Consider the following 142,984-nt stretch of genomic DNA (forward strand, 5'->3'; position numbering starts at 1 on the left):
GTGTTGTTAAGGATATGTAATTTATCAAAGTGTTGTTGTGGAGGATATGTAATTTGTCAAAGTGTTGTTGTGGATGATATGTAATTTGTATAAGTGTTGTTGTTGAGCTATGTGCTATGTAAACTGTGAGTTGTTAGGTTGGACTAATTTTTATGCAGGCTGTAGGTGTGGAAGTTCGGTTAGGGTGGTAGGAGTAGCCTTATTTCATCCCCTTTAACTTGTGTTTAGAGATTTACTTGCTGAGTACTGTGTGGTTTGGTACTCACCCCTTGCTTCAACAATTTTTTTTTGTAGATTACGAGCCTCGATTTTGGTGATATATTTTCTTCTATTTTGAGGTTTCTTGAAGATTTCTGAGGTAGTTGTTTCCAACTCAGCAGACCTTCTTACTCCTGTTTATAATTTTGTTCTACTCTAGAAACAATGTCATATGAGACTTATATTTTTAATTCAATTGTAATACTTTAGAGGCTTGTACATGTGACAACTAGGTTTTGGGGGTATAATTTAAATTGACAGTAAATTTTTCGCATTTTATTGTAATAGTTAAGTCTTAGACTGGCCTGTCTTGGTAGGATAATACGAGTGTCATTACGTCCATTTTTTGTCGTGACAAGAAAAGATTCATATGCCATTGTTTGTCAATGAAAATGGCATATAGATGAGTCAATTTTTTTATGGAGGCTATAGATGAGTCTTTTCTTAAATGAAAATGGAATATTTGAGTCTTTTTCTTTTAAAAAATAATATAATTAATAATGTGACCAAATCATATTTGACCAAGTGTGAAAAGTGGTTTTGTGAAATCAAAATTGTTTTCAATTAACAAATAATGACATGGATGAACCTTTTCTCAAATGGAAAATGAATAGATGAGTCAAACTTTTAAAGGATGGTATAGATGAATATTTTTTCAAATCTAGTCCATCCGATCACATATTTGAGCATTTCCTCTTGTTTCAAATTAATACGACAATGTATAAGATTTAGAAGGAAATGTGAACAGTTGAGGGAGGTGGTTTCAACATGTTTTTTTTTTTGTTGTTTGAGCCTGAAATCTTAAATTAAGAATAAAGAAATTTCAATCATCATACTATACTACATATGGAATTTTTCTCTTTTAATTAATAGAAAATGGTCAAATGCACCCTTAAGTTATGATCGGTTTCTCAACTACACACTTGTTCTTCGCGGGAGTCCTATCACCCCTCCTAAACTGTTTAAAATTAATTTTTTTTACCCTCTAAAATGTCGCAACCACATTTATATTGGCATGTGATATGCATACTTTTGACAGCTGGAAATTTTATTTTAAACTTTTTTTTTCTCTTTTTAATTTATTATCCTAAAAACTATGCTAAAGGTCAAAGGGTTGAAATTGTAGATTTGGATCTTCATATATTGGAACTTTTTTATTAAAATGTTGATTGCTAATTGCTTGGAGTTGAAAATATTGAGATAATTGAGTTTATATATAGCAACGATTTTTGGATACGAAGAATGTCGGAACTCCACAAAATCGAGAGCATTCATATGAATTTTGTGAATCTATATTCTTAAATTAGGAGAAACTGAGTTCGTCGATGGTTCGAAGAATATCATATGGCTGAAAATCGAAGCTTAAGGTTGAGACTTTGAAGCGCAACTTGAAACCACCATTAAAGTAAGCTCATAAGCTTGAGTTCTAGTTTTAAACAATTTAGGGTGGTGATAGGACTCCCGCGAAAAATAAGTGTATAGTTGAAAACTCGATCAAATTAGAGGGGTATTTGACCATTTTCTTCCTTAATTAATAAAGTTCAAGTTTGTTTAAATATTTTGGACACGTACTTTGAGTCTTTTTAAGCTCATATTTTATTTTTAAAGTGCACACAAACTTTATTTCTACCTCATAAAAATAAAAAGATTATTTCGAATATACCTTCGACTGGTATAAACCATCTCAACTAAATATAAAACACAACCAAAGGAAAAAAAAAGAAGGTCCATGCCTAATTAAGTACTAAATTTTTTTGTTAAATTCAATGTTTATATCAAATTATATTAATTTACAAATGTAATCTTTATTATTCGAATTGAGTAATTATTGTTTTTTCCACCACCTTTATTAAGGATATATTATTTTCTCAATTTTGGATCTATGATTGATATTTTCCTTTAATTAATAAAATCACAATTAAAACAAATCATTAATGGAGTCTAACAAATTCTGAATTATAAAGCAAAGTGAAATTGTATTTTCACAAACATCAAAAGCATTTTTACATATTTATACTCAAAAGTTAAAAAGAAGATGGCAATTATCACATCAACTTTTTTGCATTTTTCTATTTCCATTTTCCTAACAGGTGATGATTTACATTTTAAAAATTGTATTCCTAGCTTTTATTCTTTGTTTCTGTGATTTATATATTCCAATTAGCAATTGTAGCAATGATTAATTCATTTATTATATACCAATAATTCTATCTTTCTTTGTAAAGCTTTTTTAGCTTCGAGAAATTTAGTCCTATTAGCACTTAACTCATTGTACTTATACAATTATGAGTTTAGATATATTATTTGGTGAATGTGTTTTTGAATTTTCATATAATAATCAATGGTAACTCTATAATAAAAAATATTGTGTTCAGATAAATCACTGAAAATCGGTCCTTAATTGAAAAGTTTGAAATATTTCATTTGCTGAATCAACTCACTATTACCTTCACTGTATATATAAAAATTATTTCATACTGGCAGCGCGCAGAGCAGAGAAAGATCTAAGACCTCATTCATCTTTTGTGATGAAGCATGTTGTACTAGGGCATGATTTAATGATTTTAATGGACTTAATCCTTTGCCTAATTGTGATCAAATTTCTTCTCTTGCTATTAGACTTTGTTCTTGTTACCATGATTGTTATCAATAATATTAGTAACATTGTTGATACTAATAATGTAAATAAGATTGTATCCTTTAGTTTCTTCCAAAAATTATCTTTCTCTCTTTTTTTTTAATTTTTTTCTTTTAAAAAAATTAATCGTCTTGTATTCAAAATTCACTTATCTAATTAATTCAAAAATCACATTGCGTATAGCTAATAAAATGTTTTATATAGTTACATAAGAACAACTTTCACTTTTCACTCTTGATAAGTAGTGACAGAGTCAAAAAATTTACTATGAGAGTTCAAAATATAAGGAAGTAAATACACGAAGAACTCAGAAGGATTCAACATCTATTAATCATGTATAAACAGTATAATTTTATGTTGAAAGAATTCAGATGAACCCCTTGGCCCTATCTGGCTGAAGTCAAATTACAAAATAAAAAATAACAATACAAACAAAGTGAATTATATGAAGTTTTTAAAAAGATTTCATGTTATATATGTGTGTAATGATCATGTATTTGGTATGTACATGTTTGGGGGGGGAAATGTGATGTTGGCTAAAACTCATCTATTTTTTTAGATGGTTTTGAGATTCATTTTTGGAGGAATATTTGAAATTTCTACCAAAATCTTGTGTAGAGCTTGAGGTTTCGATAAAAAAGGCGAATGATCGGAGCCTTTAATCTGGAAAACTTGTTCTGGTTGATTTGAATCTATCATAACTTCTTGAAGAGATGCAGGAATTGCAAAATCATCTTGTGTTTTGACATAAAATCTTGGAATTGAACCATAATTTGTTGAAGAAAGTGAAAGTTTCTCTGTTAATGGTCCGAATGGAACTTGCCTCATTGATACTGATGCTAATTCAACATCCTGAAAATGTCAAAAAAAAAAAAAAAGTTGTTACACTCGTGTCAGATCCTCCACGACACGTATCTGTTTACATTTTTAAAGAGTCTGAACAATACACATCAAATACCTTATTAGGAGTTTGATTGAATAACACTTCCTTGACCAATGACTTGTCATAATCTATTGATGTTGGAGGTTGATCCTTCCCATTTGCATAACGAAAAATTTGAGCGCGTTGACATAAATTGTTCAATCCAAGCTACAAGTTTAACAAATTCAATCTCCGTATAAGATTCTATATAATCAGTAGTAGCAGAGCCAGAATTCAAACCAGGAGAGTCAAAAAGTAACTTTTTTTTAGTTGACTATTTTTCATAGTATACTTTTTCGACAAAGGGGTTCAGTTAGACCCCCTTGAGCCTCCGCCCCTGCATACAACGTATTAAATCATGCATAACTAAGTCTAATCTCCGTACCTGTACAGAGAACATATCGAGTGTACTCTGTCCACTCTTTAACATTGCTGCAGCAACGAAAATTGCTGCAGACACTTTCGATGGATACAATTCCATTGCATAAGAAATACAAGCTCCCCCTATATCATGTCCGACTAATATAACCTGCATCGATGGGAAAACAATCAATTTTATTTTTTTTACATCGAATTCGCAAGTGAATTCATGATGTTAGTACCTTTTTATCATCGTCGAATTTCTCAAGGAAATCAATGAGGGGTTTTACATATTGTGAGAGAGTAGAAATGTTATTGGAATCAAAAAAATGTGCACCAGAACCAGTTAAGTCAATTGCATCAACATGATATCCAGATTCTTTGAGAAGTGTTGTAGTTTTGTACCAACACCAAGCACCAAATCCACCTCCATGTACTAGAACAAAATGTTTGTGATTCAAATCTTCAACATTTCTACTACCCTGAAACAAAAAAAAGGATTTTGAAACATATACTACCATGAAATATTACTGTAACGTAACAGAGTTACCTGAGATCTGTTGTTGGTCAGACAGGAACTATTTATGTATTAAAATTTGCATACTATACCATGAGATAATACAACAACAACTAATCTGGTGTAATCTCACGAGTGGACTGTGGGAGGGTAGTGCACCCCTACGTACCTTCAAAAAGTAGAGATAGTGTTTCTGATAGATATATGTTTGGTTGAACAAACAAAGATTTCACAAGTGGAGTTTGGACAGGGTACACTGTACATAGAACAACTTACCCCTATCTTATGTGAAGTACAAAGGTTGTTTCTGATAGACCTTCGGATGATTTTTTTTATTTTTTTGAAAACTGAACTTAATTCTAAATATTTTGAGAGGAAGATATTTTATCCTATAGTATTATTCTTGTAGTTTCTGATTGTCATTTAGCATAATGCATGGGGCCTAATTTCACGTATGGTTACTGAATGTTATAACCACGTGGTTAACGTAACACTAAAGTCATAAAAAAAAATTTAGCAGAGAAATCGTTTTCAATAGATATATCCTCGGCTGAACAAGCAATGATCCCATTAGTAGAGTTTGTGGAGGATAGAGTGTACAGAAACCTTATTCCTAACTCAAATAAGATAAAAGGATTATTTTTGGTAGATACTCGAAAAATATTTTTAAAACTGAACTACTTAATTCAGAATGTTTTGAGGGTATAACATTTCATTCTACAGTTTTATTCATGTAGTTTTTTATTGTCATTTAGCTTATCGAGGGCTAATTTCACGTATGGTTACTGAATATTATCACTAACACGTGGCTCACATAACACTAAAGTCATAAAATAATTATTTTTGTCACATTAAATTATATTCCCTCCGCTTCATCTTACATGTCATGCCTTTCTATAAATAGTTGAACTACAATACTTGTCATTTTATAAAATTTATGCATAAATTACTATATTTTGCCTATTATACCCTTGATAGATTAGTTAAAAAATCTTGAAAATGTATTCATCGTTTATTGTAGTTTTGACTTAAAAAAACGTTAAATAAGGGTAACAATATAAAATTACATCATTTCTTAATGCAAGTGCAATGTAAAAATGTGACATATAAAATGAAACGACGGGGTATTACTCAAAGAATAGAAATTTTCGAAAATGTCAAATTTACAGCTAAAAAAAATACAAAAGACGAAAGATTTTTTAAAAAAAATAATACCTACAGTTGTATAAGTTTTGACTAGCCAAATTTATCAACAAAAAGACAATTAAGAAAAATAATTGAAATCATAACAAAACAAAAAAAAATTGATTACTCAGAAACCGATCATTTTCTGAGCAATTCACACATAGAATTAGTTACTTTAATGTCACAAAAATAATTTTTTTTACATACCCAAAAGTTATAATTTGATGAAAAAATAGTTTACTTTTTTTTGTTATAGTGGATAAAGTTCAGTCAACATTCATGCAATTATCCAGTCAAACTCAACAATTACGAAGAAATCGAAGGGATTCATAAAAACTAATACTTTTATCAATATATAAATAGTGTAATTGAAATTCCTCGATTTTACGAAAAAAGTGATTTTCTGAGATAATAACTAACCTGATGAAGAAGTTCCAAGTGATGAGGAAGTGAATCAGATTGTGATCTAGCACGTCGAGAACTTGAACTTCTTGGCATAATATTATTATTATTATTATTATATCTCTTTTGCTTCCTTGAAGAACAATTTAAAGGATCTCTAAGAGAAACGGAACGTTCAAATTGACTGAACGTTCCGTTTTGATGATGATGTTGTAGCAACAAAGCTGCTGCAACTCGAGCTTGTTCTCGAATATAATCATGATCAATATCATGATCAATAATTCTAGAAGAACTCGGATAGATTATTCTATCCGATTTTCTACTAGTTGATCTTGAGATACATGGAGGAGGAGGAGGAGGAATACGACGAATATTAGATGATGATCTTCTAGTACTAGGAATATTATTTTTGTTGAATTTTTTTCTAATTTTTGTAGCTTGATTTTTCTTAGAAAAACATGCTAATGAATTTCCCATTTTTGGTTAGCATGTGAATGAGAAGAAAAAATTGTTCATATATGTTTTTGTTAGAAGAAATAGAAAGTTGTTAAAGAAAGTGAAATTGAGGGGTCAATGAGAAAATTAATTTAAAATGGTCAATTATGTTTGGGGGTAGGTACAAATAGTCCCTTAAGTATGTACTTTGAACAATTTGATCCTTTAAGTTTGTCAATGTGAACACCTTTAGTTTCCGTCAAATATTTAAAGAACTTTGTCCATTAGATTTGACGGGAAATTTAACTCAAATTTTGCGATATGAATATGAAGTTCACTAGTATTATTTTTTATATATATATTTTTAGAGTCTGGTATAATTTTAAAGGTACAACTTTAATCGATCTTTTATGTTGTAACTTCTAAAATTTGATCCGACCTTCCTAGTGATTTTGTTTAAAAAGAAATTCCCATAGTTCGTTTCGAGTTCAATAAATATTACGATGTAAAGATTAAAAGTGTTCACTTTTAGTAAATTTTAAGAACCACAAACTATTCAAACCATACTTAGGGGACTACTATAAACATGTCCCAAATATAAGGGACCATTTTTGTCATTTCTGAAATAAATAAAAACTTTGGTTTTTGGAAAATAGTGTGGAAGAGAAAAAAAATTTATATATATATCATGCAGTAGTACAATTTTGACTTTGAATTTGAAAAAAAAAATTATAATGTTTTGCATTAAGGTTCAACACCTACACATCACTACTTTGGAATCTAGTGGAATTTTTCTACATCTTTTTTTTTTTGAGAACCTACTTGAACCAATAGAATAATTATATTATTATTATCGTTAAATATAATATTTGCTTACTATTTTGAAAAATATATTAAAAATATAACATCTACATTTATATAGTAGTAAGTAAATCTCACTTTCCATAAACGACTATGTGATTATTATTACTTAGGTGATTAAATAGTGAAATTTTTTTAGTGTTGTTAATGTTGTTTTAAAATACACAAAAATATATTATAGAAAATGAATAGGTTATAATAATATATTAGAATTATTGGAAAAGACAAAATACTCCTTTGAGAATTGTTTTCCTCCATCTTCTTATAAATATAAAAAGTTGTTAAAAGTTGGTGCTTTTGTATATTTTGGTGTTTGACTTCCACTAAAGCCAACTTTTTGGTCTACCTTTGATGTTCACATCTCCAATTATAAGAATTACAATTTAAAAAATTCCAAAGAAAAGAGGTTGAGTTTTAAAAAAAACATAAGCACAAAAAATACAATCTTCACATTTTGCATATGGCTATTTTACTAATGATTGACCTTGGGTCAAGACAGTTTGAGCACAACTCGACTAATTTTATTTGACATTTGCTAATTTTCATCAACACAAATGCTGAGTAATTTAGAAAAAAATAAAATTTCATGACTACTTATTAAAGAGAAAGGAGAGAGAAGCAGCAAGAGTGAAGAAAAGAATAAAAGAAAATCTCGAGTTTGAGATCCTTATAGAATACCTTAATTTTAGCAGCACAAGGATCATTATCTTTTCCATAGTTCTCTTGCAAAAAAATTTCTTACATTTAGCATTTTTCTCATGCTAGTTGTTTACAGAGCTATGCTGCTCGGACTTTTCAAAAGTACTTCCGCGCTCATAGCGTTAATAGGATTCAAAACACACCCAACAATAACTTTGAAAAGTTCGAGCTATATAATTGTAGATAATATAATCGAGGGATGAGAAGTTTTTTAAGCTCATATCCAATAACTTATTTTGCTCCTATTTGCAGTGTTTTAGGGCGTTCACAACCAATCAAGAGCCCTTGGAATCTTTAATATCCTTGACATAATATGAAAGATCGTTATAAAATCTCTACATTTTCAATTGAAAAGAGCTACGTGATTAATTTTAAGGATACCCAACTTTCTTATAAAACGTAGCTCTTTTAACTTGAAAATGTAAAGATTTTATAACGATCTATCTTACTATTAGAATGGTACGGATATTAAAGATTTCGAATGCTCTTGGTTTGTTGTGAAAGCCCTAGAACACTGCAACGAGGAGCAAAAGAAGTTTTTGGATGTGAGCCTAAAAAACTTGTCATCCCTTGGTTACATTATCTGCAACTATATAGCTCGAACTCTTCAAAAGTATTGTTGGGTGTGTTTTGAATCCTACTAAAGCTATGAGTGCGGCAATACTTTTGGAGGGTCCGAGCAGCATAGCTCTGCAAACAACTAGCATGAGCAAAATGCTAAATGTAAGAACTTTTTTTGATGGAGAACTATCGAAAAGATGATGATGCTTGTGTTTCTAAAATTAAGGCGCTAATAAGAATCTCAAACTTGAGGTTTTCTTTTTTCCTTTCTTTACTATTGTTTCTTCTCTCGTTTCTCTTTGATAAGTAGTCATGATGGTTTATTCTTTTCTTAGAAAAATATCATCTCAAATATGATATTTGATAAGAGTTGAATTCAAAATTTAAACTTGATTGCGTCAACCTTTAAATTAGTGTTCAGAATATAGTATTTGTTAAAAGTTAGGGCTTCTCACATATATATTCATGCTCCATATGGAAAATATTGTGTTTGGTTAAATCCCTGTATCTAATAAAGTATATACACCACTGACTTTAATGTAGTTCTTTTGGAAATTTTGTAGGTTGTGTACCGGGAATATGAGAATAATACAAATGAACAGTTGATAAACTCCAATGAAGATAATAGATTAGATTAGATTAACAAGATAAATATAGCTTAAACATTCAAACTATATTATTTAAGAGAAAAGCTCTTTATAAACAATTTATCTTAAGTTACTATTAAGTTCATTAATCAAAGTGAAGTATATTAAATATAATGACTAATGATAAAGTAATTATGTTTTTCTAAGTTGAATCATGTTCCCCATTCACAACTTTAAAAGAAAATCTAAAATAGAAAAAAATAATGAGTAAATAGTTACCATTAATTCCAATGACGCTAGTTTTAAATTGCTTCAAGTGAACGATGACGATACGAAGAAATAACAATACCATGATGAATAAGAACGGTATAAAAAAAAACGAGCTTGTCATAAGTTTTAAAAAAATCCTAAACTAATTTGGTAAAATAAATTCAAAATCCTAGTTACCTTATAACACAATATTTAATATTTGTGTTCATAAAATTAAAAATAAAAATAAATGGAAAAACCTAACTTCTGTGTGCCTTAGAGTTAAGTGACAGTGTAAAAAGAGTTTCAGTGTCACTGGCACACAAGTTAATCTCAAAAAAATCAATAGCGATTTCCCAAATCTTTATTTTTTTACTATTTTTTTTCAAACAAGAAAATTTGAAATGTGATCTAGAAAGTCCATACATTATTTGACAAATAGAAACATGTCATTAGTAAAAAGTTAGAGATAAAAAGAGATAATTGACTAGATGAAAAATAAATCATTGAATGAAACAAATCAATCTTACAATATATATCATGTGAATGAGTATTGATCACGTCTAAAAACTGCTATTTTTATTAAATACGATACCACATTCGATTTGATTGAACTCACGTTGATGTAAAGAAAGTGTCATGGGAGAAAAGGGTTATAGAGTTGGATCCATGAAAACCCATATATATATAACTATAGGCCTTCTAAGGCTTTTTTGCACAAAAAAGGAAAAAAAATAATGGTAATTTTTTAAAGAAAAAAAATATATATTAGTATTTTCCCAAAAAGGTTGGATTTTCTTATAAGAAAATATTAAATTTAATTTAGAAATTTCATAAATCATTTTGACAAATAAAAATATATCATTGCTAAAGTTTTTTCCTAAAATGAGACATCTGGTTTGATTTCACCAAGTACGGCAACTAAATATAACTATAGGCGCCAAGCCTTTTTTGCACAAAAAAAGGAAAAATAATAAATATATTAGTATTTTTTTTCAAAAAGGTTGGATTTTCTTATGAGAATAATTAAATTTAATTTAGAAAATTCATACTTTTGACAAATAAAAATATATCATTACTAAAGTTTTTTCCTAAAATGAGACAATTTTGACCTGATTTCACCAACTATGACAATTAAATTTTAAAAAGAGACAATTGACTAGATTTGACCAAGTATGGCAACTAAATTATAACATGTGTATGAGCTTAATTAGATACAACAAAATATCCAAGTATAACTAAAAACAAAGCTATGAATTTTGATAATAATTTTAATTTATTAACTTTAAATTTTTATGTTGTCTTTGTTGGAGTATTTATGTGTGTTTGCTTTATATAAAATGATGCAATAGTAATACTCAATGGCATTTTATTAGGTATGTTATTATAGTAATGCAACGGATAATAATAAATATCGCTATTATAATTATAATAGATGAAGACCTTTGTTGAACAACTTAGCTTTCAAATGCTTTAATTTAGTGATAGCAACATGATTATTTTAAAGTTCATTATCTTATATATATATATATATATATACACATCATTTCACCATAATTAAGATGAATTACAAGTATAGTACAATTTAAAAATTATTTTAAATATCTATTCCACATTTATGGAGTAATATTTATGCAAATTTGATATATATGAGGTTATTGTTGCTTTATATGACTTCCACACAAACGATGATATAAAAACATTTTATGCAAAATTTTGATGACAGAAAATATTTTTACTAATACAACTAGAGTTAACGTTATTAATTTTATTAAAGTAGGAGTTCTTTTATGTACAACTAAAAGCGTTCAAACGCTTTAATTTGGTGGTAATAACACAATTATCTCGAAATTTGTGGAAAGATTTAAAAACTACTATTCATTTTATTGATACATTAGGGTAAGTTTAAATAATAATCCGAATCGTCGTTATTTAAGAAGAGCAAAAATTTGCAAAAAATTTAGACTTTAGCAGGACAGTTCTCGCTGGCGGTGCGGCGCTGCAGCGGCAACTTACCCCACTGCAGCAGAATCGGCGAGGCAGAATTCGAAATTTTGAAATTTTTTTATTTTTTCATCTTTCTAAAAATAACCCATAGGTCGTGAATTACCCTATAAACCTCAGAAAAGTTATTCCAAGCTTGAGAAAGAAGGAGAAAGAGCTTTTTAGCATGTGGATGACGGAATCTTGCGAATTCTTGGCCAAATTCACCGTAGCGAATCCGTAAAGCTAGAAAGAAATCAAAATTGTGTGCAAATTGATTGACGCTCAGGTAGGTTAGATTTTTATGCATTGAGTAGTTGCAAACATGTGCTTACCTTGTAGTATACGAAATCAATCGTAAAAGATATGTGTAGGTCTTCATGCACCGAGTAAATTTTGTGAAAAAGTTCTATAATGCAACGTATTTGGGGTTAGTGCTTGATGTAGCGAATGGATGGTCGATGGAGTGCTCTTAGTTATTTTTATTTTAGTAGAATTCATTCATTAAACAAGGATATCTGGTGGAAGGGAATAAATTTCGGTCCATACTAGGTTCGACCTATCGAAATAACTCGTTGATGAATGTTTAGTAATTTAGGTTTAAAACCCTAATGACGAAACCTAATGAAGAACTAGGGTTGAACTTGGTCTCTTTTCTGATAAGAATTGGGGGAAAATTTGTAGGTGATGGTTATAATTTCGTAATTGTGTGATGTATGCATGTTCTTGCTTTAGTGTGATACTTGTATGTATATGAATGGTTCAATATTGATCACACTTGTTGTAGCAGAGATAGATGAATGAGGTAGCCATGAAATCATGATGTAAATGTAAGATCTTGATGATGTACTGATACTACTCTTGAATGTGGCAATCCGATCATACCAGTTGCACTAATACTACTCTTGCTATGTCTTTTTGATATAGTCTGGATGCATGATTGGTGATGTTTGATTAGGTGAAGATGAAGAAATTCTTCCAGTAGCTTCGACTCTTCTTTCCGCATGGTGGGAGTTGTGTTCTTTTATTTAATTATTGTCTATCGTTACTCTTAGTAGCTCTTGTACCTGTTAGACTAGATCTTTGGGGTTGTTAATTGTTTTACTAGTCTTAATTAGTTCTTGAAAAAGAGTTGTTATAAAGATTTTATCTATACTACATCTATGTTTCGTCAATTTTTCGCATGTATAATTCTTTTGGGTATGAGAATCCTCCTACTTAGTGCTAGAATAGGTGCCCGCACGGCCCGATGGGTTGGATCGTGACAGTATGCAGTATGCTACTAATATAAACTACACTCAGACCTGCTTTCTAACTTTAAAAGATGATTAATCATTCTTCAAAATTTTCTTTCTTCGTTTCTACAGAACACCTGATATCAAACTCTATAGGTATAGATTTGGTGAATCAAAAAGAATGTGAAATAAAGATACCAATCAATAGAGAACTTCTTTTTTACAATTATGAATGTTTAATGAAATAGAAAACTTGAGGAAAAAATATATCAACATTCTATTTTTATATCTGATACTCTGCAACTTTCATATAGCTTTTGCCTATCTTAATAATGTTTTAGCTATGACCCAAGCATAAAAAGATTACATTAATCTCGAAGTAGTGGATGATTGAGATAACTAGTTCTAAGATTTTTTTCGTAGCTCTAACTTTAAAAGATGATAAATCAAATCTTTGAGTTATACTCTCATTTAGATTAAAAATAATTTTGACGATATACTCTCTTTTATTTTCCATCTGTCCATTCTTCATCTTCAGGATTTATCAGTTATCGCAATTCTCGACTGATTTTTTTCTAGAATTGCTTTTTCTAGAATTGCTAGTAACTGAGTAGGTAATGTATTAACTATTTTTGTCGCAATCCTAGTACCTAGTAATATATAAATATAACTAGTTTTGTCACGTAATCAATATAGATTGTGATGGAATGATTGATATCCCTCCGATTTCGGATTCAAATCCTCGAAAACGGAAAGGGAAAAAAAACGCTAGAAGGAGGGCTTGAACCTCCGACCTTGTGGTTAACAGCCACACGCTCTAACCAACTGAGCTATTCCAGCTTATGTTTATCATTAATGCATTTCATACATATTCAATTTTACTGTCTCAACTTACAAACATTCCTTAGGCACATATTTTCATATTATAATTTATAAATATTGTGGTCTTAAGCTTTTTAATGTATATATTGTTTTTGAAAATAAATTTTCAAAGCAGTGTAGTTTAACCATATAACATTCAAAAATAAAAAAGTCTGAACACATGAAACTATGTATGTTTAGGAGAAATCTTGTAATGTCATCGCAACGTATCACTTTACAAAAATGTCATCCCAATCGTGTCAGATAGTAGTAGTTGTAATCACTATGTTACATGTCAATATCAAATATGTATACAAAATCAATAATTTCAACACCATGTAAAATACTGTTAATATGAGTTGGAAACTAAGGAACATATATCCAAAGTACTAGTCAAAAAGTGTTATACACAACCAAATTTGTCTTCAAAATTTTGCTAATTCATCATGTTGTAATGTATTGGAACTAACAGTAACGTAGTTGGATGCTACGTACTTGTTAATTCCCTCGTCGATGTTTCAGTTGGCATCAGAAAGTATCTCACACCAATGTACATTGCAATACTAATAACAGTGATAGTAACAGGAGTAGCAAAAACTAACAAGTTTTTGGTTGGCTTGTTGTCGCGTTTTTTGGAGATGGATTGAAATGAGTGAGCAGACCTCTCGGATCGATTGTTCATGAAGGAAGAATAGGAAGCAACCTCTTCTTTGGTAAGTGCTGGCTTGAGTGACTTTTTGACTGTTTGGAAGTGTCTATCAGATACAACTGTTGCAGATATGTTCTCTCTCAACGCAACTATTCCAGCTTCTCTGCATAGTCCTTCAAGCTCAGCTCCAGTAAAGAGCTCTGTGTCTTCTGCAATTTGTCTCAGATTAACATCGTTATTCAATTTCATATCTCGTGTATGAACACTGAGAACCTCAAATCGAGCTTCCAAGTCAGGAGGGGGAACATAAAGAACCTGTAAGCAGAGAAAATTGAATAAGATATGACCATTAACGAGTAAAACGATTGTTCTTTAAGAGTAGCATTTGTGTTGAGATGCTAAGTTACACTAAGCATTCACGAGTTTCTTACGAGATCAAATCTTCCTGGTCGCATTAGTGCAGCATCAATTGCGTGGGGGCGATTTGTGGCAGCCAAAACAAGAATTCCCTGACAAAGCAACGATTAGAAAAAACGGGATTTACATTCAGTACTTGAAAAACTGCAATAAATTTACTGCTTACTTTAGCCTGCTCTAAGCCATCCATTTCGGTTAGGAGGGTGGATAACAGTCTCTCTCCAACCGTACTGCTTCCACTTGAACTTCCTCCTCTGTCATTTAAGAAAAAATCGTATCAGGGTTGTGCCTAAACAATGAGAATTGAGGAAGATATACTTAAACTCGCAAGACATTGCTAAGCTAAATAAACTTACCGTTTGGTTGCAACTACATCGGCCTCATCAAAGAATATTATACTTGGTGCTGCAAGGCGAGCTCTTCGGAAAGCATTGCGTAATAAAGCTTCACCCTCACCAACATACATAGAGTACAGCTCTGCACCACTGTTCCATGATTATGAATTTCAGGGAACTGACTAATTAGGATTTGCAATTTTTAGTCAAATCGAATGCATGAAGTAATAATTAGTCAATACATTACATACTCAGTTACTGAAAACAAGCTAATAAAGATGGTTAACATAATAGTAAATACCAATGTGATGCCTTAGGCTCCAAAGGGACATAAACCCCAGCATACATTAGAGATTTAATTAGAGCGTACTAAATGACAATCTTTCAAACTAAACATGTTTTTGGTTTTCCCGAAAATGTGATACAAGTTAGAATTTAACATGTTTTAGGTTTTCCAGGAACTGTCATATAAGTTGGCAATTCTCATCAACACAGGTACCGGTAACTCTGTCCACCAAGATAGATGATGGGACAAAATCACTTAATTTGTTTGCCTCACCGAAATTAGAACCTAAGACCTCATCGTTCTCCTCCCACTTCATTGACCACTAGGCCACATCCTATTGTGCTCATTTTGATTTATCAGCGAATGCATGTTTCCTTTTTCCTAGTAGAAGCATTTATATCTAAAAACCATCATTACTTATGAAAGTTATCATTTATCAACCTCAAACAGCAGACAAAAGATTTAATTAGAATGGTCACCAGACCTCAAGGAAAAGAATGAAGCTTGGGCAGCATGAGCAGCAGCTTTAGCAAGGGTTGTTTTGGAGCACCCTGGTGGACCATGAAGAAGGATTCCACGGGAAGGTGATACTCCCAACCGTTCAAATGCTTCTGAGTGTTTTAAAGGCCATTCAACAGCTTGCTGAAGCTTTTTCTGTTTCAAGAATTTAACACCTTATTAGATTTTGTCAATATTCAGCCTGACCAAATTGTTCGTGTGAGGTCATACCTTAATGTCTTTCAACCCTCCAATATCTTCCCAAGAAACCTTCGGGATTTCAACAGTAACACCCCTCGTTATACTAGGACCAACCACCGATCTTGCATGCTTCCAATCTTCCATATTAATGCTGTAAGAGTCATCGTCCAGATTTGAGTCAGAGCACTTTCTTACTGCAGACATTGCAGCTTCCCGACACAGGGCCTCTAAATCTGCCCCAACATAACCATTACAAGATGCAGCAACTGCTCGAAGATCAACACTCGCATCCAATTGAAGCTTCTTTGTATAAAGCTGAAAAATCAAAAACCAGCATCACTAGACCAATTTCATACAGATCATACTACAGAAGGGATTGAAAAACCATAGGTGTCCACAAAGAGTACTCATTCATGTATCTCCTTAAACTGGGGCATGCTCAAAACTGTATCTTATGCAGCTCACCTTGAGAATATGCATCCGCTCTTCCTCAGTAGGTGTGGTGACTTCAATTTCAGCATCAAACCGTCCAGCCCTTCTTAAAGCTGGATCAATAGCATCCGGCCTGCACATAAAATGATAAAATGTATAGGCATCAACGTTAATTTGGAACACAAGCATAGAATTTCATGACCATCAGAAGGATATTTAGGGGTTTGGTGGCTTGCTTACATAAACTAAGCTAGCATTGTCTCTTACTTACGTTTTCTTGTAGGATAGCACAGTTAACATACATTATATATGATCATTATATTTGTGGGGCAACTGTTTAGCGAAGGCCACATTAGCAAATTGGCATAGGCCTCGTATCATGACCCTAACGCTTGCTGCAATTCTGAATAACTTCATCTTCTATTTCTCCATCTCTAGTGTTCACTTCCTTTATAGCAGATCCTTCGATTTGTTTATTGCCACTCACTTCGTTCATGAACAATTTGATACTCATTCTCAAAGCTAAATGCATCAACAATGCTCTCATCAAGGAGCTCAAAGTCCATTTTATCATGCAGACCTCCAGATGCCTCTTTGCCAGACTACATTTCTTTCCCATTCTCAAGTCCATTACTTTCTCATAAGAGTACTTCTTCAAGCACATTGTTAATGCAATGAGATTGTTCAACCTCCAACCCCTTTTTGTGTAAATGTCTTCACTGCAAATACATGGCCTACAGATTCCCGTGTGAGGGGCTGAGGGCTGCTAGGAAGCTTTAATGGATGTTTTTACTTAAAGAACAGGCTTACATGAGAGGCACAGGAAAAGGCAATCCACTACAAAAGTAAAAAAATTAATAAACCAAACAAAGCAAATGTTGCAGAACCCTTACCTATTGGTTGATGCTACCACAACAACATGTGATACTGATGTCGATGAGGATTTAATGGAATCCATCAACATAAAGAGTTGAGACGCTACACGAATTTCTTGTTCCCTTCTGCAATTCAAGCACTCAAATAACATGTTACTAAAGAATATTGGAATATATCAACTCTACCCTACCAACATCTTCTTCTATTTTTTCCGGTTTTGTAAATCATGATTGCAAGCCCATTTTCATATGGATGTGGATAAAGTGATGCAACATATACCTAGAATCTCTACGAGGACAAAGAGCATCTATTTCATCTAAAAAGATGACTGATGGCTTGCCTAATTTTGCATGAGATGATGCTTCTGAAAATGCCTCCCTCAAAATTTTCTCACTTTCACCAGCATGAGCCCTGTGAACAGAATGGGGACTGCAAACATCCAAAGCCAGAAAGAACAATAAGGCAAAGAAACATACAGAATGCAAGATTCTCCTTGAAGTTCAATGACTTCATTTTTCTCTTAATGTATGCAAAAGTGTGGAGTCACCTCACAATATAACTAGCATCAAAAGCTAAACTCTTTCAGAGCACAGACATTTTTCAGTTATTTAAATATTATCAAGGACCATAACGATCACAGACTGCTCAGTGATTCAATCGACAGATCTGAACGAATTAAATAAATTTCTTCCAAGCATACTTATAACGAACTTCTAGTATTTTTTTGTTGTAAATACGGGTCCTCAGATGAACTAAATTGGGATGTATGGTTGGTAGAACTCATATCGACTACCCCAGCTTGCTTGGCTGGAGGCGTCGTTGTTGTTATCGGCCAAGCATACATAATAACGAAACGAAAACATCGAACAAATAAATACAAATCATTACTTTTATTGTACATAAGCAACAAAAACAGAACATATTTAAAAGTTCAGAGAAAATAAAGTTGAGTGAGAATCACACACACCTTATTACAATCAAATGGGCACCACATTCTTGAACAACTGCTCGAACTAAGCTTGTCTACAATTTTAAAAAACTACAAAAGTTAAACCAAACAGCTATTTTTTCTGAACAGGAAAATCAAACAACTATCTTGAACCCAAAAATCGAGAGGTATGATTTTGACACAAATCCAAATGTCAATTGTAAAATTGATAACACAGGATATGGCTCAAACAAAAATGTCAATTTTGAGATTCAAAGACATGATTGTGGCTCAAATACAAATGTAAATTTTGAAATTCAAAGACATTATTGTTGGCTCAAACTCAAATGTCAATTCCAAAATTCAGACGTAATTTTCGGCTCAAACCCAAATGTCAATTTCCAATTTCAACAATCATGGTTTTGTCTCAAAACCGAAAAGTCAATTTCAAATTTTAAAAAAAGACATCAAGAATATACATATACTGTACCTTTCCAGTTCCAGGAGGTCCATATAGCAACAACCCACGTGGCCACTACAGAAAAAATAAGCAAAGCAACTAGAGTTGTCAATGAAAGATGATAAGCTATATATCAAAGCTACACTATCTGGAAAAACTTTTAGTACCTTTAGGCCAAGTTTTCGAGATTCAGCAGAGTAAAGAAGAGGATAGGTGATGAGTTCTCTGAGAACTCGAAGAGCTTCAGCATTACCGGCTATAGCTTCTTCTGCTTTCCACTCACCAGCACAGCTGCTACTCCCACTGCTACTTTCCATCTCTCAGAGTATGCTGGAGAGGAGGCAGGGACCAATACTTTCCAGCTGTGTGGTTGGTGGGGGTTTACACTTTTGCCTTTACCCCTTTTTGGATAACCCCAAAATTCTCAACTTTGGAGCTTCATCCAAAATAGCTCCTAATATATAAAGAAAAAACTATTAATGTTGTAAGTTCTCAAAAGTGGATGCATATTTAGTTTAGTATAGTTAATAGAACATCAAAATGAGTCTACAACTTGAGAAATAAACTGCCCCCAACAGAAGCCATTATTCAACAAGCAGAAAGATTCAAGAAAGTACCCAACATATAATTAGTGGTAGCAAATTTTAAAAAAAAAACACCAAAAGATTACATCTTTGAACATTCCAGAAAATACCCAACATATAACTAGTGGTAACAAGAATAGGGTTCTGAATAAAAAGTTCTAACCTTGTGAAGAAAATCACTCTGTCAGCAATGGCCGCTTTAGTCGTTGAGTGTTCTATTTTAGTTTTCTGAAAAAGGGTTTTAGCCTAAGTAGAAAAAAATTAAACTTTAAGGGCAATTTTGTCCTTTTAAAAATATTTTGATATTTCATAAACCTTTCTTCCTACTTGGTCTTAAAAGTTCTGTTTGTAGGGTTTAAGGAAGCTGCAGGACAAAGAAAGATGTGTGGCATAGCAGTGATTGTGTCTGGAATTAAGATAATTTTATCATCTTTAGACCCAAATTTTATCTCTCCAATACCTTTATTGGAACAAAAGGTAATAGTATATAACTCTCTTTACTGAAATAACCATTGATTCAAGAATAGCTAAACTGCAGCCTTATTAGGGCCTTTATTTACTTCTGATTTCATATTTGCTACTCTTTTTTGTATCTTTAGATGAAACCCTTTTGCTGCTACATCTAAAATAAGTTTAAAAAACAGCATAAAACTGCCTGGAACTGAAAAGGGGAATTGGAGAAAGGTAGCTTTTAATTAAAGAATTAGATGAAAGGAGCTATCTTTGCATCTTAATGAGGAAAGATTGATGTGAAGCTTCTAAAGTTGTTGTCTTTTTTCATGTATAGTTATATGAACCCCATATGCTACAACATATAAATTATGTAGAAGAGGAACAACTAAAAGAAGCTATTTGTTTAGCTTTATGATGAATGAGGTTTCTGTCGTTATGTTTCTTTAAAATTTGTTTGATTGATCTGCCCAATTTTCATACAACCTGTGAATGAAGTAAAAGCAGCATAAGAGCTTCCTGCAATTGAGAAAGGGAAATTTTAGAAAGATAGCTTTGATGAAAGGATTAAAAGAAATACCTTTGCACCTTAATGAGGAAACATTTATGTGAAGTTTCTAAAGTTGCTATCTTTCATCTCTCAACTTCTGAGTCGTTAGATGTACCCCTCTTGCTACAATGTCTAGATTAAGTAGATGAAGCAAAAACAGCATAAAAACTTCCCGCAACTGAAAGGGAAATCTTAAAAAGACACCTTAGGTAAAGAATTAAAAGAAAAGAACGATCTTTGTACCTTAATGAGGAAATGTTGATGTGAAGTTCTAAAGTTGTAACCTCATCACTCGTTTCTGAATCGTTAGATGTTCTAAAGATGTAACCTCATCACTCGTTTCTGAACCGTTAGATGTACTCTTTTTGCTACAACGTCTATATTAAGTAGAAGATAAACAATTAAAAGGACTTGTCTCTTAGCTTTATGATGAATGATTTTGAAGTTCCTGTTATTGTTTTCCTTTATAATCTTTTTGATAGAGCTGCTCTTTTTTGTACGTCTCAAATGAAGAAAAAAACAGCTTAAAAACGGCTGCAACTGAAAAGAGTAACTTAAAAAAGCTAGCTTTGATAAAGAATCAAAAGAAAAGAGCTATCTTGCTCCTTAATGAGGAAGATTGATGTGAAGTTTCTAAAGTTATCTTTTTAATTTTTGAGTGATCTTTAGAGGCTGACAACGTTTTATATTGTCATTAGACTTTATTTTCAGTGGATGACATAAAAGGGGTGTTAAGAAGAAGGGGTCCAGATAGTTTGGGATGCAAGAAAGTTTTACTTCGTGCCAGGGTTTCATCTTTACCAGGTGGGGAGCAAGATGTTGTTGCCTTTGTGGAGGATGAAGATGCGAGTGAAGGAGAGAATTTTCATACGGGCGGTGGCGCTGCTAAAGAATTCATTAGAGAATTGCAATTTCTTGGTGCTACATTGCAGCTTAGAGGCATAAATCCTATTGTTCAACCATTGGTGGACATGTCAGGGAACATCCTTGTTTATAATGGTAATACAACTCTCTTCGATTTCTTGCTTCTTGACTTTCTTATGTTTGATATATTTTGTTTTCAACTTAATTGATGTTTTAATTTTGGAGAGTCAAACAATGTACACAATTATGAAGTTCTTGTTTCGCTTTACTTTCAAGTGATTGGACAAATGAAGATTTTACAATTTTAGTTTTCTTGTTTGCTCAAACAATTCAGTTTTTTTTCCTCAAACAAGTTGCTTGCTTCAGCATTTTTTCTGTCTTATATATTTTTCATTTCTGTTGAAGTTAGTCAAATCTTTTTTCTAAACTAATGAAAATATTGAAACTTAATTTATTTATTTTCTAATCAAAACTAATTACTACTGTCCTACTTTTACCCCATTTTCTAGGAGTCTTTCATTGACTGTTGTTTGTTTCCTGTAATTATTGTTTAGGTGAAATATTTGGAGGCATCCAGATGAGTAGCGATAACAATGACACTGAAATTTTTATGCAACATCTAGGACTATGTTGTTCTCATGTTTCCTCTCCGCATAATAAAACTCATACTTCTGGGGATAAGCAAAGTACTGTTCCAGAACTTCTTTCCAGTATCAAGGGGCCTTGGGCTTTGATTTATTGGCAGGTAACTTTTGGTGGTAAGTTTCTATTGGTTTATTTCAGCAGGAAAGGATGTATTATTTTGAAACAAAGGCTTGTCTAACGTTCCACTACTCTTTGCTATAGAGTAGTTCAAGAATATTATGGTTTGGTCGAGATGCATTTGGAAGGCGAAGCCTTCTTGTTCACTGGCCAACAAAGGAGGACCCTCGGTTTCTGCTGTCTTCTGTATCACCACATGCCTCTGTAAATGAAAGTTCTGGTAACAATTATTAACATCTTACTCACTTACTGATTTCTTTTAACACAATTAAGATTTCTTGGAGAAGCTTCAACTTATTTTAAATCAAATCAGTTGCCATTTATCTTTTATGGGAACAACTCTATTAAATTATCAATAGTGATGATTGAGCATGTACACCCAAGAACATATAACAATCCAAAATATTGTGTGGAGCTAAGCATTTTGGTGATTTGGCCATCCTCTCTTTGTGAAGTTTGGTGCTTCATAAAATCATTACTGAAAAGCTGTCTATTAGTTAGATAAAATATTTGATGTTGGAAGAAAGTTGATATTACTTGTTTGTTCATTGTTCGATATTTTAAAATTTAGAAACATTAATGTTATAATTATTTGACATTGTTACCTACCAACATGAAAGAGAAAAAAAAAACAAGCAAAACATGGCAGCAGTTGGTAGTATAGTCTATAGCTCCTTTATTCTTAACGAGTGGGACACTATGATCTTGTAGAATTTGCAGATGGAGAGGGAATATCCAAAACAGACTTCTGGGAAGAACTTCCATGCGGTGTGTACAGTTTGTCTATTGGTGATTTAGGAACAGATGACTATTTAATTGGTGAAGTTTTGAAGCATGACTGGACAGATCCAAAGCTGAAGGAGTTAATCACTTGGGAGAGAACTTCTATCCAACCAAAACCAGAGGACTTGCACGTTTCTCACCAAAAGGTTTATAGCAAGAAAGAGGACTCGCCTTTAACTCCTTCCATTCTGATGGAATCTAAGTTAGGTGACCATATCACTTAGTTCTGCTGTTAATACCATTCATTACATGTTTGGTGGATGTAGTAATTGTGATTAAACATGCTGTCAGAGTCTAACTTGAGTGCAATCTTCTTCCAATTATTACAGCTTCTACAGACTGCCTACTTACATCGCTACCACATAGGGTAATGATTGCTTTACAAGAGTCAATAATGCGACGCACTGCATTAAATACAATCTATCTGGTCAGAAACTGATAACTTTTGTTTTCTGTTTTCACCCAATGTTTAGAACTAACATTTGACTCCTGTGGATACATGTATTGATTTAAGAAGCCCTTCAATGGAACAGGAAGAGCATAAGCTGTTGTATTAGCTTTCTGAATTGACATAATTCTTGGCTATTGTGTAGGCCACTTCAGTTGACTACACAAATAAATGCAATGCTCCAGTTGCCGTGCTCTTTTCTGGTGGATTAGACTCTATGATACTAGCAGCATTACTAGATAAGTGCATGGATGCCAAATGTGAGTGTCTCTGATGTCCATCTTGCTTGAGTTAAGAATAGAACATTTTTCAAGTTCCTTTCCTTTTGGTTTTACCTGTGGAAAATTTAATCTAGTCATGGTCTATTCTGGTGGTTTACTTGTAGATGAAATTGATCTGCTAAATGTAAGCTTTGACGGTCCATTTGCTCCTGATAGAATCTCTGCTAGAGCAGGTCTAAAGGAACTACAAAAAGTTGCCCCATCAAGAAGGTATTCATTCCCTTCTTGCTTTCACTTGTACCATTAGCAACTGGATATCTTAGTGAGAAATCAGCAAGATGACACACTTGTGTCTAAAAATGCATGTTGATAATGCCGGTTTGATGAATCAAGCAAATTATGAGTCCGAATTTAAATGAAATCATAGCTCTATGGACATTGAAGAATTTTGGCAATTTAAAAAATGGTCCTACTCAATGTAACTTCTTTAGATACGATTATATTAGGTTGCTCATGTGACAGCAAATGCAATTTGGTTTTGAACCTCTACCATTTTGTTTCTCTCCATCTTCTGTTCTTTCTTTTTGAGTTTTGTTCATCATAAAACTGAGTTGCAGATGGAAACTTGTAGAGATTGATGCTGATCTGCTTAAGCTGACCTCTGAAACGAAGCATGTCATGTCACTAATAAATCCTGCAAGGACCTACATGGTATTTTCAAATCAATACCTATATGAATATGTCTCTGTTACTTTGTCATTTTGAACCACAATCAAATTGCTCAATTATTTCTTCCTTGCTTCAGGATCTGAATATTGGTATTGCTCTGTGGTTGGCTGCTAGCGGTGACGGTTGTTTGCAAGATGAAACAGGCAACGATGATACCTGTGTCAGTGTCAAGTACAAATCTGCAGCTCGGATTCTCCTAGTTGGTGCTGGTGCAGATGAACAATGTGCTGGATATGGTCGGCATAGGACAAAATATAGAAATGGAAGGTGAAGTCCTCCTGAACATCTTTTCTTTACTTAATGCATTCCTGTTGACTCATTTTATGATATCCATTACGTCCCAGTTATGCGTAGGTTTGCCATCCTCAAAAGTACTTGGGGCAACTAGCACTGGGGTGCATTCACCTCTTGTTTATATAATGTTGCTACATACCACTTCAAAGAAGTTGCTTTAGTAGTTCCAAAAGCTTAAAGTGGTAATTGCTTATGTTCTAATTCATTTGGTGCTGTATGCCTGTATCAGCTGGTTAGCTCTGAATGATGAAATGAAACTAGACATGCAGCGGATTTGGAAGAGAAACCTTGGGAGAGATGATCGGTGTATTGCCGACAATGGCAAGGAGGTACTTGAATTAGCCTTAAACGGGGTCTTTCTTATATTATAGTTACAGTCTAAACGTATTTTCTGTTTGTCGCAGGCCAGGTTCCCTTTCTTGGATGAGGATGTCATTAGGATTTTGCTAGATATTCCGTTGTGGGAGATCGCTGACCTTAATCAACCAATTGGTATTGGTGACAAGAAAATCTTGCGAGAGGTTAATTTCACCTTTGAACTTAATCTTAGACTGGATTTCGAAATTACATCAACAATGATGTCGTGATCCTTTGTTTGTATCTGTACTTGCCCTCTAATTGTATCTGTGCACTCTGCAGAAGAAGTATATTATATCAGGACGATTCGCTCTTCCCCTTTCTACAATCTTTCACTTAAAATCTTTTTCTCTAGCAGGTTGCACATTTACTTGGTTTGTCTGAAGCAGCTTCACTTCCGAAAAGAGCAATTCAGGTATATATGCTCTTTATCTTTCGTTGAGGTCAATATTCTCCGATTCGTGTATGGTTCACAAAACGCCATCTTAATTGAGAAGTTCGGTTAGATTTGTAGGTACCAGCTGTTGCTTGTTACAGTACTATTGCTCAAATTTTTAACATTGACACGTTTACTCAACTACGTTTAAACTTTATCTTTCAGTTTGGTTCAAGAATTGCAAGAGAATCAAATCGGAAAAATTTTGGAAGCAACCGTGCAGCCAATCAAGCATCTGCTGGAAGTGTAACGATACACAGAAATAACTCATAATCCACATATATGTAAACTCCATTCAGGAATCAAGACCACAAGCAAAGCAAGCGTGGAAAGATAAAAAGGCTCTATGATGATTTGTCCCGCGTATTATTTTGATGGACGATTTTTGTGAGTCCATGATCGAGATACTATTGTCTGTCTTCATGTTCGATACAGTGAATACTTGTCTTGATCTCTTGGTTGAACGATACTCGCGTTTTTTTGGGAGAAAATGAAGTGGGATTGTTAGTCAATGTTGCTTCTACTAGGTTGTGTTCTTTGTCTTTCAATTTGTCTATAGGTTCCCTTTATCTGCAGCTGATTGAAAAAATAAAGCACACAACATGGTTGGTGCTTTTCTGATACACTGGTAACTCACCCATTATGACTGATTTTGGATATTACTACATGTTGTAATCCTACGAATAGGGTCTGGAGAGGGTAGAGTATGTTGACTTTAGGGATCTTGTGTGATGTAGAGAGATTGTTTCTAATACAGACTCGGTAACTGACTTAAGAAATGCAAGAAGAAGGGTGAGGTGTATTAAGATCTTAGTCCTACCTTGTGCGTGGTAGAGAGGTGTTTCGGATAGTGATCTTTTGCAATAGACGGCAGATATTGAAAGATTGAAAAAAAAAAACAGCAAAGGAAAAAGAAAGGTATGCAGACCTTACTCCTATTTAAAAGGTGTTTTCGATAGAAACTAATTGGTTATCGATTTTGGATATTAGAAGAAAATATAGATGAGGTAGACCTTAGTCCTACCTTGTGTGAGATCGAGGAGGTGTTTTTGATAGAAACTCGATTATCAATTTGGATATTAAAAGAACAAATTGAGGAGGTCTACCTTGTGTGAGATCGAGGAGGTGTTTTCGATAAAAACTCGATCAACAATTTGAATATCAAAAGAAACAATAGAGGAGGTAGACCTTACTCCAACCTTTTGTGTGCGATCGAGAGGAGGTGTTTTCGATAGAAATTCGGTTATCGATTCCAGATATTATAAAAAAATACCTTGTGCGAGATCGAGTATGTGTTTCCGATAGAAACTCGATTATCAATTTATATATCAAATGAAAAAATAGAGGACGTAGACCTTACTCCAACCTTGTGTGTGATCGAGGAGGAGGTATTTTTGATAGAAATTCGATTATCGATTCCGGGTATTTTTAAAAAATAAGGTTGTTAAAAAACGCTAGAAGGAGGGCTTGAACCTCCGACCTTGTGGTTAACAGCCACACGCTCTAACCAACTGAGCTATTCCAGCTTGTTGTTCAATTATCAGCCAAAATTTAATTATATCAAACAACATGTAAAAAGTGAATATAATAATTATAACCTAACAACAATAAATTGAATTATATAATTTTTTTAAAAAAAAAAAAAATCAAAATCAAAATTGAGTTTCATCCAAATTTCACCAAAGTGAAAAATCATTTTTGAATAATATTACTTATGGTCACCCAAACGCATCATTAATCACATTTAAAACTCAAAATAATTAATGTCAAAGCTTCTTAGAATTAATGGAAAACTTAAGGACTACATTTATAATCAACATAAAAATTTATTTCAAAAGTCTTAAGTTGTATACCAACAAATTTGATTTTTAAATTAGTCTTCAAAACAGTCAACAAATATAGTAATTGAAGCTTTTATTTCAAATACAAAATTACATTTATTATTGTCAAAATGCTCCTATGCATTTAAACAAATAATTAATCATAGTTTTATTTTTCCTTTTAATTTGATGTGTTTTTATTTGATTGGATTTTACTTTAGTAAAAATAAATTAATTAAGTTTTAGGATTTTTAAACTAAAATTATAATTAATATACCAAAAATACATAAACTTTTTAATCTTAATATATGATGTTAGAATATTACAATTTAAGTGATACTATATTAAAATTTAAGTTATGCTTTCTTTTAGAATAGATCATAATTAAAATGATAACCTTTTTTTTAAATTGAAAAAAGTATTTTTCAAAAAATATTTTCCAGATACACCCTTATTCTTTTTTCTCTTTTCCCCCTTTGTCATTTTTTTCTTTTATATAATGTAGCAAAAACTAAATATCATTTTATGATACATTTTTACTTGATTTGTGTAGATTCAATTGAAGAAAATCGTCTTTTATATAATGTAGCAAAAACTCAATATCTAATTAAGATTTTATGTGTCAAAGTGAAAAATATAAATCATTAAATATATTCTATATTTGGTTAAAAAAATAATATAAAGAAGATGTTTACACATGAATTAATTGATATTTGAAAAAATAGTATATATTTGAAGTTAAGTTGAAGAAGAGTAATATCTATAGGTTGAAGTTGCATTCGGATATTAAAACATATTAAAATTTTGATATAAAAATTAAAAAAAATTAAAAGTAGTATTTAGAGTTAAAATTATAAAAAAAAAAAAAAGAGTCGTATTTGTGTCTATACATAATTTTTTTTAAAAGAAAATATAGTTGAAATTTTGTGAGTAAATATTTGAAAAAGATACAATATTACAAATTTTTATTTTTAAAAAGTTACTCACGAAACTTTAATTATGTTTTGTTATGTCCTAATACAAGTATGATTTTAAAATACCTTTTCTCAATTTTATGTCCAAATACAACTTATTTTAATCTTTTTCAATTTAACTTCAAAATGCGTACTTTTTCTAAATATCAACTAATTTATGTCCGAAAGCCTACTTTATATTATTTCAATATTTTTTTATAATATATATGTAAGAAATATTTAATGATTTACGAGTTTTACTTTTGATATATAAAATCTTAGTTGAAATAGGAGATATCTTCTCAGTATTTACCTCTTAATATTTTTTTGGGATCTCTTCGTCAATCTGTTACTATAAATTCATCACATATTATTCATTTTATTTATTTTTTTGTAATTTTAACACATTTTCTACATAGGTATTTACAAATTATATATTTCTCTTTTGCCTCTTTATTTATTTATTCTCTTGTATGAAACTTTTGATGTTTTGTTGTGTGATTTTCCAATGATCTTTTTTTTTAATGATTTCTCAAAATCTCGTATTTTTTATTTCTTGAATGTTTGATATATATTGATTATCTTTTAGGTTTTATAATTATGAATTATTAATTTTGTAGCGTAGTTGCGTTTTTTTTGTCAATTCTTGAATTTGTAACTTTTTTTAATTTTTTTTAGATTTGATGCTTTTAAAATTTTAATCAAGTTCTATGATGCTACATTTTATTAAAAGGCCTCAATTTGTGTTCATTTTGAAGTTTCTCCAATGGTTTTATTGGATGTGATTTTTACCAATTTGATAGGGCTATGGAGTTTTGTTAACGTACATTATTATTGTGACCTTGTATTTTTTTAGCCCAATTTACGATATATTTGTTGAAATTGTAAAATTAACGATATTTGAATTGAATTTTTTTTTATGTTTAACATAAATTTTATTTGAAAAATATTAAAGTTTAACGAATGGATATATTATTTCACTTGAAATACGATTCGATTTTCTCTAAAAACAATTTCCATTTAAATAAAATGGACCAAGTTTGTAAATAAGTATAATTTTTAAAATAATATTTCTTTTAGTTTGGTTTTTACCCCATCCTATTCGCACATTACACAAGAGAGATGAGACCAAATAAATTAGTACGTCAACAGAACATGATGTTAATATTATTATTTGTTAATTAAATTCATAAATAAAATTATTTTTATAAAATATTTATTAAATTTTTTTTAAGTAAAGTATAATATTTTAAATAAAATATTAATATAATTGTATTGAGTTTAGATTTTCTTTAATTTTAATATTATATTATATTTTTAATTAATTTTTATTGGCCCACGATCAGCCCATTCGATATTTCTCAAGCCTAACAAATCAGCAGATTTATTCATGTCATGCTAAAAAATAATTTTCTTAAATGAGCTCCAAAAATTTTAGCACAATTCTATTGAATCCCAAGTTAGGCCAAACCAATCCAACTGGCCTAACCTGGGATTTAATGGGGTAGGGCTAAGATTTTTGGAGCCCATTTAAGAAAAAAATTTAGTTCGGTCTGAATAAGTGATTTGTTGAGCTTGAGAAATATCGGTAGAGTCAGTTCATGGGCCAATAAAAATTAATTAAAAATATAATATAATATAATATAATAGTAATCTTTAAAATTAAAAAGCGTTTAAATTCAAACCAATTAGGTTAATATTTCTATTTAGATATTTAAATTGTACTTGGAAAAAAAAACTTAATAAATATTTTATAAAGAAAATTTTATTTGTGGGTTTGATAACAAGTAGCAACATTAACATTATGTAATATTGTTTTTCGTCGATATTTACGAAAATATTTTTAAATTACAATTTATAATTTAATTTAATAATTATAAAAATATATTTTAAAAAGAATGGGCTGGCCCGACAAACCTGTAGCCTACGTATTTGTAGGTTGGGCCGATCGTTTTAAAACCCACACTAAAAATGAGCTAGTTCAATCTAACTCGTAAAATATCAAAGCATATTATATCAACTCGAATGAAATAACATATCCCATATTGACAACTCTAATTTTGAGTAAAGAATTACGGAGAGTTCGAATAATTGTCTCCACTTTCATGAAATTATAAAAAAAAAAATTGCCATAAATGGAGAAACTATTAATCAAAATTTATATAAATTCATTTATGATTTTTGAAAAAATATACTATATCCTATTTGTCCTATTTTTCTCAAGGCATGAGTAAATGATTGATCCACAAGAACAGGCTTTGCCAAGAAAATTGTCTCATAATATGTTAGCACATGGTGTGGGGTCATCTTATTTTTAGAAAAAATATACTCCTACTACTTATCCTTTTTCATTCAATTTTTTCCCTTTTCTTTAGTTCAATAATATTCGAAATTTATTAATTCGATTACTACAGATTCACACGACATAAAATTCTTTTAAGAAAGATGTATTCTTTATCAAGATTTCTTCATTTCAAAAATACAAATTGAAAATTTGATATTCGTGTGTAGTTTTTCTTCTTTAGAAATACATTGACAATCTTCAAAATTTGTTAGTAAATTTTAATGTACATGCTTTAATTGAACACCATAATACATAATAAATTTTGCATATCACCCACTTTTTCGACTTAATATTTTCAAGCACTCATAAGGGGGGGGTAAAGTAAATATGTCATCTCTTTTAAATATACACTCACAACTAAAATGAGTTTGGTGTTATACTCCTAACTAAGAATAATACCTATAATTAAGGAATATAATTTTAAAGGGATTGTGTATATAATATGCTTTTTTCTTCTTTCTAATTGTCATGCTAAAGTAGGTAACTTTTTATTGACCAAATAGATATAAGACACATATTGGTTTGATTGAGTCCAAAATAATGATTAAGGATAAATAAGAGAAGACAAGTTTTAGTGGTGGTGAGTGCATGGTATATAGTGGGGATGATAGGTCCACTTCAATACTTGTTTTCCACCAACACATTTTACACTTCCTTCTTGCCTCCTTAAAAAAAGAAAAAACTTGATTCTATTTTGGCCATCAATGAGGTTTTATTTCAACTTTTTAGCTAATTTGATTGAATCATTTTTAGCTAAATTAGCTTAGCTAAATGTAGGGGTGTTCGTGGTTCGGTTTAAATCGGTTATTGTTAAAATCAAATCAAATCAATTTAGTCGATTTTTTAAATTTCTAAAATCAAACCAAACCAAATGAAAAAAATAACCATCGATTTGGTTATTGACGGTTTGGTTCGGTTGTTCTGATTTTTTTGATTTGAAAGTAATAACTTTTTTAGGACATACGTATCTTGATTAGAAAAATATCTAGTACATGAATAATTCACAGAAGAGCTATTGTTGGTTCAATCAATTAATTAAGCAATACTAGAATTATGATTACACGAACAAAGTTATTTAATTAAGAGAAAGTGTGTGACAATCTTATGAAAGGCATGGTAGGTAATAAATTTTGATGAAATTGGACTTAGGATTGTAATTAAGCTAAAATTTAAGTGTTAGGCTTGAGAAAATTATAAAGTTTTAAAGACTTAAGTTACTTAAAATTAACAAAGTATTTATATTTATTTATAAATAATATATAAATAATTATAAAATTTCAATTTTCAATTTGCCAGTTTTGTTTGGTTATTTTTGTAGTTGTTTTTTAGTAAAATCAAAATCAAACCAAATTGTATCGATTTTCAAAATTTTAAAAAACAAATTCAAACCAAATATCGAGATTTTTAATTAATTTGATTCGAATTACGGTTCGATTTAGTTATTTAACCATAACCATGAACAACCCTAGCTAAATGTTAAAATAAAGAAATGTGGATCTTAGGGGTGGGGTGGGGAGTTAGTGTCAAATGTGGGATTGGTTTATATTCCAAACATGGAAAAATCTCACTCCTAATGATTAGGATCCGTAACTACGAGCGTATGATCGAGTTTAAATAGTGAAAATAGAAAAATTATTGTTATATTTTTTTTATTATTAATATGAAAACTTAGAGTAAAAGTCAAAACGATCACGTACATTCTCGATCTAACTATTTTTGGTGGGTAAAATTATTTCATTTTAGATACTAATATGAGATAATAAATTACAATACGATAATCAAGATATAAGTAAATTGATCTGAACAACACAGGTATAAACAATAATCAAAGTATAGCCACTTGCATGACTAGATATAGACTAAAGAAGATAGGTCACAATCAACAAAAATGGTAAGCCAACACCATAGCAACAACAAAGCATGCTAATGTTCTATAATTGGCTTAATGTTAAGTTACAAGTGGCTACACAATTGTGGCGAGGGCGTTGATATTCTTTTGTCCTTAATCTGATGTCTCGAGTTTAAAATTTTAAAAATGAAAAAAAATGTTGAAGGTGTCACGCCTCATGTAACTTGTAAGTTCAATTATTTGTGACATATCATATCGAATCAAATTCAATCAATTTCTAATATAAATACTGAATTTTAATTACGAAAAACAACAAAAGTTACACGTGGCTCTAAGTATGTGTCTGAGAATCTTTTAGGCACAAAGTTTTTGTCCAAATTACTTACGTGTCCTACCATATCTTTCTTAAGATTTGATGTCTCTTTATGTCTTTTTCCTCTGCTAATTATACTCTCTAGTTATTTATATGTCATAATTTTGATTAAATGGAAAATAAATAAAGAACTTTTTGAAATTCTATATTATGAAATATATTTTAATATAAGAAATTAAATCTTGAGAGTTAAGAATTTTTTTAAATATATTTTTATGTTGTTGTATAAGAGAGTTCATGGATATATAGTATAAAATTATTAAGATTTTTTTTCCTCAACAACTAATAAAGATATAATATTATTTATTCTGTAAGATTCTCGAGTCAAGTAACGCATAAAAAAAATCAAGTATTGAAAAAAAATAGCAAAGAAATCATATATTTCCTTTATTTAATTTGTTTGTCTTATCTTTATTTTAGCTTGTTTAAGAAATATCAGTTTTTCCATTTAACAACTTTTTTCTATTTCAACTTTTCAAATTACATATTTAAGTCTCCAATATTAAATTATATTCTGATATATTTTACATATCTGTAATTTAAAATCATAAGATTCAAAAGTCTTTTTTACTTTTCAAAAATTCATATCAAGTTAAAATCAGACAAAGAAACCAAAATGAAAGGAGTAGAAAATAATGGAGAAAAAAAATCGCAACAAAAGAAATTGTATAATAAACGAAATTTAAGTTATTAATTATTGTATTTTATAATATTTTGTATGTAATTTTTTTTATACAAATTGTATCTCATGAAATATAAAATTTCTATATCTAAGTCACGATCAAAGTTTAAAAATATAAATATTTTTGCTATTAGAATATTGAGTTGGGATTCATCATAAGCCAAACATCACCAGAATTGTGATAGATTTGATAAATCGTATTATCTATTATGAAATGTTTAATATAATAGGAAAATATGGATGGGGTGGGGGTGGGGGATCATTTCTTGCATAATTTAAAAAATAATAATTTTCAATCCTTCAATTAGTGAATTCTATGTTAAGTAAATAACTAAAAAAGAAAAGTAGATAATAATCTCCCCCAACTTAAACAAATTAATACAAAATCATATTCTCTCACTTTTTTTCTCTTTATTGGCACAAATATTATTATTATTATTTATTAGTTTGCTACATAGTAATGAAAATTCTTATTTTGCAATAGTATATGTATTTTGTTAGCATCACATAACATAATCCAATACCTACTATTCTCTAACCCAAAATATATACTATTTTTATGAATAAAGTATTCATTAAGATTTGAAAATGTTTGGCTAAATTTGATTCCTAATCATTTTTTAATGAACAAAAGTTTAGTTCAAGTCACCTACGTGTCCTAGCATATCATCCTTATTAAACAATCACAATACAGTATTTTTATATGTTAATTTAGAATATGAAAATAGACAAATAATTGTTAATTTTTTTAGGATTATAACTTCAATATTATTTTATCAAACTTTTATATTATTTTATTTAAAATCATATCCTCAATAAATTGTTCATGTATTGCGTAAACCTATTTATACTTCTCACAAAAGCATTCAAAAGAGAAAAAAAGTATATCTATTTATCTACTTATATATAAGTGGTAATAAGCACACAGCTGAAGATCAACATGTATGTTTCAGCTGTTTACTTATTTGCATAACCAGCTATTTGGCCTACTAGATTGAATTTCATATTTCAATCCCAACATCTCCTTTTATTCTTTTTAAATTTCAGCTTCTTCTTTTTTCGTAAATCAATTACTTCCTCCGTTCATTTATATTTGTTATGTTACGTTTTTCGAAAGTCAATTCGATTAATTTTTAAAGTTAAATTAGATTACATTAATTTGATATTTTAACCAAAAAATTTAGAATACCCAAAACTATATTGCAATTTTTTGCATATCAATATGATGAAAAAATATATTATAAAATGTTAGTCAAAATTTTTATGAATTGACTTTAAAATGAAAAGTATGACAATTAATAGTGGACGGAGGGAGTATTATTTTCGATAATTAAAGACATCTACATCTACTAATTGATTTATGAGATTTTCACCTTGAAAATTTGTGTTTTAATTAGTAGAGGTCTTTGATTAATTTCAGCTTATTTATTGATTTGAGGTTTTTGACATTTCGTATAGGTAAATATATTTCTGATTCATATTTTAGTTATTCCATCTTAACAACACAAGAGACAACCAATATGTCTGCTTCACATGTGTGGTTCTACGCAATAATTAACAACGTATTGACTCTTGAAATTCTATTTGTGTCATATATATTGAAATAAGAAAAATAATATATATTATTCAAAATTATATAAGACTATAAATTATAATAATTAATAACTTAAAGTATTAATAATCATATTATAATTTGATTAACTCTTTAAATTTTATCTGTATCACGTAATAATTGAAAAAAAAAAAGAGATATTGGACCAATGCGGGCGCATGTGTCTAGTTACAAATAAATCGCATTTTACCAACGATTTACTCTTTTATGTATTTACCCTTATGTTTCTTCTTAGCCTGTATGTGTGCCACGTGGAATTTTAAATTTGTAGTTATATTTTGTTCTTTATTATTAATACAAAATAATTAACTCATAAATTTTGATAAATAAAATGTTTTCATTAAGGATATATATGGTTGTGTTGGTTTGAGTTTTTCTAATATCAAATCAAATTATTTATGTCGTATTTTTAAATCTATAAAATAAACCAACCCAATAAAATTTGAGTTTTTCAACCTCGTATTTTTTTGGAATTTCGATTTTTGAATTTTCCGATAGCTTATTCATCCACACATATAATTTACTTGTACTTCAAATATTTATCCAGACCTACCAAAATATAACTATATAAGGTGTTTTTTAAGAAAATAACACAAAATATATAATATGATTAATAATACTAAAATATCTAATAATAATAATGAAATCGCGTAAAAATATTGCAAAGAAACAAGATAATGAAAATGATCTAATTTAAAAGTACTGAATCATGCTAAAATAAGTCTAATAAATCTTAGTTACATGACTAAATATTAAAGGAAATTAAAATAATTATTTTATGTATTTTAATTGTTTAAATCAATAATGTAAACCAAAAAATAAATATTCAATATTCTTGTCATTCTTAGTTTTAAATGGATTTTCTTTTTGCATTAGTATTAATTTGATTATGATTTAAGTTTTATTATAATCAATATATATATATAAATGAGGACCATAGAGGAGGTGATGTGGCACCTCTATATGGCTTCCATTTGCATTTAGTTTTTTTCATCTTTAAAATAATTATTATATATCATAAAAAATTACTTAATTTTATTATAAATAAATATTTTATTAATGGTGGGTCATTTATAACAAAAACTCTTCATATTTTATTTATTTATCTCACTTATAATTAAAAGAGAAACATAATTTATTTATTTTTGACTTTTTTTAATTTAAATTAATTATTTTATTGTAAAAATATATTACTTCATTTATACAAATATACAAATAAATACTTTATTAATGTTTGAACATTTATAATAATAAAAAAATTCTATATTTTTTTCTATTTGTTTATCTCACTTCTAATCATGAAATCATATTATTATTTTTTTATATTTTAAGTATTTTTATTTTTATTTTTGAATTTATTCACTAGGAGTTAGTGAGTTACTACCCATGACTTGCCCTTCTTTAATTTTTACTTTTAATAATATTCATGACTCTCATAATTTTTATATTCATAACCTCCAATTTAAATTTATAAGTTTATGTGTTTTATAAAATTCCTTTATTTTGCCTATAAATTTATATTAGTTTAATGAGGATTCACTTTCACAATTATTCTTTCTTTTTTCATCATAAAAGTTTGATCTGTAACAAAAAAAAAGTACATGAAGGTAAGAAATATTTCATTGAACTTTTTATTTTCTATTTCCTCTATTTTTGTCTATAAATTCGTATTTGATTTGTGAAGGAAACTAACATGTAACCAAAAAAAAAGTACATGAAGTTAATCAATATATCATTCTCAAGTCCTTATTTTTTTCATTTCCTTTATTTTGTCTACACAGATTCATATTTATTTTCATGAAGATTCACATATAAAGTTATAATTTCTCTTCTCCATAATACTTGTTTGTGAATTAGCTAACATGTAACAAAAAAAAGTATATGAAGGTAAGATATATTTCATTCTTAAGTCTTTCTTTTTATTTTTATGGACTTAGCCATGCTTTCTTAATATATATTTTTATGTTTGTATTATAATTTATCAAGTAAGTATGATTAAAAAAATCTCTTTAATTCTTAACAATGTTTTGTCCGTATGCAATTACTTTTTTAATAGTTAGTTTTCCATATATAATATAGTTTGATTATAATATTTGTTAGATTTCAAGAAATAATTATTATTCAGTATTGTTATTACTATTGAAAAGATAATATATAAATATATTAAATATGATTTATATTTCGTTCTTTTTTTTGACATAATTATTTTTAATTCGTATATGTTTTTTTTTATTCAGTTGGTTGCATATATGAAGAGTTTGACATATGGATCAAAACATGATGACGGATCTCTTTGCAAAGGAAGACGGTACAAGGAAAAAAAATTAAGCATAATTAGAGATTATTTTTTCACTTTAAAATTTATTAGCAACTTAACTACTTTTGCTAGAGTTTTTAAAGTTTTAATTTATGTAAATAATTTAGCTAAATGTATTATATTGTCAATACTAATCATTTGATCCTTTAGTATTCTATTTTTCTCTTTGTTATGAAAAAAAATAAATATAATTATTTCATTTTAACAACAACAAAATTTATGATGATTAGTTTCACTTTTATTATAAATTATAAAAATTAATTGAAAAATATATTATTATTTTCATGATGTCATTTTTTGCGTATGTAACAATCTGTCGTCGTTCTTTTTGCTTTGAAATGTATTTATAATTTTTATGTAGTCACCAATTATTATATTTTCTCTGTTCATTTTTTGTATTTTCACACCTTTTTTTTATTTTTTTATTTTACAAATAAAATCAATACATAATTAGTAATACATTTAGTGGCTAATAAAATTATACATTTGAATTATTTATAACTCATGTCTCTTCATCTTACTTGTAAAGTTTAATATTAAATATGAATCATGACTTTATATGCTTCATTTTTCGAAAATCTTACAAGTATTTAAATAATGTTTAAAAAATTATAATGAGCAAATGTAATAATAAAATAAAAGAAAATAATTTTATTTGACAAAATCAGAGTTTAGATAGAACATCACTACTCCTAGAAAAGATAGAGAAAATTAAAACATCTAAAATATTTTAAACCTAATTCCAATATATTGTTATTTCAACATATTATCCCTTATTCCATTTACTTCACCACGGTGAATATTTTGTTCTAATATATACATATACTAAACAAATAAATATATTTTATATGTTTTTAAAAAGTCTATAATATCGCAGACGAGGAGAAATATAAATATTATCTATATATTCGATACTAACCTAAATATTATATATTTCATATTATTATCTTATAAATATTTCATATAATCGCGCGAAGCGCGAATAGTTTCACTAGTTATGAATATTTGTGGACTATAATCTTTATGCAACCATTCAAAATTCTAAGTTCAAAACTTGTAATATATTAAAAGATAAAACTATGAAAAAGTATGAGAAATATTTAAAAATAATATCAAATTAAATATTTTTATGTATAAAATAAAATTTAAATAATATATATATATATATATATATATATATAATGTCGGGGTTGGTTTGACCTGGGGTTGATTTTTTTAAGTTAAAACCAACCCAATCCATATATAATCGGATTTTTTTCAATATCAAATCAAGTTAAACCAACTATTAATCGAATTTTTTTCCTATTTGATTCGATTGACGATTCTATTTTGTACACCCCTAATTTTCATGTCTTTTTATGTTTATTTTAGTGACAAATGCCTTAATTGTTATTTATTATTTTTAATTTATGTCGTACATTTGAAATCTTAAAAATTAATGAAGTTTTTTTATTAGACCAATTTTTATGCATTTCAAATTATTTAAGTTGTTAATTATTGTGTTTTATAGTAATTTATACATATTTTTTTTATATAAATTATATTTCATGAAATATAAAGTTTTTATATCTAAATTCACGTTCAAAATTTAAAATATGAATCTTCATTAATTTTTTAATTTACTATTAAAATGTTGAGCTGGAACTCAGCACGGGCCAAGCACCACCAATTTTATATATATATATATATATATGTTTGATAAATCAAATTATCTATTGTAAAATATTTAATATAATAGGAAAAAAGGTGGGGAGGGAGGGGATCCTTTCTTGCATTATTTTTTAAAATTAGTGAATTCTATATTAAGTAAGATGTTAAAAATAAAAAAGATAGATAAGTAAATTTAAGATTATTAGAATATACAAAACTTTTAAAGATACCTATATAAATCTCCCCTAACTTAAATGATTTGTAAAAAATCATACTTTATCACTTTTTTTTTCTCTTTATTGGCACAAATATTATTATTATTAGTTTGCTACATAGTACTGAAAAAGTTTATTCTCAATATTTTATATGTATTATGCTAGCATCACATAACATAATCCAATACCTACTATTCTCTAAACTCAAAATATATACCATTTTTATGAATAAAGTATTCATTAATATTTGAAAATGTTTGGCTAAATTTGATTCCTACTCATTTTTTAATGAAACAAAAGTTTAGTTCAAATCGCTTACGTGTCCCAGCATATCATCCTTGATCCTGGACTCTACTCTATTTTTTCAGTACGATAAGATCGACAGTTTGAAAGATTAATTTTTTTTAATTAAACGATCATAATAGAGTATTTTGATAAGTTAATTTAGAAGATATTTATGCTATTTTTTCTGTTGATTTCAAGATAATAATTTATTCAGTGGTCATTATTTTTATTGAAGTCCTAATTTATTCACATTTGTATAGTATAAAGTAGGGATGTTCGTAGTTTGGTTTGGATCGATTATTGGTTAAAATCAAAACCAAACCAATCTAGTCGGTTTTTTAAATTTCTAAATCCAAATCAAACCATCGGTTTGATTATTGACAGTTTGGTTCGATTTGGTTCAGTATTTCTGATTTTTTCGATTGTTAAAGTATTAAATTTTTTAGGACATACGTATCTTGATAAAAAAAACATTTAGTACATGAACAATCCACAGAAGAGCTATTGTTGGTTCAATTAAGTAATTAAGCAATACTAGAGTTATCATTACATGAACAAAGTTATTAAGTGTGTGACTATCTTATGAAATTTATGGTAGGTAATAAATTTTGATGGAATAGGACTTACGATTGTAAATTGAGCTAAAATTTAAGTGTTAGGCTTGAGAAAATTATAAAGTTAAAGACTTAAGTTATTTAAAATTTAACAAAATATTTATATTTATTTATAAATAATATAAAAATATAAAAATCAAACCAAACTAATTTATCGGTTTAGTTTGATTGTTTTTGCAGTTATTTTTTAGGAAAACCAAAACCAAACCAAATAGTATCGATTTTAAAAATTTAAAAATCAAACCTAACCAAATCAAACCAAATATCAGTTTTTTAATTGATTTGATTCGGATTACGATTTGATTTTAACCATAACCATGAACAGCACAAGTAAAAGGTCATTTAAGGAGGAAATACTCCTTAATTGATCTTTTAATTTTCAAATCTAAAGTTTAAGGCGTTAATTAAGAATAAAAATCTCATCCATCTCATCACAAACATTGTTTTGTTAACACTAATTTGGCTAAATTTAATTCCTAATAAGTTTTTAATGAATAAAGTTGTCCAAATTACTAGCGTGTTCTAGCATATGATCTTAGACCCCACTCCACTAACTTTACTTAACTAGATAAGGTGTGGAAATTGCGTAACAGAGTAAAAAGTTAACAGATAGTAAAGTATTGTCTTGCTTGCTAGAGTATATCATTGAACTAGCCGCATTCTTGCACTAGTATTCTATATCTACTATTATATGATTTTTTTATTTGAATTTCATCATCTGTTTACTAGGTTTTAATTATTTTACTATTTTACTGTGCTTCTCTTATAAGTTGTTATGACTTTGTTACTATTTTTTTCTTTTGTATATTAAAAATTGTTGCACTTGGTTGAGAGTGTTTCGTAAAGAGTTTTTATACCTTCACAAGATGTGATAAAGTTAATGCAATGGTCTGGTGAACCCTTGTACTTGTATCTATTTGTATTTTAAACCCTTCTACTTAACATGTTATCATTTGGACCCCTAAACCAATCCAAACACAATTTTTGATGTGGCATCCTATGTGGAAAGACTCCGAATGGAGCGTGTTATACACACAAAACTAGAGCTTGAGGAGGCTTAAAAAAATCATAATTTCACTGTTAAAGTTTATCTCTTCTTCTTTATTTTCACTCAACACCATTGTTGGACAAATTTAAGCTTTTCTCGTCTTTTTTTTTAAAAAAAATTCTCTTTAAATTTCTTCTCTTTTATTTTTTCTTCGATTTACCATATCTCTCTTTTGTGTTGATTGTGTTGTATCTTTATTTATTTGATTTTATGGGTCTTTACGATGATGGCTCAATGTAGTCAATCTAATCTCAACAAAAATATTTAGCAAACAATTTCGGCTTGTAAATCTCAATTCCAACAATTTCTTTCACTAAATCCTTAAGCCCACAACTCCAAAGATTCTCATTTTCAAGTTACTCCATCACCCACCCCCTCAAATTAACCATATTCGACACTCCAATTCTAATCATTCAGCAATTTCCTCATATTATTCTCGACCCCAACACCAACAAAATCTGTAATCGTCATTTTAAATTTATTTCATAAATTCACAAGACCCATTTGTTATACGCACAATCACAAAAAAAATACACACAAATTTGAGATTTTGAAAAAATAAATGTGCCAAAACGAAAAAAATTATGAGAAAAATTGATTTGCAACAAAAAAATGAATTTTGAGAAAATATTTAGGGGCGAAACAATATGTGGAGTGTTAAGAAGAAGAACAAGAAAAATGGTGGGTGAATCCAAAGAAAGAAGAAAAGACGTGGAATGGGTATAAGAAATTTGATTGGGGTGGGGGCAGCGATTGGGGTGAAGGGGGGCGGGGGGCAGTGATGGATTTGAAGAAGATGACTCTTTTTTTTTTAGTTCTTTTCATTTATTTATTTTTTAAATTTTAATGTTCTTTTCATATTAATATTCATTTATAGATCATTTTTTTTTGTCAACGTGTATGTATTTGTGCAACACACGTCATATCTAATAAAAAATTGTGTTTAAAATAATGTATTTGGATGAGTTCAAAGGTCCAAATGACAAAAAAATAAATAGAATAATTCAAAATACAAACGGATAAAAGTACAAAAATCCACCAGACCATTTCACCTATATTATATTTACTCTTAACACCAATTTTGAATTTCACTAGATAATATTGTTGTCTAGAATTCCAAAATTCAAAAAAAATAATTAATAAAGCATTAAAAAATCTCTCTCTCTCTCTCTCTCTCTCTCTCTCTCTATATATATATATATATATATATATATATATATATATATATATATGAGGATCATAGAGGAGGTGATGTAGCACCTCTCTATGACCTCCATTCATTTTCTTTTACTTGACCTTTTTTCTTATTTTTTTCAATTATTTTTTTATAAACTTATATCTCTTTAATTATATAAATTCTATTCTTAAATTACTATTAATAATATTCATAACCCTCAAATCTTTCATATTCATAACCTCTTAACCCTTTCATATTCATAACTTCTAATTATTTAATGTGAAAGGTTACATTAACACTATAAAATCACACTAAAATTGTTTGTTATTTTGTAGTCATCTTTGGTAGAGAATTAGTGGAAGAAATGTTACAATATTTGTAAGCTTTAAGGTGCATTATTTTTTCAAATATTATTTCATATATTTCTTTTAATTAGCAAGTAAGACTAATATGTCATCATATTTTTATTTCTTCTAGATAAATTATTTTGTTTTGTTATCTTTGAGATTTATTTTATGACTATTAATGTATTTGTTATTATTTTTCTTGACTCTTGTATATAGGATGAAATGGTAACATCAAGCGATGAAGATTAGTGGATTTTGAGTTAAATATATTGATTATTTGTCCAAAATGATTATGTAGGAAAATTTATGATTAAATGTATTCCTTATTCTTTATGAGATATAATACTTTATTTTGTTAACTTTGAGATTCATTTTAGGACTAATAATTTATTTGTTATTATTTTTCTTGACTCTTGTATATAGGATAAAATGAGAACATTCAGAGATGGAGATTAATGGATTTTGAGTTATATCGTGATTATTCTTTATTTTTTTAGGTCCTTAAGAAGTAATGTTTCTATTATATTAATTCCTTTTGAATTATTTATATTTTGTCAAAAATGATTATATGTGTTTAAATGGAATTTTCTCCTTATTCTTTATCTTTTTTTTCTTTTGATAGATAATTTTTTATCTTATTTAATCATATTTGCCGATTATAGAAGATATATCTATAGTGAAAATGATTAGACATTCTTGCATAATTTGAGTTTACAAGGAAAAATAATTTGATATGTCTAATATAATTATAACTCTTTCTTTGTTGAATCATACATTTAATATTATTTGTTTATGTTCATGAAGATAGAAATCTTGAGTTTTTTTAATAAAAAAACATCTAATTTATTCTCCTTAGACCTCTATATGATTCTTAGATAATTTAATTATATATAATGATAACATTCTTCAAAAATAATTATTTGTTTAGGTAAATTCACCTCTCACTTTTTTATTGATAATATTAGTTTATTGTGTTTGTGACTTGTAATATTTTAAAACATAGAAGTAGAAATCATATGCTACTTAAAGAAATATGTGCATATACTTTCATAATCCGATGAAACAATTTTTATTAACAAAAATGATAGAACATAAGAATGTAAAGTTAATTTATTATTTTTAAAATACACATGATTTTATCAAAAATAAATTATTTATTAATATGTAAAATTACAATTCTTAAATTTTTCATTTTTGTTGTTTTTCTTGGAATATTTCAAGTTGTTTATTAATAAGTCTTTATGTTTTCATATTTGTTATTTTTCGGGAGTTCTAAAGTTATTTCAAAATTACAATTAATTTATTATTTTAAAAATTTAGTTGATTTCCTACCTTTCTATTTACTTATAATAAAATATTTGTCTCAATAACTCTAATTTGTTTGTTTTCATTTTCTATAGTTAATGTTCTTCATTAGTGTAATAATGTACAAATATTACTCTTATTATGTTACAAAAGTTCAAAGTCATATTATTAATCCTCTTAGTTACTGTGACTTTTTATTCTTAGGAATTTATTATGTTTAATGTAATATTTATTTAAAATGTGAAATATATTTTTTAATATTTTGTGTTTAAGCCAAACAAAATTAAAAAAAATAAATAGGAATTGCGTATGTGTCATCTTCTTGAATCTTTTTTTCGTAGTTAATTATCTATTTTGTTCTCTTTTATGTTATTTTTAAATTTTACATTTTTTTCCAATATAAGTTGTCCAAAAAATAATTGGATATCTAAACCTAAGTATAATGATGATGATGATAATAATAATAATAAGTATGAAATTTAACTAATTAGGATTTTTAAACTTTTCTTTATTTAAAATTTAATTATTAAAAAGTTATTAATACAAATATTAAATTAATCTAATATTGTACAATAAAAATAATTAAAACATGTGATGATTGCGTCATGACGAGGACAAGTAATAGTAATTGTGTCATGAATACTAACTATTAATATCAATCCGAGTTATACATTGCCGAAAAATTATACTAAGAATATAATTTATAAAATTACAAATAAGCATAAAAGAACGATTAGATTTAAAGTTTACATAAATATATATAAATTATACTAAGAAAATCTCAAATAAAAAAGAAAAAAATGATCACAAGTTTACATTTAAGTAGTTCTAATATTACCCAATTCTTATTAGTTATTACCTTCCCTTTTTCTCTATGAAATTTATTTTTAATATTTAACTTTCAAAGTTCACATATATTGATTTCTTAATAAATTTCATATTTAATCTAAATATTTTTTATAGTTTCTCTTCTATAAAATTATGTGATTAACAAAAAAATCTTTTTTTATTAAAGTAATTATTGATATTAATATGAAATTATATTTTTGATCTTTTTTATAACCGCGCGACTGACTACACTAGTATATATATAAACACGTCAAAAAGATTGCCACGTGTAAAAATATTCTAAAATGCCTTGTGTGGGCCCCACTACAATTATTTATACACAATTTGGGGACCACGTGCTCCATTACCCAATTCCTCGCCGATTCTTCTTTGCCTCGCCGGCTAATTACTCGTTGACTTAATTTATGGTACTATTGACCATAGTCAACACCCTTTGGCCACCTAACTTGTACTACCAAAAATAAATCAATCGATACGTTAACGTTCGATAATTTTTTGATAATTCATACTTCAATATTCGGTATTTATACTGGAGCCTCTTTTATTTAGAATGAGTATTGTATAAGAACCCTATAAGAATAGAAGATTCCAACTATCTCACCATAATTTTACAATTTTATTGGTGAGTCCTTATCGTAACTTATCAATTTACTCTTCAACAAAAAATACTTCTTTCCTTTTATAAAGGAATGATTTCATTTCCTTTTTTGTCTGATTCAAAAGGAATAATTTTTTTTTGATAACATTTTAATTTCAGTTTTTCATATGGCATGTTTAAGGTCACCAATCAAATGACAATTTTGAATATTTAAACTAACTTTAACTTAAGACAATAAAATTTAAATATCTTTTTTTATGTTTTTAAAACTCTATATCAAGTCAACTAACGTCTGCACCGTGAAATGAATAAAGGAAAAAACTTATCAATACTACTTTATATGTTTAATTGATTCAATAGAATTTAATATATATATATATATATATATATATATATATATATATATATATATAACTCTCATTGGAAAATACTCCCTATGATATATTTTCTTATTCGAAGAACTCCAAATTCAAAATTTTTGCTTAAATATATATAGTTTTATTTTTCTCTCTCACCATATATAGTTCTTAATTGTGTCAATACCTATTTTTGATTTTTTTATAATTGTTGCATGTTTTCTCTTGTGTTGTCAAACAACTATGCAATAAACTAGTTGAGATGTGATAATTTTTCACAATACAAAGTCTAAATTGAAAATTAAATATGATTTATATAATATATTTTGTGCAATTAAATTATCGATTACGTTATTAATTAATGTATATAAAGTTCAACCACATTCTTATTGTTTTGGGTCCATTTATTTTACAGAAAATACTAATTTGGACTCATTTATTATAACTTATTATATCCCAAATTTGACCAAATAAACACTCAAATCCAAAGTTATAAAAGCTCATCACCCACGTGTCCTTTGTAAGTCTTAATTACAATAAAAATACTCATTACTTTAATTTAATTAATTAATTAATTAAAACTAATCCAAAAGCACAGCTCCCAACTTATCCCTTTCTTCTTTATTGACAGCTAAGTCTGATTAATTATTAATCATCATAAAGATTCAATTAATAATTTTTAATTTATAAATTAAAAAATATATATTAATGACGATGTCTCAGCTTTACGAGGCTGATGGTACTATCCACGTGGCAATCTGTCTGTCTCCTAAACAATCTCGACACGTGTCATGTTTTCTAGATTTGTTCTTTTGTTGACACATGTCATAAAAAATTAAATTTTCTTGTGTTGTACTCCTCACCATAGTTCTCATGTTCCCTACTTGTTTGCAAAAGTCCCCCTCCTACTTGTGATGTGTCACATTTACCTGCAATCGTGACTTTAGTTCCGGTGGTTCGCTTTGCTGTCGGGGTGCAACATTTGTGAGACTTCAAATGGAGTGGTCCGTACGGAATTCAGTAATTTTAATTTTAATTTTATATTTATCGTACAAAATTGATTTTAATGTATATAAGTAATCGATATATATGACTATAGATAGTAGGGCATGAAAATTATCTTTTAAGGTAAATGTTAGTATATAACAATATTTTGTTGTCTTATTATTTGATGAGTTTATACTTAATGGTGTTTATCGTAGTATTAATTTAATTCTTGTAATGTTATACTTTTCATTTTTATTATCATTTAGTATTTACGATGTTTTGCTTATTATATTATTTTGATAATATTATTAATTTTTTATAAGTTGCTATATTTTCTTCATTGTTATTTTTATACGTTTTACATTAATTTGTCGTACTCAAGCTAAGAAATCTCCAAAATAATTTTTTTTATGAGGAGTCAATTAATGACATATTAGCTTTTAGAGAAATTATAAAAGTTAGATCTACATTAATCAAGTTTTAACGTTATAAATTTGTTAGCATAGGTTAATTAAGTCATATATATATATATATATATATATATATATATATATATATAGGGGTAGGGAGTATTAGTGAAAATAATTCAAGTATTAAGGGCCGTTTGCTCATAGATTTTTCGAATAATCTTTGAGAGAAGATTTGGCAAATAATGTTTGTCCATACAACTTGTCAATATTTGACAAATATCTCAAATTCTCAAATATTAATTTTTTCTAGTTTTTTGGGTAAAATCTCATTATTTGGGATCTTTTGAAAATTGAAATTTTATCTCAAACTTTTATTTTTTTATAAAAACACCTTATATAGTAGTTATTTGCGTTGTCTTACATAATTTTTTAAGTGAACATCAAAATAGTGATGAAATATTCAGTGAATATTAATTAATGATATGTTAGTTGATGAAAATGATGAAAAATTGATTCAAGGTAACAAAGTCATATGTTTTGTCTACTTCACGATGTATGAAACATTCCTTACCACATTACTCTAGTTTCATAGACACTATTTGTTATTGTTGCAACGAACATCCAATTGACTTATAATACAAATTTATAGTCAGTTTTAATAATTTTTAAAACTTATGGGTATAGATCATAATATTTTAAAAGGTTGAAATATATTTCCCAAATACTATGACCAAACATGTGGTGAAACTTCACCCGAATTTTCATTCAAATAATATTTGCCAAGAATATTTGAAGATCTATAATCACACGCTAGCTAAGTGTAGTTTTATTTAATATCATGTTTGGTAAGAATTCTGGATCAATCCATGAATTAGTTACACCCTAAATGGTATTAGAGGATGTATAACTAATACTTTCTATTTGGTGATATTAATTTAATACCATGGGACTAATCTAGATAAAGACAAAAATATCCCCTCAAATCCTTTTAATCAGTTTATTTATTTTCTTGATTTTATATTTTATATTTATACTAATAAATCTATTTAAATAAATTAATTTGTAAATTTTATTATTTAAATATAACTTTTTATTTCTAAAACATGAGTTATTTAATCTACTTATTATTAATATAAAATATGATAATCCGATTAATATGCTAATGTTGATGTATGAATTTAAGAACAATTCATAAATCAAATATTGTCTGATAACGAAAGATCCTTAAACATTATGCAAATAGTCTAAAATAAGAGCATATATATATATATATAAAAAAAAAAATATCTCGAGTACAAAAATAGTTTAATTGATTTTGCTACATCTATTGTTTATTTTTATTTTATTTTATTTTGATAAATATTTTTTTTTAATTTATTAATACAGTTCAATAAATTCTCTCTACAAATTATTATAGTTGTGACCTTTTGAGATATTAACTCTAATTTATTAAGATGACAATTATTTACTCTCAAATAATTTAAGTGAGAAAATAATGAACATAACAATAAAGTTTTCATTCTCATAGCTAGTTAAAAATGCTATAAAAAATAATATTATCCGTCAATTATCTACGTTGATCTAATTACATGAAATAGAAAAATTTTATAATAACTCAACGGTATAATTAGAAAGAATTCTTTTATAGAATTTTAAATCATACACAAAATTAATTAAAAACAATAAATAAACACTTAATAATAATATTTCCTACATTATTAATCAATACATTATTAATTTTTATATTATTAATCTTTGTACCGATCAAGTACCAATAAAATCAAGTTGACTCAAACAAAAACTACATGAAGGGGTTTTTTGTCAAAAAGCAAAATATTTCCAATCTTGGTGAATAAACAATGTGTCCCTCTCTATACAAACATGATTGACTCAAATAGTAAAGATTTGTTAAGTGTGAATGACCATATACTAAATTTTCTACATATATATATAAACTTCACTACAATTTTTTTTTTTTTTAAAAAAACACATAGTTAGAAGAACCAAAAAGAGAGCTATTCATATAGTCCCACGTGTCTTTCTTCTCTCTCTTCTTCTGACACTTGTCCTTTCCCAGTACTTTCTTTGTCCCCCACCCCACCCCCCAATTCACAAAGGGTATTTTGGTCTTTTCGTCCACCTCCCACCTCCCACCCCCACCCCCACCCCCACCCCTTTGTTTTTTTTTTTCTTTAGTCTTTCTTTTCCTGCCTGCTTCTATCTTTCTGGGTCTTGTTTGATTTGTTAGTATATTTCATTATTCTTTTACTCTACCTCTCTCATTGCAATATTTTCTTGATTTTCCGGCGACCCTTTTGCCGGAACATAATATTTTCTTCCAAAGATTACATTTTTATATACTTTTTGGTGGATTTTTAACCATTTTCTTGGTTTTCCTGCCACCCTTTTGTGTTTTTTTTCCGGAAACAACTCGGGCGATATTTACTTTTTTTGTTTCCCAGTTGGGATTTCTTAAAGTGAAAAATTTGGGTGTAAAGACTTAATCTTTGAGCTTGTTTGAGCTAATATGCAGTTAAAGATTAGATTTTTCCATCCGGGTGTGGCTAAATCAGATCATGGAAGTGTTAAACATGCACGTACATGTCAGAATAGGTAAGTTTTTTAACTTTGGTTTGGTGTTCTTGATAGTATATTTGGTGGGTTTATGGTTTGCTATGGGAGATAATACAGATGAGAAAAGGAAAAGTAGAATTGAGATGGAAAATCTTTCTATGGAAACAAATAGATTTTCAAGGGATTTGTTGCAGAGATTTATGGGTGGTGGTAGTAGTAGTGGTAGTAGTTCAGGAAAATCTAGAGTTGAGGTTGTTGTTGCAGGAGGGAAGGAGGTGAAGGAGGAAGAAGATGAAGGGGAAGTAGAGTTGAATCTTGGTTTATCATTGGGAGGTAGATTTGGTGTTGATAAATCTTCTAGTAGTAATAAGTTGATAAGGTCATCTTCTGTAGCTTCTTGTTTGCCTATAGTGAGAGATGATGATGCTCTTGCACCACCACCAGTGTCTTATCCTACTTTGGTGAGAACTTCTTCTTTGCCTGTGGAGACTGAGGAAGAATGGAGGAAGAGAAAGGAGTTGCAAACTTTGAGAAGAATGGAAGCTAAAAGGAGAAGATCGGAGAAACAGAGAAATTTGAGGGGTGACAAAGAAGGTGGAGGAGGAACTACTGTTGTTGTTGTTGTTGGTGGTGGTGGGGGAGGAAGTATGGAAGATGAAAAGAAGGAAATTGAGATGAATTTAAGAGGTAGATTAGATAAAGAACAGTACTTGATGTCTGCGAAAAGATTTGGTTTATCGGTATCGCCAACGTTGGCTGCCGTTGCAAGGCAAGGTAGTTTAACAGGAGATGGAATAGATTTAACAGTGGGGAAAGGTAAAGGAAGTTATTCAGGAGGTAAAATGCAAGGACATGGGAAATTGGGGTCCCAAGGTTCTGTTGAATCCCAAGGTGGTGGTAGTTCTTCAAGTATGTCTGAATTGGAAAGTAAACTTCCACAAGGTACAATTTTTTTTTTTTTTTTGGCAAATATTAACATTTATTATGTATGTGCTCTTTTTTAAATTCAGTTCTTGAGAGTTGATACTAGTTGAATTAGAAAATTACAGTACTGTAATTATATCAGTACTTTGGGATTGAAAATTTTCCTTCTAGGGTAAGGAGTGGTCTATCACATGTTGCTGTGAGGGGTGCTTAAAGACATGTTATTATTCAGCATTGGTCATAAATGATTACTGTTGAGTCATCTGTTGCCAGAAATATGGCATCTGTTTTTTAGTAATTTGTTTCTGTGAGTTGTTGAATGTATCTCTCCTAAATTTAGTCAAAACTTGCTGCTTAGGTCCCCTCACTTAAATGTTTACAAGTTTCTATGGTACTTGTACATGTCTTGTGTCTTATTGCCGTTCACCACATTCTTGATTCTTTTTAAACCCCAGCCTCGCTGCGCCTTAGGGTGTGGCCTAGTGATTAATGAAGCGGGCAAAATCATGGGAGACCATTATTCAAGAGCTAGCCTGTATTTGTCAGAAGTCCATGTAAGCTTAACTCGATCACCACCATAAAAAAGGAATTTATGAAAGAACCCTCCTGACCCTCCTTCACCCCTTAAGGAATCCAAAGTAGTTTCCATTTCCTCTTGGCAACTCAAACCTGATCCTAATAATTGTATGTGAAGGAGTGGTATAACTAATTGGACAACCTTCTCTTGTCACCACATTCGCGACTTAAAATTGTTGTATTCTACTTTTAGCACCTCAAGAATGTTATGCTATATTGACTATTTGGAGGTACTTGACTGATTGTCAGGTCAAGTGTTGTTGTTGTGCTGTTGGTTTGATTAGGTTATCTAGGTGGCTTCGGGAACTTTCTTTTATTGCCACATCAGGGAGTCACGACAATTGCAGGAAGAAATGCAGGAGCTAAAGAGAGATAGGGAAGTGTCTGTGATAAAAATTTGCAGGTGCAATTGTTTGAGAAAAAAAGTTATCTGATGTAAAATACCACCTTAATTTTTAAATGCTTGCTTTGATGTGAACTTAGTGCGATAAAAATACTCATGAATACTACAATGCATCCCTTGGGAGCACATCTTGTAGTGTGCTTATTTGGCTATATGATTTTCTCTTTGGAAGTATTTGTATCAAGACTAAAGTCTGATACTCTTTTCACAGAAACTAGAGATTCATATCTTCTCCACAAAATAATAAACCAGAGTTCTTTACTTCCAATTAAACAGCAAGGATAATGAAGCTGGACAGTTATTAGCTGTAGACTTGGAAACCAAACTAGATCATTTAATTGCTGGCGGCACATTTTTTTTTGGATGATAAAATAAAGGACCCCTTGGGATAAATACCGCTATGTCTATGTCCATGTTGCGCAAAGTCTTCACCTTCGATGCTGCACTTGTGTCGGATTCACCAAACACGCGCTATTTTTGGAGAATCTGAGGCACACCTATTGACATTTTTTAAATAGTCTGAGCAACATTGGTTTATATGGTGCCAACTTCCCGTGAGCTTTCGACATTCTCAACTTATAACTACCTACTTGAAAGTGTTCTAGTCTCAATTGATTTAGTGGTAGGATTAATCAAACTAACAGATCTTTCTAGATGGTATATTTTCCTTTTCCTCATCCAAGGAGTTAGTTATGTGTGATTAAAGCCTGATGAATTTTAGACGTCATGGCTTCAAATGCTTGCTCTATCCGTGCTACTTTTGGTAAGCAACAACCTTTTCACTGAAGCCTTCTTTGTGAATTACCTATTGGGCTGTCAAGATTGTCTCCGTCTCTCTAGTCTTTACCTTTTTGGTTGTGGTCCTTGTGATAGAATGGATTAGGGTTGAGGGAGATCTGTCTGCTGCTCTTGATGCAGCTGCTTTGGCTCGCTGTATCACAATTTCTTGAATACCCCATAGATGTAAATTACTAAATTTGACAAGCTAGTTGATGCATATGTGATATGAACCTTTATTGTTAGATAGGAGTTTCTGTTGGATGCTCCTTTTGCTTGTCACACTCTACTCCCTGATGTCCATGCACGTCTCTGCCGCTATCTCCATATGAGATAAATTATATCCATATTCTTCATGAGTTGTCATCGTTCACTTTTTGGATATCTCCTCTGCCCCTGGTCCGTGCAAGATGTAGAACACTAACCTTCCAGGCTTATACTTCTTTGATAAAGAATTGTTTACTAGAATTGGATATCCTATAGAGGTGTTAGTGATTCTTGATAGATATTCTTTAATGGACTAGATCTGAATCCTCTTTCACGCATCCTGAAATCGGCAACATGGTGGATATTAAAAATTTGAAATTTAGTGCATCTGCTCTTGTCCTATTATCCTAGTTTGCTGACCTCAGATGTTTGCCGTTGTTACATTAGTTCGCATGATTAAATGGTTGGTTTAGTCAAGAGCGTTAAATATGCTTTTGATTGTACACTACTTGAGTGAAGTGCATTTGTGAAATATGCACGTATTGATTGTCTGTAAAGAATATTAGATCATCTGATCTGGTTGAAGAAGTTCCTTTTTTAATTAGATTGTCTGTAATCATTTCCTTGTGGTTGATAATTTTGAGCACCTTAATCGTCCAATAGTGTAATAATTTTTCAGGTTGTAATATGGTTTAACCATCACTTCTGTAGTTGGTGATATGACCTTAACATGTTTTTGGAGTGTACTGTGTAATGGAAAGAATGAAAAGATGTTGTATATGGTCTGCTTTTTATCATTCTTCTGTTTATCGTTTCCACCATAATTTTAGAACCATGATGAACCCCGGCTGCAGGGTCTGGCGAGCTAAGCCCGGCCAGTATCCACTCATTACAAGGAGGGGGAAGTCAAGATATGGGTTCGTCTGGGTCAAAAATGAGAGAGACCGGAAGCAGAATGTCAGCAGGTGATATGGACAGTCCATCTAAGAAGCTCGAGGCAGCAAAAAGTCGGGCAAAGGAGAAGGAAACTGGAACAAACACATTAGAAAACATGCCATGCGTTTTCACTAAAGGAGATGGTCCTAATGGTAAAAGAGTAGACGGAATACTATACAGGTACAGCAAAGGGGAGGAGGTAAGAATTATGTGCGTCTGTCATGGAAGTTTTCACTCACCAGCCGAGTTTGTCAAGCACGCTGGAGGCACCGACGTTGCTCACCCTCTCAAGCATATTGTCATAAACCCCAATGCTTCTCCCTTGCTGTGATTGATACCACAGGGTTTCCGGTGGAAGAGGATATCACAGATCACACCGTGCAAAAGCAGCAAGAACCTACCCATTTCCATTTTTGTTTCTTTGATTCCTCTCTTTAAGAGTGAGATATATGTATCGACTTGTGCGCACCTTGAGGGAAACTGGACTAAAGAAGAGTTCTGTATGTACATTTACGGATTCTTTTAAGGAAATTCAGAGGAATGAATTGTTCTTGAATGATATCATTGCCCTCCTAACTTTGGGAACCCTTTTGATCCTTAATATGTTACTACTACAAGAAGGCACCCGGTGTAATCCCAGTAGTCGCAAACCTTACTCTACCTTTGTAGGGTAAGAGAGGCTGTTTCCGATAATCCTTTATGTACTGTACATATCTTGCATTTAGTCAAATCTTTATCCATCATGATTTCTGTATATTGGAAGTGTCTGGGGTGCTATGCAATCAAGGCACTCATTTTTTATTTTAGAGGCTTTATGTTCTGGGGCCATGTTGTATGATTGCATCATTGTGTTGTTGAGGGAGACAAACAAGTGTTTGTTGGTTGCAATTATAGGTGGTCCATGAATTGAATGTGTTCCATTGGGAACATGTGGCTGATTTCTGACTTTGTTTTTTCTGATAGAGATTTTTAAGAAGTGAACTCGCCTTTTAACTTAATTTCAAAAGCTAGCTTACGAGGTGTGGGTAGGTCAAAAGGTGCCATTGATGTGGGACAACTTGACATCTACTTGCCTGCCCAGGATCCAATATCCTGCGAGTACCATCGATGTGGGATAACTCGACACCTCCCTGCACGCTCGTGCTTGTCAACATAGATAACACAACATATGTGGGATAATCTAATACCATGTTGGAAAATTGTCATTATTGTGGTTACTTTAACGCGATAAGTTAGTTCGTGAAAAGAATATACAAAAGAGCCGTTGCGGAATCCAAATATTTCACAATATAACTATTTATTGAGGCATGTGGACAAAGGATGCTTTCTTTTTTCCTTTCTGCAGCAATTGACTCTGTCTAAAGTTGAAACCAAGCAGGAAAATACAAAAAAAATCAAATTTATTATAGATTACTTCAGTAAGCAAATTACAAAGGTTATTTGCCTAGTAAAATTTCAATATCTACAATATATCACGATCATTATCAATTATTATTCAACTATTATCGTACTACCATTATATTAGGTTTTTACAGTTATTATTAGTCAAGTATGTTTTATAAAACAAACCTTAATTTTAATGAAAAAAACTGAGATGACAAAATCAATCAAGTTCCAATTTTCCACTACACCATACAACAAAACAATGAATATTATGAAAATAGGGCATTCTAGAAATGATCAAATAAGTATATCATACTCTAAATCTAGACAAATTTTGGATTTTTTTAATAGCCTGCAGCCCAATGCAGTGCCAAGCCCTTTTATTTCACAATCCAAAAAAAAAAAAAGAGAATTCAAAGGAATATACATATGAAAAAGATTATTATTCATGATATTCAAAATTTTCATATGGTAAATAAGATGCATGTATATTGGTATAAAAAATAAAATAAAGTGCAATCAATCAATTATCCCCTTTGCTTGGAAGGCCAAGAAGTAAGGACAATAATAAAACATGTGGAGAAAGATAAAGAAAATTAAGAATTTGCACATATTTGTCAAAATAAAAAATTTCGTTGGAAGCGTCAAATATTTACTTAATAATATTAAATAGGAAAAATTGTATATAATAGCAAACTAATAACCTAAAATAAATGGAGTAGTTAGGTTTTGATTTAATTGTGCTCCATAGCAAACGTTTGCTAAAGTTTGCCAGGCGTCTCTCTCCCAAAAATCTCACTCGCTACTTTTCGTTTTCGCTTGCCTCTCTCGCTTTATACACAAATGTGTATAAATTTTGTTTCTGTTTTGTATAAAGCGAGAGAAAATTGTATATACACATGTAAAAATATATATCTTCGTGTTATACACTTAATTATACAATTTACAAACATTTTACTTCAAATATTGCAGAGAAAAAGGCCAACAAATTATACAATTGTGAATTATACAATTGCAGTGAAATACAATTTTCTCTAGCTTTATACAACAGAAGTGTATATATTGTGTTTCTGTTTTGTATAAAGCGAGAGAAAAATATATATCTTCTTGCTATACATTTATAATTATGCAATATACATTCATTTTAATTCGATTCAACTGTATGCAAAGCAAATTTTATAAAAATATTGCAGCGAATTATATAATTGTGCATTATACAATCGCAGTGAAATAGGATAGCGAATTATACAATTGCAGCGAAATAGGTCAGCGAATTATACAATTTAGGCCAGCGAATGATACAATTGTATATGTATAGCGAATTATACAGTTTTATGTTTGCTATGGAGCGTAACTATGCAAACTTTGCTATAGCATACAAATATAATTTTTTTGTTTGCTATATGTGAAAGTTGCTCTATTAAATATTAGTAAAGTAAAAAAGTATTAAAAAAAGTTTAACGTATATACTTTCAAGAAAACAACATTTAGGAGTGGTTTAATTGTGGTTAGATTAAAAATTAATATTTTGATATAATCACTCTATAATCAATGTAAAATTTGATTGATGATATCAAATATATAGTAATACAATTATTAAATTACTTCAAACCAAAAAAAAAAAACTTCTAAATCCATGTATATTAATCTCTTCATTTTCTTCATCTTTGTAATCTTTCCACATGTCTCCTTAAAAAATTTTAGTGAGAACATTTATTAAATTTTGTAAAAGCATAATAAATACATTTAAATTATTCCAGAGTTGCATATTTAAATTATTATTTGAGTTTTATATTTTAATTATTGTGAATGACTTGTCAAATTAATTATTAATTATTCACTCTTTATTTTTTTTAAAAATTATATAAAAAATAAACAATTAATAGTTAAAATATGCTTTCTTATAAAAATTATATGTTTAAATGTGTTTTTAACTATTATCTCTTTTTCCAGAAATAGACTACTTAGATTAAGGTTACGTGGTCTGGGGATTTTGATACTATAATTGATTCATCCTGATTCCTAGGACCCTTTCTTTCTTCTTTTCCCTAATTTAATTTACTGCAAATCTGCACTGTGTAAGACGTGTTTTTGTTCTTGGATTCATTGCTGCAGAGACCCTTTTAAGCCCAAAGGCCTTTTTATGGTTTGCTGGTGAAGGTATGAGCTTTTTCTTAGTGTGGTTTGAGTTCTTGATTTGACTTGATGTGGGGTTCAGTTTTCATACTGTTTAGTTCTCTGTAGTTGGTGAGTTTGTAATTTGTTTTTTGGTTTAAATTTGGGGTTATTCTGTTGATTTGGAGTGTCAAGATTCGAACTTTATGCTTTTTTGTTCTGTTCTCAGCTGTTTTAGTGTATTGTTTCTGTTTAGTTGAGCTGGTATATGTATTTTTTTTTGATAACTGTGGTTGTCCGGTGCTCACCTCGAGCAATTCAATGGGATACCTGTCAACGCCTACCAACAATGGGTATGAGGTGACTTTGTTCATTGAGGCAGGATAGATGAAAATAAATTACCTAGTGTTTTTTGTCTTTGCTGGGATTTGAATGTGAGACCTGATGGTTGTCATCCTCTTCATTGACTACCAGGATACGCCAGTGGGTGCTTAGTTGAGCTGGTATCTATGCGAGTTTGTTTTTGGATGTCCCTTAGGTAGTGTGAGATAGGAAAATAAAATTTTGCTAACTGGTTTTTGAATTTTGACATGGTTATTGTTTTCTTGTGGAATGGTGTTGAGTTTGTTAAGGTTCCTTTTTTTTTTTTTTAAAAAAGAAATGTCGGAATTGAGTTTCCATGCTATTTTGATATTTGGTTAGATGAAAACTGAGTGGTAGTAGCGTGACTATCTTACTGTTACCAGATTTCAATGCCATAGGATGTATCGTAGTTTTCTATTCTGAATATTTGGTTACTAGGTGATATGCTGTTAATTTTTTAAGTGTCAAGATTCAAACTTTGTTCATTTTGTTCTCTCCGTGGCTATTTTACCATATTGCTCTCTTTAATTGAGCTGGTATCTGTGAAGGTTTGTTGTAAATGTCCCCTTGGTAGCAAAAAATTTGCTTACTGGTTTGTGAATTTTGACATGGTTATGGATTTCTTATGAATTACTGTTGAGTTTGTAAGGGTTTTTTTTTTTAAGTTTGTTTGTTTTCATTATGTTGAAATTGAGTTTCCATGCTTAAAAGACATTTTGATACTTTCTACATATATTTAGTTTAAGACCACAAAAATAAAAAATCTTCTTTACATTCTATAACCCCCTGGACAAACAATTTGAAACGGAGGGAGTACTATCCTGGATTTCAATGCAATAAGGTGAATCTAGTTTTGTCAAATTTGTCTAAATACTAGACATAAGGAAGCGTGGCCAAAAATGACCTGAATATGCTGGCCCTTTAGGACTTTTCAAGCTCTAGCAGATGGGACAAAACTAGTTCTGGAAGAGACGATACACTTTTATTCAATATCAGATAATCCATAGCAGCAATTCACATCTTTGTAAGTTGAACTTACCAAAAATGAGAACTAAAACAAAGAATCTGAAAAATTAGTGATGTATCTTTAAGTTGACTTACGATTTACCAAATATGAGAACTAAAGCAATGAATCCGAAAAATGATTGATGTTGATCTATGGTTCCACGTTTCGTTAACATGCAAACTTGCATTTATTTTACACTTGTGGTACCTTCTTATTCTGGAATTTGGTTTTGGATCAATAACTCACTTAACTGCTTGGATAATTTACACTTAGTGCAAGTTATAACCTCCTATTTGAATATCCTCTATCTCTTCCTTTTTATACTGAGTGTTTAAATCTTTTTTGATGTTGGAAGGAGTTTCCATGCTACTTTTGATCTGGGGTTGCATGAATAGGATTTGCTTTCAGAGTGGATTCATATTATGCTTACAACATACATTCTTATTGTGGAACTGGGATAGCAACATACATAAAATGTTTGGAGCCTATGAAACCATGACATCAGACTCCTCTTGTTAATTCCTAATTCTAAATCTCCTTGCATACAAATGCAAAAGAAGATTGATGTTGAAATAGGGTTTTGCTTGTCCCTGATTTTGGCCTATGCTTAGACGTGAGGAAATTATTTTGATGAGGATTGTAGAAGGATGAAAATCAAGGAGAAAATGTTTCTGATTAAGAGTGGACCAAAAACCACATGTTTGTCACATTTTCTAGTAGCCGTTTGGGAGTGTGTTTCAGGATCAATGTGTTCATAACTTTTCTTCTGAGGCTCTTATGTAACTTAAGCCTTTTGCTGTCTAGATGAAGCTATAGTGAAAATTACATTTACTTATTTTGTTTTTTTGACAAGTTACATCTATTTGATTATGTGGTTCTTCTGTTCACAATTTATTTTGCAGGAGTAGAAGATTTTAACTTAAAAGTAATAAGAACCATAATAAGAAAAGCTACTACAGTTGCTAACACTAACGCTTTGCTAAAAGCAACAGTGCTGCAGTTGGAGTAAGTACTTGGGGCTTTGATCAATGCTGAAATCTTTGTTTCTGAGGTTTGTTCCTAACTCACAGAAAGTGAAAGCAAATGGCAGAAGAAAATGGTCCTTCTGATTTTCCAGAATCTACATCTACTAGGTTTTATTCAGATGTACAGGCAAACAACAACTTTCATGGGTCTGGTCTACCTGGTATTAAGAGGAGAGGCCAAGGTCATGGGAGTCGCTCTTGGATAAAGATTGATGAGCATGGCAATTCAAAAATTTTGGAATTGGATAAGGCTACCGTTATGAGACATTGTTCTTTGCCAGCCAGGGATCTCCGGCTTTTGGACCCTAAGTTTATCTATCCCTCCACAATATTAGGACGAGAGCAAGCTATTGTGGTAAACCTTGAACAGATCAGATGTGTCATCACAGCTGATGAGGTTATACTGATGAATTCTTTGGATGCTTGTGTACTGCAATACGAGTCTGAATTGTGTAAACGCCTTCAGATAAATAGAGATCAGCCGGGTAAATCCATTTCTATTTATTTTTCTGCATAAAGCTTGGTTTTTTCTCAAAAGCAATGAAAACCAGTGAAAGCTAGTTTCTGTCGAAGAGTTGAAAGCCAGTAGATGCTCCTGTTCTATGCAATCTAGCTTATTGTTAGGTTATCTCTTTTTTGTTTAAATTGTCTTGCACCAATGGATCGTAATGTTGACTAAAAATTAACTATTCCGCCCTCCATGCCAGTTTAACTGTTAACTGTGACTTCTTTAGTCCAGCTAGACCAAGTTCAATAGTGAGATAACCATTAATGTATTGAAAGTAGAACTTAAAAGTTTCAGATGCTATCTGGAAAATATGATGCACTTATGGTTCTGCATTCCAGGGTTAAAAGGAGAAGTGAAAGACGACTTCTCATAGAAAACCTGTCACACTCTTGGAAAGGCTAAAGAGACAAACAAATCGCACAGAGGCTATATTTTCCAGAGTTGGATTGGCACAATTTTATTAGCAAAGTGCTTAATGCAGAAAGCCTATTTTTTCAAGGCATCTGTATTGGAATTGTTTGAGATTGAGGCATGATTGTTGAATGTTGTTCTGTCTATGTCTGAATCAGATCCATGTAATTCTAAATCATAACACAAGAAAATGCAGCATGAATTGCTGAAATTGATTGGATCCACCTCTTTGTCCCCCTCAACGGAAACAGTTGAGTAGGTCAAAGCTTGTGGCATTCTATGTGGGGAGCAAACTCTGTGATGTTGGTTTTCTTATTTTAATATTTGTATCTGGTTTTATCTATGAATGGCATTATGGTTGTATAAGCATAACAAAACTTCTGAACTTATCTATACAGAAAGAGAGATCAAGAAGTCTTGGAAATAGTTCTTGGTTCCTCTTTTGCATGGCAATTAGCATCTAAATCCATTCCTGAGTCTGCATAAGAACAATTATTAAAGTAAAAAATGGAAAACTTGGATGATGCTAGAAGTTGGGGATATTTCTCACTATTGGTAATGGCTTAATTCTGGAAACTTTTATGTTGTGTAGCCATGATATTTTCTTAACAGTGAATTTGGATATATAAAGACCTCAATTGAAAGGAGATATTGGAAAAGAAATTGATAAAGATTCAAGGTATTGAGTTCCAAGCTTGTTATAACAGTTATGTTATCCAGCTGTTTTTTTCCATGTAGCATGCACTTAATGTTGCTTCTGCCAAATGCTACTTTGACCTACTAAATTGCAGAACGAAATATAAAAATTAGCCTTAAATTTTGTTCCACCTTGCCTGAGCTTTGTAAGAACAGCCTGTCTTACGTCTTTGACTTTAATTTAATCAAACTTCTGTACTTAGCATCTGCAGTTCTTTATGTATCCATAAAAGTAGTATCTATAGCTATTAGAAGCAATGGATGATATCCCCTCTAGTATAAATGAACTGACACTTGAGCATGTTCAGCAACCGATGGTGTTTTTGTTGTTTGAGGGATGCATGTAATTACAGTGATTCTGAAACGTTCTCTGTTCTTTGCATTCATTTAGCATGATGTCATATGTCTTTCAATGCAACAGCTAGTACACCATCCCAAACTTGTTGGCGTCTGTTCGATGAATCCTCTATGTCCCCTCCCCTCCCCTCTGTTTGAACCTATTTTACCCTGGTGTGATGTTTCTTTTGATAAACGGTGAACTCTCTATAGAAGAAATTTCAGTTTTTTTTCATAATGAGTGGTGTTTTTTTATTCAGATGGTCTTCCTTTCGAGTTCAGAGCCCTTGAGCTTGTTTTGGAGCTAACTTGCTTGTCTCTTGATGCTCAGGTATGCAAAAGACTCTTTTGGTGGCAGATTGATAACTCTTTTGTGTAATAGACTAGAATATTTGCTGTCCATTGTAGGCATAATATACTAGCTCCAATATGTGTGCCATTATTGCATAATGTGATAAATATCTTAAGTCTAGTAGTCAATTAAGTGTGTTGAGGACCATGATGTCTCAGGTTCAAACCTTTACATCTGTCCGAACCTTGGAGGGAAAAGTTACCTGGTAGTACCTATTGTTGGTGGGAGGTATCCCGTGGAATTAGTTCATGGCGCGTAAGCTTTCCTGGACACCACAGGTGTATTTAAAAAAAGGAACTGCAGATAGGAGTAATAGAATATATATACATATATATATATATTTTTTATGACAAGGGAAACCTGCAGCCGCTACCCTTTGGGTGCGCACAGGGTAAAACCCCCGCTCCTATGCAATAGCTCACAAACCACATAGGAGAGGTAACCGCACTAGGCAAGCCCTGTATCTTAAAGCTTAGTTGCAGCTTGATCCATTTTAAGTTGAGCTTTTATGGTTCTATGTTGGTTAACTAAAAATGGATTCAAGGTGCTTTGCATCAATTGCTCTTGGATGTTAGTAAATCCCATCTGTTTTGTTTATTACTCAGTTTTATCATCATCATGATGTGATGTGTTGGCCTAAATATGATGCACTTCGACATGTTTGTCTCTCTGTATCCAGTACCTCAAACAAAATGCAGTAATTCTCATGATTAAACGTATATATTTTCTCGTCTCAATCAAAACTTCTTTTTCATGTCTTTCTAAATCAAACAGGTGAAAGAATTAGAACTGGAAGTATACCCCGTGCTTGATGAACTAGCGTCATCTATTAACACTCTAAATCTGGAACGAGTTCGTAGATTGAAAGGTCAATTGCTTGCCTTGACTCAGCGCGTCCAAAAGGTATGATTGTATGTAGTCTGATACTGCTTCATTATCTGTCAGACCACTTAAGCTTATAAACAAATGTTCAGGCATGCAGATCTCCAATACCTGTATTAGTTGAATACGAGTCACATATGTCTTCCTCTTATACGTATTCTGTACCTTAATAAAATTATTACTTATTGAAAAACGTTCAGGTATGTGATGAAATAGAACATCTAATGGATGATGATGGTGACATGGCTGAGATGTACTTAACAGAGAAGAAACAGAGGAAGGAGGATTATTTAAATAATGATTCATATGATCAAGCGGATATATATGGAAAAATTAGAGGAGCAGCAAGATCTGCTCCAGTATCACCTGCATCATCAACTACTGGGATGCATAAGTTGCAACGGGCATTCAGTAATTTGAGCTCAAGCAAACACGGAAGCATTTCAGCTTCATCTAATTGTCAAGAAAATATTGATCAGCTTGAAATGTTGCTTGAAACATATTTTGTGGTCATTGACAGCGCTCTGAACAAGTTGTCATCAGTAAGAGATTCTTATATTAATAGCTTTTCTTCTTCATATCCAGAAAATCTTATATTTATACTGCAAAAATAATTAAATTAGAATGAACTGAACTCCTTCCCTGATAGATTCAAGAAATGCAAGTAGAGTTGGATTACGATTCTTACCAAATAATCTTAAGATTTACTTCCTCCGCTGCTATTTTTTTGTTTGGTTTTGAGTTGACATAGATTTTAAGAAAGTCTAGAAGAATCTTGTGGTCTTCAACTAAAGATATGTAGAATGACCAAAATGTCCTTTAATCTTGTGGTCTTAAACGTGCCATGTGGAAAGTTAGAGTCAAAAAGTTGCCAAAAAAGAAGGAAACAGACATTCTTTTGAAACAGACTAAAGGAAAGTGAGACAAATATATTGAGACGGAAGGATTATTTGCTAAAATATAGCCTCGGGTTCTGGTTTACGGACAAGGGGAGAATCATGGGAGTAATCCAGCTTTTGATTAATATTAAGGGGGTATACTAAGTAGATCTTATATTACTGTTTGATACTAACATTTCTGTACAACCTTGGGTGCGTCATTCACTTCCTTGCCTTTAGGTTGTATGTTGTTTAGTTGCTTAATCTACCCCTATTTATTGGTTTTAAACTTTTCAATGTGTGAATTATTCTGGTAAAGATACTGCAGACTACAGAGACCCCTAACTAATAGCATCGATGATTTAATCCCTTCAAAATCATCCATTGAAGAGTCAAATAGTCCATACACCAAGATTTTCTCCCATAACTCATAATGCATGGCCTCTTATTAAATTTGATTAATAGTGATGAGTGATGACTAACACTCGAGCTCCTAATTAATTTGATTCAACATTCCAACTGATGAATTTGTATTCTCACGTTTGTTCTCTCATATGTTGCAGCTTAAAGAATATATTGATGATACGGAGGATCTGATCAATATAAAACTTGTAAGACTAACTTGCGGATAATCTTTTAATGTTCCCTTTTTTCTTGATGTCTTTTGTTGTAGCATAACTTTTCATATACATTAAAGACACACGTATCTACACTGTAATGTTCATGAAACTCACTCAAAATTTTATTATGTTACAGGCCAATGTCCAGAATCAGCTAATACAATTTGAGTTGCTTCTAACAGCTGCCACTTTTGTGGCAACAATATTTGCTATGGTAACTGCAGTATTTGGAATGAACTTGAAAACCACAGTTTTTGACGATCCGGATGGGTTTAACTGGACTATTATCATCACTGGAATCTTTTGTTTGGTCTTATACATTGCTTTCATGATTTACTTTAAGCACAAGAAACTTCTTCCATTGTAAACAGATCTTAACATCTATAATGAAGATGGAGTGGAAATCGCCACAATCATTTGATTCTTCATTGTCTCATCTTGTTCTGGAGCTTCTTTATGTGTTAAGCTGACAAGACAGAACTTTTGCTTTTGCCTATCTGAGCTACTATTCCTCTTCTCTGCATTAGATTCAGAAAAGCAGACTAAGCTGGAAATGAAGTTTTTCTCCACATGTACAGCCTTTCTCATCGTCTCTGGCTTGGACCAGAGGTGAATCCATGACTTGAACATGATGGTTTAACTTTCATATTCTTTACTATCGAACTCGTTGTGCTTTTGAAATTATGAGTTCAGAATATAGTATTTATGGAAATCTATGTGTTTCCCTTACATCTATGTTTTGTGTAAAAAATGATGGATTCAGTTGAAACTTGAACCCCATGGCACAAATGATACATCATCTCAAGTATACAGAATAACACCCTATCCCTAATGTCTATTGATCTATAAAAAATTCTTCAATCTTTACATGTACACTGCACATTCTGTCTCTATACTCAAAAGAGTTGTAAGAAGATACCAATGTAACATAAAAAATAACAGAAGACAACATAATATAGATATGATCATTTTCCCATCATATCTGGTCTATCAATGAATGGGAACTTTGGAGCAATGGTAATGTTGTTTTCGTGAGACATGTAGCTCACGGGTTAGAGCCATGGATTCTGTCTTTAATAATTGTATCAAGGTAGGCTGCTTACGTTCGTGCACCAGGCCACCCTGTTCTTCGTTTGGGCTATCAATCAATCCTCCATCAAAAGGAGGGGTTGTTGTATTAGTGTCAAAAGCATTTTCACTTCCATGCCTGATACTGGTGGTCTCTTCATCAGCCTCATGATACCAACATGAGGAGGACTCTGATTCGCGCAATGCAAAGGCCTTTTGAGAGAGATTCTGTTGTGTTTCCAATGAACAAGCTCTATTTTGGCTATGATAAAGGGCTGCTTCGAGCTCCTTAATTCGAGCTTCTAGCCTGGATTCTATCACCTCATGCAGACGCGAGCTTAGCTCCCTCGGGGAAACAGGATGGTTGGCAGGTTTAGAATGATCAATCCAAGTTCCACTATCTGATCCTGATGAATCAGGGCTCTGCACATTGAGGCAATCTAGTTTCAAGTCTCCATGAACCACATTTATTTCATCTTCTGGATTTAGCTGCAAAAATTTTAAATTTTTATGAATCAGAGATACTACTCACAGAAGTAAAATAAGAATTTTTTGTCAAAAAGTAGAAGTATAGCTAAATGCAGGCTTACCTCAACACAGTCAAATATTCTTTCAAAGGTTGAAACCTTCAAGCTGATTTCCAACCTTTGTAATTCAGCTTCAAGCTCTGCCTCAATTTCGCTCATCGACTCGTGTTTCTCTGCTTGACTGGTTGGTTCATCAACAGTTGACATAGAGGGACTACATAGATTTGGATTCTCATAATCATCATTAGCAATCTCTTTCACATTGAGCTCATTTTCTAACTTCTGAACTAAATTCTTGGTCCATTTTAACTTCTCATTCACCTTTTCTATCTCTTTACTGTTTGCAATAACAGCAGACATCATGCCACTAACAATTCCCATATAGAATAAAGCCATTCCATTTGGTAGCCCTGCTTGAATCAAGACAAGGGAGAAACAGAAACAACGCATATTAGGTAACTAAATTGGTTGCTCGGACTCTCCAAAAACGTTGTCATACACACATGTCGTATTCATTTTTGGAGGATCGGACACGCATCTAGTCACATTTGTTAAAGAGTCTGAGCAACATTAGTTTTGGCTTATATAGAGCCATTGCATTTAGGTAACTAAATTGCTTTTATGTTTTTGCTTATGTTGCTCGAACTCTACAAAAATATTGCTGCACCCGTGTTGAATCCTACTCACAAAGTGACAATTTTTAAGTCAAATCCTATAACACCTCGTGAAGGTAGAGAGGTTGTTCCCGAAAGCCATTTGACTCACATGATCTGGTAATAAGTGCAATAAGTAGAACTAAGCAGAAACAACAGATATGTACACCAACACCATCACCTAAATGATCATAACTACAGATAACTCCAAACCACAAATACAAGCAAACAACAACCTAGAAAATAAGGCATGTTACGCGCTACAACATATCATAAACACATATACTGTAAAATTTCTCTACGCTGTCAGTATATATACGTTAAATCCAAATAAACTTTTTGAAGTTAGAACCTGTTGTATTGAATGATCCACCAGAATCTTTGTTCCTGGTACTTGTATATTCTTTTGCTGAGGATGGACAAAATGAATCTTTCTCGAGGCAATCTGATGAATCAAGATTAAGATGTCTGAATCTGAAAACTTCTTCATCATCTGAGACTTCCTTTTTAGCTCTTTTTCGAGCTAATATGTGAAAAGGGCACACTTTTTCGCGTAGTTGATGCAACAAATTCTTCTTGTTATCTACTAATAAGTTGCCCTTTTCATCTGATGAACTTTGCAAACATTGTGCTACATAACCTGCTCCTGCAGCTGCTACAACAACCCAAAACTCCATATACAAGTCTTGATCTATTAGGGGCGGAGCTAGAAGGTTACCTACAAGTTCCGCTGAACCAGTAACTTTAGTCCAAACTCTGTATTCGTGCTAATTAAGAAATCTAGTAAATATATGTACAAAATTTTTAAATTCAGAACTCAATTACTAACACCTAATATCGCCTATCCTAGATATAGAACACGTTAAGTTCAAATCCTAGCTCTGTCTCACAAACACATAAAAAAAATGGAAATTCCAAATATGCTATTCATGGAAAATTACTAGCTATAAAACTCTAATACCAAAAACAAAAAAGCCTTCTAGAAATTTCTTCTCACCAGTCTAAGCCTCGATGGATAGATTTAGCAAATACACATACGAGGAAGCAATAGCTAACGTACAAGTTGATCTAAACATCACTATTATATTGAAGAGGAGAGATTTTTCTGCTAAAATTTGTTCAACATTAGATTGTAGATGATCCTAAAAAAAAAGTATAAATAAATTGAGTAATTTTTCTTTAATATAAATCAGACAGTGACAATTTTATGATTCGAACTTATGACATATAAATCACATAGACACAATTTTACAGCTCGAACTTATGACATATAAATCACACAAAGACAATTTTACGTTACCCCTACTTCAAACACAACCATGTATTCTTCTAAAAAAAATTATATGGTTATTAGCTATATTTTTAGAATACTTAGAGAAAATAGGTGGAATAATGTATGGTTATCAAAACTTTAGTCACCATGACCACGTAGTTAGTTATTGAAAATGAAAGGTGGACCAAGAGAAATAAATAGAATATAATAACTATATAATTAAAAAAGAAAAAAAGGATCCAACCTACTATAATAAAGTCCAAATAATTCATTTTCTCTAAGAAAAAAAAAGTGAGGCCATAAATGATTTACGTGTCTATTGAAAATGTAACATATAATTGCTAACTTGTTAGAGTTAGTTGATTTTGATAATAGACAATTAATACATTACTCACAATTTTCGCAGGCCACGAAATCAAAAAGGAAGTAATCTACGTAGACAATACAAAAATGAATCAAGTCAAAGATTCGAGATCTGCTGACCAAACAAGAAAGGAATCAAGTCAGCCAAGCCAAGCAGGATAGAGAAGCGACTTACCATGCACATATAGCTAATATGTACATGGATCTACAAATCACCTCGATCAAGGAATCTCTCAATTATCCTTGATTGATATAAATCCCCCTTGGGTTTTTCCTTTTTTTTGGTCGAACTAACAACTTTTATTAAATTCCAAATATGTTTCAATTACAATTCTTCACTCATTTACCTCCTCTATCCTCTATCTATGTTCATGTGCACTATCTACATTAAAAAAAAAAAACATATCTATCCAACCTTTGTCTACACTATTGCATTTCTTTGGGGTGTTTCCACTTGTCCTGCTCCTTATCTCCTCTTTGATCTTCTTCAATATATATATATAGTAAATGCAATAAGTAAATAATACAAAGAGTTTTATACTGATTTGGAATATCGATTTGGTGCCTACGTCCAGTCGCCCTAGGTTACAAGGGTTTCCTTAAGAGCTTCAAAGTGAACTTTGGTGGTACAGAGTTTCTGCGATTCGATCCTGTCTGATATGCAAATCAGATTGCTACCTTGACACTACCTCTCTTTTATACCTACACTCAGATTTTTTCCTTTTCTTTTCTTATAAGTTGTACCATTCACGTGTTTACAAAGATTTATGAAAGATAAAAGAAGGTTGTACTATAAGTTCAAGTGAAGTTGTGTACTTCACACTTAAGTCTGGGGGTAGTTTACATATGCATAGACCCGTGCTCTTGTAAGGAAAATTACTAACTAGAGATAGACTTTCGAAAATGGAAATATGTCAAGATAAAGAGGGTTTATTGTGTGGAAGTAGTCCAGAAAGCATTGATCACTTATTCTTTGAATGTGTATTTTCAAAGGAATGCTTGAGAGGGGTACTTGATTGGTTGAAGATAGAGATCAACAACACAAGTATTGAAGGAATATGGAGGAGAATTGCAAGGAAAGCTAAAGGGGGTATTGCAGAACAATAATCAAAGCAATTTTAGCTGCACTCATATACCATATATGGAAGGCGCGTAACGGGGCCTTGTGGAACAAAGTAGTAGCAAGACCTGCAACACTATATATATATATATCTGTTTTACGAACATGCAGGTAAGTCGATTGAAGGAAATTTTAGTTCACTCCCCTTCTCTTGACTTTTAATTGGTTTCGTAACAGGTCTCCCTAATTAAGTGTTTAACTATATGTGAGCAAAGATTCAATGACACTCTATCAAATTCCTGGTACTCTACTTCAAGATGATCATTCTTTCACATCGACCACCATACTTCAATCGACAACATTGCTCTCACTGGGAAGACAAATTCAAAATCTTTGTCTCTTCAAATGATCATCAAACATGGATAGTGATCAAAAAGGGCCCAAAGCCTATTTATGAATTTACCGAAAAAGATGGCACTGAGAAGCCATTTGATCCTGAATCACTCAATATCACAAAGTAACAACAAAAGATAGTTCAAACTAATGCTAGAGCTATAAGTTTGTTATATTGTGTAATGAGCAGAGCTAATTATGACAAGATATAAACATGTGAAACTGCGAAAGAAATGTGAGACAAACTAGAAGTAACTTATGAAGGAACTACCAAGGTGAAAAAAGCTCGGACAATTCACTTGTAAATGAATATGAATTGTATAAAATGGCTGAAGATGAAAATGTAGAAGCCATTTTCTCGAGATTCAGTAAAATTGTCTTTGAACTCAAATCACTTGAAATGTTATATTCAAATGGACTCCAAGTCAGAAAACTTGTTAGAAAGTCTTCCCGGAGCTTGGGAAACTAAAGTTGTCACTCTTGAAGATGGAGTTCTATAGAAAATGACGTATAATGAACTTCGAGGAAACTTGATGGCTTATGAACATAATCATATTAAAAGGTACAAGAAAGATGATAAAAATAAGATTGTGGCACTTACGGTTGAGACAACTGGAGAAGTCAATGAAAATCGAGACGAATGAATGGCCCTTATAAATTGAGGAGCGAGATAAATGCTTAGATAAAGAAGATAGAGATCTCAACAGGAGTTTTAAGAACAATGATTTCAAAAGAAATATGATCGATGTTACTACTGTGGAAAGCCAGGACACATCAAACAAACCTGCCTAGAATGGAGAAGATGAAACAATTGAAGAAATGAAGATTCAACAAGTCTCGAAGCATAGGGTCAAGGAGAAAGAAACGACGATGATCATGATGAAATGATCTATCTATGTTTCATGAAAAGAGATGAAACAAGTGACATAAGACCTTTTAATTGCCCTAATTGTAACGACTTACAAAATTCTTTGGACATAATTGCGATGAATTACAAAAGGTTATTGACGAATAGAATAAAATTGCTCAAGAAAAAAAAGATAGGCAGATTTTTCTCAAAGTAAGTTAGATTGAAGACGATTTACTAACAAAAGAGCTAGAGGAAGTCAAAATGCAGTTGAACAACATTAGAAATCTCCAATTCATAGTTTTATCCGATTTAACAGAACTATGCTCTATAGAAGAAAATCTTCCAATCATAGTTCCCATTATCAAATAGCTTCTAATTCCTACTCTCCTAAAATTCCTACTAAAATTACTTGTTACACTTATGGTGATCTTGGTCACAAATCTTTTAATTGTAGAAAATATTCTTCTAGAAAATGAATTTGGAGATCAAAAGTTTCTAATCATGAAGGCTCCAAAAATACTTGCGTACCTAAAAGAAATTAATCTTATTGTTTTGCAGGAGAAATTCAAGAAAACTTATAGAAAAAGAATGTGGGTACACGACAGTTTATACCCAGACATATGTGAGAAAAGAAAGAAAACTTCAAAACTATAAAAAGAACGGATGGATGTTGTTTCATATTTCTAGACAATGCTAAAGGGGAAGTAACCGGAGTCAGGATTATTACACTCAGTTCATCATGCAATCTAGTTAGTGTATCTGGTTGAGGGACTCAAACATAACCTTCTTAGCATTAGTCAACTATGTGATTCTGGATTTCAAGTTACTTTCAACACAACCAACTACATCATCAAACATTCTGAGAAAAAACTAAACTCTTGTAGGAGATCGAGTTAATAACCTTTTAAATAATATTGATTTTACATCTCTTACTTGTCTTACTGCAGTTTCAAGTGATCCTTGGCTATGACATCAAAAGCTTGGAGACACAAGTATGTATGATTTTGAAAAACATTCCAAACTCGAACTAGTCATTGGTCTGCCAAAACAAAAGTTTGAGAAAGATCATATTTGTGATGCATGCCAAATGGGTTAGCAAACTTGTTCATCCTTCAAAGAAAAAAAAATATTGTAAGTATATCTAAACCCCTACAGCTTCATCATATGGATCTGTTTGGTCCTACTCGAACTACCAGCATTAGAGTTAAAAGATATGCTTTTGTAATTGTTGATGACTTCTCAAGGTTTACATGGGTTATCTTTCTAACTCATAAAAATGAAGCTTTTGCTAAGTTTGAAGTATTTTGTAGAAAAGTTCAATTAGAGGCTTAATATTTCATTACAACTATCCATAGTGATCATGGTGGTGACTTTGAGAATAAGGTCTTTGAAGAATTTTATGCTCAAAACGGCTTTACTTAAAATTTCTTTTCACCCAGATCACCTCAACAAGACGGAGTAGTAGAAAGGAAAAATTGTTCACTACAAGATACAACAAAGAACAATGTTTCTAGATCGAAGTCTACCTTATTATTTTTGTACAGAAGTCGTAAGTATTGCTTGTCATATTCTTAACAGGTGTTAATCAGACCTATACTAAAGAAGACTCCGTATGAATATGGAGAGGTAAGAAACCAAACATAATCTATTTCCACCCCTTTGGGTGATAATGTTTCATCCACAATATCGGTAGGAATAATCTTGGTAAGTTTGATCCAAGAAGCGATGAAGGTATCTTGCTAGGTTATGCTCCTATTAGCAGGGCTTTTTATGTTTTTAAGAAATGAACTTGAAGTGTTGAAGAATTTGTACATGTGGTATTTGATGACATTAATCCAAGAGTACATGAAGTTGAAGCGGTGACAATGGAATTACTTCTCCCAATCCAACGAAAAGTACATCAATCGTCAACACTGAAATTAATACTGAAGAGTCACTACTGCAGAGGTGGAGTCGACTACCCCAGCCGACAAAGCCAATATTTCAAGAGAACGGAGACAACGTCAGGTACCCTTAGAACTCCATTCTCGGGAAACCTGATGACAAAATCCAGATACAATCTTCCCTCAGAAAACAAACTTTTGTGGCTCTTATATCTCAAATGGAATCCAAGCGAGTAAATGAAACTATGGTAGACGAGTCATAGGTACAAGCAATGAGAGAAGAGCTTGATCAGTTCGAAAGAAACAAAATACGTACTCTTATCGAAAGATCAAAGAATTGCTCAGTAATTGGAACCAAATGGGTGTTTTGGAATAAACTGGATAAACATGGAAAATGTATTCCCAACAAAGCAAGATTAGGATCTCAAGGATACTCACGACAAGAAGGTATTGATTACGATGAAACTTTTGCTTCCATGGCAAGTTTAGAATCTATTCGAATTTTGCTCGCATATGCATGTTGTAAGCGCTTTAAACTTTTTCAAATGAATGTAAAACGTGTATTTTTAAATGGTTTGTAAAAAGTGAAGTTTTTGTCAAACAACTCCTCGATTTTGAAAATCTTTCTTGTCCTGATTAAATACAAATTTCAAAGCTCTTTATGGTTTCAAACAAGCTCCAAAAGCCTAATTAGAGAGATTAATCACTTTTTTACTTCAAAATAATTTCCAAAGGGGTAAAATTGACACAACTCTTTTCATTCAAAGAACTAGTTTATATATTCTTATAGCTGAAATTTATGTTGAGGATATTATTTTTGGAAGTTCTAATCCTTCTTTGTGTGAGAATTTTGCAAATTAATGAAAGGTGAACTTGAAATAAGTCTAATAGGAGAACTCACATTCTTCCTCGGAGTACGAATCAAACAGTCAACTAATGAAACTTTCATTAGTCAAACCAAGTATATAAAGGAGCTAATAAAGAAATTTGGACTCAAAAAAGGAAAAACTTTTGGAACCCGGATGAGTTCTTCTACATGGCTTGAAAAAGATGAACCCAGGAAAGATGTGGATGAAAAAATGTATAGACGAATGGTTGGCTCACTACTATATCTCACCACTAGTTGACCAGCCATCATGTACATGTATGCAAATGTGCGAAATTTTAGGCTACCCGAAGGAATCACATTTTACTGCAGCAAAGCAAAGTATTCGCTACTTGATTGGCACCACTAAATTAGGGCTATGGTACCCTCACTCGTCTAATTTTGATTTAATTGGATACTCAGATGCTAACTTTTCAGGTGACAAAAATGACTGAAAGAATACAAGTGGAACATGCCAAATCTTGGACAATCCCTAGTCTCATGGCACAACAAGAAACAAACCTCGGTTGCTTTAATTATCTACTACTGAATCTGTATATCTAGCCATTGGAAGTTGTGGTACTCAATTCTCTCTCTTATTAAGCTATTCCGATTTTTGTGATAATAATAGTGATATTAGTCTCTCTAAATATAATGTGCATCATTCCAGGGTTAAACATATTGATATCAAACATCATTTTATTTGTGATCACGTTGAAAATGATGATTTTTCGTTGAAATTCATAGATTTTAAGAATCAATTAGCTGATATTTTTACAAAACCTCTACTTGAAGAGATATTTTGTTTCCTCAAAAACAACTTTGGTATTACATGTTTTAATTAACCTATATTCATTATGCATTTAATGTGTTCTCTTTATTTTCCTTTCTGACTCCTCCCTTCCTTTCAAAGACATTTCTTCTCCCTCTTCTCTTCTCTCTTCATCAACCTAACATGACTAGAACTCGCTCCATGGCTTCTCGAATACCCTTTGCCCCTTCAACTTCTTTTGAAGTGGACATCTTGTCCCTTTCCTGAGATTCTTCTAAAGGATCAATGGCTTCCCCGCCTGTTTCCTCAAAGAAGAGAGCATTTACCTCAAAATGTAAGGCTTCGAAGAAACCTCGCCCCCTTGCAAAGGTTCTGGAGAAGCACAAGTATGTGGTCTCTTAGAGTTGGTTGATTTTGATAATAGACATTTAACACCTTACTCATAATTTTCGGAGGCCACTAAATAAAAAAAGAAATGATCCATGCAGACAACACCAAGATGGAAAGAAATATATGGTTGATCCTTATAGAAATTGATAGAAAGAAAAACCTTAATTTAAAGGAATCAGAATCAATAAACAAATAGCCCCAAATCCAACAAATAGCTCAATCAAGCATACCTTGATTGACAAGACAAAATCAAGAGATTAGCAAATCAAAGCCTAACATAGAATCAAGTTATCAAGAAAAGGAAGAGACGTGAATCAAGCCGAAGATTCGAGATCTGATGACCAGACAAGAAAAGAATCAAGCCGGCCAAGCCAAGAAGGATAGAGAAGTGATTTACCATGCACATATTTAATATGGACATGGATCAACAAATCGCCTCAATTAAGTAATCTCTCAATTATCCTTGATTGAGATAAATACTCCTTGTGTTATTCCTTACCAGAGCACGGGTCTATGCATGTATAAACTACCCCCAGACTTAAGTGTGAAGTACGCAACTTCACTTGAGCTTATAGTACAACCTTCTTTTATCGTTCCTAAAGCTTTGTAAACACGTGAATGGTACAATTGAAAAGAAAAGAAAAAGAAAGAATCTGAGTGTAGGTTTACAAATAGTGGTAGTGTCAAGGTAGCAATATGATTTGCACATCAAACATGATCAAATCACAGAAACTATGTACTACTATAGTTCACTTCAAAGCTCTTAAGAAACCCTTGTATCCCAAGGGGATTGGACGTAGGCACCACATCGGTGTTTCGAACCAGTATAAAAACTCTCTGTGTTATTTACTTACTGCATTTTACTATTTCTATATATTTGTTTTATTAATGTGTATGTAAGTTGACTGACTACTATAGGAAGTCGACTAAAGGAAGTTTTAATTCACCCTCCCCCTGTTGACTCTCAATAATACTAGCTACATTTTAGTTCCTTCTAAATTTAGGAACCTAGGTAATAATATCTGGATCTCAGAAATAATAATAGACCTAAACAAAAGTCACATACAATATACAGTAAACTATTGAAGAAACTTCAAAAAGAGTTGAAACTATATAGATATAAAAATCTATAAAGTTGAAGTATTAATTTTTAAAACCATCCAAACACCAAATATTGTACCTTCAACATGAACATGCAATAAAACCATAACAAGATTTGATATAATTAATTTAGCTTAAAACAACACTAATGATAGTACTTTTGTTGGTAACCTTCTCCCCAACGTCCATCAGAACTTTGAGGCCGGCTCCTCGAACGTCGACCACCTTGAAACTCACCTCTCTCCGATGGAGAATTTGCCCTATCTCCGTGAACTGAAAAAAATTACGATATAATAAAGAAAGTAAGTCTTGAAGTAATAGTAAAATCATCTCTATGACCTATAGGTTATCAATTTCATCAGTTCAAACTGTGAAATCAATAATTGATGCTTATATTATAACAGAATAAAACGACAAACACACACACATATATAAGTACCTTTGTTATGTCTCTTGTATCTCATGTAAGCTCGTTTGCCCTTCACCATAATGTGATGAGTCTTGAATCGAACATTAAAGAAAAAAGATAAACATTATAAGACGATCAATAAACTTTAAACCGATAAATATTTTTGAAGATTAAAATGTGGAAAATTCATTACATAGACAGCCTTTTGAGCAGAAATTGCATCTTGGAAATGCACAAAACCACAACAATATCCATCCTACATTAAAAAAAGAGTTCAATATATATAAATACTTAATCATTAAACAAAAAATAAGTTCTAAATAAATGATAAATCGAAAAATAAAATGAAAGTGATACATATATATACCTGATATGCCTCATAAGCTTTTAGTTGAACATCTTGAATGTGAAGGGGTCCAAACTCTTTAACAACAGCATATAAATCATTTTTTGTTGTGTTGGGTAGTAATCCTCCAACAAATATCGATTTATCTGTAAAATATAAACGAGTAACTCAATAATTCACTTAATATGATAAAAATTTCATCAATTATTTGACTAAAACAATAAAAATTTACATTCAATGTCATTATCATAATTGTCTCGCGCAACTTTGATTGAATGAGTACTTGCAACTTTCAACACACCAGTCGAACTAGACTTCACCAAGTTGTTGGGTTGCGGTTTTTTAGGAGCCGATAAGAGGCCACCATTTTTTGGTGGCGAGGACCTACCTTGCTTTATCTATAGAAAATATTTCGAATTAAAATATATATTAGACAAAGCTTCAGAGGTAAAATTACAATTTAAAAAAGTTTTTATGATTTTTACATAACTAGCATGTGAATCAAACGATTCATAAAAGTTCTACTAACCATTGAAGCATAGGTAATTTTTGGAGCCTCGTTCTCAACAATGGCGGGCCCCACAGGGTCCTTCTTTTTTTGTTCTTGTTCTTTTGGGCTTGAAGGCTTCTGGTCAACTTTATCATTAACATTGTTTTCAGCTTTGCTCTGAATGTTGTTTTCAGCTTTACTCTGAACGTTATTTTCAGCTTTGCTCTGAACGTTGTTTTCAGCATTGTTCTGAATAGCTAATAATCCAAATGGAAAACAAATCTATACAGTTAAAATTCCATGCGCTAACAAATAAAATATTTTATACAATCAGGTCATCGCGATTATAAGACATACCTAAAGGAGTATCAATTGAACCATTTTCCTCAACAATTGTTGAAGATTTTTCTTCTTCACCAATAAATCTAAAAATATCATTCCACACATAGTATCCTGTCTCTTGTGGAGCAAGAAAAAAAGTTTGAGAAAACCTTTTTCTAGACTTGTCTTGCCCAATTAAGTAAGCCATAATTATCACCAAAACACCTCCAGCAACAGATGATTGAGAGTCAACATTTTTGACTTCAACTTTGCTACCCTTGAAGTGTGATGACATGATAAAATCACTTATGCCCTAAAATTAGAAAAATGTTTAGCAAAAATTAAAAAAAAAATAGAAAAAACATTTTATTCAAAGTTAAAAACATTGAAACTTTAGGTGACAAAAAAAAATTATAGTCAACCAACTGAACTATTAAGATTCTCCGTTAGAATACTTACATCAGAAGTTGTGACAGACATAATTTCACCATCGGACGATGGCCAACTTAGAATACTTTTTTCCTTGTAGAATCGATACGATTGGTCGATTCGGGTTTGTAAAATGTTATAGTATTGAGCCACAAAAGCTTTGGCAACTTTTTCAGCAGCATGTCCTGTTGAATGAGTAGCCATTTTTGCACTACAATAAGATCAAATGAATAGAGGGTTAATTAGAGTTAGTTTTAATATATAGATAAAAAAAAAATATAATAAAAAATAGTCAAGTTATACTAGTAAAAAAATGATACACTATAAACAAAAAGGAAAAAGTTATAAATGCAAATGGATAGTTTAAGGAGCATCTAAATTATATCAAATTAATATTTGCAATCCCAAGATAACTAATCTCATGATTTTAACCTTAAAAATTAATCATTCAAAAAGATTATGTCAAAACAAAATCTATTTTGACCCTTCTATAATAATAATAAATAAATAAAACAAAAAAAAATAAAAGTATTCAATCATAATTAATCATCAAAAATATATTTGAAACATAGATCTATCATTAACTTATTAAATGATAATTAAATTAATATTAGAAGTGATATATTTTATAAGATACAGTCAAACAATTGAAAAAATATCTAGCAATCCAAGATCTAAGCATTTTTATTTGTATGTATAAACCTAACCAAGAAAAGATTAATCTTAAATCTATTATCAATTCATTTAGCAAACAACCTTCAAAAATTATGATTTCAAAGCATAAAATAGGATATCCTTAAAGCAAAAAATTAATAATAATTTATACACTTAAATTCACTTAGAAGGTCTAATCTAAAGGGAAATTACAACAACAATAAAAAGATAAAGAAAAGGACAACTTTTAAGAAGAAATTTTTTTTAAAAAAAACAATCAAATCTTGAAAGAGGGTATGACAAGTTCAAAAATTAGCAAATGGAATAAAACACAACAACTTTAATAAATCTGAATCATTGAACCTACAAAATTAATAAATGTATATTAATTATTGACAAAAAACATTCTTTAAAGGTTTGATCTTAAATTCTATATGGAAAGTACAAAAGAACAACAAAAGAAAATCACATTTCCCCCCTTTTAGGCTTGATAAAAGTTAAAATCGTCATCGAATTTTTATTTTTTTTAAAATAGTGTTGCAGATTTAAGAACTGATAAAGAGATAAAATAACGATGATAACAACAAAATTAATAACTCAAAATTATAGAATCTAAAAAATCATTTAAACAAATCAAGAAAAAACATAGAAGAGAAAGAGGGAAAAAACAACTTTGAAGAAATTTGTGAATACCTCTTAAGAAAAAGTATTGGAATTGGACAAAGCCAAAGAAAGAATAAAGAGAATGTAAAAAGTATGTAGCCAATATATAGTGGTGGAGTGAAAAATATTTAGTTCTTTGATATATTTTCTCTAATTCCAACTAGGATATTATAGGTCAATATTTAGTATAAATCAATTAAGTACTTCCCATATATGTTTATTATAATATTCTTAGAAATAATATAAAGTATGTGTTTAAACATGAAATACTTGATATTAAAAAAAGAATATTATTTAAAGTTTAATTGAGAAAAGATATTTATAAGTTAACATTGTATCTAGACAAATCATAGTTGAAGTATCTCACAGTGTAAAATTGCAAAAATAAAAATAATATATATATATATATATTCGAAAATATATTATATACTAGATAATTGAAGGTCTGTTCACGGGCCTAATATAATTAATTTTTTTTTAATTTTAAGTTAAAAATAATTATATATATTAATATCTTATTTTATTACAGTTTCTAAAATTTTCTACTATTTAAAAAAACTACGAAAATTTTCTCTCAGATACATTCCTGTCCTCTCTTGAATACATCTTTATCCCATCTTGAATACATTCATATTTTCTCTTGGATATGTTTCTCCCCTCCCGGATACATTCATATTCTCTCTCGAATAAACCCCTCCCAGATTCATCCATGAGTTATGTGTCTGCAAGTTTTCTCAATAGCAATTTATCATGATCAATGTATCAACATGTCTGCTGATTTATATGAAATTATTTAATTCTAAGAAAATTTTGTAATTTAAAAAAAAAGGCGATATAATGTAATTAACTCTTTACACTATGAAAACTTATGAAAATTTTACTTTAATTTATGTGACATATTTTTCTTTGTAGTCAGTTTCAAAAGAATGATTATATATTTAAATAATATTTTGACTTTAAAATATTCATTTCATTCTTATTAAGATGATTTATAGTTATATGAACACCTATGGTTTGTTTTAGACCACAAGTTTTAAAAGTATTTTTTCTATTAAAAATATATTCATGTAAAAGTTAAATTAAAATTATATAAACCGAAAGGGAGTGAGAACAAACTTTAGATTAATTTTATATTTAGGGGTAATTCCCAAGTACCCCCTCAACCTATGCCCGAAATCTCAGAGACACACGTATACTATACTAAGGTCCTGTTACCTCCCTGAACTTATTTTATTAATAATTGTTTACCCCTTTTTAGCTTACATGGCACTATCTTGTGGGCCCAACGATGGTTGACTTTTTTTTCGAAATAGTGCCACGTAGGCTAAAAAGGGGTAGAAAATTACATTAAAAATAAGTTCAGGGGGGTAACCTTAGTATAATATAAGTGTGTCTCTGGGATTTCGGCGACGTATGAAATTTTCTCGCAATGCATGAATATTAATTCGCGATGCATGAATATTAACTCGCAATGCATGAATTAACTCTCGATGCATGAATTAACTAGTGATGCATGAATTTTCTGCGAGGTATGAAATCTTCTCGCGATGAATGGAATTATCTGCGAGGTATGGAATCTTCTCGCGATGCCTGAATTTTCTGCGAGGTATGAGATCTTCTCGCGACGCATGAATTTTCTGTGAGGTATAAGATCTTCTCGCGATGCATGAATTTTCTGCGAGGTATGAGATCTTCTCGCGATGCATGAATTTTCTGCGAGGTATGAAATCTTCTCGCGATACATGAATTTTCTGCGAGATATCAGATCTTCTCGCGATGCATGAATTTTCTGCGAGGTATGAGATCTTCTCGTGATGCATGAATCTTCTGCGAGGTATGAGATCTTCTCGCGATGCATGAATTTTTACAAGGTATGAAATGAAATCTTCTCGCGATACATGAATTTTCTGCGAGGTATGAAATCTTCTCGCAATGCATGAATTTTCTGCGAGGTATGGAATCTTCTCGCGATGCATGAATTTTCTGCGAGGTATGGAATCTTCTCGCGATGCATGAATTTTCTGGCGAGGTATGAAATCTTCTAGCTATGCATGAATTTTCTGCGAGGTATGGAATCTTCTCGCGATGCATGAATTAACTGCGAGGTATGAGATCTTCTCGCTATGCATGAATTAACTCTCGATGCATGAATTAACTAGTGATGCATGAATTCCGCAAGGTATGAAATCTTCTTGCGATGCATACATTTCTGCGAGGTATGAAATCTTCTCGCGATGCATGAATTTTCTCTCTATGCGTGAATTAACTCGCGATGCATGAATCGACTCTCGATGCATGAATATTAACTCACAATGCATGAATATTAACTCGTGATGCATGAATTGAATCTCAATGCATGAATATCAACTAGGGATGCATGAATATTAACTAGTGATGCATGAATTGACTCTCGATGCATGAATATTAACTCTCGATGCATGAATTTTCTGCGAGGTATGAAATTTTCTCGCTATGCATGAATTTTCTGTGATGTATGAGATCTTCTCGCGATGCATACATTTCTACGAGGTATGAAATCTTCTCGCGATGCATGAATTTTCTCTCTATGCATGAATTAACTAATGATGTATGAATTAACTCGCGATGCATGAATTGACACTCGATGCATAAAGATTAACTCGCAATGCATGAATATTAACTCGTGATACATGAATTGACTCTCAATGCATGAATATCAACTAGGGATGCATGAATTGACTCTCAATGCATGAATATTAACTAAGAATGCATGAATTAAATTGTGATGCATGCTCTTTGTAGTTATTATCAAGCTTCTGGCAGTACTTATCAGAATTTTGAGGTCTTTCTCAAAATTCTGTCCCAGTTAGAATTTTGGCACATCTCAAAATGATCTTCAATCTTGACTTGTTGACTATCTGTAATGTGAATTTTTGAAATATCTTCAAAAATTCTGTCCCGATTTTTATTCTAATGAAAAGTAATAATCACACTAGGTATATGACCGTGCCATCGTGGCGCCTACATATCCTGTCGAGGCAGGAATCAGGTCAAATGTAATTCCAATCTTGTGGATGATGAGTACTGCAAAGAATCTGAAAGATTATCAGTAGAAAATGCACAATATGAACATGATGGAATATGCAAATGGTATTCCTTGCTATATTCAAAGCCTAAAATAAGACATAACACATTTTGGGTATGGACAACCCAATGAAGTAAAATAGGCGTCTCACATATATAAGATTAACTTAATGACACCTTTTATAATGAACAGCTCAAAAGACAATTTTTTCTTTTCTTTTTTCTCTTTTTTTTTTCAAAATAAAAAATGTGAGGAGATAGTCAAATCTTCACCACATTGATACCAACAGTTAGGATTGCAGGTAAATCTCCCATTCTTTTTTTTTTAAAGATTGAATTAAGGTAATTCTTACAGCTTCAAGTGGTATCTCAAATATACTTAAGGATTGACAAGATCCGTTCATTTTGTTTCAAACAAAGATTTTGAATTGTATCAATCCTCATGTTTCAAGTGCACTCACGACAAAGGCTAGTCCTATTTCACACATATTTGAAACATTTGATTATAGGACATTTTCAAAATGCACTCACACTCACAAGAATGTTCAATGCACACAACTGTGATATCATATGCTTCACCCTTATGTAAATCTCCACTAATGTGAGAACATTTGGAATGAAATCATGTAGGACTTGTCATTGGCTTGTAACGTAGGCTTAGGGATGGATAGGATATTTATTTGAAGTAAAAGTGACTGAATTCCTCCTTGAGCGTCACACAGAATTTGTGCTCTTAATGATTGGTACGCCTTTGGCGTCAGATCCTCTTCATTATTCTATGCCCTCTCAAATTCTTTTGAATTCTCATTTTTAAGGTTTTTCCCTTCCCTTCTTTTTTTTTCTTCTGAGCTTTTTTTTTTTTTGAGCTTTTTCACTTCTTCATTATAATAATTTTCCTTTTTGTTGGAATATTTTCCTTCCAACCTTTCACTTGTCCTGTAAAGAAATTTTTTGCCTTTCTTTATTTCTTCCACTTTTTTTTTTCTCTTTTTCTCTAGAGTCTTTGCTTCCTTGATTTTGAGAGACTCAATATCTTTGCTTTTTGAAATTTCAAACATTGATCTCCTTTTATAATTTGCACATTCTTTGTGTACTCAAGAAGGTTGGGCCAAGAGAGGATAGTGCTCGTAAGCACTCAAAAGGGTAATGATTAAGATGTGGTTGTCCAAATGAAGGTTTCAGGCTCAAAATGGGAAAGCTAGGGATTAATGTAATTTTGTAGGCTTTGAAAGGCACAACCGGATCAAAAAGGCCTACAATCCTTTCTCAAACCAAACATTATTAATGATTTCGCCTCGAAAAACATTCAGGTCAAGTTCTAGATCAACAGTGTAACACAATTGAACTTTGATCAAAATCTCACCACACAATGCACATGAAACATAAGGTTAGTTTTATTCTTATCTTGATTGCATGCAAGAGAATTTTCAAGCATCACAAAAGTACAGATAAGAGTTACCACGAGAATCTATAGTTTACCGCAAAGTCAGTCTGTTCAATCATATCGAATATATTTACATACTCTTAACCACATAGCTCCCAACCGAGCTGAAGACATGACTCTTATGGTATGTACAAACAATTTTTTTTTGAAAGAATGATTACCGAACCCGAGAAGGACTACCTACGTATCTCATTAACGTGAGAATCAGGTGTGCGTAGTTCATGCGGATATGACTAGAAAATATGCACAAACTATTTTTTTTAAAGATAATACCGAACCCAAGAAGGGTTGCCTACGTATCTCATTAACATGAGAATCAGGTACGCGTAGTTCGGCCAGATATGACTTGAAAAATATGCACAAACTATTTATAATTTTTTTTTAAAAAAAAAGATAATATCGAACCCAAGAAGGGTTGCCTACGTATCTCACCAAAATGAGAATCAGGTACGCGTAGTTCAGCCAGATAAGTCATATAATAATTTAAAGATTTAGACAACTCAAAGAAATTCCTAGGTCTAACGCCACTGAAATTCGTAATCATAAAGTTTTTTTTTTTGCTTTTTTTTTCCCGCACCAATATGTTTTATAACCTCTTAATCGTCAATAGTTATCCTGTCCGTTGAATGTAACCTATGAATTTATACAGTAATGATTTGTTGTACTCTTTTTGGATGTTTTTCTTGAATCATTGTCTCTTTCCAATTTTCACGAGATCCAGACATTGTTATGACCATCCCCGACTGATGTCGAAGACGGTATCCCTACAAAAATATGAGAAATATGTGAGAGCAGGACCGTCATGCAAAGTAATAATAAAAATAAATAGATGCGACCTTATAGTCAAATACTCCCCTGATTTATCGTTTTTTGACTTGATATTAACGTCTTGTGAAATACAAGGACTCGAATTTTGTTAATCCTTTTGTCTCTTGCGACTTCGGATAAAAAATGATTTCATTTGAACATAAAATAATTTTTCGCTATAAAGAAGAATAACTCAAAATGTAAAAGTGTTAGTTCCTGTACATAATGAATAATGTAAAATATCACACAAATAATGAATAAAATACATAAACACGGTTTTAATTAAAGACAAACTGAAATATATCACCTAGCATACAAATAATTATTGCGCGTCCTAAACAAATATGTAACCCTTTTATGCCTAGGGTAGGCCTATCGATTCGAAGGATGTATTACGCCTTTTGACAACTTTCCATTGTCCCCCAAAACACTTAGTACAATTTATGAACAAATGAAATAGAATTATGAAGTCAAAGGAAAAAAAAATTACAAATATTTAATCCCACGTAGGGGTACCATCCTATTCTAAGCCTTTGTCGAAGGGTCTTCCTCTCGAAATTCTTGTCATCTCCGATTTTCAACACCTTTAGATGGAATCATAGCTTTTGAAAACTCGAGCTTGACAAAATTAAACTATTAAAATAACCTTCTAATTCAGATGAACTGTGGTTTGTCAAACGACGTATACATCCTTCAAATTACACACAATTATGATCGTCCTTTTAGGCTAAAAGTCGTTATGGACTCAAGGTGGTCTTTCTAATGGATTCAATACGCCTTGGGTGTTGAGTCATCTTAGGCTGATGCTTAAATTCGGATTTGGTTTTGCTCTATCCTAGGGTGACTAGAATTGGTATAGAAGTGACGATTACCCGAGTCGGACAGACAATGCGGTGAAGCTAATAAACGACGTTGGATGACCGCAAGCCAACTATTCGTTTATTACTTCCAAATATTAGACTTGTGTGTTTTCCTGAAGGAAGTCGTGGTAAGCCACGTAACTTCTTTTGTCCTAATGCAAACTAATTGTCGTTTGACGGAAATTATGTCATGAAATGCAATAAAAAATATATACACAATAAAATAAATAATGAATAAATACAATAAACAAATAATAAGCAAAATATAAAAATACAAAGTATAACATAACAATAAAACAAAAATTTCCTCAATTTGAAAAAAAAATTCATATTGGTTAATACCTCTAAACTCCCCAGTGGAGTCGTCATTCTGTTTACATCCCTACTCTTTCGGAATAGGTTGAAACGTCACGACAACTCAAAAAATAATTAATTGATTCAATTTTTAACAAAGTTTAAAAATAAACGAGTTTTAAAAAAGAGTCGCCACCTAATTTTAGGAAAACTAGGAAACCAATTATTTATCTACGAAACCAATTTGATTCTAGGTAAGGGGTTCAGGTTATTCTGAAGGGAAAGGGTTAGGCACCCTTCGAAATCAACAAATGTGGTTCCCGACTGAATTAATTTTTTTTCAAATTGAGGAAAAATATAAAATAAACACATATAATAAACAAACAATATACACAACAAAAAAATAATTATCGGCCTAATGTTTGCTTAACGTCAATATTCACAAAATAACGAATGAAATTATAATTCGAACTTTTTTGAATAATTTCAAGGAGAAGCACCTCCGGGTACTTGTAAAGACACTTAGTAAAAGAGTTAGTGTCAAAATAATAAAAATAAAAATAAATAACTCACATAATAACTAAAATAAAAATCCGTCTTATTAACATGGGAGGCCTTGGAAATCGACAGTAATTTCTTCATCGGCCATTCCAACAACTAAAATATATAAACTTGAATTAAAATTCCGTCTTTTTAAAATGGGGAGGCCTCTAAACCCGACGGATAGATTTTTCATCGGCCCTTTTCAACATATAACATATATAAACTGAATATCAACAAAACATAACAAACTTATCCCAAGAGAATATGGAAAACAACAACCAAACTAAAATAACATAATTAGAAATGGAAACAACAATAACGTAATATATAAAAATTAAAAATAACATTAAAATAGAATAATAACAAAACCCTGAAAAGTTAAGATAGCAAATAGTTGACTAACAATTTTAAAATAATAGTAATAATAAATAAATAAACATCGAATCGTAAAATAATGCTAATATTAAAACTACAATAAACACAAATATTAATTGACTTTTAGAACTACATTAAACTAAAAAACAAAACAAGCTACATATAATAAACAGAAAACATAAAAGAGCTGAGAATTAAATATTTAAACTATGGGAACCAAGAATTCTCAACTCGAAAAATCACAAAAACACTTTAAAATATTTAAACTATGGGAACCAAGAATTCTCAAAAATTTTATGAGTATTCTTTTGTTTTCCCCTCCAAATCCTCTCCTAAAAATAGTGAATGAAGTGGGCTTATATAGAAACCCAAAAATCCTCAAAAAGGATGAAATACCAATGTGGACTATTGCAAAATTGAAAAATTGTTTGAGAGACAATGTGGGAAAGTCAATTTTTTTTTTAGTATTTGACTCAAAATGTATGAATTTTAAAATCATCGGACCAAAATTTGCTATTAAATAAATAAAGCTTCAAAATCACGAATTTTTAAAATGTTAGGCCAAAATTGGGTGTCAACACCACGTAATCTTAGGAATGTATGGCTTGTGTATAGACTCATAAGTCTAATATACGTTCAAAAGTAAGTAAACTTAAGATGTATGTAATGAAATTATGAACCCTAATAGGGTTAGTATGAGTGTAAGATACACTAAATGGCCAAGTACATTGGCATAAGATGAAATGAGGAAATGAACAATGAAATGATGAAACACTAGAAGGGTTAAGTAAGGGTGTGAAACACATTAAATGGCCAAGTGCATTGGCATATGATGAAATGAACATTCACATAATAAGAGGTGAGTAACTATGAAAAATCAAAGGTGTTAATGATAAGGAATGTGGTGACAACATGATATGAGGCTAATGTAAATGATGAGATCAATCTTAAATGAGCCTAAGTAAATGTTACCAAAACGTACTCACCTATGAGAAGTGTAAGATAATGAATACACCAGTCTCTATGAACACTCTAATGAAAGTATTGAGCTTAACACCCTTAATACTAATGATAAGATGAGAAATCATCTAATGAGCGATGATGTCCTCAAACTAGAAGTCATCTTTCATGGCGTATGAGATGAATGAAATGGAACTTTATACTAAGCACCGATAGGCTAGCTATGAGCAGTGATGCCTTCTTTCGAGAAGGACGAAGGTTCACGTAACTCTCATGAGATGAGACTGTCCGGCTTGCCGGGTATGGGTATCCTTATATCTCCTAGTCTTCGAACCTATACAGCCAATATAGGGATCTAACGGGGTTGAATTCCATGTACGCTAGCATATTTTGGGTCACTTTGGCCGGTGATTCCACATCTTTTCGGTGTGGGGGAGACATTGAATTTCATGATGCTCACATGATTTATTTAAGTTAAAGTTAAAGTTCCCTATGAATGAATGAGGACATCCTCAAATAATGCACATAATTTATACCAAAGGTATTAGGATAGGATAATCAAAAGGTGGGTTAGATTCAAGTAATGACATTAGGTCATTCTTGGTCATTGCACAACGAACATAATGAAAGTCTTAAACTACATCCTAGGTATACCTGGTGTTTACACTGGCCTATGATGAAATGAAATGGAGTATGTATGAATGAAGGAAGCAGACTCTGTGTTTGCTAATGAACTCCCTAGTTAAGGTCTCATCTGTTGAGCCCTCATTTCTGGGATGTCTTAATGTTAAGTCTATGATTCCGAGGTCTCATGACATATGAATGAATGATATTAAAGAAGTTATGTGCTAGATGCAAAATGTGATGTAAGCTATATAATATGTGCTATGTGTAAATGTTATACGTTGTGTGCAAATGTGAAAAGTATGATGTATGTTATTCTCATGGCATAACTTTCCTATTCCAAATCTGGAAAGCTCACTGACTTTCCTAATCCAAATTTGGAAACTTTACAAATCTCAATTTGGCAAGTCCACTGACTTGACTTCCAAAAATTATGTTTTTAGGAAAGAGATATTCTTTCTCATGCATGTCCGTGGTGTGTGCTTGCATATACTCATACTTAGTACAAGTGTGTACTAACCATATACAGTTATCCTAACGTCCGTCATTCATTCGGTTTTGATAGGTCCTCATGCTTTCGAGGATGCTACTGTTTTATATTCTAGCTTAGTTTTAGTTGAGAATTGTTTTTGCTTTTTTTGCTAAAAACTTTTGAAAAAGTCTTCAAAGAGCCTTTGCATAGTTTACGAATTCTGTATTGCTAGTGGAGCATGTTGTGCTAGCATTTCTTTCCTGTTTTTATTCAGATTATGTATTGGTGCCATTTCGGCAATTATACACTTAATAAGAATTGAACTATTTCTTTCAGTTGCTTATCTCTTAATATTAGATGGTTGATGGTGAACAATTACGTATTAATGAAAATATTTTTTATAAGTATGTTAAGAAACAAAAAGTTTCAAATTTTTCGCTAAAATTTACCTATGTAAAGTAAGAATGACGTAAGTAGGCTTGTTTGCGACCTCTGAGAGGTCAACGACGCCGGTCTCGTCTGAGGTCTAGATTCCGATCGTGACAACAATATTGCCATTGATCGTCGTAATCATGGCTCTTCTTTATAATAGAAATATATATGAGCTATTTCAGATAGTTTAAGGGTATGTTTTACCCTTTTTCTTTTAGTATATGTGGCAGTGGAACCCTATTGGCGTGCAATGTGACATTCACATGATATTTAACAACTTTCATTAATAAGAATTGCACTTTTGATCAATAGTTTGACGGGAAGGATAGTTTTGAGCCAAAATATAATCTAAGGATAAATATGAACTATTTCGGATAGTTTAAGCATATTTTTTACCCCTTTCTATTAAAACTATATGAATACTTATGTTTAAAAATATTATATATAATTTAAAATGAAATTACATCATGGAAGATGATAGGTTATACTGAATATGTTGTGGTAGCAATAAACATATATGAACTATTTCAATTGTATAAATATTTTTTACATTATTATAATCAAACAAATACAAATTAATTTTTTAAAATTAAATAAAAAGATTATGTGGAGTCACACATGAAACAAAAAATTTTGTGACTCTTGAAAAAGATTCTTGGATTCTTCTAGAAAATTATTTTGACCACTAATTATGCAATTATAAAGTTATAACTTTGCCCATAAATAATGTTTAAAATTACAATATTACTATTGGTCGTCGTAATCATGACTCTTCCATATAATAGAAATATATACATATACATATACATACATACACACACACACACATATATATATACATACATATATATATGTGTGTGTGTGTGTATGTATATGTATATAGATATATATATGTTTGACCGAAATTCCCGAGAAACACCTTAACTAAACTAAGGTCCTATCACCCTCCTGAACTTATTTTTTTGTAATTTTGTGCACCTTTTGTCATACGTGGCACACTCCGTGACTCCACGCAATTGTGGCGCGTGGGAGATATTTTATTGTCACGTAAGTCAAAAAAGTTCACAAAATTATAAAAAAAAAATTAGTTCGGGGGGAGGGGGGGGGTTATAGGACCTTAGTTTAATTAAGGTGGTGTCTGTGAGATTCGGTCATTTCTAGGGAGAGTACTTGTGCATTTTTCCATTAACATATGGTATTTTGAAGGTTGAAGTTTGTAATGACCCAAGCCGTCGTTAATTAGGAAAATGAAAAACATCAGGAAAATCAGGGGGCCACTGTCCTGCCAGAGCGGGACATATGTCGCTAGGGCGGCAACACTCTAGCGGGATAAGTAACCGCTAGAGCGGGATTGGCGAGACAAAATGTAAATTACGTTTTATATATATATATATAAGTCTTATTTTTTATTTTTTTCCAAAAACCCCTAAAAGATGCGGGGATCACCTAGAAACCCTCCAAAAGCTGCTTGAGGCTTTGGAAAGAAGGAGGAGAGATTTCTAGTGTAAGGAGATCAATAGCTTGCAAATTTTTGACCATATTCACCGTCTTGTCGCCCAAAAACTAGAATTGACGCTATAATTCGTGCAGTTGCTTGGCGCCTAGGTAGGCTAGATTTTATTAATGAGTAGTTATAAACATGTTATTAACTGTGTAGTATATTGAAATTTGACGTTAGAATTCATGCGTAGACTTTCGTGCACCAACAAAATAAAGAGTATATTATGCGTATATTTATAAGTGTTATAGCAGATGTACATCATAGGAAAAACACTAACTCGTGAACTAGGGTTAGGTGATTGTTGTGATTGCTCATTTTGTGTGATTTGTTGATTGGTGATTGTAGGATATACATGCGTATAAGCAAAGTATAAAAGTAGTAACAAACCTAATGAATTGACTACAAATAATCCATTCCCGGAACTTGAGTACGTCATGAATGTGATTGTGCTTGAGTGGTGATATATTGGATCGGGTGTCATGTACCAACACACTAACTTGCATTTGGATCGGGTGTCACGTATGGACACACTAACTAAAATCGGATGTCACGTACCAATATACATATTGGATCGGGTACCAAGACTTGACGTACTAACAATTTGAATATGAAATTTCACGAGAGAAACATTGACTTGTCATAATTGAAAATGTGAAATGGGACATTGAATCCTGACATGATAATTGGGTTGCGCGTTATATATACATATGTGTGGATTGTGATGTTTTAAATTAATTAGCGATGTATGTTTGTGTAATGAATTGTGAATTGTGGAGTCTCATATCGGGTTGTGGTGATAAGGGGAACTAGGTGTCCTAATTATTAGAATGTGGTCATGTTTTATTATTGTTGAGGTACAGGTGTTTTGGTTATAGTTGGGTTTTACCCCATGAGGGGTAGTATTATAAAATGGATAGTATGTCTCGACTGGCGTAATAACAGGTAGCGTCAAGTATGCTAGTATGATAATAATATCTGGAATGGTCAAGGTAGAGGAGAGATAGGTATTAATGTATGTCTCTTACTAGTCGAATTCTTATATTATCAGGGTATCGGGTTGATCGATGATGCCACCAGTATGAGTGGTTGTACTGATACTACTTTTGCTATGTCTTTTGGGCATAGTCTAATTTCTGGATCACTGATGTTTCATGGGTGAAGACGAAGATAATCTCCAGCGGCTTCTACTCTTCCTTCTGCATGATGGGAGTTGCGTCATTTCTAGTCTTATTATACCTTGTATTCACAGTAGCTTTTGTGCCTATTTAGACTAGATCCTTGGGGAAGTTAAATATTCTACAAGTCTTAACTTTGAGTCGTTTAAAAAACTCTTATTTTATAAAATGTTATATATGAATTTCTTTTATTCGTATGTTTCTTATTTTTCGCATTTTGAAAAACGTTTGAAATTCGAGGGTTCTCCTAATTAGGTGTAAGAGTAGGTGCCGATACGGCGCATTGGGTTGAATCGTGACAAAGTTATATTGTTGGACATAAAATTTAGTTAAAGTGAAATTTTAAGAACTCTTAAATATATTTTCAAATTTCTATGTTTGAAATTAAAACAAGCATATTTGATAAATAAATACTTATTTGAAATACCTCAGTTATTATTTTGATGATATCTAATAGCAAGCAACTTAGAAGTAGAGCCGTCAATATGGGTTATGCCTGTTGGGCCGGCCTAGCCTAACCCGAGATTTAATAGGGCTGGGCTATGATTTTTGGAGCCCACATGAGAAAAGTGTTTTTTAGCCCAGCCTGAATAAGCGTGCTGATTTGTGGAGCTTGAGAAATATCAGCAGGGCCGGCCCGTGGGCCAATAAAAATTAATTAAAAAATAAAATATAACGTTAAAATTTAAAGTTAAAGAGTTCAAACTCACAACAATTAAGTTAATATTTTGATTTAGATATTTATACTTTTACTTGAAAAAAAACTTAATAAATATTATAAAGATAATTTTATTTGTGGATTTGATTAAAAAGTAACAAAATTAACATCATGTAACATTGTTTTGTCGATATTTATGACAATATTTTTATATTATAATTTATATTTTAATTGAATAATTCTAAAAAATATATTTTTTAAAAAAGTGGGCTGGCTTGGCAAGCTTGTAGCCCACGTACTTGTGGATTGAGCGGCCGTTTTCTGGCCTACACCAAAAATGGGCTAGCCCTGCTTGGCTCATAAAATGTCGAAGTCTGTATGGGATAGCCAAGATGGGTATGCTAGCCCATTTTGACAACTCTACTTAAAAGTCGGATATTATCGAGAAATAATTGTATTTTAAAACAATTAGGCTATAATCAGGAAAGAATAATCAGATGAACATGAAAAAATTATATTGTGTATTCTAAGGTCGGATATTATTATTATTTATATATCAAAATATGAAAAGTTGACCTTTATGAAGAGTTACGATTTTAATGAAGAGTTGTGACTTTTATGAAAGGTTGTGACCTTTGCGAAGGATTGCGATTTTTTCAATAGTTGTAACATTTCTGATAAGGCACAATAAATATTTGTTCACACTATCCTTTGTTATTTATAAATAGAGGGATTTCCTCTCATTTTAAAACAATAAAAACTTTTTAACATCATCTTCTTATTATTATTCACAATTAAATAGTGACTGATATTTGTGTACTTTGCTTATATTACAAATTTTGATAGTGTCTGATAGATTTTAAGTATCATTAATACTTCAATATACTTTTATAGTACGGTCTTTGAGATACAATTAGATTTCTTTATAATAGCGTTAATATCATTTCTTTGAATAATGTTTTGATTCTTATTACCACATATATTATAAAGAACATACCATATAACATAACCTAAAAATTACATTCAAATAAAATATTTATCGTTATAATGAAATGTTGCTATAACAGACAAATAAATATAATAGAAGGCCTAATTATATTTTGCAATTTTATTATTTAAAATCACACAATTAAGTAAAACCCTGATCATGATTTAGGCATATTTTTGAATACTCCTCCCTCTTCTACCATCTCAATTTTTATGGGCTGTTTAATATTCAATGTCTTTTTAATTTTTATCAATTATTTAATTATTTTTTCAATCGACAAAACTGAGTCTCCAACAAATTTAAATGAAGTTTAATATTAAATATCTTTTTTAATTTTATTAATTACAATTTAAATATTAAATTTTAAATTATTTTTCAAAATGTCAAATTTCCTCGTTTAGGCTTTAGTTTCAAAATGTCGAATTTTTAAAAAATCTTGTGGATCCAATGTTGATTGACCTTTTTTTTTCAATCTAGTGTCACGTAGGTCGACAACGTGTAGAAAATTACTTATAAAATAAATTCAGGAGATAATAGGACCTTAGTATAGTATAAGTGTGTATCTGAGATTTCTGATATAGATTAAGGGATACTTGTGTATAAAATAATATAAGTTCTATACATTAATGTAACGACCTGTTTAGTCGTTTTGAGCAGCAGATTTTATTTCTGGAAAAACAGGCTGAGACGACGGAACCCACGACGGAACGTCATGGGCACGACGGACCGTCGAGGGTGTCTCGTCCCAAAACACTTAGAAATTCTGAAATTTGGGTGCTGAAATCGACTCTCTGAACTCTGTGACGGACCTGCAGGACGGACCTGCAGGACGGACCGTCACAGGCACGACGAACCGTAATGATCCACCGTTTCAAAACACTTCAACTCTTGAGAATTTGGTACAGGGAACGATTCTCTGAACATCGTGACGGAAGTACAGGACGGACCGTCGTAGGTACGACGGGCCGTCACAGACTCCTTAAGGAAATCGAGTCTATGACGAACCTGCTATAATTATATATTTCGTGAGTTTATATTAATAACTCAATTTCTTGGGGGATAAAAGAGGTAACCTTGAGTTAAATTGTGGGTTATTATTGCCATCTTTTATTCTTAATTATATACTAATTAGGGTAAAAGAAAGAGGGTTTGAATAAGAAAAAGAAAAGAACAGAAAGAGAGAGAAGGAGAATCGATAGAGAGAGACGAACGAAGAGGAAAAACACAAGGCTTTGGGAAATTCTTGCTTGATCACTAGTCTTCGGTGGAGGTAGGTTATGGTTTCTCTTACGATATTCGTAGTAAACTCTTAATAGCGAATGATATGTATTGATAATATTGTAAACCCTGCTATGTGCTTGATTGTATGCTTGCATGAATGTAATTATATAATTGTGATTATATAAGCATGATGAAGTTATTGAATCCCAAATCTTGCAAAATCCTAATCTCTTTGTTAATAATGAGGCCTTGGTATAAAAGAAGGCATGATGAACTAAAATAATGGGATTGATGATGTCTTGGTAAGAAAGAAGGCTTGATGAATTGATAGAAGGAGATTAGGGGATCGGGTGTCACGAACCGACACGTAGTATTAGGGGATCGGGTGTCACGAACTGACACGTAGAATTAGGGGATCGGGTGTCACGAACCGACACGTAGAATCAGGGGATCGGGTGTCACGAACCGACACGTAGAATTAGGGGATCGGGTGTCACGAACTGACACGTAGATTTAGGGGATCGGAGTGTCACGTACCGACACAAGAGGATTAATGAATAATGAGGGAGCGGAGTGTCACGTACCAACACAAGAGAAATAAAGATAATGAATCTTGAAAGATGTTATATACTCAATCTAATGAACATGATTCCCAAATGAGTATGGTATTGAGGCTTGAGCTCTCATGTGTGAACTTGACGGTAATTGTTAATGATATAGTACTTGTTGTTGCTATATGTTGAGTATCATAGTTGATTTTATGATATTACTTGATATATATATTGATTCCTATTTTGAGTTGGCCGATGATATCTACTCAGTACCCGTGTTTTGTACTGACCCCTACTTTTATGTTTTCTTCTTGTTTAATTGTGGAGTGCAGCAAACGTGCCGTCATCTTCGATTCAACAGTAACTCAAGCCAGTCTTCACTACATCGGATCTTCAGGGTGAGCTAATGCTTCTAGCTTGGACTGGATCTTCCTCCTCATGTCTTGATGCCTTGAAGTTCCGGCATGGACTAGCTTTTACTTGTTTTAGTTTTTAAAATACTCTTAGTTTAGTAATTTGAATTAGATGTTCTTGTGATGATGACTTCCAGGTTTTGGGAAATAATAGTTATCGAATTGGTTTTTATTAATGAGTTTAAGTCTTCCGCATTACTTCTGTTGATATTATATTGAAATGTTAAGGTTTAGATTGGTTGGTTCGCTCACATAGGAGGGTAAGTGTGGGTGCCAGTCGCGGCCCGATTCTGGGTTGTGACAATTAAATTATCTAATCATAATTATATAAGCAAATGATGCACATGCAAATGTCTAATCTTTTTAAGAGTAAATTTTATTAAATTGAATAAATAAAAATAATCTTTCCATAAAATAGTATGATAAAATGCATGATTTATAGTATAACCTATCAACAATAAAAGTATATTATAAAAAAATTTGAAAATTAAGTTCTTTAAACTCCACCAAAGCGAAAATTTTAAACATATTATTGAAGAGTGGATATAATTTATGTCTTCAAAATATCAATTATAACTTAAAATGATCAATTTTAAAGCTTGTTAGAACAATAGAAAAGTAAAAACTATAATTGTTGGTGAAGTTTAAGGACTACAATATAATTAACTTAAATGTTACTCCCCCGTTCATAATTGTTTGTCATGTGCACACCCCTCAAGGAAAATTTGATATAAGGTGTAATTTGACTAATATAATCCTACTATACCAAGAATATCAAAAGTCTACGTAACTTTTCAATTGAACTACACTATCATTAAGGGTAAATTTAAAAAAAAAAAAGATGATTAATTGTTTTTTAATTGTTTAAATGGACAATTAATTTTGAACATCTATTTTTAATATACATGTCAAACAATTGTGGACGGAGTGAGTATTATCATAATCTTAAGTAGTAAACCAACATTTTTTATTTTTAAAAAAATCTCAAAAATAGTCAACAACTTTAATTGATTTCTATAATTGAGACAAATTGCAATTATTATTTCAATATTGTTCTATTTTGACTTTTGACCAAGAAAAACTTATTAATGAAATTAATTTTAAAAGGGGAAATGGTATATAATAGCAAATTATTAATTCAAATTAAATGTTACAAAAATAGTTTGATTTAATATATTCCATAGCAAATTGTTGTTAAGCATCTCTCCTGGTGAATCTCGCTCGTCACTCTCATTCTCGCTGGTAATTTCTCTCGCCTTTCTCGCTTTTAAACAAATACAAATGTGTAAAATGTGTTTGTGTTTGTATAAAGCGAGAGAATATTTATATATACATATATTTTCGTTTCCCTCTCTCCTCTCTCCCCTCTCCCAGACCTTATTGGAGATCTCACTCGCCCTTCTCAATTTATACAAACATAAATGTATACATTGCATTTATGTTTGTATAAAACAAGAGAAAATTGTATATACAAATACAAATGCATATATTTTTGTTCTATACACTTGTGTTTATACAAATACGATATTTCCCTACCCAGTTTTCTTTTGTGTTTCTTGCTTTATACAAACACAGATTATATAATTGATCTTTGTATATGTATACCGAAATAGAAACAGATTACACAATAGATAGGATTTCCAGAAGAAGATGTCAATTCGTTTAATGAGAAATAAAAAGAAATATCGAAAATTCGAGTGGCTGAAGCTGAAGCAGCTACTTTCGAAGTAACAGAAAAAGAAAAAAAAGCAACGATTGAAGCGGGAGAGTCAGAGTCGAAAAGAGGATTCCTTCACTTCTTTCTCTCGTTCAAAACCGTGCATGAGACTTTCATTTCACACGTCTCCTAAGTGATAAAAGAAAGAAGAACTCATTTTCTTTCTTTTTTGATTAAGCTTTCTTTTGTATATGTATAGTGAAATATATATATTTATGTATGTTATAAAACGCAATTATTCAAACTGTATTTATAACATACAAATATGATTTTTATATTTGCTATTGTGAAATTTGCTCATTCTAAAATAATGAATGCGATTCGTTTAAATTAGAAGTTTAATCAATGAAATTAATTATATTTATTCACTATTTTAAAGGGGGGAAAAATAAAAATCAAATATGTTAATCGCCACTTGAGATTATGACAATTAAATTTAAATTAATTACAGTATAGTCCTTAAAGTTTACCAGAATTTGTAGTTTTAAGTTTTCTCTAATTCTAACTAGTGTTGGGAATTAATCATTTTAGTTTTAATCAAACTTAGGTGACAACGCATAAATTGAAATTAAAGATGTTCAAACAAGATTTTTATTTTGGTGAAATTTGAATGGAAAAAAAAACTTAATTTTCTTTTCCTATTAGTACTTACTTTTAACTCGTAAAAATTACATAAATCTCATATAGTTATGAGTTAGTTACATCCTATCTCTATTCTCTCCCAAATTACAAAAATCCCCTTAAAATTATAGGATGTAGGATTACATCAAGAAATCAGCAGATACATAGCTCACGAATGTATTTGAGGGGATGTATCCGAGAACGGCGGGATATATCTGAAAGGAGATATGAATGTATCCGAGAGAGGAATATGTGGGTCCCTTTTGAGCTGAAAATGTCATCTGTTACTTCATAAACAGATAGAGAAGAACAAAGGCAGCTGCTCCAGAAACTATACACAGTGCAGGTCGAGTACAGCCATACACTTGCCTGGTTTTGTTTGTTTGATCAAAGGGATTGATAGCAGACTGAAATGACTACGATAGGGCATCATCTGTCAGCGCCCTACTCTTTCGTGAATCAGTCCCTTTCGTGTTCATCGATAGTTGAGGAAGCTACTGGTTCAATACTCCAATGCTGTCATCAGCTTCACAAACGCCTGATCATAATCCCTGAAAGTACTCAACTCGGTCTGGATGGTGGCTAAATCCTGGACTGCAGCTTCAGCTCCGCAAGCAACAGACATGTATCTGTTGTAATTGCCTTTAAAGTGCTTCTCACTATATTTATGTCCTGCATTAGCCAAAATCATTTGAAAAGACATGTAATGTAATCCTTCTTTTGTCATTAAAATGATAGGCAGAACAACAAATAGCTACTCTATATCCCAAATTCTGATGTCTGATTTACTTGATCACTATGGAGTAGTGGAGATAATTCAGCTATATTTCTTTTTCTTAGACAACATACGCATTTTAGTTTCTCCGTAATGGAATAGGGGAAAAGAACCAAACAAGAGGAAAGGGAAAATGTTACATTGAGATTTGAAAATTTTTGTCAGATTCTGTTATGTCATATGTTTCAAATCTTTGCTCGTAAAGAATCATGGCATTAGTTGGTGATAAACTAAAGAGGAGTTTGCGGCATTCAAGTTTAGGATAGGAGAGTACATGAGATTTATTGTTCTGCTTTTAAGTAACCATCACTCTATGCAATGGTACAATTCTAAAATGGACCAAGAAAAACACTATTAATAACCAAGTAATCCACAAGGGCCATTGGTGTACAATTCAAAACTCATGGATAATGAATCTGCCCCCTATACTCTTCATTAAAATATAAAGCTTATGGCAGGGTTCAAACTCGTGATGTTCACCTAATCCACACCACACGTTGGGCTCTTTCACTAGACCTAAGGCCTGGAGGCTGGACAAAGAAAAATAGTATTCTCACCATTCCACTTTATATGACACATTTAATATTTGAAAAGTGCAGCAACTTAACTGACCACAGTTTTCCATATATTTTCAATATTAAAAACAATAGTAACTTGCAATACTTTTTCCCAAGTTTATAATTATGTAGATTTTATTTTCAAGGGGCCACTGTTTGAGTTGAGACTGTTAATTATTAGAAGGTTTTCAACTCTGGTACTCTAAACTTCTTCGTTCTTTTTTAAACAGAGAGACTTATTCTTATGCTACTGAAACACATTCCACTAACAAGCCTAATTTTCAATATGCACAAAACCTTCTAATTCCCTTCTCAATTCTCATTTCCTTTCTTCTTTGTTTTTTGCTTATTTTCTCTTTTGTTTTTCAGTTTTTCCTTCTATCCTGATTTGGGTTTTATTGATAAACAGCCTTCTCTCTCCTGATATGAATTAAACAGAATAGACCACTTTTCTTACCGCCAGTAAATGACTGGAAAATCATACTAAAAGTCCTGAACATACAAAATAAAAGAACTTGTCTCGGAAAAGTAAAGATAAAAAATACCTGGTAATGGGATGTCCTTTCATTGTTATGCACGTGGTAGTTATACAGCTGAAAAGATTTTAAGGTTGCCCTCCTCTTCTGTTCTACCGAAGATCCTACATCAGCATGAAGTTAGGACCTGTTTGGAAAGTTTTCACAAGATGCCTACTAAAACTACAGCTCAATCCTAAGCTAGTTGGGGTCAGCCAATTTCTGGAAAAAGTTTATTGGTTTTTTTTTGGAGAAAAATATACAGAAGACGAATTGTATAAAAAGTTGTAGTTTTTTCCTCAAAATTTTGCGATTGTTTTGCAAGTGAAAGAACATTTGTTGGCTTGAAATAAAAACCAAGGCACTTCTCAACCCAACGAATTTTTTGAAGAATCCTTTTACTAACTTTTTGAAAAAATTTAACAGAACCAAGTTTTTTGATGATCTTTTCTCAACTTCTTTATAAAATTCTCATGTCCATACAGCTCAAGGAGCAGGGAAAATCACTATAGATGTCTGCCTGTTTGCAAATGATGGACTCGGGACAGTTCTCGATGAACCTAAATAGCTTTATTGAAGTGTTCAGTCCATCAAATCATATTCAATATTATAAATAAGTTATGCACAACTGGCACGTGCCATAATCAGTATTACACCTCAGAGATTCAGAAATGATATATGAACCTATGAAAGAAAGGGTGTTTTACATTTAAGCAGAGATCAGGACCTCTGTCCTCCAGCTTACTCTCTTTCTCCTTTTTTTAAGGGAATATATTTCTTCCTAAAACTACACAGTTGCTAAGGGGAAAAGGGAACTAAATTCCACTTGCGTTTTTATTTGATGAAAAAAAAATTATCAGATAGTCAAAGTATAACTAACTACCTTTAAGCAACCAGCTCAAACTGAGAAGCAATATGATCCCATCGTGGAAGTATATACTTTGGTGTGGCAAATGAAACACTGGAATATTGTCCTGCAGTTCAAAAAGTAAAAGCTAGTCATTAATATATTGTCCATGAGAAGACTAATAGGCTTCAGAATGCCTAACCATGTCAAATCTAGGAAGTTCACTAAGGAAAAGGAGAAAAATGCTGAAAGTTGGGGAAATGAAGGAAAACAGTGTCAAACTTTCTTATTATTATGAGAGGAATTTAGTCAACAAAAAAGAAAAGAAACTATCTTCTCTAAATAGATGGCTAAACAGCTCCAGATTACACGGCCTAATTTTCAACTAAAACCCATAGCCATTAGATGTCCTTTTAGTACCCATCTTATGATACTAAACATGTTGACCAGCTGCCTTGCTGACTATGGTAAGGGTCAACTTGAAAGTTCAATCATATCAGCACACATGGTAATTTGGTGTAATTCTATGATATCACAGGATGTACTTTTAAGAATCCAAAGCAAGTAGCCATACCTAGGGATTAACCATTTAACATTGTTGCATCAAGGCTCATGTATAGTTTAGGCAACAGCCGACTTGGTTTAGCTCTTGCTCTCCTTCTTTGGACCAGTGTTTTAGGCAGCGAAAGGCGACAAGGGCCTGCCTCGCCTCGCGGCGCTCGCCTTCTTGATTTGCCCCAAAATCTAGTTCATGAGGGGGAGGATTGGCCAACTACAGTACCTAAAGATTATCTCATAGCAGAATAACTTTCATGAGTCCTAGACCCAGTTCAGGGCGTCCAAGAGTTGATTGTGCAAACTTTAAAAGACCCCCCCCCCCCCCCCTCCCTTTACCAGACTACAGTAGATCCAACTCTACAATTGCCAGTATAGATCAGGAACACATGGAATCCCCTCTTCAGACGACGCATGCAGGAATGGGAACTTGGCAAACTCTTTGATCTTCTCAATTTACTAGAAAGCTTCCAAATGAACACACAAGAAGACAGTCTAAGGTAGGACAACCTCAATAGAGGTTATTATTCAGTGAAAGCAGGGTACAAGAAACTGTGCGCACTTAATGAAGTTATTGAGTTTTGCCCATGGAAGCTTATAGGAAGACAAAACTCCAAAGAAAGGTCATGTGCTTCACATGGATACAACTTACAGGTGCTATTTTGACTCAAGACAATCTCTGTATAGAAGGAACTTTAAGCTGGTGAAAAGATTTTACATGTGTCAGAAAAGTGGCTGCGATTTGTGGGACATATTCCTTTCAGTTTTTGGCATTTAGTTGGCCAACCCCTCAGGGCATAAAAGAAGTAGTTGAAAGTTGGAGCTACTGGGAAGTTGAAAAAACCATCAAGAATATCAGGCAGATGATCCTAGTATGTATATTTTGGTGTATTTGGACAGAAACGAGTTGGAAATGCTTTGATGGTATTTCAACTCCCAATAGTTCCCTGAAAGCCAAATGTCTTAGGAATCTTTATAGTTGGAGCAATCTTTCCCCTTAATAATATTATCCCATTTCTAGATTTTATTAGATCTCTACTTTGGCATGATTGCGCAACCTATAGGCTTTTTGGTTCTATTGGTGAACTCCCTGACTGTAAATGTATTTTGTTTGTAACTGGAGTTCGCTAACCTCTTTTGTACTATTTCGCATCTTCTTGATGCGAGTTATGCAACACCTTACATCATCAAAAAATCAGAGTTGATTGTTTGGAGGTCTACTTTGAGCTGGTGCTAAGCAACTAACTCAGTCATACTAGTTCCATTATCGCCTTCATGGCATAGCTTTGACTTGAAGTTCAAACATCTACTCAGCACCAAGTGTAGAGACAAGTGAAAGACAAATAATTAATCAAATATAACCTACTGCATATTATATATTACTAGCTGCAGTGCTTGTTGACAGATGATAACCAAGGAACTGCAACATACCCTAGACATCCCAAATACACCAAGAAATCTGAATGCAAGAAAAATGGAGATTTCAACGGAACACCTCACTTCCTTCAAACAAGGCAACTTAATGCCTGAGCTAGAAAAGTGAAAGAAAAACAAACACAAACATATAACTGAATACATCTACCAGGAGATGTTTCTATATAAACAGGAACCATGAAAAAATGGAACATGAAACTTACCATACAAATTAGGTTGCCATTGTACTTCCAAACATCCTTCAGTCCCCATTGGACTTCCCGAAAGAGTAAAATCTTATTTCTGGAGAAATTACAAATTATGTGGAGGTTCATAATCCATTGAAGTAATAGTTCAGCACTTCTGCTTCACCAAAAAGAAAATCGAGCTTTGTGGATTATGGAGGTGCTGCAAAATCAGCTAAACCATTTAGCAGAAATAAATGTTTTTGTACTTTTAACTACGATCTATTATTGACCGCATCGCGTCCAAAGTTTCTGTTGAGAAAGGGGGTATCTTTTTCTTAGCCAGGATGACTAAAAATCGAGCGTTTCCCATCTTTTCCTCTGTTCCATCCTTGCACAGCCCTTCAAGGATATTTTTAATTATATCCGAACTTGGGAACCAATTATTTTCCATGCTTTCTTTACACATCGAATATGACAAATCAAAATCACCTGCTCTACACAGGTAATGAATCATGGTTTGATAGATTCTAGAATTTGGCTTGAAGCCCGCACCATGGAAAGCAGAGTAGATTCTTTTAGCCATAGGAAGATTCTCTACTAGGAAAAAGCCTTTGATCACTAAATTGTATGTAACCTCATCTGGAGTAATCCCAATACGTTTCATCAACTGCAACAATTTATTAGCTTCCCAAGCAAACCTCATATTTACCATGAATTGAATTCTAACATTAAAGGTAGCAACATTAGGCATACAACCTTTACGGACCATGAGGTTCCACAATCCATCAGCAATCTGCCATCGGTTAACTTTATAGAAGGCAGATATAAGTATCGTATAAGTAAAAACATCAGGTGATATACCTAACTTTTCCATCTCAACCATGAACAAATATGCCTTCTCCAAGATACCCATTGAGCAAAATGAGCTAATGATTGTATTAACTGAAAGTATATCTATATTGATGGAGAACCTTTCAGGAACATCCCATAGAAAGGACTCAATAGCCTTCATATCATGAGATTGAGTCAAAACCTTGAGTGCAGCATTGAATGACTTAACAGTTCGTGGACATCCATATAAATGCATATCATAGAAGGTCTTTATAGCATTTTGTATCATCCCAGCCTTCCCGTAGAGCATTATGATTCGAATAATGAAACCTTCACGACGACCTTGTGGCAGTGTCTTTTGATGCTCAAGCAGATTTTCAATGTAATCAAACCTGCCCACACCAGCTAAGCGAGAAACTGTATCTTCAAACGCATAGCGATTCTCAATGACAATCTTATTATGAGCATTCTCCTTAAATAACTGAAACAACTTCTCAGGGTTCTTTTCCTTTTTTAGCCTAAAAAGTGCTGGTTCATCTACTTTTACTCTCTTCCTCTTAGAAACTAAAGCTTTTTTAGAAGTATTACCAGCACACGAAACAGCAGCAAGGCGACTCCTAGTTCCAAATCTGCGAACCAGGCGCAGCGTGAGCATGTTCTGATGCCCTCCCCTCAGTTTCAAACATACACACCAAACAAAATATTGCCTATCCACTAATCTCCACTTCAATACATATTACGCAATACCTCAAATACCACTAATATTAAGTACCCTTATCAAAAATCACCAATCCCAGAAGCATTAACACATCAAAAACATCAGATACTATGTTCAAATTGATCAAAAAAACTAGCACAATCAAGAAACAAACAAATCGTGGATTCAATCAAACACAATAAAAACCCCTCAAGACCCACGAAAACTAAACAAAACCCAGATAGTTTCTTGGCTTCTTAACAACCCATTCAATCGCATTTACTCATTCATACGAGTATAAACATGAAATGAACAATATGGGTCTGAATCATATGTAAATATTACAAATGTGGCATTTCAAAGATTCGATTTTTTTCTTAATATCAAAGAATTACCAGAAGCAAATGAAGAAATACGAAAATTCTTCACTGAGAGTGAGTCTCTGTTAAATCCACCCAGCAACTATGAAGCGAAGCTGGTGGTAGAGGTGATGTGAGCGTGGGTTTAGGTTTTGGGGTTTTTGTTAGGGCCCGGTAGATTTCACTTTATGAATATCTACACTTTAGTCCCTTAAGTTTTTTTCTACGTTAGATAAGTCACTCATCGTCGTTTGTTTTGTTTATCTTGCTACTCTGTTCTCATTATTTTCTTGTCAATTGTGTTTTTATTACCTTTTCTTTTAAGTTGATGATCCATCGTAACAAATTTTTTTATCAAAGATAGAAGTAAGATCTTTATACATTCCATCAAAGGCGGAGGGTGGTCTGGTGCAAATCCTCTATTAAAAAATTATGTGGTGTATAGAGGTTAAATATTAACTATTTAAGTGTATATTTAGTTTTGCACGTCCTTAACTGGGAAGAAAATTTGCGAAATCGTGTTTATAATTAGCATACCTTATTTTAATTTCTCTCTCTTGTATTTGACTAAAAAACACTATTGTTATAACTCATATGAACATTTTTGCTAAGTTTGGTATGGTCAATTTACCTCTCAGATTGAGCCTATTGCTTCAACTGCAAATTATATATTGCTGTTTTATGGAGACACTTGTTGTGAACATTTAAGCCAATTGTTTTATGAAAGATGATAGCAATACATTGAATGATAACACAAATACTTGAAAAAAAGGCTAATAAGCAATCTGTTTCCCTCTATCATCTATTCACTCAAACTGTTCATCTGTGAGGCTCCTGGTGTTTGTGCATCTGAACTTGGATTCCTCGGAACGCAGGATGCTTTGTGCACGAGGCTTCTCTGTAAAGATATTGATGGTATAGTGGGATGCTATATAACAGAAATCAAACTTTTGAAGACATCTTCATAAACCAATCAAGATGCCAATGTCATGCTTGGGCAGCTATCCACAGTGCATGCCAAGATGTCTCTGTAATCCCGGGAAATATTGAAAGAGTCGTACACTTCGCCATCGCTGCTCTTCTTGTACTCGAACAAGAGGTTTGAATGATCGAATGCTGTCATCTTCACAAATCCATAATCGTAATCTTTGAATATACTCCACTTAGTCTGGAGGGATGTAAACTTTACTAGACCAGCTCCACCTCCTCCCGCAACGACATGTATTGTCCCGTTCAAGGGTCCCTTGTACGATTTCTTCTCGGTCATTGTACAAATATTCTGCCATTGATGAAGACACATAGAATGCGTCAAAGAATGAATGTACAAATATTTGAGAAACAAGAATAGAATGTACAAATATTTGAGAAACAAGAATATTAAATGTCGAATCACTCTCTAGTTTGTAAAACACTTGTGCATGCAGTTTAGCTCTTTAGTACTCCCTCCATCCAAATATATATCTTTGTCAAAATATATTATACAAGTCAAATTTCATCTGTATCCCCGTGCTAGTCAGACACGGTCCAATGAAAAGGGAAACGTTGAATATTTACTTTCTGGGAGAGATTTACATGGGGTGGAGGTATAAGATCATCATTATTCTCAATGTCCTTGGAACCTGAAGTGTCATCAGTGGCATTCGACGTGAATTTTAGCTAAGATGAGAACAAAAATATTGCATGAACATTTCAAGTTTTTAGGATACCTGGTAAATGGGACATGTTCTTTCGTAATTGTGGACATGACCATATATGGCGATATCAACTTTATACTTCTGCCAAAGCTTTTGAAGGCTGTCCCTCCCCATTGGTTCTCCAAATGATCCTTCATCAGCGTAAAAATCTCCAGAAGAGTAACCAAGTACCCTATGTGCAAGGAAGATTAGCCATGGCTGTTTCTGTCTATCTACAGATGCAAAGCAGTGTTCAAGGAACTTATATTGTTCGGTGCCCTCTCTCCAATCATGTTCAGTATCAGCAATACAGAATCTGAACATGCCATAATCAGTAGAGTACCTGAGAGTATATGACAACGTTAAACCTAACACTTCGGAGGGGGTGGGGGTGGAAGAAGTATCTATTCACTGCCTCCATATCTACAAATTGATGACAATTAAGCCTAGTTTAAGTTTATCCAACAGCCATGCACATTTAGGTTTTAAACATCATTTGAGCGCTAAAATTGTTACAAGTCTGATTCTCATTAATGTCACTACAAAAGGTGCATATCCATAATTTTCAGGAAGAAAAAAATATGTATATAGTAGATAAGTAATACAACAAGTGGGATTTGAAAGGGAACACTACATAGGATTATCCAAAAGATACGGTCACCATACCAGAACTTATCCCTATTTTCGGCAGGAAAATAGAACATTGTCTGAGCCAAGACACCACACTCTCCACCTGAATCCTTTTTACCATAAAATGACCCACTATCAGGCCAATCGCGTTCATGGTTGCCACTGGGAGGGGAAAAAATTATTAGTTACATGAAAAAAGAAAACAGAGAAGTGTGTACTCAGAAATAAATTGTAAAAGACCTGCAATTTACCTAGCAATCATGTATGGTACTCTTGAAGTAATCGGCTCTACTTGAGAAGTAAATTGATCCCACTGAGAAAGATATCCATTGGCGTAAACAATATCACCAATGTGAAAGACTATGTCAATGTTCTTTAAGTCCTCAATGATTTGCTTGGTAGTGTTAAGGGAGCCAGGTTGGTATTGATTGTACACATTTGAGCCATCAGCTTCTTCCTGTCGTTAAAAAGGCAATAATAGGTCGTTGTCAAGTGTAACTTCTGAATGGAAGAACATGAAACTCAAAAGAGAGCAACTTCCAGAGTTTCAAGACGGTAAAGTACAAATATCTATGCACAGATATAAACACTTAGCTCTCTATTCTAAAACAAAAACAGATTTTAAGAGTGTCCAAACCTTTCCCATGTCACCAAAAATAACCACTCGCTGAAGAGAGCTCTGGCCAGGATAGGGCGATGCTTTAAATTTGTACATCTGACTCCAGATATACGTGCCATTAAACAGTTTATGCCCCAGCTTGTAGGTATATCTGCATAATCAGAAAGTGCATTGAATTTACATTTCAATGTCAACCTGCATTAGCATGATGTACAACTGTCTTATCCAAAAGACAGGGTTTCAGTAGATGTATTTTTGTATCCAACTATAGTGAAAAGAAGAAGAATCTCAAAGTTATCTGACATTTTCAGAAATGGATGCCCAATAAAACATGTCATTCAAGATTTAATTTTTGTCCTTCTACTGCTAGGTAGAGTGTAAACTTACACTAAATTGGGCCACAACTCCTTCAGAAAACTAGTGTGAATGAATCCAGGATCGCGCCATCCAACAGTTCTTGCTGGTGCACCTGCAGAACAGAATGCCATTCTTTCTAAAAGAAACTTTTATTAAGTTAATGCAGAATAAAAAGAGATTCATCCAGTGTTTGTCAAAGTGAAGTAGGCGTATTCCACGCAGAGTTGTTTATCATACACTCATTGTATTTAATCAAGTATCCAACATGTGCAATCATATGTTACATTATTGGAGAACAGATGATATACATCAAATACTACATTTACGGAAAACAGATGCTAGTTTTAGGACACAATGTGAAGGGAAAAAATACCCACCACACAAGCTACTACGGTCGATAGTCAAAGTCCCTGCCGGTGAACGAGTCTGTTGTCCACGTTGTGGGCCCCACTCCACAAAGGGCTCTGCTTCATTGATATCATATCCACTTGTCCATGTAACAGTCATCTGAGCATCAAGTTTAAACAGTCATTTTTATCTGATCTTCCAAAGTGGTCATTATTCAAACTATTAGTGATGATGCAGAACACATTGATTATTCTGCCTGAAACATAATTTCAACCTTGTTTTGCATATTAAGAAACAGTGGAAGAAAGAAACTTACTTCATTCCATGTCTTTCCCTGTGCTAACCGCGGGTATAATGGTGCATTTGGATTTGTAAAGGCAACAGTATTTGACACTGCAACCAGCTTTGGCTGTTAAACAGGAAAAGAAATGGCATTAGAATAAGATGACATAGATCCTGGATAAGAAACTTTAGCCTTTAATCAGACCCATATATGTATGAATTTGACCCATCACCTACAAGAGCTTATTCATGTGGCATGATAAAACAAATTCATGTTATAAGGGGAACATCAGACTGTAGAAAGTGTCTTTGTAGAGTGGGATTAGAAGGAAGACAAATCAAAAAAATATAACTAATCAGTAGAAAAGAAATCAAAGATTTTTAACGAATTCAAAACAAGTCAAATATCTTCTTGAAAAAAGTGATTTTTTTGAGAAATACTTTAAGAAAGAGATTTGCACCACAGATTTTAGAATTTGGTCTCTAACTTTTGCTTCATGTAAAATATGCAAACTCTATAGAGGTAAACTGGACAAGGGTAAGTGTTAACATACATTCCGTAATCCACCAGAAAACAAAGCGAAGGAGAAGTCTGATCTCTGGTTGATCAATTGAAGCTTAAGCGATCCTTTTCCTGTCCTTTTGTAGTTGGGATTGGATCGATTTGCAAATTGGTACTGCAAAAGAAGAAAGAGACACGAGTCAATCTCCAGATAAAGAGCTTCTAAAAGGTTGCACTATAAATCAATAAATGGGACGGACCTTTATAGGAGCTGTACACAAAAGTGGTGGAGTCACCATGTTGTTTTCAGAGTCACACGTAGCTGCACTGAAATATTTTGTAAACGTCCAACATATTAGCATAATTAGAAGTAATGAAAATTTAGGCAACTAAAATCAGCAAAACAAAATCATTTCTCACATGTTAAACTTTCAAATAGTTAAGATATTGACAGTTATAACCAAGTGCAGTTCACCTGAAATTGGCAGGAGAAAACACTCCAACCCAATCATCATTTGACGGGTTGCCTGTGCCATACTCCAGAGTTATCCATTCTTGGTTTAGGCCCTAGAACATAGCGAGAATATAAGGAATTAGAACCTGAAATCCTTAATTATCAGTTCAAAAGATTGGCTATCACATCCGTTAATCAGGAAAGTTAACACAAGGTAGCAGAAGCATAACTAGCTTAACTAAGTATTGGGGTAAAGCTCCAAGATAATGAAACTTACGTTTGACCCAAGGACAGACGGAGATGCTTTGATATAAGCACGAGTATCCAAAGCAGCAATAGCATTATGAACAGCAATCCTTGCTAGAGGATGATCTTCATGAGATGTTACCCCTTGAAGAGCAACTAGAACCCATAAAATGGGCAACAACATAACGAATGTTTTCATTGCATCCACCTTATGGCTGCATCATTCACCAACGAAGAGACATGAGAATTAAGAAAATAAGATACAAGACACAAAGATTAGACATTTCTTCAAAAACTCAACAAAGAGCATGTCTCATACCAAAAAAAATAAAATTCTTTGCATTTAATATGCGATAGTGATTCACTCCAAGAACTTAAGAAGGAAAAAGTGAAACACATCTCCAGGTGATCTAACAAATATACAGTCACCTACTTTCCAAGCCTACCACCAACAAATACCCGGTGTAATCCCACATGCGTAGAGATAGAAATCGCCCAAGTCTACCAATATACTAAAACTAAGAGCTAAATAGCACTCCTTTTATTCAGAAAAACTGATGAAAGGCAATTTTCAGAAACACCTCTTATCAATGCCATCATTTGAAGCTTTATAACTAGCCTACTCAAGACCATATTAGTAAAAAAATCAAATCTTTTTCGCACCCCACACCAAACAACACACATTAGAACACAATCAAAAGATATAACCTTGAGAAAAATGAATCATAGAGAAATAGGCACAAACACAATGTAGACGTGAGAACAAATTGAAACAAAAAACAGCTAGCAGCTTCTGGGTTGCAAGAAGATTAACAGCACCAATCAAAAACCTAAAACAGACGATAAAACAAGCAAAAACACAAGGTAATCAACAAACGACCAGCTTCAGGGTAGATTAACAAATATGAACACCCAATAGAACAACTAGTAGATCAATGGAAGTTCATAAACTGACAAAACAGTGTAACAGAAAAAGGGATAGCACAAAACCCAATGTAATTGTCATCAAAATTGAAACTTTAACCCAAAAACAAACAAACCCTTCTGCATTAAACCAAAAAAATTACTCCAATCAACTTGAAGAAATGTATACTAACTGACCTGAAACTGAAATGGGTCAAAAAATTAGAGCTTTGAACTGAAGTTTAAATAAGAATTGATGATGAATCAAATGGGAAAAAGGGTCGGATAAATTCTTCGAATCTTTCTCAAGATTCGACCAATCGACCGGATTTTCAGCATAAACTGTTGACTTCTATGAAAATATACATAAATAGAAACTGATTGATGATTCGGCTGATCGCAAAAGATGAAGTTCAACTAATTGCAACATGAGAGAATTTCATACCTAAGTAAACTTAAACTCTAATATCAGAATATTTATTTATAATAATAACATCGTATAATACAATATAACAATCATCTAAACAAAATATAATTATAGCTTCTTTTTAAAGAAATATCAATACTTTTTTAAATAAGTTATATCATAATTAATAAAAGAATTTTTTTACGACATAAAGTGAATGATATTTTTAGAAAAAATTTATAAGTACTTCTAATATATGTCCGAAATTTTAAAGACATATTTATATTTTATTAATGTCCAATTATCCCCAATTTATTTTATAAATAATTTTTACTCTTTTTCGACCTACATAGTATTATTATTGAAAAAATTATCAACACACGTTAGCCTCAGAAGATAGTGTCACGTAAGTAGTAAAGAAATAAAAAGTTATTTATAAAATAAATCTAAAGAGGTAATAAGATCTTAATATAATAAATATCTCTGAAATTTATTAACAAACAATTTTTTATAAATTCAATAATATGTATTATTTTAATAAAATAAATCAAAATATAATATTATAATAATTAATTTTAATATAACTAATTTCAGCATACTCGTGTTCAAACCAAACAATCTATTACAAATTGAAATATGTATATAGTTAGAAGTCGTAAAAATAAAATAGACTATGTTTAGTACACATGTGTAGATATTAATATTATTGTGTTTCTAGATGAAGTTATCTTTACGTACACTTTTAATATAAAAATTCAAAAAGCAATGTCAACTTGGAGATAAAAATATAAAATATAGTAAGCTAAAGACTAATTTTTAGAGAAAACAATCAAGGGACAAAAAAAGGTTTATATAGGTGAGAAAATCATTACACTTTGTTAGGACAAAAGTTTTGAAAAATATTTTTCAAATCAATTCATTTTTCTCAAAACATAAAGAAGATATTTTTCGAAACTCTCCTCCAATTTTAATTTTTTTTTTTTTGAGAAAAACAATAATTTAAAAAAAAATCAATTTTAAATTATTATTTTTTTACCCGATCCCTAACCCCCACGCATCCACCACCGGCCAGGCCCCCCTCTCCAAAAAATAATTTTACTTTTCACAAATATATTTAATTTCAATTTTTTTAAAAAAAAACTCTTATTGTTTTAAGGAATGCTCTAGTCTATTTAATGGTGGAAGGTGAATTTTAAGTAGCGCAGAAGTAGTACCTTGTGAGCCTCTCACAAACATTTTAACTTTTTAAGTAGGGAAAATTACGCGATTAAGAAAAATTTATATATTTAATTACTTATTATAGCTATAGTTGTTATAATTATCACTCGCAACTAATATTATACATTAATTACGTGGGTTGACTTCGACTTTTTATAATTAGTCATATTTGTATATGTATAATTCGTCAGAATATACAAATACATATGTATAAGATACAATTGTTTAACCTATGTACATATACAATTCATCTCTCTCCCACTCTTTGCCCTCTCTCGCTCGCTTCTCTCCTCCCTCTCCCAATCTCGCTCGCTTCTCTCCTTTATCTCCCGATCTCTCTTGCCATATATACAAATGCATGTGTATAATATACAATTATATACATATACAATTCACCTCTATCTCACTGTCTGCCCTCTCTCGCTCACCTATCTCCTCCCTCTATCAATCTCACTCGCTTCTCTCCTCTCTCTCTCTCCGAGTCTCTCTCTCCTCTCTCCTTCCTCTCCCAATCTCTCTTGCCATATATACAAATACATATGTATAATATACAATTATCTTGCCAAATATACATATACAATTCACTTTCTCCCACTCTTTTCCCACTATCTCGCCTCTTTTCCCTCTCCCAGTGTCACTCGCCTCTCTCTTCCATATAACATGTAGCTATAAATCGTAATTATCAAATTATAGCTATAGCGAATAATTAAACTATTTTTAAGTGGCTATATGTGAAAGTTTTCCTTTTAAAAACTTTTTTTGGGCTTTGGATTGATCCAAAAACACCATTCTTTTGTATGACTATTGAAATCATGAGTATTAGCATCATATATTATTATAAGCATGAAGCTCAAAACTTAAAAGTTGAATTACCATTTTGCTCCTCTAATAAATTAAAACTTATATATTTATATATAACATTTTTCCCTTTTACTAAATTAAGATTTAATTTATTATTTAATTAAATATAAATATTTTAATTACACAATGATATATATATATATCTATTTAATTTTCATAAGTATTTAAAGTTAGGAAGAAAGTTTAAATTTATTCAGTCAATGACTTTTAATTAGAAAAACAATGATAAGATTCCTAAAGTCTTTCCATTACTCCTATTTATTCATGCATCACTTAATTACTGAAGTTGAAAGGTTTTTTCAGTTTTAAATTTTGAAGGCACTACTTAACTTAATTAATTACAATGAATATTATAAATGAAAAGATCACTCTTTTGAACTTTCATATGTTACTTCACTCTTTTTAATTAACTTAAATTATTTTCATCTTCCACATATTATTGAAATGTATAGATATTTAAGACATAGAGAAAGAAAATAACAACAGAAATCAAGAACACTCAAAAGCACAAGAATTCATATTCTAACCCTTTTTTCAAAAATTTTCTTGGTCTTCTCTATTGCAAGAAACTATATGATGGCACAGTATGGTTCTAATACATTTGAAAATGCTATGCTAACATTTAGATGAACTTACAATAAATCTATTGAAAGAGTAAGTCACGATAGATTACAATTTTTTCCTTGTTCTTCCCGTTTTAATTTTGTTAATTATGATTCTTCCTTCTATATTAAATGATTTTTTGTTATATTTAGATAATATGTTGATATATTAATAGAACAAAAAAAGTAAGGTGGACTACAATTTTGAGATATGTTGTTCATAAAAAAAATTATATTTCTTTGATTAATAGTCACTGTATAAAATTAATTTCATTGTATATGTTCTTTTTGGCTATATATGATACAATCCTAATGCATAAATTTTCTTTCTGATATGGTGTCTTCTCTTCAATCTTTTGGTGTTATATTACACTGTTTGATAAGTTTTCATTGTATTTGTCTATTTTTTTCCCTATGAAGGTTGTTTTTGGTTGAAGGGTAAAAAAATATTTAAATAATAAAGTATAAAATTAGATTATCATTTTATTCTGTGTTAAATTAAAATATTATAAAATATTTATTTATAAATAGTAATCATTCTACATGCCACACTAAATATTAAAAATATTGGTTATTATGAGATCATTGAGTTAAATCAATATATAAAGACCATAATCAATGCCCAGATGCCCACTAAAGATTTGCATTGTTATATGATTAAAGTCTTCAAAAGAATGTGTATGTTGTCGCATGTTTTTTTCTTTGTTTATTTTGTATGTGTTTTCTCTCTATAAACTTCTTTAATTTGATTTTCCATAAATTTCTTATTGTTTTAATTGTATTTTTATTTAGGCTAAAGTTAATCTTTTGTTACTATATATAATGCAAATTGGCTAATTACTATCTAAAGTTCTAAATTTACAGTTGTTGATAAATTTTATACATCGTTTGATGTTATTGTGATTAAACTTCTTTAATTTGATTTTCCATAAATTTTTGATTGTTTTAATTGTATTTTTATTTAGGCTAAAGTTAATCTTTTGTTACTATCTAAAGTTCTAAATTTACAGTTTGTTGATAAATTTTATACATTAAAATAAGAATCCTCACCTGATTTTTTTTGTCATAATTTTATAATTTTATTTGTAATTGTTGGATTTTGTTATTCGTTACATGCATGTACATGTAAAATTCTAATTGTTATAATGAAATATAAAAAAAAAATTAACATAGGATACACGTGCAACGCACGTGTGCTGAAACTAGTATAACAATAAAACTATTCTATTAAATCGTACAACCAAAGCACGTGAATTATACAAGTTCCCAATAACATTAATTAATTGAGTAAATATTATATATTTAAATAAACGATTATAAAAAATAAAAAATATATGTGTTTAGCTTAACTCTTATGAAAAACGAGTCTGACTTATATATTATTACACCATATATATAATTAATTTTTAAAAAATAAATTGATGAACAAATATTAAAATTTGTAGTACTTATTGAAATTAATCTCTCTATATATGCACCAAATTTGACAAACTATACCTACTCTTCCCAACCTATATTAGACCTAATTAACCAATTGCGCTTAAACAATTATTTTATATCTTAATAGAAAAATGTCATAAATCATTTTCTACATATTATGTCAAATTTTGTGTTTAACACACACATATATATATAATTACAGTAATACAATATCAAAGTTTGATAAAGAACTGCACCTAAACAATAGAAAAAGTTGTACCAAATTAATTTAGAACTTGAAATTGTACGAAATAACTTTTTTTATCCGAATAATATCAATAAAATTTATAAATAATATAACAAAATTAAGTTAAAAACAATACAACCCTTGCATAGTTTAGGTGTAAGTGATAACTTTATCACAATTTAGGTGTTTTTATGTCTTATTATTCAAAAAAAAAAAAAATAGAGAAGAAGTTAGAAAAGTTGCTTCATGTATATTCTTTTTTTGTTTTATTGTAAATAAATTTTAATTTTTAATTTTTTTTAATTTTGTTTTTTTTTTATTTCCAAAGTATAACACCCCTAAATGAAACCTACTCTTTGCTTATTGGCTGTTTTTCTTTCATTTTCTTCGCTTCCACTTTCTTGTTCTGCCTCCATTTGTAAAATCAACTTTTCTTGAAAAATTATCAATTTTCTGTAAACTAATCTTACTAGATGGCTCAAGTTCAAGCGATTTCTTCATGTTCTTCTGTCAATCTTCTATTCAGGGGCTCTGTAAAAAGTATAAATTTTTCACTTTTTTGGGTGTTTGTGTTGTCAGAAATGGTTTTAATCTTGTAAAGATTGATTTTTTGAGCTATTTTTGATGACCCTTTTGCAAATGCAGGTTCACATAGGATTCAAGATAAGTTTTGGTGTTCAAAAAAGTTGGGTTCTTTGCAAGAGGTTCTTGATATGTACCCTTTAATTTATTTTATATGTTTCATTGTTTATTACTTGAAATTTATACTGATGGGGTTTGTTTCTTTGCGTTTTATGCTGTTGTTTTATTGCAGCTTGGTGTAAAAGCCAGTGAATTTAATGGTGTTGCAATTGCTCATAGCAGTTCTAGCTTTGCTTCCCCTTGTGCCACTCATGGTAGTTTCTACTAGCTTTTTATTTCGTTTTTGTCCAACCTGCTTCTGAAAATATCTTTTTTTGAGCTGAGTTGTTATTGGAAATAACCTCTTGCGGGTAGTGATAAGGTCTACACCCGACCCTCCCAAGACCCCACTTGTGGGATCACATTGGATTAGTTGTTGTTGTTATTTGTTTTTTGGATAGATTATATAGGTTTGAAACACGTCCATTTAGGTGCGAGCTTGATTCATTTTCTTGTTTTGGTTCTATCTTGTTGAATATATTTTTGTTAAATGGTTGGTGGTGACTGGTGACTTAAGGTTTAAGGTCAGATTATCATATTAATTCTAATGCTTTATCAGTTTCTGATGTGGCTAAATGATTTGTTGTAGTGGACCTTAAATTACTGCTATTCTGATGCAGTACTCTTTGTGAACAATCTTATCTTCAAAGGGAATACATTTTGTCTTCATTCATGTTCTTGTGAAGTTGAAAATGTTTCTTGTTCCATATGACTTATCATATTGACTTCCAAGCACACATCTTTTCCCAGCTTGAATCATGATTTAGTGATTTTTGTTCCAACACATTGACCAATGGTCTTTATTAGCATTCAAATGTCTCTGTATACAGCTATATTAGCATTTGATGTCTCTATATCTAGTAGAATATAAGGAGACCATATAAAGTACCAAATTAGCATTGTGGAAATGTTTTCCATGAGAAATATTTTTCTCATCTTTTTGATGTTTGGTTGGATATGAAGTTGGAGGAATGTGATTGTGGTGGAGGCTGGGGGCAGGGTTGGGGGTTGGGAATATTGTTCGTTGATCATAAGCAGGGTAGAGAAATGTGGACATGTAACATTTTAGTAGGAACTGGATTTGAGTGGAAAATGACTTTCCTTGGTTTCCTCTTAAAGAAAATATTTTCCACAGCTTCAGCAACCAAATATTGGAAAATCAAGGAAAATTGTTTTATTGGAAAACATTTTACATTATGCAAAAATCGAGGCCACTATGTTGTTATACCCTTTTCTTTTTAAAAATGCTCAAGGCATGTCCAACTACATGTTTTCAGTTTGTAATAATGCTAGATAGTTTTGAATGGTGTAGAAAGTTGATCTTTTTCTTCAGATACTGCAGAAAATGACTGTCGAACTTGACCATGAGATTTATATGTTCACCCTAAGGAACTTCATTGTGCAACCCATTAGGGGTGCCATCAAAGTACCTACCTGGTTGGCTTTGACAATTTTAGTCGCCGATTTTCAGTGTATAGGGTAATGATGAAAAAATACCTGAATATTGCAGCTATCCAGGCAGTCTTCGGCAATGACAAAGCAACAACAAGCTCCACTGTTATTTTGGAAAAACCTCTTCGCAAAAAATTGAACAAAGTGGTTCTTGCTTATAGTGGTGGCTTGGACACTTCAGTTATTGTACCTTGGCTAAGGTAGCTCCTTTCTGTTCTATTGAATTTTCTTTTACAGTATTTTTGACCTATGATATGTTACTTCTGTTGTGTCATGTGTTAACTGTAACTCCCGAAATATATGGTGGATTGGCCTCAAATGTTCATTACCACTTTCAGCATTATGTGTTTGTTCTGGAGAAGTTGCTAGAAATTTCTCTTGTATGTCAGTCTTACAAGATGGAAACTCTGTAACCTTGTTCAGTTTGCAACATATATGTGATTCCAAACTACATGTAGAAAGAGAAAAGACTGTCAAAATATAAGAACGCTATACTTTTTGTGTATGGAAAAGGACTTAAGGGAATGAAAATAGCTTCAGTTTACAGATAATTACTATATTTGACCTTATTTTTTTCTATTCAAAAGAAGATAATTTTTATAGGTTATTGGGAAGGTATCCAAGTAATCCAGAAAGTTGAATATAAAAATCCATGATAACCAAAATGAGAAAATAAGTTTCCAGAATAAGTGAACGATTATGTTGCATGGTATGTATGCCATGTTTTCATTCCTTCGTCTATCTCTTAGTGATCTTTTTCATTTTGCAGGGAGAACTATGGCTGTGAAGTTGTCTGTTTCACTGCAGATGTTGGTCAAGTATGTTTTTCTTTCTAGTCACTTATTGGTTCTTATGTTCTTGTTCAGCAAAAAAATATGGAATTATAGTGCATAAAATTTAACAGTCAAACAAATAAGTTTCTTTTCGTAGGAACTCATATCTGAGATGAATTATTACTTTCACAGGGGATTAAGGAATTGGAAGGCTTGGAAGCAAAGGCCAAGGCTAGTGGGGCTTGTCAATTAGTGGTGAAGGATTTGCAAGAAGAATTTGTGAAAGATTACATATTTCCTTGTCTGCGAGCTGGTGCTATCTATGAAAGGAAATACTTGCTTGGGACATCAATGGCCCGCCCGGTTATTGCTAAGGTGAACTGCAAATCTTAAATAAGAAATTGAATCTTTTTTGGTCATGTCCCCTTGCATGAACAACCCCAAACCTTCTTAGGAAAAGACAGTAAAGAGTTTCTGTTGGAGAAGTTCATGTTTGTTTGCCAACCAAATAGAGGTTAAATACAAGTTTAGTCTTAATACCATTTTTGGCTCTGGTCAGTATGCATTTTTTGGCACCCAACCAAGGATAGTGGACAATTTTGCTCTTATTAAGCAGGTTATGCAATTAAGTTCCTATATATTTGAATTATGTATAATTAGTTTGTATAGTACCCAAGTTTTGTCTCCTGACGGGGACTTTCTTCTGCATAGTTCATTTTTAAGTCGTAATTTTTCCTAAAACACAAGCTTAAAACAAAAGAATGTAAAAGGAGAAGAAGGAAAAAGGCGTCACAATCAAACAGTCAATCAGACAAAATCACAGGCCCAACTGCTCTTTCCGTGAAAATTGAACTTGTGAGAGAATGATGTATAGGTCTTGATCGATGATTCTTGAGACAGATTGAACTTCTCCTAGGATTCTAGGTAATCATTCCAATAATTGGACTAAGCTTGTTATTACACGTCTTGAGCAACTTCTCAAGGATATTAAATATGGTGGATTTTGGAGAAATCCCAAGATTTGGTGCTTCACTGGGTGTAGGTAGGCAATTAACAAACCTAGTCAGTTAATGAAGGTGTCATATGCACCATATTTGTGCATGCATTAAAGAGAATCAAGATTCTGGAAAATAGGCATTGTTTTGGAAAAAGTAATATGTCTGTCTCTGAGTCACTTATGGGGCATCTTGCTGTCTCTCTGGCTGTTGTTTGCTTGGGAGACGTATGCAGTACCCTAGATGAATTTCTCTGATTGGATTCAGGTTTGCCTCTCAAAATGCAACCTGACTGTATGAGAGGAAACATTACCTTTTGGGGGAATGTTATAGAAAGTAGGGGCTTTTTGCTGGCTCCTCCAAAATTGAGCTACACTGGTTCAACAAAATTTTTATAGGATCCTAGCAACATAGCCTGGGAGACATATACAGCACCCATGATGTGTTTTGTACATATCCTAGGTGTCTGCTACTAGTTTCTTTTCTTTCCCTATATTAAATGTGTTTTGTACATCAAGCGTTGACATTTCAGAAAGATGAAACTGCTAGTAAAGTACTAGCATGGACATCTTCACTGTGCGATCAGGGGGCCAAACTTTTCATGGTCATATATTATCCGCTAAACTGTCTTACTAACAGTCCAGTTATGAAGCTGATATAACAATTGATTAAGTGAACATCCACATTTTAGCATCAGTGCTTTCATTGCCTGAATTTGGGTTGGACTCTGAAATTTAGCCTGATAAAATGCAGGCAATGGTTGATGTTGCCAGAGAGGTTGGAGCTGATGCTGTTTCTCATGGATGCACAGGGAAGGGAAATGATCAGGTATTATCCTGGATCTTTTAACATTACTATGTCAATTTAGCGGATCATCACTATGCAGCATCATCTTAATTCTATTTTGTCTGAGCCCAGGGGACTGCTTAATGAACTCATCTTATTCAACTATGCTTCTTTACCACTACAGGTCCGTTTTGAGCTGACATTCTTTGCTCTGAATCCTGAACTCAGTGTTGTTGCCCCTTGGAGGGAATGGGAAATTACAGGAAGAGAGGATGCTATTGAATATGCTAAGAAGCACAATGTACCAGTTCCGGTGACAAAGAAATCTATCTATAGCAGAGACAGAAACTTGTGGCATCTTAGTCACGAGGTAATTATAGTTTGTGTTGATCTTGTGTAGCTTGTGATATTCATCTAGTATGCTGATGTGTTCTATATCCACTGACTTTGTTAGAAGTTGGAACTGTTTTCATCTCTTATTTGTTCTTGTCAAAATGTCAAATTTTTTTTCTCAACTTCAGCTTCATGCTTTTTCTTCAATTTTGCTGCAACTTCTTTCTTTTTGCTAGGAATTTTGATGAAATGCACAAGCTCATCTTTCGTAGGACAATTAGTATATATAATGTGTAAAATAGAGTGATATGAGGTACCAGTCTTAATTGAGATTTGTATAGGATTATCATAGTCGGTAAATGAATCACATAGAAGATGAATCTCCGCTCTTAATAAATTTTAGTAAACTACGAATAAGAAACTAAAACATCAAAAATTAAGAAAATGTTATGACGTAGGCTCTGCCACTGGGCCAAAATTTAGACGGGCACTTCCAAAGTGCAATGGAGCCCACCAACCTAGGTCATGGGCCTTCCTGATCGCCCATCGACCCTATGCAGGTAAATTTGAAGAAAATATTGAAGTATGGCCATGTGAATAACTGATTATACCTGTAAAACTCATTTGAAAATGGTATTTGAAGGGAGATATTCTTGAGGACCCTGCAAATGAGCCAATGAAGGATATGTATATGATGTCAGTTGATCCCCAAGATGCACCTGATCAACCTGAGTGAGAATCTTCTATTTTGATTTTCTTATTTATTGTAGTAAAAAGATCTAATGCATTTCTTTCTCACTTTCAAAGCTGCTTCTAACTGTGCAGGTATGTGAACATTGGGATAGTTGCTGGTATTCCTGTTTCAGTAAATGGAAAGGAGCTCTCTCCTGCAACTCTTCTTTCTGAGCTAAATGAAATTGGCGGAAGACATGGAATTGGACGAATAGACATGGTTGAAAATAGGCTTGTTGGAATGAAGAGCCGTGGAGTATATGAAACCCCTGGGGGAACTATCCTTTTCTCAGCTGTGCAAGAACTTGAGTCTCTTACACTTGATCGTGAAACAATCCAAGTCAAGGATTCTCTCGCCCTCAAATATGCAGAATTAGTTTATGCTGGCAGGTGGTTTGATCCACTTCGCGAGTCAATGGATGCTTTCATGGAGAATATTACCAAAACTACAACAGGTTCAGTTACTCTCAAACTATACAAAGGATCAGTTTCAGTGACAGGTCGTCAAAGTCCTCACAGTTTGTACAGACAAGATATCTCATCATTCGAGAGTGGGGATATCTACAATCAAGCCGATGCTGCAGGATTCATTCGTCTGTATGGGCTTCCAATGAGGGTTAGGGCAATGCTTGAGAAGGGTCTTTAAATTTGTTTTCGTGTCGTGAATTGATGGTTTAGTGTTGACAGTTCCATCAAAGGGTCAAGTAGAATCTTGTTTTTTTCCATTTCTTAGCACTGTAGTTTTTTTGTACGGCTCTGGAGGCTAGTTTATCGTTCAAATTGTCTTGCAGAAATTTCCTCTGGTTCAATATATTTGAAAGTCCATTAAGAAAAATTGCTAAATCTTGCAGTTTTGCTTTCCCCTTCTGATTAATCTCATTTGTGTTTGATTACTAAATCTTGTTTGAGCAATTGACTAGTACACAACAAAATGTGGCAAAACTGCTCCAGGGCTTTTGTTCAGTGGTAAAAATGCAGTGTATGTACTGTGATGTGTGGTTTTGGTGCTTGTCATTAGTTTGAATCTTGTCATTATCATGGACAAAAGGCTGATATAATTAGATAGTGAAGGGTAGAGAGGCGGGCTTATCATCCATCGAGTTTCAAATCAGTGTGTTAGTTGGTCAAGAAGAAAAAATGCAGCAAAACTTGAACTTGTACAAGTAAACACAAAATATTCTTAATGTTTACACTGTAATCATGTAATTGATATTGAGAAGCAACAATAATTTAATTTCAGAGCTAAACTTCTTGGCTTATAATTATTGATCTAATCTTGGTTGACATGAATCTCAAAGAGTATATGAGCTGTTTGCACTTCACTTCATAGTCCTCTTCTGCATCTCAGATGAAAAGCATCATCATCCAAAAGAAAATGATTCCTAAGGGAAAAAAAACAGTAAAGAATAAGAAACAGTTCACAACAATAACCACGTTTCAGTCCCAAATAAGTTAGGGTCGACAGTAAGTCTTCTGAAATTACAATGCACCAGCACTGTAACAACACTAGGAGGGGAAGCCTTTCAATTGACTCTCGATTCTCTCTTAAATAAATAAAACTCAGACGCATCTTATGCTAGAATGTACGCAGACCTTACCGTTAGATTGGAAGTAGAGGGACAAAAAGTATAGACATGACAAATCATGTTGATAGTCTTTTTGTCTTGTTAGGACAGAAACAGTAATGTAAAAGCACAATACAGTTAGCAAAAAAATTCAACTAAAGAAGACTTTTTGGTTCAAAAAAGTAAAAACTTTGGACAGAGAAAACTTAGAAAAAGGCATTGCCTTTACCTCCAATACTCATTCCAGTTTGAATCTTGTGTCTCCATGTCCCACTCAAAGCATATCCTGATCACACACACATTATTAGTTCACCATTTCCGATAGACTCTCGACTCAAGGTAAAACATTCCAACGAAAAGTAACAGAAGTACAAGAAACAACATATAATACAAAGATAACGTAAATAGTGCCGGACCATAAACTACAACAAAACAATACGATAATCGCAAACATTTCAACAAACCTCTTCCATAGCAATTAATAGTAGAGTTAACACCATTCCTACAAATGCAAGCAAAAGACTCATCTGCACCAGAAAAACCACAAAATCCACCACTATCCTCACAGTTCTTGCAAGACTCATCAACATAATATGAATTATTATACTGCAAAGAAATCCCAAACTCCCATTTCATAGGATCTCCTTCATCACCTCCAAATCCATATATCGATGAATACGAAGAACACTGAAGCCTAGGCAAGTTCAAACCATAACCTGAACCAACAGGAACTGGTGGATCATAAACACAACATGTTGAAATAGGATCATTTGGTTCTAATCCAATCCCAGTCACCCCTTTACAAGAATACATTCCCCTGCATACATTTGAACCCGAACCGCCATCACACAAGTCTTGTTTTGGATCAAACACAGCAGATGTTGTTGAACATCCTAGTAGAACAAACATGTTTTGTTTCATAATACTAAAGGGAGTTAAACTTGAATCATCATGATCCAATGTAAAACTGCCTGAATTCTGCATTGAGGAACATGTTGACATAAAGGGGTCAGTTAAAACAAATGTGTTTGTTGAGTAGTCTAGTGAGGAGATAGTGTAAATGCCAGAGGTAGTGGAAAATTGAAGAACACCAGAAGTAGTGCATTTTATGAATCTTGAAAATGCTGGATGTCCACAACCAAAACCAGAACCAAAGGGATATTTTAGGACAATGTTGCCACATTTATCAGTACATGAACCATTTAGTGGGATGATACTTGGAACAGATTCAAGTGGATGAATTAGAAGAAATGAAAGAAAAAATAGTAAGATTTTGTTAAAACATGACATGATGAAAAGTATGAAAAGAGAGTGATCTTGAGATACTGATGAATGTGGAAATTAAAGTGAGCCTCTTCTTTAAGTGTGACAGACAAACCTCACTTATTTTGAATTTGATATGGAGCTAAAGAAAGAAAATACTAGAACATTATGATCTTAAACTAAAAGATACAATGAACATACTGATTCTGTGTCAATTTATGTGACATTTTTCATTTTCTGAGAGTTCAAACGTTTATGTTTGAACAGTAATTATGCATGGAATTTTCAATTTTTTTGATCGAAATCTATAGATTTATAAATTTCGTAAAAAGTACTATAAGTCACAATAATGAATAATTCAAGATATGAAAAAATAGATTTGTTTGAATCTCGAAATCCGAAAAGTATCACATAAATTAGGACAGAAAAATATTAAAATATTCTTTAATTTTGTGATCGTAGAATGTCACGTGGACAATTAAAATTAAAGAATTGCTAAAAAAAGAAAAATTATAAACAGACTAAGTGGGGTATGCTCTTTTTGGTGGAGTAATATTTTCAAATCTCCTTAAAAGAAGAGCAAACAAGGGTTCCAGCAAGTGAATACTGTATTCAGCCAAGTTTTCAAAGTTTGCACAGTGATAGAACTAAATAGTAGAACTTTTAATTCAAACTATAGTTTGTGATCAGGTAATAAATACTTTGACTTTTTGGTTAAAATTATATTTTAACTATATTCCAAACTTAAATTACATCTTTAAAAGTATCATTTTTAGTAAAAAATGTCTTTTAACTATATTCCAAACTTAAAATACATCCTTAAAGTATCACTTTTAACCGAAAACATCATTTACGTTGTAAGTGAACAACTTTCATCCTTTTTTTAGATATTGTCAAAAAACTAATGGATCTTACGAAAACATGAGCACTTAATGTGACTATCAACAAAAATTATTATGCATAATTTCAGTACTTTCTACAAGAAGTTTTTGAAAAATAAAAAAAATCTCAGAAACTCTTGCTTATGGAAACTAAAAATGATTGGAAGGTGTGAGCGTACATGATTTGCCTTTTTTCGTAAAGGAAAGAAGTCGGAGATTAATTATATTTATCTTTTTCTTAACCAAGTAAATTAATAGATTTTTCAGTCAATCTAATATATCGAAGTAATCAAAATATTGATTATGTCTCGTATTTGAGTTTCATTCGACATTATTAGGAGGGGAAGTCTCCAATAAGTGTCGCTTCTAGTAGATTCAATTGAGAAGAAACATATTTAAACTAATAACATTTTTAATTAAAATTATATTAAAAATGAATGAAAACAGTTAAATTAAAAGATTTTGCATAATTCTTAACTCAATTACGAAAAAGTTTGCGATAATATTCTTGGCATATCTAAGAATAACAATTAGGAAGGGACGAGTTATTTTTTGTGGGATATATCGATAAGTTTTTTGATAAATTCAAGTAGAAGGATGAAACTTGTGTACTTTAAAATAATTGAAGGATGTTTTATGATAAAAATAATACTTTAAGGATATAGTTTGAGTTTGAGCTATAGTTTAAAGATGAGTTTGGCCAAAAACTCTAAATACTCCTCCATCCCCAATCATAAGTCTCGTTTTCGAATTATGTTAAGTACAAAGTCGCCTTTGTTAAAAACCTATACACATGTTTTTAACGCAATTTCAAAATTTGAAGAAGTAGTCATATATAAATAAAAAATAATTTTAACCATAGATAAATTGTATTATTTTCCGCTGAATGAACCCCTAGATTCACACTTTAAATTATTTATTTTTACATAGATTATACACATATGAGGCTTGATTTATATATATATATATTATACATTTATCGGTTATATTTAGTTTAGGCAATCGCAAAAATATTTACTCATCAGCTTCTATAAAAAGAAATTTCGATTTTGATAACAACAAGCTGGAATAGCTCAGTTGGTTAGAGCGTGTGGCTGTTAACCACAAGGTCGGAGGTTCAAGCCCTCCTTCTAGCGTTTACTTTTTTTTTAAAAAAAAATTAAATTATTAAAGAAAGTTGTTGTATTTTTATTAAAAAAATCTTTAGTTCATAATTATTGGATAAATATTTATAAGTCTTTCAAAACTATTTTAAATTCTTTTATGCATGTATTTAAAGCTTTATGAAACAATCCACTTGATTGGGGGTGTATAGTCGATTTTCTTATTTTGATTTTGTATTATTTGGTTTAGATCTTTTGGTTTTGTAAAAGTGTAATCCAATCTGATCCAAATTTTTTTTGGATTGGGTCAATTTTTCTCTATTCGATTCGATTTTTTTAGATTTAGTTATTCAATTATGTCAATAATTAATAATATATCAAAGTAATAATATTGAATCTCTCAAATATACTTTCTAATATAAATCATAAGTAAAACGTAAAATACAATATTTATAACTATTTCTATTAAATATGTTCAAATAAAAAATATAGACGTAATCATCATGAAAGGCAATAACAAAAAATAGAATAAAAAATGGTTAACTCTAATCTAATTCTAAACCTAAACACTTCTATATATATATATATAATAGTGCACACCCCACACCTCTACACTTAATTAATCTTATTGAGTGTAATTTTTAAGTAAGTATGTGACGTAACTAATAAAATTCATACAATTAATCTTTATCGTTCAATTCTTTTTTTAAATTCTCTAGAGTTATTACATTCGATAAAAAAAGATTAAACTTAAAATGGAACAGTAAAAATGTCAATTATATATTTTCATTTTTCAACTTATTCTATTTTTAACCTTTTTTAATTTACATGAAATTATTTTCTTTTTAGTTAATTCAATTTAATTTTTTTAATATAATTTTTAAAAAAGTTATTTTTTTTCTTTTATCCTTGATAAATTGATTTGATAAACAAATATATAAATTTGTTTTAGTTTTGTCGGTGGGAAAGCAAAAGTGAAGACTTTCAGTTTGACTTCTCGCCGGCGAACACAATGGAGGGAGATCAAAAGGTGAATTCCACTTCTCCGGCGCCGGAGCCGGAGATGATGATCGAAGAATGGAACGGAACTTCGTCGACAAAACTCACGAAGACGGCCACCATAACTTCCACTTCTCATTCTTCGATCTCTATCCAAAGATCCAGTAACGCATTCACTCATATCTCTCAAAGAATTCTCCAAGCTTTCGTTCCTGAGGCAAGTTTTCCGGTCACGTAAACTCAAAATTATATTCCCGCAGTTCCAATTTTTAAAAATTATACTCGCTAGTAGCTCCGTTCGTCTTAATTTCCTTTTTTGTCCGCTTTAAAAAAAAAGCACAATAGTACTACATTTTGTATATTTTTTTCTAAAATTTCGTATCAAGTTAAAATCAAACATATAAATTGAAGCAGAGGGAATATTTACATTAAGTCTGCACACACATTGTTACATAAGTACTAATGAGGGATGATTATGAGCTCATTAACGTCTAATTGTTTGTTTAAGAGTGTAAGAATGTTTAGGAAAGGCAAATCAGTTTTGGAAGTAGTTTAGTTGAATGGTATTTTAACAAAATATGAAATTTTTTTTTGATTTTTTTGGTGATTTAAGGAAAATGTTTACCAAGTTGAAACAGTTCTGAGATATTTGGTTGTGTGTGTAAGAAAATGTCGAAAAGATTTGATTTTTATCATGTTTGTAGAGAAATGATGCATAAGGTTAGATAAACAAGTTATGTAATAGTATTTGTTTAATGGAGTAAAAGCAAAAAGAAAAGGATTTATTTTTTATGGAAAGGAGTCATGAAGTTTGTTTCTTTTTCTTAGGAGCAAGAGATGTCGAGTGTGTTTCATCTGTATCGATTATTCTGTCTGATTTTCCTTTTTGTTTTATCAATTTATTTACAGGGGTATCCAACTAGTGTTACTCCAGACTATTTTCCTTTTCAAGTGTGGGATTCATTGCAGGTTAGACTTGTTGCCCATAAAACTAATTTTCTGTTTATCAATTGGAGTTGAGCGTGGTGTTATCTTTCTGTTTTCATGTTATTGTTATGTTACTGCAGGGGCTTTCTACGTATGTGCGGATGATGCTCTCTACACAAGTAAGAGAATATCAGTATTAATGTGAGTAACTTGTGATATTAAAGGCTAATTATCCTGCTCAAACAAATATAGGCTCTTCTAAGTGCTATAGGTGTTGGTGAGAAATCGGCTACTGTTATTGGGGCAACGTTTCAGGTGGAGTCTGACATTATTTTTTTCCATTGCACTTTACATTGTATACTAGTTTGATGACAATGTTTTTGAAAAAATTAAAAATGTTCCAGTGGTTCTTGCGAGATTTAACTGGAATGCTTGGAGGTGTCTTGTTCACTTGTTACCAGGTCTCGTTCTTTTCTCTCCGGTATAGTTTTCCAGTATTGTATTGATCCTATGGTACCAAATAATGCATGTCTTGATTCCTTTAAAAACTGAAGCTACAGAAGCATCTCATTTCTTCGAGGATGAACGATTTCTCATCAGACTTGCACTCTTAACATTTCATTCACCATCTCTACATGAAATATATGACAAACCAACGCTCCTTCCCCATAAATGAAGGAAATGAACTTAAATGATGATTTTTTTCCACTAAGATAGTTGTGGTTGCAGCATACTATGGGGCTAAATAGAACATTCCTTGGACAGTATTTTTGACTTGCCTCTTACACCAAGCGTCCTATTAATGTTGATTGAATAGTAAATACTTGTTTGAAAATGACCGATGTGGTTGCTTTCTTTCTCAGGGTTCTAATTTAGACAGCAATGCCAAAATGTGGCGTTTGGTGGCAGATCTCATGAATGATCTCGGTATGCTCCTTCAACTGTATGTTGTGTTAACTCTAGTTATTTTTGTTCTTTCTATCTAAATTATATGAAAATATACTTCCTATTTTGGTGTATCCGATTACTATATGATGATGTTTGACTGGCCAGTGGCCATGGCGTTTAAGATGTTCTTTGACGTGCATTTGTTTCTAGTGACAGTAAAAAAAATAGCAAATTAATGGTAGAAAAAATTGGTCGATAGAAAAGATGTCACATCAAAATTTTATTTGAACAGTTTAGTGAATTTGAATTATTGAAAATTAAAAGTTGTGTAGAAGTTCGATGGTGCAAATATTTTATGACATTCAATTAAGAAAGAGTGTCATATAAATTGGGACAAAGGGAGTATAAGTAATGGGGTACTGGTTATTCTTGTACTTTTAATTGATTTATTAAGTTTAGAAATGCAGCAACAAATTATTTAATATTAGAGAACAGTTTCTAGAAGGTCAAATGACATTACTTTGTGCTTCTGTTGTCATTCCTGAAACGCTCAATGACAATAAAATCATTTGCATTTCTTGCAGGAATGTTGATGGATCTTGTATCTCCTTTATTTCCATCAGCCTTTGTGTTCATCGTCTGCTTAGGGAGTTTATCAAGGTCATTCAGTAAGTGAATATCTGCTATTTGAAATGGCAATATCGTTTACTTATCCTCTAATAAAAGAAAGTGTAAAGTCTGCCTGTGTCTAGCATGACCTGTTTGTCTAATGCCTTTTGTTTTTTAGGGTTGGGGCTGTTAGCATGAATTGTCTGATATATCAGATCCTTCACCCTGCCGAAAGTACTAAATGCGCTTTGTAATTCAATGTAAAGATGCCTTCTTTTACTATCTTGATCTGTCATGTCTTGATTTATTACATGGGTGAATCTCATAGTGTATATTTTAAATGAAACACAAGTTTTGAAAATATGCTATATGGTAGAGTTGCTCTTACTGCAATCATCTAGTCCTTGTTCCCAGAGTCGCATAAAATAGACATAAAGGTATAAAACTTTCTTTTCATAAAAACTAGTCTAGTCCTTTGTTCCAAGAGTTGTACAAAAACGATATAAAGCTATTGAACTTTCTTTTTCTAAAAACTAGTTTCTTGCAGTATGTGAATCCAACATTGCATGAAAGGTTCATCAGCTCCTATTTCATGACAATATTTCTGTTACAGTGCCTAAATTATTCAAAATTTCACATCAGCATTTGTTACAGAAACAATAAGTCTTCTCATTATGGTCTTATCTAAGATTAAGAGCTCTGACATTTAAAAGATAATTGCACTATTTTTTTCACCTAAGAAATGGGAATTAGAATCAGCCACTGATTAATTTCCTGTCCTCGTCATCATGAACGAACTTTTCACCTTCATGAGCGGGTCAATTACTGAGGATTGCACCTTTTCCTTGCTGAATAAGTAGATTGATCTTATTGACAAGGAGGACAAATTCCATGCACAAGGGTCCCATTCTGCGAGCAGTACACTCATCTATATAGATTGGAGAGTCCTTATGAGCAAAAACTAGAATGATAATTGCTCGTGGAGTCACTTCCAGTCCCCTATTGATGACTTCTAGCTTCCAAATAGTGCTACAATAGAGCTTGCATAATGCAGCTGATAGGTCAAGCATCAAACTCTGCATTTCAGTCACGGCTTTGCAAATGAAAAATGCTTAACGCCCTATCCTGATCTCTTGCACATATATTGTATATTTATATGGTCTATTGGTCTTCAATTTTGCAGCCGAAGATTGTAAATAGTTTGACCTTACACTTCATAACTGTTCTATCTGTTAAATATTTTCGAAGTTTGGATTACTTGATGCATACAGTAATAGATACTTATTTCCTCTGGAGTTATAATCTTCACTTTCTTCTTGACTGCTTTCGTTGTTTGTCCTTCTGACTTAGAATATTATGAGATTTCAATTGCAGTAGCTTTATGATCTCTAGGTTTTCATGAAATTCATCTCATTTTAGATACTGGTTATTTTATGGCAACAATTATAAAAAGTTTGAAGCATGTTTTTAACCTTGGTGGCTAGCCTTTAAGCTTTAAATCTTTTACTAGAAGATGAATTTTCTGGTTAATGAGGCCAAATATGTTGCACTGATGGAACTCGTTCTCTAAATCTCCTCTATTTTCTTTCCATTTAGCTGGTGTTGCCAGTGGAGCCACTAGAGCAGCTTTGACGCAGCACTTTGCCCTTGAAAACAATGCAGCAGATATAGCTGCAAAGGTATTGTCATAGATCTTACGGCGGCACTCATTTCAGAAAGATAGTAAGGTGTCAAAGTACTGAAATCCTTTACTCAGACTTGGCATCCGTTTTTCCTGTTCTGATAGGAAGGAAGCCAAGAAACTCTAGCTACGATGATTGGGATGGCTTTAGGAATGCTTCTTGCACGCCTAACAATTGGCCACTCATTTGCCATTTGGATATCCTTTTTGTCTCTTACTATGTTCCATATGTATGGTTAGTTATGCTTTGCTTTGAATTTCCTGTTTCTGTGAGTTATAAAATGCAAAGCTGAAGCTTTCTAAAATGCAAGCCATACTAACTCCATGCATCTGGCAGCAAACTACAAGGCTGTCTGTTGTCTTTCGCTGAATACTCTGAACTGTGAAAGATGCTCCATTGTTTTATCACATTTCGTCAAGACAGGTCAAGGTTAGTAGATCATCTTAATTTTATCATAGTCATCAGAAGGGATAACTGTCTGTCTGTATCCATGCCCTAGAATATCATCTGAGTAGGAATATCTCATGATGTTGTGAGTCTAAAATGACTCAAATTTTCTGTTGCTTTTACTTTTTGCAATAGAATCATTAACCATTAGAGTTCCTCTGTGTGCTGAATGTTGCAAACATGAGTCTTTGAGTATGCATGCAGAAAAAAAGTATGTGAATCTTGTGGTTAATGTCTAATTACATTAGTTACTTATCCCAAAAAAACATTAGTTCACTTATCTGGAGGTTTCATGCATTGGTTTCAGTTCTCTCTCCAAAGCACGTCTCTTCCATGGAGCACGTTCTACCTTTATGGATGACCTCATGGAACTTAAAGGGTGGTGATTCTCTATACAAGCAAGTACGTTTAGGTGTCAGAGTTTCTTCACTTGACAGCCTTGCTATGTGAGTTTTCATGTTTCTTATTACTAATTTGCATCCATATCTGTTGAATGTCATAGTAGCAGAGAAGAAACAATAATTTCTTCTTCTTTACTTGTTAACAATTGAATTTGCTTCTTATTAAGACCGAAGATATACAAACAGTATAGAGTGTTGTAATCTAGAGATCATAAAATTTATATATTTGAAGTAGGAAAAGGAAAACTCCTTTTCAGTTTTCTTCTAGACATTTCCTTCTTTATTAAAAGAATCCATAAGATTAATATTGTTTCTTTCCTTAAATTCCCTTTCCTTTTATTTTGCATTTGATAAGGCTTATTGATATCACTCATGACCATGTAATGTTGAAATGCAAATGAAAATCTTGTAATGTTAATTAGCCAGCATCAAATAGCATGTTCCGTTAAATGGTACCTTGATATGCTTCCTAAGCTCAAGCTTTATGGTTAATGTATTTTTCTCTGAAGTGGCTCCCTAATGCACTTTCAATACTGCTCCTAGATTGTTAAAAAGCAGTGTGTTGAATGTTTGGGCAGTTGAGTAACAAATTGTCTTTGATGGATAGGGTTGACCTATTACAATCTGCTGGATCACATTACAAGAAAGGTTGATAGATATATTCACCGTTTTTTTCAAGCTAAACTACTTGAGCTGAGAATTCTGCTTATATTCTCTTTCATCTTTCTAGAGAAATATTTACTTCAACAAAAAGGGGGTATTATCAGGATTATTACTCATAAGGATTCAGCAGGAGCTGATATATTACAATCATTCATCCATGCTCTTGTCATGGCAAAACTAGATGATCAAGATGGATCCATGTCTTCGGAAAGCCAATCATGGATGGATAAGCATTATGAAGTCTTTGTTTTGAAGGTATTTGTCTACACCAGAAGCTCCTTTTAGAGAGAAGATCTCATTATATATTCATTGTTTTTACAAATTACAATTACTGAAGCATAGCCAACTACCAATTTTTTTTTTGAAAAAATCAGTTTATCAATATTTTGAAGCAAATACCACCTAATAGGTTGATGTTCCATTATGTGTCATCACAAAACAGTTCATATGCTAAAATTTGTATCTGAAAAGTGAAGTTGGCAAATGGTGGGAGGTATCCCGTGGAATTAGTCGAGGTGCACACAAGTTGGCCCGGACACCACTCTTATCAAAAAGAAAAAAAATGTGAAAGCTGGCGAATGGTGTAGAAGAGGAGAAGTGCAAATGCCGATAAGAAGTCAAACCACATTTTTTTGTGATAGTGATGTTTTGGGCCAGCTTATGCACACCTCATCTTCTCCTCAGAGTACCTATTACCTCTCACCAGCACAGGTACCGGGTTACTTTGCCCCTCAAGATTTAGGCAGATTGGAAGAGATCACCTTCTGTTTTTTGCTTCCACTGAGATTTGAACATGAGATCTCAGGGTTCTCTTCTCACTTCATTGACCATATGGATGCACCCTTGGGTGCAGAAGTCACCCACATATAAGTCAATTTTGTCATGCCAAATTTCCCGTAACTTGCTAGCTGTGCAGTTTCTGTTTTTAGATTGAGCTAAGTATCGTGTTTCTTTCACAATTCTGTCACAGCTTCAGTCATCAGGATGGAAGACTGAACGTCTACTATCATCATCAGTCGTTTGGAGAGCAAATTGGCTGGTAGATTATTCAGATGGCAAACATGACTAGTCTACTTCAATACAAACTAAAAGTCATCTAGTTACAGTCAGATGCTTTCAAATTACGACTTGGGGTGATTTCAAGTCATCATTCAGTATGTCTTGGATCTTCCAATGATCATTGAGAAGGTAAAAGTTTAGCCCAGCCTATACATGTTGTGTTCAAAGGAATAGCATTCTACGATCTTGGAGAAACTCTTGTTTATTGGAATTTTAAGTAGGTCCTGGATAATCTTGAAATCAAAGTTGTAATGTATTGGCCTTTAATATATGTTATGTAGGTCAAATTCCAAGTAGGGCTTGATGCCTGTATAGATTTGTCTTTGTTAGAAGGGGAAAATCTAGAGATGTTTGGTACTTTTGAATGCTCCCTTGGGACAAGTGATGTACACTAGGGTTGTACAAGTATTTTATCACCTATTGTCACAACTCGACTTGTACAATGATATTTATGTTGTACTATTCAAGTGGTATCCTCCCAGTGTAAAAGGGAGACATGGAGCAACCATAAAGTTGTTTTTATGTGACTTATAGATCACAGGTTTGAGCCGTGAAATGTTTCCTTTCCAAAAAGTGTCCTCCGTCTAATATAATCATTTTTAGATGAGAGGAATTTCGGCAAGACGCCTTTTTAGGGGTGTGGATTTTACTACTTGTAGATGGAGTGTAATTCTACAGGTGGTCATGGATAATCGATATGAAATGTATAATTACATTTAATGTTATAAGTTTTAAGAAAATAAGCAGACAATGCTGCTACCAGCCTTCATATTCTGGTTAAATTATGTCACTTTTCATATCTCTAAAGAAAATTATGTGGTAAAAGAAGAGTGTAACAACAATGAATTGTTTGGCAATTTTGATGAGTGAAGTGTACATTGCTAAAAGGACAACAATAATACCTGAAGAAACATTTAAATGAAATGTTGGTTAACAAGAAATAAAAATGTCTGAATTCGATTTTGGTTGATCGAGCAACCAATATCTTGAGTACCCGTGATGGTGACCACAACTGCTGGCATGTTATGTTTGGACATAGAATCGAGTCCCAGTCCTTGTGAATGGGCAAAGACAGGTGCTCGTGGTTGGGACGATTGCTTCCATGACTGACCAGAAACACACCAAATTCACCTTAGGTAGAAGGAGTTGGTAGGGGAATACCTTCTAATAAAGATTTAAATCGGGGTACAGTAGCCTGATGATCCTAGTTATTTGGGCGGCCATTGAAAGAGAAGCATATTCAACCTAGAACATAGGGTCATTTGGGAATATTACCTTCTGGCATCCATACACGAAGGAGCTGGTCATAAAATGAGCAAGTAGCGATGACATTATTCTTCTCTAGACGACCTCTTTGCCAATCTGCTCCATATGCCAGGGAGCCATGTTTGTTATAGGTTTCAACTACTTCAGCTTGGTCGCCTTTAACTTTGACAACTGCAAATCCATTGTGCATACAAGCAGTCAAGACTAGGTCCAGTACAGAAGGATGATACTTAATTCTCCAAACCCCTCCACCTAAGGAGATTGACGTCTCATGTACAGGTTTTGCGGTTGATCTTACATCCCATACCCTTAGGTGTTCATCATAGCTACCGGTGAGTAAGGTATAAGGGTCATTTGGGCTCTTAGTAATGCAGCAAATTCCCATTGTGTGAACTTTTCTGTTTTGGAATGCTATGTTAGAGGGATCATCTCGCAAATCCCAGCAACTAAATTTGCAGTCATCTGAACCTGTATACACCAACTGTGGTTGGTGGATATCATAAGAGGCAGCCCAAACTTCAAAGTCATGCGCTTTCCAGTCTCTGGAAATGCTCAGCTGAGACTCGAGGAATGAAATTATCGAGACTGTTCCATCTGAAAGCCCCACAGCAAGGGATGTAGCTGATGGATTCCAGTCTATACACAAACACATAGAGGAACTGACATGTTCGTCGCTTATCTCCAGTAAACTATTCCCTGTAATAACAATAAGATCCTGCCATGTTAGTGCTTCAGCTGTTTATGAAAAATAAAGTGCCAAATGAAGCATTTCCTCCAATCTACACATTACTAATCGATTTCCATCATCTCCTTCCTCCGTTACATATAACTGCTATAAAGTACCTTCAACCTCATACAAGTGTATTTCAGTGCTTTTACCAATATATTTTTAATAAAAGCAACAAAATGAAATCTCCCAAAGCTATCTGTTCCTAATCCGATAGCAACCTGGGGGCTTCCTTATATGCCTCTGATCCAATACAACAACATACTAAAACCTCGATTCCAAGTTAGACTAGACGCATTTCTCAACACTAGACTCATTTCATTCCAGATACTGCATAACTTGGTTTTCAAAGAACATAAAAAAACTAAATTAGGCTTGTTCTCCCTCATGTAACACTTGTCCTTTGACGATAAATATAACATAAAACACGACAAGAGATGCTTAAACATACCAGGAACTTGTGATTCATCCAAACAAGATTCAAGTTTGTGAACTCTAACATAACCCTCAGCATCAGCTTGAGCCAGTAATGGCCCCACAATTCCACCGATCGGGCTCCATCTTATATCAAATATACCAGCTGTTTGTACTCTATGTATCAAACTAAGGCGACTCGAATTAGCATCAACATCAAACAGGGATATACTACCAGTTCTACTAGGTTGATCTCCTTCTTGTAAAGTATAAGTACATGCTGCTAGAACATTGTGAAATGATTCGTGTGGACAAAACTCCACAGCATCAGCATTTCCATCAAGATGGCAATGACCTATATCCATATCTGAATAACATAAACTGCAATAATCATATTTTATATTTTATATTATAAGTGGAAAGAGATGTAAAGTTGAATTACCATTTTAAGTCTATACTAAATAAAAATGTTAAATTCATATTTAATTATTTAATTTTTGAAAAATATTGAGCAGTAAACTTTTTTTACTATTAATGAATTGAGAATATTTGAACAGTTATGAAAATTAAATAATCTAAACATTAAAGAAAATGAAGAGACAAATGTTAGTTAATGAGAGCAAATAGGTACAGATTTAAGTTGCACATTAACTAAAATATAGAAGTAGTTACTTTACATTGCTAGAATCTTAAAAGTTGTAGATTTCAATTCAATGAATCTCATAGTTAATATATTAATATATGTTATTTTCAACGATAAATAAATGAAAAGAAGCTAAAGATATATTAATATATGTTATTTTTAATGATAAATACATGAAAAGAAGCTAAAGAGACTAATTAATCATTTAAAGTGAAAGTATTATATAAAGCCAAGAATAATTTTCATTTTCCTTAAGTCCCCTCTCCATTTTTATGGGCACTAAAGAAGAGTATATCATTTCTCTGAACAGTTTTTTCTCAATCAATGTCAAAGTTAAAAGCTATTAAAATACTCTATGAACGTTGTTGGATTTATGCAAGAATTTCAGCTATGGATGTTGTTGGATTCATCAAAGAAATTTCTTAGTGAATAATACACTCATGACACTTATTATTTAATTTCCTTGCCAGGGCTTTAATACGTGCAATGCACAACATTAATTTTACTATAAAAGATTTCTATATGTTACTGATTATACACATATTTCATTAACGTAGCACATAACATTTCACTTATTCATTTATATATTGTAGTTGTATATTTTTTTTGAATTTTGGATTGTAGAAAAAAAACACCACACAGGATGCTTATCAATTTTAAGAACATGTAATTTATATTTTCTATTTTATAACACATAATATAACTTAAAGATATTGTTAATATACCATCTTTCATAAAAATATTTTTATTTATATGGCCACACGCGCGGCGCGTACCAGAAACTAGTGAATAGAAAAACATCAAGTTCAGTTAGACATTTTGTCGAACATGTTGTGAACTATCACTTAGTTAGCTTTTGGCCATAGATTTTGGATCAGATTTTGAATTCACTCACAAAAGTTTGAACCTTTACTACTAAAAATGAGAAATCGAATTGAAAACTGGAATTTTTCAGTTGTAAAACCGGATTATTGTTCATTGAACTGCGTTTTTCATCAGCAGAAAAGCAAAATTAGAAACTAAATTCATCGACTCACCGGAGTGTTTTTCCGATCTGTATGTGCTAATAACGGCGGCTGCTTAGTTCACCGGTGGCTTCAGAATAGATCAAATAGTCCTTTTAATTAAATGTATTAAGGGAATTAAAGTCTTGAATTTTTTGACAAGGGAAATAAACTCCTAAATTCATTTTTAAAACATGAGGTGTTTATTTATAATTTGGAGACAAAATTAATAATTTACGTTTTTGTATTTTTATTAGTTCTCTTATAAATATTTATTGAAAAAAGAACCATACACTTTTGGTAGTATCTATTATTTTTGGTTTATTTGTAAAATTTTATATCAGAACTTTGAAAAATTATACTAAATATATTATTATTCTAGAGTTTTGACATAACTTTTTAAAGATATATATGTGATATTTTTCGTATCTTTTCGGTCTAGTGTAATTCTTTTTGTTGCATTTTTATGATTTGATAAAAAAATTGACATTTACGGTTAAAAAAAATTATTGCTTTTCTCAATTATAAAATTGTTAAATATTTCATAAAGAATAAAGTATTTACACGAAAAACTTAACCGTTTATTATATACTTAAAGCACTGTTTTGAATTCATCTACAAATACAAAGACAAACAATTTATGACATTTTATTTAAAATCATAACGCACGATAAAAATTCTTTACAAATTGACTAGTTTTACGCTGGTTATTAGTCTCATAAATCCTCATTTTGCTATAGTTTTGCAGCTTAAAATGTTTGATATATATATTACTATAAAAGAACTGAATTTGACACAATTATTATCAGGAACTCACACTTGAAAATACATTCAATAATACTTAAGCCAAATGAACATTTTTGTAACTCTGTGTTGAGTCAAACACCTATCATAAAAACGAGAGTTAACTAAAATCAATCCTCCTTTTTTCTCCGATTAAATTATTTCTCCCTACTTTTAGGGGTCGCGACAACAAGGAAATGTAAACATAATATGTACAGAAGAACATATTCTTACAACTATGCTATATCGCGCTATTTGCGATGCCCTGATGATGCCATGAGAATAGCAACAGCTGCTGTAAACATTAACAACATGCCTGCAAGAAGTGTATATGTTTTCCTTGATGATCTTCTGTATTCTCCAAACAACATCACCCCCCAAAATGTACTCACAAGAGGCAATGCCTGAAATTTGACACATATTTCAAATGAATATACATAGAATGATATACGAGTAATCAATCCGATAACATATACTCCCTAGTCCCTAAGCTACATCTTATGTGAATCTATTTCACTGAGTACGGAGTTTAAGAAAAAAAAGAAAGAGATCTGCGGAAACTTATGGTCTTAATCATGTCATGATGATGTTTGTGTGTATGTAAAGTCATGTCATTGGTAAAATAGGACGTTGAAAGTTAAATAGTTTCCAAAAAATAGAAAGACGTCATTTTTTTAGGAAAAATGACTCCGTTATAAGAGTTTTGCTGAGCGGTGATGAACTTGGATAATGGAGGAAGGTTCCTCGTGTCATAGTGGATTCATATAGTCAACAAAATGAGGCGTAGTTGATGTATAGTAAAAGTATAATTGGTGGATAAATGCACGAACCTGAACAGCGTCTGCAGCTGCGTATCCAGCTGCTTGACCTCCCATGAATTGGAGACCATTACCAAAGCCACACACAAGACCAGCCAAAAGGGCCCAACCTCTGCCATTCCAGTCGTTGAGATAAGCTGTGAAAGATGACTTGGGTGCATTTAGTATAGGGTAGTACAAGAAGGTGAGGTTCAAAACCATGGCAATGATGAAACAAAAGCACGAGAAGTAGAAAAATGCTGTATAGACAGTCAAGTGTGGAACTCCATCTTTGAGAGTATGCCATTGATCATTTGTGGCTAGGTTGAATGCAGGCGAGAACATAGAGAAGCAAATCCCAGCAAAGAATGTTATGGTCAAACCAATTACCGTGCCCTTCCCGAGAACCTGTAAACATACACGAATTTAACAATTAGGATGTAACTACAATATGCTTCACAAAAACATTAGTAAGTTATTCTGTTGTTGTTTGTTACACTTAGTCTAGTTAGAGACTTCAAGGTAAGTATAGCAATAAAGTGTGAGCACGAAAATGCAATAAGAAGAGAAATTCCGACCTTGATTGATCTCGTATTCTCAAGTTCTATAAGGAAAGCCGCAGTCCCAAATTTTGCCTTCTCAGAAGCATCTCCATCCTCCAAACCATTTGTACCACCTGATCGGATATTCAGTATTGTGAAACGTTATAAATCAATTTTAGATATAGGAATCATATTTTGGATGCTCAAGCTCACAATACCTTGATTAAAATTTGTTGGTTTGAAGGAAGTAACTCCATTAGTCCTGCAAATGTGCAATTAAGTTGGACATGAATTTTCTGCGATTATTGATCAAGTTCTATAACAGCGTAGACGTATATATATGCCTGACAGAATTTTAGTACATATAATTATATCCTGCACTTTTTACTCTTATAACTAGAGGAACATGAGAAGACACACAAAGAGATGAGGAATTGTATTTAGTTCATCACATGCAAGTCATCTAGCTCTACACTAATACATGAAATCATTACGACAACCTAAAGCCCAAAAAAAAGGTCGATTTCCTTGAAATGATCAGAAGAAAGGAAACCATAAACATTGTAGGAATTAAAGGCAAGTATGATAGAATACTGATGCATACCTGACTCCGTCTTTACAGTCATTTGAATAGTTATCAAGCTTGGTTTTGTTATCAGCGTTGTTGGACGAATGAACAGCAGAGCCTAAACAAACGGCAACCAAGAAGCATGCAACTCCAGAAAACAGAATTTCAGCTTTGTTAATTTTGTCGTCAAGGTAATAATTCAAGGTTGTTCCTGTCATAATTAAAGGAATAGCACATGTCATCTTTCCAACACCTTGTACTGGCTTCAGGAAAACAGAAGTTGCTGAAGTTAAAATGATACCTATAACAACTGTAATACTGGCAGAGACAACTTCAGTGACTGACAAACCAACGAAAGCAAAAGCATATTGAGTTGAGAGGTTCCCGAGGCTGAGGACCATCCCTCCAGCCATTGCAAACAAGACACTGGGCCAATTATCCTGCAATGTTCATTGATAAAAGCACATATCTATCTCTATTAAAAAGTAATAGGAGCACAAGTTAGTGCGGCATATCAATCAGAAGTATATGCTATCTCGGAAGAGAATAGTAATCTAATTTGCTTTTTTTACATTTTATCGTGTCAAAAAGGTGCCTGTATACATTCCATTTTCCAATCGTAGCCCGGTGAAATAAGCTCCCTCTACGCACGGGGTTCTGGGGAAGGGCAGACCATAAGGGTCTATTGTACGCAGTCATGCCCTGCATTTCTGCAAGAGACTGTTTCTACAGCTCGAACAGGTGATCTCCTAGTCACATGACAACAACTTAACCAGTTACGTCAAGACTCCCCTTAACCATTTTCCAATTGAACAATGCATTAAATCAAATATAAGAAACATAATCCTAAAAACTACAGCTGGTATATTAGCTTTGAAGGGAACTAACCTGAGAGAGTTGAGTGAGAAAATTAGGCCTTTCTGGTGTGCTTGGCCCAAACTGACCTATGGTTAAAGCAATGATGACAGCAGCCAAGAGATTGGTAATGGTATAATCAAGATAAGTATGTTGAGGAAGACGACCTCGCCTTTCGAGTAAAGTCAATAGAGCTGGCCATGTCCCTAACAATAACAAAGAAAATAGCATACAAGCTATAGCACCACCTTTGCTTTCAACCATATACATCTTGAATCTACTGGATAAGACCCTTTCTGGTGAAAAAACTGCCAACTTGGTAAGGCTCCAATAATCCTATCCAAAGAAGAAAAGGACCAAAAAAAGAGGAAGATTACAACAACATACCAGTGTAAAATTAGAGTGTACGCAAACCTTACCTCTACCTCAGATAGATAGGTTGTTTCCAATAGACTCTCAGCTTAAACTAAGCATAGCAAACATTAAAGTTTCAATCTTTTAAATTGATACAACAGATTAACACATCCCAAATTCATTGTCTGCATCAATGGAAGTAGAGAAAAGAAAATCAGCAAAACAGCTCCTCCACTGCCATGGGGCCCACATCCCCATAGACAGGGAGCTTATGTTTGTCATATACATATCTGTCTGCATCCTAGGAAACCACAAAGACAGAAACTTTACTCACAAAATTCCCTAAAAACTTGAAAACAAATGTATGAACAACCTGAATATAGCATAAACAACAACAACATACATGGTCTAGTCCTACAAAGTGGGGTCTCGAAATGGCAAAGTGTATGCAAATCTTATACCTAGAAATTTTCTATCTAAAAGTAAACAATTGACTACAAAATTATAGCTTTCAGAAACCATTTCCACATAAAAATCAAATCTTTCTTCTCAAACATGAAAATCCAATTTACTCACCATATCATATTGCAAAAGGGTATCAAGAATCTTTAACAAAAAGAAAAATAAAAAAACACAAAAAAGTGAACATTTCTTTGGACTTAACCACCATTTGGGCCACCAAATATCCATTATTTTCTTATCAAACGAAACAATCATTCACCATGTCAAAAGGGTATGAAGAACTTATTATAAAAATCCCAAAAAAACTGAATCTTTAAACAATAAACAATATCAACAAACGTGCAAACACAAGCAACATAAAGGAAAAAATAAAAAAGATTTGATTTTTACTTTATCACTACAAAGAAAAAGATAGATCACCAACCTATTATCAGACCCCACCAAAAAATTATCAAGAACCCCACTTTTAACAACAATGGAACTTCAAAATGAACACCAAAATTTGAATGTTTTTAAGAAGAAGAGGCAAAGCAAAGAGTGATTTGGTATTGGGAAAATGGGAAGCAATGAGTTTTTTCCCTTTTTGGTAATTCTGAACAGAGTGTATATATAAATTCCCATTATATTTTGGGACTTGAATATCAACTAAGATTTATAACTCAATAATGATTGTTGTTATTCTTAGCTGTGATTCAGGTTGTCAGAATTTTTTATCCGTTTAATGACGGAGTTAAAATTTTCATATATAAAAAATAAAGTACACAAAATGTGGACAAATTACGGTATAACTCTCTTCGTCCTGTTGTATATGTCATTTCGTTGGTTTATAATACTTCATAAAATTAATGCATAAATTATCATACAATTTTTTTATCTTTGTGAATTATTAGTCTGAAAAATATACATTTGATCAACTTTAAAAAAAAGTAAGTAAATAATTTGTGTTCACAGTTTAAATTAATTATTTAAAGTGAATTAATTCATAGTCGTTAATGGTAAACTTGAGTTTCAAAAAAAATAAATAAAGATAAAAATATAAAATGATATCATTTCTCAATGTAAGTGTAAACTAAAAAAATAACATATAAATTAAGACGGAGAAGTAATATCTTGGGAGGTCAAATTACATGTGGACAATTGTCTATGCTACAATGTACCTAAATGAAGGGTCAATGATCGAAATATAAAATCGCTTTTGATATCGTTATTTAATATGTGTTTATATTTTATTATAAAGATTATGTATGTATATTTTAACTTTATCTATTATGTGAAATTTTAAATATGATATATTTGAGATTATTTTGGAATGGATACACATTGAGAAAAAATTAAATAACGAGTATGAATTAAATGGCAGTGTCAAAATAAAATATATAGCAGTCTCCTTATTTATTGGGTGATTGTTGAAAGTTGAAATAGAAATTTATTATTTTTGTCTTTTTCTAGTGTTAGTCAATGTTCTTTGTCATATAGTATTTCTTTTTTGTATCTTTATTTTCAACTTATTCCCCTTCATTT

At 31.9% G+C, this 142,984-nt stretch overlaps 14 protein-coding genes, 3 non-coding genes and 1 pseudogene across 32 annotated transcripts in view; 6 read left to right on the top strand and 12 right to left on the bottom strand.

Moving 5' to 3' along the window:
• Positions 1–3,200: 3,200 nt before the first annotated feature.
• On the bottom strand, positions 3,201–6,846 carry LOC101265824 (putative methylesterase 11, chloroplastic). Its single transcript, XM_004238994.5, has 5 exons — positions 6,301–6,846; positions 4,421–4,660; positions 4,204–4,347; positions 3,855–3,986; positions 3,201–3,748 (listed from the first exon to the last, which is right to left on the bottom strand). The coding sequence occupies exons 1-5, from the start codon at positions 6,757–6,759 to the stop codon at positions 3,452–3,454; spliced, it is 1,272 nt and encodes a 423-aa protein (XP_004239042.2). The 5' UTR covers positions 6,760–6,846; the 3' UTR covers positions 3,201–3,451.
• Positions 6,847–13,658: 6,812 nt separating this feature from the next.
• Positions 13,659–13,732, bottom strand: TRNAN-GUU (transfer RNA asparagine (anticodon GUU)). The gene has a single exon. It is a non-coding gene; the product is annotated as a tRNA-Asn (tRNA).
• A 309-nt stretch (positions 13,733–14,041) lies between these two features.
• On the bottom strand, positions 14,042–19,838 carry LOC101266417 (cell division control protein 48 homolog B). Its single transcript, XM_004238996.5, has 13 exons — positions 19,583–19,838; positions 19,003–19,289; positions 18,866–18,910; positions 18,415–18,470; positions 17,727–17,876; positions 17,465–17,572; positions 16,605–16,704; positions 16,170–16,454; positions 15,925–16,094; positions 15,176–15,304; positions 14,986–15,073; positions 14,834–14,911; positions 14,042–14,717 (listed from the first exon to the last, which is right to left on the bottom strand). The coding sequence occupies exons 2-13, from the start codon at positions 19,150–19,152 to the stop codon at positions 14,241–14,243; spliced, it is 1,836 nt and encodes a 611-aa protein (XP_004239044.1). The 5' UTR covers positions 19,153–19,289; positions 19,583–19,838; the 3' UTR covers positions 14,042–14,240.
• Positions 19,772–25,825, top strand: LOC101266122 (uncharacterized). 3 transcript variants are annotated; one of them, XM_004238995.4, is made up of 14 exons: positions 19,772–19,896; positions 21,118–21,418; positions 21,838–22,028; positions 22,130–22,265; positions 22,757–23,035; positions 23,158–23,255; positions 23,422–23,536; positions 23,662–23,767; positions 24,115–24,208; positions 24,303–24,493; positions 24,750–24,849; positions 24,925–25,041; positions 25,236–25,292; positions 25,479–25,825. In XM_004238995.4, the coding sequence occupies exons 1-14, from the start codon at positions 19,801–19,803 to the stop codon at positions 25,584–25,586; spliced, it is 1,989 nt and encodes a 662-aa protein (XP_004239043.2). In that variant the 5' UTR covers positions 19,772–19,800; the 3' UTR covers positions 25,587–25,825. The 3 variants fall into 3 exon arrangements, with proteins under 3 accessions (XP_004239043.2, XP_010320855.2, XP_010320854.2); XM_010322553.3 differs by having other exon boundaries at positions 23,158–23,195; XM_010322552.3 differs by having other exon boundaries at positions 22,766–23,035.
• Positions 25,826–26,765: 940 nt separating this feature from the next.
• Positions 26,766–26,839, bottom strand: TRNAN-GUU (transfer RNA asparagine (anticodon GUU)). The gene has a single exon. It is a non-coding gene; the product is annotated as a tRNA-Asn (tRNA).
• A 22,450-nt stretch (positions 26,840–49,289) lies between these two features.
• LOC101266721 (ninja-family protein AFP3) lies at positions 49,290–54,060 on the top strand. Its single transcript, XM_010322554.4, has 2 exons — positions 49,290–50,620; positions 53,420–54,060. Exons 1-2 carry the CDS (start codon positions 49,681–49,683, stop codon positions 53,830–53,832), a joined length of 1,353 nt encoding a protein of 450 aa, XP_010320856.2. The 5' UTR covers positions 49,290–49,680; the 3' UTR covers positions 53,833–54,060.
• A 2,740-nt stretch (positions 54,061–56,800) lies between these two features.
• Positions 56,801–64,504, top strand: LOC101267022 (magnesium transporter MRS2-5). Of its 2 annotated transcripts, none has more exons than XM_004238998.5 (7): positions 56,801–57,044; positions 59,271–59,878; positions 61,605–61,675; positions 62,471–62,599; positions 62,779–63,120; positions 64,020–64,067; positions 64,213–64,504. In XM_004238998.5, the coding sequence occupies exons 2-7, from the start codon at positions 59,452–59,454 to the stop codon at positions 64,441–64,443; spliced, it is 1,248 nt and encodes a 415-aa protein (XP_004239046.1). In that variant the 5' UTR covers positions 56,801–57,044; positions 59,271–59,451; the 3' UTR covers positions 64,444–64,504. The 2 variants fall into 2 exon arrangements, with proteins under 2 accessions (XP_004239046.1, XP_069153947.1); XM_069297846.1 differs by having other exon boundaries at positions 57,010–57,131.
• A 245-nt stretch (positions 64,505–64,749) lies between these two features.
• On the bottom strand, positions 64,750–67,477 carry LOC101267310 (uncharacterized). 2 transcript variants are annotated; one of them, XM_010322557.4, is made up of 4 exons: positions 67,322–67,477; positions 66,677–67,054; positions 65,735–66,081; positions 64,750–65,633 (listed from the first exon to the last, which is right to left on the bottom strand). In XM_010322557.4, the coding sequence occupies exons 2-4, from the start codon at positions 66,999–67,001 to the stop codon at positions 65,067–65,069; spliced, it is 1,239 nt and encodes a 412-aa protein (XP_010320859.2). In that variant the 5' UTR covers positions 67,002–67,054; positions 67,322–67,477; the 3' UTR covers positions 64,750–65,066. The 2 variants fall into 2 exon arrangements, with proteins under 2 accessions (XP_010320859.2, XP_019069613.2); XM_019214068.3 differs by having other exon boundaries at positions 66,677–67,042; positions 67,322–67,475.
• Positions 67,478–75,265: 7,788 nt separating this feature from the next.
• On the bottom strand, positions 75,266–78,729 carry LOC101262310 (nuclear transport factor 2-like). Its single transcript, XM_004239411.5, has 9 exons — positions 78,617–78,729; positions 77,300–77,480; positions 76,877–77,153; positions 76,559–76,776; positions 76,262–76,427; positions 76,051–76,175; positions 75,877–75,939; positions 75,714–75,774; positions 75,266–75,547 (listed from the first exon to the last, which is right to left on the bottom strand). The coding sequence occupies exons 2-9, from the start codon at positions 77,471–77,473 to the stop codon at positions 75,420–75,422; spliced, it is 1,212 nt and encodes a 403-aa protein (XP_004239459.2). The 5' UTR covers positions 77,474–77,480; positions 78,617–78,729; the 3' UTR covers positions 75,266–75,419.
• Positions 78,730–97,259: 18,530 nt separating this feature from the next.
• LOC101262915 (pentatricopeptide repeat-containing protein At1g80150, mitochondrial) lies at positions 97,260–104,177 on the bottom strand. Its single transcript, XM_010322559.4, has 4 exons — positions 102,192–104,177; positions 100,036–100,126; positions 99,183–99,277; positions 97,260–97,977 (listed from the first exon to the last, which is right to left on the bottom strand). The coding sequence occupies exon 1, from the start codon at positions 103,639–103,641 to the stop codon at positions 102,424–102,426; it is 1,218 nt and encodes a 405-aa protein (XP_010320861.2). The 5' UTR covers positions 103,642–104,177; the 3' UTR covers positions 97,260–97,977; positions 99,183–99,277; positions 100,036–100,126; positions 102,192–102,423.
• Positions 104,178–104,690: 513 nt separating this feature from the next.
• Positions 104,691–110,560, bottom strand: LOC101267604 (probable inactive purple acid phosphatase 1). Of its 2 annotated transcripts, none has more exons than XM_004239000.5 (13): positions 110,255–110,560; positions 109,185–109,368; positions 108,929–109,020; positions 108,714–108,780; positions 108,506–108,628; positions 107,986–108,078; positions 107,699–107,828; positions 107,352–107,433; positions 106,983–107,115; positions 106,597–106,802; positions 106,382–106,507; positions 105,749–106,058; positions 104,691–105,321 (listed from the first exon to the last, which is right to left on the bottom strand). In XM_004239000.5, exons 2-13 carry the CDS (start codon positions 109,350–109,352, stop codon positions 105,016–105,018), a joined length of 1,836 nt encoding a protein of 611 aa, XP_004239048.2. In that variant the 5' UTR covers positions 109,353–109,368; positions 110,255–110,560; the 3' UTR covers positions 104,691–105,015. The 2 variants fall into 2 exon arrangements, with proteins under 2 accessions (XP_004239048.2, XP_069153946.1); XM_069297845.1 differs by lacking the exon at positions 110,255–110,560 and adding an exon at positions 109,899–109,985.
• A 4,722-nt stretch (positions 110,561–115,282) lies between these two features.
• ASS (argininosuccinate synthase) lies at positions 115,283–121,207 on the top strand. The gene is given in 10 exon segments (NM_001329415.1): positions 115,283–115,349; positions 115,455–115,513; positions 115,624–115,705; positions 117,001–117,142; positions 117,712–117,760; positions 117,908–118,090; positions 119,464–119,538; positions 119,681–119,866; positions 120,473–120,561; positions 120,655–121,207. Coding segments are annotated over 10 exon segments (1,485 nt in total).
• LOC112941590 (U1 spliceosomal RNA) lies at positions 120,228–120,397 on the bottom strand (annotated as a pseudogene).
• A 492-nt stretch (positions 121,208–121,699) lies between the features above and the next one.
• LOC101263209 (uncharacterized) lies at positions 121,700–123,588 on the bottom strand. The gene is made up of 3 exons (XM_004239414.5): positions 122,591–123,588; positions 122,356–122,412; positions 121,700–121,943 (listed from the first exon to the last, which is right to left on the bottom strand). Exons 1-3 carry the CDS (start codon positions 123,414–123,416, stop codon positions 121,906–121,908), a joined length of 921 nt encoding a protein of 306 aa, XP_004239462.2. The 5' UTR covers positions 123,417–123,588; the 3' UTR covers positions 121,700–121,905.
• A 1,744-nt stretch (positions 123,589–125,332) lies between these two features.
• Positions 125,333–125,406, top strand: TRNAN-GUU (transfer RNA asparagine (anticodon GUU)). Its single transcript has one exon. It is a non-coding gene; the product is annotated as a tRNA-Asn (tRNA).
• An 899-nt stretch (positions 125,407–126,305) lies between these two features.
• Positions 126,306–133,510, top strand: LOC101268183 (protein root UVB sensitive 3). The gene is made up of 14 exons (XM_004239002.5): positions 126,306–126,589; positions 127,282–127,341; positions 127,440–127,478; positions 127,552–127,614; positions 127,704–127,760; positions 128,163–128,226; positions 128,772–128,855; positions 130,393–130,475; positions 130,583–130,712; positions 130,815–130,907; positions 131,233–131,371; positions 131,934–131,974; positions 132,057–132,244; positions 132,960–133,510. Exons 1-14 carry the CDS (start codon positions 126,386–126,388, stop codon positions 133,056–133,058), a joined length of 1,344 nt encoding a protein of 447 aa, XP_004239050.1. The 5' UTR covers positions 126,306–126,385; the 3' UTR covers positions 133,059–133,510.
• Positions 133,511–133,881: 371 nt separating this feature from the next.
• LOC101268472 (uncharacterized) lies at positions 133,882–137,338 on the bottom strand. Of its 2 annotated transcripts, none has more exons than XM_010322561.4 (3): positions 137,136–137,338; positions 135,493–135,836; positions 133,882–135,010 (listed from the first exon to the last, which is right to left on the bottom strand). In XM_010322561.4, the coding sequence occupies exons 2-3, from the start codon at positions 135,818–135,820 to the stop codon at positions 134,307–134,309; spliced, it is 1,032 nt and encodes a 343-aa protein (XP_010320863.2). In that variant the 5' UTR covers positions 135,821–135,836; positions 137,136–137,338; the 3' UTR covers positions 133,882–134,306. The 2 variants fall into 2 exon arrangements, with proteins under 2 accessions (XP_010320863.2, XP_004239051.2); XM_004239003.5 differs by having other exon boundaries at positions 135,493–135,822; positions 137,136–137,283.
• Positions 137,339–137,904: 566 nt separating this feature from the next.
• The window catches only part of LOC101268760 (ureide permease 1), a 7,447-nt gene continuing 2,367 nt past the window's right edge, over positions 137,905–142,984 (bottom strand). For 3 of the 10 annotated variants that reach the window (XM_069297532.1, XM_026031069.2, XM_069297533.1), the window contains 7 exons: positions 140,681–140,983; positions 140,094–140,232; positions 139,829–140,003; positions 139,443–139,486; positions 139,261–139,358; positions 138,716–139,090; positions 137,905–138,289 (listed from right to left, as the gene is read on the bottom strand). In XM_069297532.1, the coding sequence (XP_069153633.1) occupies positions 138,137–138,289; positions 138,716–139,090; positions 139,261–139,358; positions 139,443–139,486; positions 139,829–140,003; positions 140,094–140,232; positions 140,681–140,983 (1,287 nt within the window). In that variant the 3' untranslated portion in view covers positions 137,905–138,136. 10 annotated transcript variants of the gene reach the window in all.

Source organism: Solanum lycopersicum, chromosome 5 (assembly GCF_036512215.1).
Source record: "Solanum lycopersicum chromosome 5, SLM_r2.1".
NCBI lineage: Eukaryota > Viridiplantae > Streptophyta > Magnoliopsida > Solanales > Solanaceae > Solanum > Solanum lycopersicum.

Bases quoted from the DNA above. Each gene is read 5' to 3' on its own strand.
- LOC101265824 (XM_004238994.5), bottom strand. From the start codon at position 6,759: ATGGGAAATTCATTAGCATGTTTTTCTAAGAAAAATCAAGCTACAAAA. The intron at 4,348-4,420 runs GTACTAACATCA...CCATCGATGCAG, and splicing joins AATTCGACGATGATAAAAAG to GTTATATTAGTCGGACATGA. The intron at 3,749-3,854 runs GTATTTGATGTG...TGACATTTTCAG, and splicing joins TCAATCAAACTCCTAATAAG to GATGTTGAATTAGCATCAGT.
- LOC101266417 (XM_004238996.5), bottom strand. From the start codon at position 19,152: ATGGAAAGTAGCAGTGGGAGTAGCAGCTGTGCTGGTGAGTGGAAAGCA. The intron at 16,455-16,604 runs GTGAGCTGCATA...TTGATTTTTCAG, and splicing joins AGCGGATGCATATTCTCAAG to CTTTATACAAAGAAGCTTCA. The intron at 14,718-14,833 runs GTAAGAAACTCG...CTCTGCTTACAG, and splicing joins GACCAGGAAGATTTGATCTC to GTTCTTTATGTTCCCCCTCC.
- LOC101266122 (XM_004238995.4), top strand. From the start codon at position 19,801: ATGTGTGGCATAGCAGTGATTGTGTCTGGAATTAAGATAATTTTATCA. The intron at 23,036-23,157 runs GTGACCATATCA...CAATTATTACAG, and splicing joins TCTGATGGAATCTAAGTTAG to CTTCTACAGACTGCCTACTT. The intron at 24,494-24,749 runs GTGAAGTCCTCC...TGCCTGTATCAG, and splicing joins ACAAAATATAGAAATGGAAG to CTGGTTAGCTCTGAATGATG.
- LOC101266721 (XM_010322554.4), top strand. From the start codon at position 49,681: ATGGAAGTGTTAAACATGCACGTACATGTCAGAATAGGTAAGTTTTTT. The intron at 50,621-53,419 runs GTACAATTTTTT...CCCCGGCTGCAG, and splicing joins GGAAAGTAAACTTCCACAAG to GGTCTGGCGAGCTAAGCCCG.
- LOC101267022 (XM_004238998.5), top strand. From the start codon at position 59,452: ATGGCAGAAGAAAATGGTCCTTCTGATTTTCCAGAATCTACATCTACT. The intron at 59,879-61,604 runs GTAAATCCATTT...TTTTTTATTCAG, and splicing joins GATAAATAGAGATCAGCCGG to ATGGTCTTCCTTTCGAGTTC. The intron at 62,600-62,778 runs GTATGATTGTAT...AAAAACGTTCAG, and splicing joins TGACTCAGCGCGTCCAAAAG to GTATGTGATGAAATAGAACA.
- LOC101267310 (XM_010322557.4), bottom strand. From the start codon at position 67,001: ATGGAGTTTTGGGTTGTTGTAGCAGCTGCAGGAGCAGGTTATGTAGCA. The intron at 66,082-66,676 runs GTTCTAACTTCA...TGATTCAAGCAG, and splicing joins TGGATCATTCAATACAACAG to GGCTACCAAATGGAATGGCT. The intron at 65,634-65,734 runs GTAAGCCTGCAT...AAATTTTTGCAG, and splicing joins GAATATTTGACTGTGTTGAG to CTAAATCCAGAAGATGAAAT.
- LOC101262310 (XM_004239411.5), bottom strand. From the start codon at position 77,473: ATGGCTACTCATTCAACAGGACATGCTGCTGAAAAAGTTGCCAAAGCT. The intron at 77,154-77,299 runs GTAAGTATTCTA...TTCTAATTTTAG, and splicing joins TGTCTGTCACAACTTCTGAT to GGCATAAGTGATTTTATCAT. The intron at 75,775-75,876 runs GTAATGAATTTT...GTTCGATTCAAG, and splicing joins CTGCTCAAAAGGCTGTCTAT to ACTCATCACATTATGGTGAA.
- LOC101262915 (XM_010322559.4), bottom strand. From the start codon at position 103,641: ATGCTCACGCTGCGCCTGGTTCGCAGATTTGGAACTAGGAGTCGCCTT.
- LOC101267604 (XM_004239000.5), bottom strand. From the start codon at position 109,352: ATGAAAACATTCGTTATGTTGTTGCCCATTTTATGGGTTCTAGTTGCT. The intron at 108,629-108,713 runs GTCCGTCCCATT...CTTCTTTTGCAG, and splicing joins TGTGTACAGCTCCTATAAAG to TACCAATTTGCAAATCGATC. The intron at 107,116-107,351 runs GTAAGTTTACAC...CTGATTATGCAG, and splicing joins GAGTTGTGGCCCAATTTAGT to ATATACCTACAAGCTGGGGC.
- LOC101263209 (XM_004239414.5), bottom strand. From the start codon at position 123,416: ATGTCATGTTTTAACAAAATCTTACTATTTTTTCTTTCATTTCTTCTA. The intron at 122,413-122,590 runs GTTTGTTGAAAT...GTGTGTGATCAG, and splicing joins TATTAATTGCTATGGAAGAG to GATATGCTTTGAGTGGGACA. The intron at 121,944-122,355 runs GTAAAGGCAATG...TTTTTCCCTTAG, and splicing joins AACTGGAATGAGTATTGGAG to GAATCATTTTCTTTTGGATG.
- LOC101268183 (XM_004239002.5), top strand. From the start codon at position 126,386: ATGGAGGGAGATCAAAAGGTGAATTCCACTTCTCCGGCGCCGGAGCCG. The intron at 127,615-127,703 runs GTGGAGTCTGAC...AAAATGTTCCAG, and splicing joins TTATTGGGGCAACGTTTCAG to TGGTTCTTGCGAGATTTAAC. The intron at 130,908-131,232 runs GTTAGTAGATCA...CATTGGTTTCAG, and splicing joins TTTCGTCAAGACAGGTCAAG to TTCTCTCTCCAAAGCACGTC.
- LOC101268472 (XM_010322561.4), bottom strand. From the start codon at position 135,820: ATGGATATAGGTCATTGCCATCTTGATGGAAATGCTGATGCTGTGGAG. The intron at 135,011-135,492 runs GTATGTTTAAGC...TTGTTATTACAG, and splicing joins GGATGAATCACAAGTTCCTG to GGAATAGTTTACTGGAGATA.